Source organism: Trichomycterus rosablanca, chromosome 1 (assembly GCF_030014385.1).
Source record: "Trichomycterus rosablanca isolate fTriRos1 chromosome 1, fTriRos1.hap1, whole genome shotgun sequence".
Lineage (NCBI taxonomy): Eukaryota > Metazoa > Chordata > Actinopteri > Siluriformes > Trichomycteridae > Trichomycterus > Trichomycterus rosablanca.
Genome location: NC_085988.1, coordinates 46798749 through 46932239, shown reverse-complemented (window position 1 = coordinate 46932239; position 133491 = coordinate 46798749). Strand labels below are relative to the sequence as shown.

Genomic DNA, 133491 nt, shown 5'->3' with positions numbered 1-133491 from the left:
CACAACAGGATATGGTAAGCTCCAGCTCCGATTTTATTGGAAAGTGATCTTGCATTTGAGACTTGGCAGGCACTGCACAACACCTGATTGCACACCACAACAATCCTGCTGTGAAGCATAATGGTGGTAGCATTATACTATGGGGCATGGACTGGAAGACTGATAAAAATTAAAGGTCTGATGGATTCAGCCAAAAACAGGAACATCCTTGATCCTCCTCCAGGGTGTCCTCCAGTAATTTTTTTCAAAACAACAACGACCTCAAGCATCAAACCAAAACAACACTTGAGTGGCTTGGGACAAGTCTGCTGAACGTACTTGAGTGGCCCAGCCCAAACCCAGACTTAAAGCCCATCAAACATCTGAGAAACCTGAAGATTGAAAACCTGAAGGCCATGGTGGACCAGTTTCATTTAACACAGGGGAACATAGCCAAATGTATGTGGACATCCTTCCTAATAATTAAGTTTAGGTGTTTTAGCCAAACCCATTGCTAGGAGATGTACAAAGACAATTCTATAAAATGCTTTGAACTTTGTAGCAGAAGTTAGGAGAAGGCCCATTTCTGTCCCAGCATGACTTCATAAATTATCACAGCATTCCGACCTGAACATTTAGACATCAAATTTCTACTTCACCTAACAGCATGAATTCTCACAGTCCCACAGACATGCACTGCCCTCATTCATGCTTGATTGGTGCTTCATGGTGTTACCTAAAAGGCCTCACGCCTATAAGCCCAGTGTGGTGCGTTCAGAACCGCTGACAGAAGGCCCAGTGTTCGATCTTCCCGGTGCTTTTACTCTACTGTGCCACAACAATGACTTTATTCAGCCAAGTGCCATGACCGAACTCATCAGTAGGAGACAGGAGAAGTTTGTGGGAGGGCTATTGGGATGCAGCCGGGGGGAAACTGATTCATTCATCAGCTACCAGGTCAGAAAGCATGGCAACGGCGGTCTGGGCTAATGGCAACGTCTGTCGGGCCACACTGTTCGGGCCTGTGTAGAGAACGTGTTGAAAGGGCAGCCTTTTAGCTTCATGACAGCTGTGTATTATTAAAGATGGATACGCTCTCACCGCAGTTACTGTTCTGTTGCTGACAGTGATGTAGGAGCTCAAGGATTTATGGCTAGCTCAAGTGTGTTGAGGTGCATAGCATTTCTGATTAAGGTCAACTAGACAATAGAGACTTGTTCTGGTGTAAAGGGGGGAAATACACCTTCCAAATACTAAACTGTGCTTTTAGTTTTCCCCAGCAGCATAATGTATTTAACTGTCAGTGTGATAAATACTTATTAATTATTCACAGTATGGCCATAATAAGTATGTGGACACCTGAGTTAGTTGGAGACCATATTCCAAAACCGTCGACAATTTTATGGACTTGGTCTTCTCTTTGTCTCCTTTCTCCTTTCCACTAGATTTTGGGGTGTGTTTGTGCAAATCTGTGCAAATTCTGTGAAAAGAGCATTTGGGAGGTCAGGCAATGACTTTGGAATAGAAAGCCTGCCTTGCAATTAAAGTTTCAATTCATCCTAAAGGTGAATTCCGGTGGGAGGAAACCGGAGCTCCCGGAGGAAACACACAGAGACACGGGGAGAACATGCAAACTCCACACAGAAAGGACCCGGATCACTCCACCTGGGAATTGACCGCTGAGGTGTATCCATACCAAACTCATCAAACAAGTGTATTTTACACCAGTTTTTTACACAGTGGCATAAAAATGCTGGAACAGGAAAGATTCGAAGAAGTTACCTACTTTTGCCAATGTAGTGTATAATTATAAGCTGAATTATCTAAAAAATATCATCTGTAAAACTGAAACTAGTGTGTGCCTCACTCCTTCATTAGCTGTCGGTCTACTAGTCTACAATCCGCCCACTTGAATCTTGCTACTAGTATCGCTAACCTGTGCACTGGCCGAGGAAGACTGAGATTTTTAGGTGCGCATTTGCCAGTCAATCATTCCTGTATGGGCACCCAGTTGGGTTAATAGCACCACCTAAGATTAAAGTTCAAGAGCTCAGTGGTAGTGTGTAGGTTAATTCATTATGCCTTGGATTGTGGAAATGTTGCTGGTTAGTATGAATCCTAATATCCCCAAGGTAGATGGCAAGCAATGTACCAGCTGAGATTTTAAACAATAGACAGTGCCATGAAAAAGTATTTACCTCTTACGGTTTTATCACACCTCATTGTTTAGCTGTGGTATGACAAATCAACCATTCAAATTGTTTTTAAGTATGGATGATGTGCTCTGGCATGGGTAACTTATATCTGTTGGGCAGTGGTTCTTAAACTTGGGGGTGCAGTGCACCTGTAGTCCTTTTATTTGCACCAAATAGGTGAAACTGATTCATAATCGCTTGTGCAACCTAACTAGACAGATTGATAACTCTTAAGTATATTCATTGTACATATAGTACAAATTTGGCTATATAGTGTATAATCACCACTTGAAAGACACAAAACCACTTGAACACAAGGTTATGCCAAAACATAATGGCACAGTCTCAGACTATAACAGCACTGGAAGAAAGGATACATAAGAATACCGGTAGGGTAAATGGCAAACAGTGTACCTGCTGGAGCTTTACACAATTTGCAGTGCCCAGTTCCTTTTTTCTATTAAAAATGACTTATTTCAAATTTGAGAAACAAAAAGACTAAAAAAATAATTAACTAATTTGTAGATCAAAGAGACAAAAATCAGAAGATCGAAGAAAAGAAAAATAGCAAAAAATATATATTATTTTAGAACAGAGAGACAAAATGGCAACCTAGGTGAACACAGAGTACAGTTTTTAATGATGGTTTTATAAATCAAAGAAGGAAAAAAACCTTCATGTTAAAATGCCTCCCTGTCTACTTAATCCACCAATTAACCAAATATAATGGATAATTAGACTCAGACTAGACACATCCATATGATTGTATGCTGTTTTCATGACCATGCGAATAGTTCAAAAAATGGTCAGTATTAGATACTGATTGGATGGTGAGCTGTAGATTTTACATTATTTATTCTTTCTGTAAAACAACTTCTGTGTTTTTCTTGTCTGTTTTACTGCAGTCAACAGATTTTAAATGTTTTCTGCTGTCTAAAGCTGAAATATTATTATGCAGGACAGTCACCAGTATTCTGTGTTTAAAATGCTAAAATAAAGGAATTAATGTTAGCAGTACATACAGTATATTGTAATGTTATATTTGTGTGCTCATTAAAAACTAATACAACATATAGTTTACAAATAAATACTGTACATCTAAGCTTTATTTAGGTGCTTTACAAATTTTCATCCCAGTTACCTGATTGCATTATGTTTCCTCTCTACTGTTGTTGACTCCTGACTGAGGAGAGCGAGACTAACACACGCCCCCTTCGACACGTGCAGTAGCCGACTGCATCTTTTCACTTGCACGAGGCGAGTTCATATGTGGATCAGCTTTGTGTACAAAGAGACACACCCTGATCACGTTATCCCCCATCTCTGTGCAGGCTCCATCAATCAGCCAGCAGAGGTCGTAGGAGTTCCCCTCCAGCACCCTCTCTAAACAACAAGCCAATCGTTTATGTAGGCACCCAGCCTGCCGGTAGCAGAGCTGAGATTCGAACCGACGAGTCTGAGATGTCAGCTCTGGTATGCTAGTGTGTTTTACCAATGCGCCACCTGCGCGCCCAGTGCTACCACTGCTTGGTATAGTTATATATGGAGGCTCTTCCTTTGTTTTTGTTGACTCTTTAGAAACTTACCCAGACTTAAGTTGAACTCAGCATCATGTTAAAACTTTTAAAACCAGAAAACCAGTCTTTAGAAGTGCTCCAATTCGGAGAGGCGTATTTAACTCACTCAATCTGTGCCAGTTTTAGTGCCTGTGAGGCAAAATGAGCATAGAATAAACATGTTCAGTCTCTCTTATCTTTCTCTTCCACTCTTTTCTAATCCTCTAGCCTGGAGGATCTTCACAGACTGAGACTATAAATAATTGCTGAAGTGGTTCATTAAAAAGCCGGTGACTGAAAAATGGTGCCAGAGCAATGTTTCCACCAAACGCAGAAGCATGCCAATCCCACAGGCGATGAAAGATGAATGGAGCAAGGATAAATATATCCTAATATTAAATTCAAATTAGGCAACTAATTACTAATGAGAAAAAGGATGCAAGGTATGGAATGAAGGATTTATACCATACCATTTGTTTCTAATTCCACAGGATTGTTTTTCATTAAACTTAACATTTCCTAAGCATTCAATGCAAATGCAAAGCAACTATTCAATGCCACTCAAAAACCACCAAAATTACTTAGTATGGATTTTTAAAAAAAAGCTAAATGAAAAACTAAAATGTTAACAATCAATTGGTATTCGATCCCCTTGTTTAGTACTTAGTAAGACCTCTTTTGGCAGGAATTACAGAACCTGGTCTATTTAAATGAGGCTTTTGAAGCCACTCTGGCCCTTATACAATTTTATTGGTGGTTAGATTGGTGGTGTAGAGCAATTTGGTGGCAGTTTGCTTTATGCCATTTGCTTAAACTTTTCTCCCAGTTTTAGCTTTCTGGCAGAGGGAAGCATCAGTAATCCTGATCAAACAGCACCTTACTGTCCCGTGTAAAGCACTACTAGAAATCAGGCCATTTTGTTGCAAATTTAAAAATATTTTAGAAAGAATTATTAAGCAAAATTCAATTCAGCTGTAGTAATGAACTGTGTTGTACATGCAATTTCAAAATGTATGAATAAAACTACTTTATTTTGGGGCCGCTCAGGTGGCGCAGTGGTAAAAACACACACTGTTCACCAGAACTGAGATCACGAATACATCGTATCGAATCTCGGCTCTGCCTGCCGGCTGAGTGGCCACATGAACAATGATTGGCCTGTTGTTCAGATAAGGGGCGGGATTAAGCCGGATGGGGACTCTCTCTCAGACTAGTGCGATTACGACCTCTGCTGGCTGGTTGGTGGCGCCTGCACGGAGATGGGGAAGGAGTGCGGTAGAGGGTGTGGCTCTCCGTACACAGCGCTGTACTGCACTGCACTCGTCAAGTGTAGGTGATAAGATGTTCGATTGCTGTGCACGTGTCGGAGGGGGTGTGGAGCAGCCTTATCCTCCCCAATCAGGAGCAGGGACCAGCATTAGTGAGAGGGTGATTGACAGGCAGAAATTTGATGCGCTAAAGAATAAAAAAACTACTTCATTTTTGTATTCTGAAAACAAAGACCAGACCAATCCAATGCGGGGCCTCGGCCAGTTCCCCTCACACACAGTCAATTGTATGTCTGTATGTAGATGCCAGACCAGCCGATAGCACTGATGTGCCTTTGAACCATGAATCAGTAGTGGGCTAGCACAACTTGAGTATACTGAGTGCCCACAATGTACTAATACTAATCATTTTTGGTGAGTAATTACTGTTTACCCTCTTTTAGTTTTTTTTTTTCTTAGGATATATTCGTCTTTTATTCTAAATATAATAATTTCCTTCATATTTATTAGTACAAAAAGACATTGTGTGTACCTTTGATTTTGGATCTTTATGTATCAAAATTTGCAAAAAAAATACTGTGTGTAACCCTGTAATGTATTGGTATATTTTACCTGCTGTATGTCTAGTGTTTTAGGTGGTTCCAGACCCACTGTGATCCTGACCAAAATAAAGCAGTTACAATTCTGTAAAAACTGAATAGATTAATTATGTGACACAACATTTTTAAACTAGTACCCAACAAAGTTCACACACTTCGGATTATTTGTTTGATTTTTATTCCTGATTGTTTCAGTGCAGTAGAAAGTAGAACAATGAATGAAGAATACATGTCTAGATATCTGGTAAGCACAAAGCCACAGAAATGGACGTGCACAAATGACCAGTTGATAAAGGCTGAAGTTGATGTCTGAAATACATGGCTGTTGAGTGACCCTGGGGTTTCGGTAAGTTTGGGCTCTTGGGACTTCATGATTGCCATGGTGCATCACGACTGGATGATGATGTCAGCGTGTCCAAATTAATGAGTGTCATTCTCGCACATAGATTCGTGTGCACACCACATCATCAGCTCCGAATTTCTGAAAGACAGAAAGCAAAAAGTACAGTTACATTGCCAAGCCTATAGATAGATAAATAGGTAGGTAGGTAGGTAGGTAGGTAGGTAGGTAGGTAGGTAGGTAGGTAGGTAGGTAGGTAGGTAGGTAGGTAGGTAGGTAGGTAGGTAGGTAGGTAGGTAGGTAGGTAGGTAGGTAGGTAGGTAGGTAGGTAGGTAGGTAGGTAGGTAGGTAGGTAGGTAGGTAGGTAGGTAGGTAGGTAGGTAGGTAATGTTCTCAGCATGTTCTTTCAACTGTTTCAAGCAGTCGTTTCAAACATTTATTCAAAGGAACTTTTTGTCAGTTCATAAATTATGCTACACTACATGACCAAGAGTATGTGGACATGAGCTTATTGCTCATCCCATTTTGTGAAGGTGTTTAATGGGGTTGTGGTCAGGGCTCTGTGCCGGACACTGGAGTTCCTCCAAACCAAACTCATTAAATCAGGTCATTGCTTTGTGCCTTAGGGCACAAATTAAAAGGAAAGTTAAAATTAAAAGCTAAGTATTTTTATAGAATTAATTTGTATGCTCCTGTTAGCAATGGGTGTCACTGAAACACCTGAACTCAGTCATTACAAACAGTGCCCACATACTTTTGACCATGTAGTACAACCCCAAATCAGAAAAAGTTTGGACAGCATGGAAAATGCAAATAATAAAAGTTTCTTACATTTACTTTGACTTTTATTTGATTGCAGAGAGGATGAACCTGAGATATTTAATGTTTTATCTGCTCAACTTAATTTCATTTATTAATAAACATCCATTCCTGAATTTCAGGCCTGCAACACATTCCAAAAAAGTTGGGACAGTAAAGCATTTACCACTTTGTAATGTTGCCATTCCTTTTCACCACACTTAAAAGACGTTTTGGCACCAAGGATACCAAGTGATTTAGTGTTTCAGCTTTTATTTTGTCCCATTCTTCCTGCAAACACGTCTTAAGATGTGCAACAGTACGGGGTCGTCGTTGTCGCATTTTTTGTTTCAAAATCCTCCACACATTCTCTATTGGGGACAGATCAGGACTGCAGGCAGGCCAATCCAGTACCTGTACCCTCTTGTTCCACAGCCATGCCTTTGTAATGTGTGCAGCATGTGGTTTTGCATTGTCTTGTTGAAAAATGCATGAACATCCCTGGAAAAAATTATGTCTTGAAGGCAGCATATGTTGCTCTAAGATCTCAATGTACTTTTCTGCATTAATGCTGCCATCACAGAAGTGTAAATGACCTTTGCCAAGGGCACCGACACATCCCAATACCATGACAGACCCTGGCTTTTGGACTTGTTGCTGATAACAGTCTGGATGGTCCTTTTCATCTTTGGTCCCGAGCACACAACGTCCGATTTTTCCAAAAAAGACCTGGAATGCTGATTCATCTGATCACAATACACGTTTCCACTGTGTGGTGGTCCATCCTAGATGCCTCCAAGCCCAGAGAATTCGATGCAGCTTCTGGACATGGTTAACATAAGGCTTCTTTTTTGCACAGTAAAGTTTTAAGTGGCATTTGTGCATGTAACTCTGTATTGTAGTGCTTGACAAAGGTTTGCCAAAGTTTGCTATTGTTGAGTGGAGGTTCTTGATGCAGTGCCGTCTGAGGAATCGAAGATCACGGGCGTTCAGCTTAAGCTTGCACCCTTGGCCTTTACACACTGAAATTCCTACAGATTCCTTGAATGGTTTAATGATATTATGCACTGTAGAGGGAGAAATATGCAAATCCCTTCCAATCTTTCTTTGAGGTTCATTGTTTTTAAACATTTCAATTCTTTTCTCACAGATTTGTTGACAAACTGGAGATCCTCTGATCATCTTTGCTTATCAAAGACTCAAAGCATTTCCTGGATGCTGCTTTTGTACCAAACCATGATTACAATCACCTGTTTGGAATCACATAATTATTTAGTTTTTTCACCTCATTACTAGCCCTAAATTGGCCCATCCCAACTTTTTGGAATGTGTTGCAGGCCTGAAATGCAGGAATGGATGTTTATTAATAAATGAAATGAAGTTGAGCAGATAAAACATGAAATATCTCAGGTTCATCCTCTCTGCAATCAAATAAAAGTCAAAGTCAATGTAAGGAACACTACATTTTTATTTTATTTGCATTTTTCATACTGTCCCAACTTTTTCTGATTTGAGGTTGTATATTAGGACACCATTTTTAGTTTAATTGTCTTCAGCAAGCTATAATAATGAAGAATATATAAGGCTTTATTTTGTCTATATTCATAGTCGGATGTATTCTTGTTTTAAGATGGCAATTTAAAAGTATTTCACATTTATTTAGCATCATCTTAAGAACCTGCTGATGCCCCCTGGTTTGTGAACCACTGAATCGTCTTTGTTATTCCTATCAGCTTTTCTCTGGAAACATGCCAGCTTCAACATCAATGAATGTGCACCAGCATCTTTGTTTCTGCATGATGTTCATGCAGAAAATGAACGGCTGCTGATAGACTTTCACACGTATTCAGACCAAGCTGAGAGACTACGACATTAAGCTGTAAGTCTATTGTGTGATCAGTGGTTGGTTTTCTACTTTAATTAAATTAAATGAAGCGTGCATTTCGTATGGAAATGTGCACTGGATTTACCATACAATTTCAGGCAATCACAGCCAGGCTTTCTAATTGCTTTTAATGATACATGGTATTTCTCAGACACCCCTGTGTTTGGACTAAGCTGTGTGGTTCTTTTCAGACAACTGTAGCGATCTTTGTAATTAATTTTGAATGGCATAAATGATCATCCAGGTCAGGTCAGGATTTGGGCTGCACAACTCGGCTCATTCCTGACTGCAGTCTGATTCCAGGCTGTCTTTACTTGGTTTAAAACTTTGAATCATGCTACCTTAGCTTGAACTGATATACACCGATAACATTTAAAACCACCTCCATGTTTCTACACACACTGTCCATTTTATCAGCTCCACTTACCATATAGAAGCACTTTGTAGTTCTACAATTACTGACTGTCCATCTGTTTCTCTACATGCTTTGTTAGCCCCCTTTCATGCTGTTCTTCAATGGTCAGGACTCTCCCAGGACCAACACAGAGCAGGTATTATTTGGGTGGTGGATGATTCTCAGCACTGCAGTGACAATGACATGGTGGTGGTGTGTTAGTGTGTGTTGTGCTGGTATGAGTGGATCAGTCACAGCAGCGCTGCTGGAGTTTTAAAACACGTCACTGTCTCTACTGGACTGAGAACAGTCCACCAACCAAAAAAATATCCAGCCAACAGCGCCCTGTGGGCAGCGTTTTGTTACCCTTAATGAAGATCTCAAAGATGACCAACTCAAACAGCAGCAATAGATGAGCGATCGTCTCTGACTTTACATCTCCAAGGTGGACCAACTAGGTAGGAGTGTCTTATAGAGTGGACAGTGAGTGGACATGGTATTTAAAAACTCCAGCAGCGCTACTGTGTCTGATCCACTCATACCAGCACAGCACACACTAACACACCACCACCATGTCAGTGTCACTGCAGTGCTGAGAATGATCCACCACCTAAATAATACCTGCTCTGTGGGGGTCCTGACCATTGAAGAACAGGGTGAAAGCAGGCTAAAAAGGTATGTAGGGAAACAGATGGACTACAGTCAGTAATTGTAGAAATACAAAGTGCTCCTATATGGTAAGTGGAGCTGATTAAATGGACAGTGTTTGTAGACACAAGGAGGTGGTTTTAATGTTATAGCTTATCGGTATATACATATTCGTGCCAATATTATAAAACTCTCCCACTTATCTTTTACTTTTTTATATTGAGTTGAATGTTGAAAACTCTTATCTCACTGCAACTGCCAAGAAGTTAAAACTAGATATCAGATTTCTGCTCTGTATGCTCTTTTATCATTATAGAAGAAGATTAGTGTTGGCAGAGACAGAGATGGGAGTGAGATCAGAGGACTAAGATAAATGACTTTTTTTGATTGACTTTTATTTGATTGCAGACAGTTTGAACCCAAGATATTTCATGTTTTATCTGCTCAACTTCATTTTATTTGTTAATATACCTCCATTCCTGCATTTCAGGCCTGCAACACATTCCAAAAAAAGTTGGGACGGGAGCAATTTAGGGCTAGTAATGAGGTGAAAAAACTAAATAATGATGTGATTCCAAACAGGTGATGTCAACAGGTGATTGTAATCATGGTTTGGTACAAAAGCAGCATCCAGGAAAGGCTTTGATGAGCAAAGATTCAAAGATGATCAGAGGATCTCCAGTTTGTCAACAAATGTGTGAGAAAATAATTGAAATGTTTAAAAACAATGTACCTCAAAGAAAGATTGGAAGGGATTTGCATATTTCTCCCTCTACAGTGCATTATATCATTAAACCATTTAAGGAATCAAGAGGAATTTCAGTGTGTAAAGGCCAATGGTGCAAGCTTAAGCTGAACACCCATGATCTTCGATCCCTCAGACGGCACTGCATCAAGAACCGCCAATTAACAATAGCTGATATAACCACATGGGCAAAAGATTACTTTGGCAAACCTTTGTCAAGCACTACAATACAGAGTTACATGCACAAATGCCACTTAAAACTTTACATCGACTTCTCTGGGCACTGAGGCATCTAGGATGGACCATCACACAGTGGAAATGTGTATTGTGGTCAGATGAATCAGCATTCCAGGTCTTTTTTGGATGTGCTCCGGACCAAAGACAAAAAGGACTGTCCAGACTGTTATCAGCAACAAGTCCAAAAGCCAGGGTCTGTCATGGTATGGGGATGTGTCAGTGCTTTTGGCAAAGGTCATTTACACTTCTGTGATGGCAGCATTAATGCAGAAATTTACATTGAGATCTTAGAGCATTTTTTTTGGAATGTGTTGCAGGCCTGAAATGCAGGAATGGATGTTTATTAATAAATGAAATGAAGTTGAGCAGATAAAACATGAAATATCTCAGGTTCATCCTGTCTGCAATCAAATAAAAGTCAAAGTAAATGTAAGAAACTCTGTTTTTTATTATGTGCATTTCCCATGCTGTCCCAACTTTTTCTGATTTGGGGTTGTACTTTGTTGAATCACCTTTTGATTTCATGACAGCATTCAGTCTTTTCAGCCTCAGTCTTGGTAATGCCACTGTTGTTCCATATTTTATTTACTTGTTGATGATCACTGTCTTCTTTGGTATTTGTAATGCCTTGGAAGTTTTTTGTACCCTGATCCTGACTGATACATTTTAAGATCTCTTTGATCTCTTAGATCTTTTTGATGTTTTGTAAGCTAAATGTCAGGAAAATTACACTCCTGTACATCCCAATTGTGGTGGGCTTCACACCACTCAAACCAAGTCTTGGCCATTCTCATTGTGGTCTAAAGCTTTGTAAACAATTCTGTTGAAGTTGGGAGTAAGAAAGGCAATATTTACATACTTCATTCTTTATAATTGGCCTTGCAGTGTATTTCTTTCTTTAGTTAAGTTTAAAAAAAAACACCATAATTTAAACAGCTTACTACTCATCCTTTAAATCGTGCTACTTTACTTTATTTCCATGTGTTTTGTACTTTGCTCAGTATTATCGTTGGCTGGTGTTACAATGGCTGAATAGAGAGGATTTATTTGAGGGGGCTTGGTGAAAGTTCATTTAAAGGTTGCTTAAGAGTTGTGTCTTTCACTTACACGGCACTGAGGTGATCGTATGGGGCTCCTGAATGTTTTTTGGCACTTTGCCTGCCTCCGGGGGCTCAACGACTGCAAAGGGTTTTCATCTCTCTCTTTGGGAGGCTTAGAGCAAATCCTTCAACGTCACTGTATTTGTACAGTTGTGTGATTTTATTACCATCTGATCTGATAATGCATTAGATTGACTTTATTAGGTTCACTTTAAAGATGATTTATAGCAACTCAATTTCATTCAAAAGTAATTACAGTACATTTTCCCTTTTTCCTAATTTAGTTATTGCCCAGTAGCTAATTAAACACCTCACTTGGATACTTTGCTCAACAACATTGGGTAGCTGAACATGCTTGGAGGAGAGCACGGATCAGTGGCCACAGATCACTTTAAACACTTAAATTCATTGTCTGTTTTACCACCGCTTTATTAAAACCCATGCAGACACAGGGAGAACATGCAAATTCCACACAGAAAGGACCCTGGCCGCCAGTTGAGAAATCGGTGCTGTGAGATGACAGCACTACCTACTGTGCCACCATGCTGCCCTGTTTGCAATCAGAGTTGTGTATATCTGCAAGATCTCACCAGTATAAGTTCATCCCCCTGTAGCTCCCTCGACCAGTATGTTTTGGGGCCGTCACCGTTCAATAGCGTCTGCTCACAGTGGATCTTATTTTCTGTCTCCCATATGGCCAAACTCTGCAAAATAAGACATACAAGAACATACAGGGTGACGTGAGTATTTAGTTATATAATATAAGCAAAACAAAGATGCACACAAATTTATATAATAACTTGGTCATTATAATGAGTTAATTATATTTCCATTTACATCTTCTACTCATTAGGCTCCAGACCAACTTGCTGCTGTGATAGACATTATTATTATTACACAAAGAGAAAGCTGTTCCTCTGAGTTCTCTGGGCTCGAGCTCATCTCAGATGGACTTCAGGACAGTGAAAACGTGCTGTGGTCAGATAAGTCCATGGTTCAGCTTGTTTTTGGGAAAAATGGACGTTCTTTTAGGCAAAGATAAAAAGAACCATCCAGACTGTTATCAGTAAAAGGTGCAATAGCCAACATCCATCATCATATGGGGGTGCATTAGTACCTGTGGCATGGGTAACTTTGATATGTTTGAAGTATAATTGAAGTGAAGGTGAATATTGGAGTTTTAGAGATACATGCTGCCATCAAGGTGACGTCTTTTCCCGGGAAGTTCATAATTATTTCAGCAGGACGATGCCAGGCCTCATGCTGTGTCTGCTAATACAGTAAACACAGAATGCATGTCCTAGACTGGCCTGCCTGCAGTCCAGATACAGTATGTCTCCTATTAAAAATGTATAGTGCGGTATGAAGTAGAGAATCGGATGATGGCATGACTGTTGAGCAACTAAAGTCTCAAGCTAGAATGGTCAAATATTCCACTTGCAAAACTGCAACAGTTCCAAACCATCAGTCCTCACTTTCCAAAGTATTATAAAGTCTGCTGAATGGGAAATGTGATGGAACACAGGGGTTAACATGCCTCTGTCCCAACTTTTTTCTCATGCAGCAGGAAATCCCACTCTTCTTATTGTGTATTAGTACTTGCACCTGCACTTGATCTCTTGGAATAAAGCTTGACTCTCGCTGTAGACTTTTTCTCTGTAGGCATTTGAAGTGGCACCCATGAGACTGTGCTTTTCACAGCCACAGTGTGAGAGTGAAATATAAATCACTATAGGTGGAACAGAGATTAGGGAATTGGCTGGAACTGAGAAAGACAGGAGCGAAGCACAGAACCCTTTTTTTTTTTTTGTCACTGTGTTTGTCTATTTGGTTCTGACATTAATTTCTGACATATTGTCTAGATAAAAGCAGGAATTTCAGTGCGTAAAGGCCAAGGGCGCAAGCTTAAGCTGAACGCCCCTGATCTTCCATCCCTCAGACGGCACTGCATCAAGAACCACCACTCAACAATAGCTGATATAACCACATGGGTGATTTTTGGCACATTTTGGCAAACCTTTGTCAAGCACTACAATACAGAAATACAGTGTATCACAAAAGTGAGTACACCCCTCACATTTCTGCAAATATTTTATTATATCTTTTCATGGGACAACACTATAGAAATAAAACTTGGATATAACTTAGAGTAGTCAGTGTACAACTTGTGTAGCAGTGTAGATTTACTGTCTTCTGAAAATAACTGAACACACAGCCATTAATGTCTAAATAGCTGGCAACATAAGTGAGTACACCCCACAGTGAACATGTCCAAATTGTGCCCAAAGTGTCAATATTTTGTGTGACCACCATTATTATCCAGCACTGCCTTAACCCTCCTGGGCATGGAATTCACCAGAGCTGCACAGGTTGCTACTGGGATCCTCTTCCACTCCTCCATGATGACATCACGGAGCTGGTGGATGTTAGACACCTTGAACTCCTCCACCTTCCACTTGAGGATGCGCCACAGGTGCTCAATTGGGTTTAGTCCATCACCTTTACCTTCAGCTTCCTCAGCAAGGCAGTTGTCATCTTGGAGGTTGTGTTTGGGGTCGTTATCCTGTTGGAAAACTGCCATGAGGCCCAGTTTTCGAAGGGAGGGGATCATGCTCTGTTTCAGAATGTCACAGTACATGTTGGAATTCATGTTTCCCTCAATGAACTGCAGCTCCCCAGTGCCAGCAACACTCATGCAGCCCAAGACCATGATGCTACCACCACCATGCTTGACTGTAGGCAAGATACAGTTGTCTTGGTACTTCTCACCAGGGCGCCGCCACACATGCTGGACACCATCTGAGCCAAACAAGTTTATCTTGGTCTCGTCAGACCACAGGGCATTCCAGTAATCCATGTTCTTGGACTGCTTGTCTTCAGCAAACTGTTTGCGGGCTTTCTTGTGCGTCAGCTTCCTTCTGGGATGACGACCATGCAGACCGAGTTGATGCAGTGTGCGGCGTATGGTCTGAGCACTGACAGGCTGACCTCCCACGTCTTCAACCTCTGCAGCAATGCTGCCAGCACTCATGTGTCTATTTTTTAAAGCCAACATCTGGATATGACGCAGAACACGTGGACTCAACTTCTTTGGTCGACCCTGGCGAAGCCTGTTCCGAGTGGAACCTGTCCTGGAAAACCGCTGTATGACCTTGGCCACCATGCTGTAGCTCAGTTTCAGGGTGTTAGCAATCTTCTTATAGCCCAGGCCATCTTTGTGGAGAGCAACAATTCTATTTCTCACATCCTCAGAGAGTTCTTTGCCATGAGGTGCCATGTTGAATATCCAGTGGCCAGTATGAGAGAATTGTACCCAAAACACCAAATTTAACAGCCCTGCTCCCCATTTACACCTGGGAGGGACAACGACACATTTGGGCACAATTTGGACATGTTCACTGTGGGGTGTACTCACTTATGTTGCCAGCTATTTAGACATTAATGGCTGTGTGTTGAGTTATTTTCAGAAGACAGTAAATCTACACTGCTATACAAGCTGTACACTGACTACTCTAAGTTATATCCAAGTTTCATGTCTATTGTGTTGTCCCATGAAAAGATATAATAAAATATTTGCAGAAATGTGAGGTGTGTACTCACTTTTGTGATACACTGTACATGCATAAATGCCACTTAAAACTTTACTGTGCAAAAAAGAAGCCTTATGTCCAGAAGTGGCATCGACTTCTCTGGGCTCTGAGGCATCTAGGATGGACCATCACACAGTGGAAAGTGTATTGTGGTCAGATGAATCAGAAAAGGACAGTCAATCAGTGGTCAGAAAAGGACCATCCTGACTGTTATCAGCAACAAGTCCAAAAGCCAGGGTCTGTCATGGTATGGGGCTGTGTCAGTGCCCTTGACAAAGATCATTTACACTTCTGTGATGGCAGCAAAGTACATTGAGATCTTAGAGCAACATGTGCTGCCTTTAAGACGTCATCTTTTCCAGGAACGTTCATGCATTTTTTTTTTTTTTATCAAGACAATGCAAAACCACATGCTGCACACATTACAAAGGCATGTATGCGGATAAAGAGGGTACAGGTACTGGATTGGCCTGCCTGCAGTCCTGACCTGTCCCCAATAGAGAAGGTGTGGAGAATTTTGAATTGAAAAATGCGACAACGACGACCCCGTACTGTTGCACATCTTAAGATGTGTTTGCAGGAAGAATGGGACAAAATAAAAGCTGAAACACTAAATCACTTGGTATCCTCGGTGCCAAAACCTCTTTTAAGTGTGGTGAAAAGGAATGGCAACATTACAAAGTGGGAAATGCTTTACCGTCCCAACTTTTTTTGGAATGTGTTGCAGGCCTGAAATGCAGGAATGAATGTTTATTAATAAATGAAATGAAGTTGAGCAGATAAAACATGAAATATCTCAGGTTCATCCTGTCTGCAATCAAATTACAGTCAAAGTAAATGTAAGAAACTCTGTGTTTTTTTATTATTTGCATTTTCCATGCTGTCCCAACTTTTTCTGATTTGGGGTTGTAGTATTAAATTATAACATATGCATGCTGCAAAATCAGGATCAAATGCTGAGTCCAGCACTCATGATGATGCTTAGCTTTGGGTGCTGTAGGCGCTCGATTCTAGCTCACTGACATAAGTGATGAACTGATCTCTTAGAAAGTCATTGTTCTTATTGTGTCTCTCTGCAGGTGATCACTTTTAAAGTCTGTCTCTATAGCAACAAGCCAGCCAAGCAAATTTGTCTTCTGTTCTCAGTAAATGAATTTTCTGTCTGCTAAAAGGAAAGGCAATATAACTGCAGAAATATTGGTAACTGGATTAACTGTGTGTAAGTCAAAACAACTGCTGCCTAAAGTTTATGATCTCTTTTATTTTCTGGGATGATTAAGGGTGTGAAAAACTGGAGTGTGAAAAAATAGTGTTTCAAGCTGTTATAAGACCATCCCTTGGCCTCGTTTAATCCTTTTTTGTTTTATTTGCTGGCAATAATAAAATCTACTATCTATATACAGTTAAGAGTGAAAGGAGGAGGTTATGACATCCAAGCTTTAAAAAGATATTTAATGTCAATTATTACAAAAACATTGTACAGTTGCAATAAAAAATATATACAACTCACAATCTCACCTTAAACATTTTTAGGGTGATATACAGTATATACATTATATTGCCAAAAGTATTCACTCGTCTGCCTTCACACGCATATGATCTTGAGTGACATCCCATTCTTAAATAGGCTTTAATATGATGTCGGCCCACCCTTTGCAGCTATAACAGCTTCAACTCTTCTGGGAAGGCTTTCCACAAGGTTTAGGAGGGTTTATGGGAATTTTTGACCATTCTTCCAGAAGCGCATTTGTGAGGTCAGACACTGATGTTGGACGAGAAGGCCTGGCTCGCAGTCTCCGCTCTAATTCATCCCAAAGGTGTTCTGTCGGGTTGAGGTCAGGACTCAAGGCCAGTCAAGTTCTTCCACAACAAACTCGCTCATCCATGTCTTTATGGACCTTGCTTTGTGCACTGGTGCGCAGTCATGTTGGAACAGGAAGGGGCCATCCCCAAACTGTTCCTACAAAGTTGTGAGCATGAAATTGTCCAAAATCTCTTGGTATGCTGAAGCAGTAAGAGTTCCTTTCACTGGAACTAAGGGGCCGAGCCCAACTCCTGAAAAACAGCCCCACACCATAATCCCCCCTCCACCAAACTTTACACTTGGCACAATGCAGTCAGACAAGTAGCGTTCTCCTGGCAAGCGCCAAATCCAGACTCATCCATCGGATTGCCAGACGGAGAAGCGTGATTCGTCACTCCAGAGAACACGTCTCCACTGCTCTAGAGTCCAGTGGCGGTGTGCTTTACACCACTGCATCTGACGCTTTGCATCGAGCTTGGTGATGTAAAGCTTGGATGCAGCTGCTCGGCCATGAAAACCCATTCCATGAAGCTCTCTACACACTGTTCTTGAGCTAATCTGAAGGCCACATGAAGTTTGGAGGTCTGTAGCGATTGACTCTGCAGAAAGTTGGCGACCTCTGCGCACTATGTGCCTCAGCATCCGCTGACCCCGCTCTGTCACTTCGTGGCTGAGTTGCTGTCGTTTCCAATCACTTCCACTTTGTTATAATGCCATTGACAGTTGACTGTTGAATATTTAGTAGTGAGGAAATTTCACGACTGAACTTGTTGCACAGGTGGCATCCTATCACGGTACCACGCTAGAATTCACTGAGCTCCTGAGAGCGACCCATGAGTCTTTTAGACCCATGAGTCTTTTAGATCATTGAGGTTTAATAGTTTTCATGCTGCAACTGTTCTCTTTAAATCTCACAATGATTTTATATTGGATTTAAATCTGGAGACTGAGAAGGCCACTCCAGGATATTCCAGGACTGATTTCTTAACCAAGCTTTGGTTGACTTGGAGGTGTGCTTGAGATCATTATCTTGTTGCAAAGTCCAATTATTACCAAGGTCAATTATCATCAAAGTTTTCAGACAAATTGCTGGTTCATATGGCCAAACAGTTCTAGTTTTAATTGGTCACTCCATAGAACTGTGTCCCAGAACTTTGCAGACTTATCCAAATTCATTCTGGGGTATTCCAGTAAACCCTTTCTGTGCATCTTGGTAAAAAAATGGCATGTCATGGATCCAAGACATTAAGTCCTTAATTGTTGAGTGATCTTATGGTTGCTACAGCCTTTATCATGTTGTAGTGTAAGTCTTGTACAGTAACACAGGGGGTTTTCTTCGTTGAGCAGACAAGATTATAAATGAGTCTGAATAAACTTTTGGCAGGTTTGCTGCTACGCCATAAGTTCTGGACCTTGCTCTCATTGTTGTCTCCAGAAATGTTCATGGTCTTGGAAATCTTCTTATACCCATTGCTCTTTTTCTTTGTTATTTATGCATTTTCTCCCAATTTAGCAAAGTCAATTTGTCTTGTGCTGCTGGGGGATCCCTCAGATGCCTCTCTATCTGCTAATCAGGGTCCTTACACAGCGTTTGAAGACCCCACCCACATAGTCCGGTCATCCCTCCTTGCAGGCACTGCCAATTATGCCCATTAGATGGCACCCAGCCAACTGGTGGCAACGCCGAGTTTCGAACCGTGGAGTTCAGAATCTCGGCGCTGGTGTGCTAGTGGAATATCCCGCTGCGCCACCTTGGCGCTTACCCATTGCTCTTTTGGTGCAATAAAATGATCTCCTTTCTCAGCTTTCGTAACAGCTACTTAGTTTTCACCATGGTTTCAACACACCCTGAACACTTGAATCTCTGGGTGGTGTTTAAATAACACATCACAGCTGAAGCAAATGAAGGGTTGTTATTGAGTTTTCAATGGTTTAATCATGTTGTAACCCAAATTTAGGTCATACAGACTAGCAGTAGGTTTTAAGATCAGCAATATTATGTAGTGGTTGTGATATAGCAGTATTAACAAAATATCCTGCTACTCTTTATTAAACACGTTAATAAATCACATACCAGGCAGGAAAATATAGGTGAATGTCTGTGATAATGACTTCTTCAAAGTAAATGCTGTAGTTGAAACAAGAATTAGAAATAATATAACATAACATTAGATACGTGTAAGGGGGCCCTCCACCTTTAAAAGTATTGGGGAGTAATATCTGGGTTTGGTTGTCTTAAGAAAATTCTAATTATGTGAATCATGCTTAATTAAAATACATCTGATACTGTGCATAAATTGCAGAACAGATACTGCTCATCAATACCACAACCTCATTCAAAATGTAAAACATGGTGGAGGGAGAATAATGATTTGGAGGTGAGTTGTTGCTTCAGGGCCTGAGCAAGAGTTTGGATGTTGCAACAAGAGAGTGGCATATCAGCATCAGTTTGTTATTGGTTCACCACATGAGCATTGAGGAAATTGTGTCAGAAAATGAATACAGTAGATGTAAAATAGGAAATATCCTAAATGTACCAGAATCTTGAACTGTATCATTACCATTGTGATTATAAGTCACATCTGAAGCAATTTCATGATCTCAAGCTAATTGTAGGATTCTCAAAAATTAGTATGGATGCTCAGTCTGCAGACGTTTAGTGCCTCTAACATTTAAGCTGTGCCATTGTTAGGCATCATTAGCTATAGACGACTGCCAGCCTTTCTGAATCCTGTTGTTTGTGTGCCTGAGCAGCTGAAGCAGATTACTTACAATCTGGCTTTAGGGAGTACAGGATTTTTTTCACCACTCTACATACACTCTGTATCATTTTCATTGCCCTTGGAAAAAAAATACCCCTTATACCCCCAATGGCTAGATTAATTGGGTTTTAATCTCTGTGCTAAATGGCAATGCATTAAACAGTGTGACTGGTCAAAGATTATGGATGGTAAGATGGGATGGTAGGGTTTTTGCCAGACATTGTGCTTGTTGTCCTGAGAGAGAGTTCCATTTTCATCTCGACAGAACAGATGAGTCGTTTACATGCCATTTTGCAAACTCCATGCAGCCATATGGCCACTCTGCCTTAAAGGCTTGATTTTCTGCAAAGGAGTGATGATCTCTGCACAGCTCTTTCTGATCTCTTTTTTTCTTACCTCCCTGGCCAAGAAGAGTCAATAACTTAAATACAGTACAGAAATCTTCCAGAAGTGGCCAGTCTACCAAGATTTCTCTCAATGATCCAGAAGTCTCAATGAACTCATTAACTTGCCATAAAACACTAAATATTAATTTTGCTCTCTTCTAGAAAATCTTGAAGAATGTCTAGTTGTCAATCTGTGATTTATAGCTCAAGTGCAGTTGGGATAGGCAGCAATACAATGATCCCGTGCTCAAGAGCAAAATGAGTGTGTATACTTAAGGACCAAACAATAAGCCTTAAACTAAATACAAACGGTAATGTACATGTAATTTAAGACTTCCTTTAATTCAACACATTATTATACCAAGTCACCAAGGTAAAAGTAAATTGTAGGTATCTGTAAGCTCATAAATACAAAATATCTGGAGGTTTTCCACAGTTTTATGAAGAGTCATATGTTTAATTTTGATTGAATTGCACCTTAAAGGTACACTGGTTAATAAGTGTATCATAAGACAAAGAACAGAGAGAAACTGACTTGTTTAAATTAGACTCCCAAAACCTCTTCACTCCACCATAATATAGACAGCTCACACGTAATGATAAATGATTAGCATCTTGAACTGTTGTTAAGGGGTTGTGGGGTAAAATGCAGTCTGCTGTTCTCTGTTACTTCATCAACAATAAAGTCTACCCAATGCACCCTTTGGTTTCTGTTCCACAAGATTGCACACCATTGCATTTTAGTTCTCTGGAAGCTCTCCCAAGATCAGGGTAGCTCTTTTTGCATTTTAGTTTGGAAAATGTAGACTCTGAAATGTCAAAAAGAATAAATAAATGTCACAGTAATTCTCTGGCAGGAGAATTTTCCCTTAGTGAGCCTTTGGGCTTACGGTTTGTCTGGATTTTTCAATGTCATGCATTTGTCCTGACATGATTTATAAGGTCACTGACATTAAATCTTTGTATCACATAATACATTATACTTTATTAGAACAGCTACAGTGGGGGAAATAAGTATTTGATCCCCTGCTGATTTTGTAAGTTTACCCCCTTACAAAGACTTGAACAGTCTATAATTTTTATGGAAGGTTTATTTTAACAGAGAGAGACAGAATATCAACAAAAAATCCAGAAAAAAAAACATTAAATAAAAGTTACAAATTAATTAGTATTTAATTAAGGGAAATAAGTATTTGATCCCCTACCAACCAGCAAGAATTCTGACCCCCACAGACCGGTTATGTGCCCATGAGGCACACAAATTAGTCCTGTCCCTGTATAAAAGACTCCTGTCACAGAATCAGTTTCTTCCGTTCAAATCTCTCGACCATCATGGGCAAGACCAAAGAGCTATCAAAGGACATCAGGGACAAGATTGTAGACCTGCACAAGGCTGGAATGGGCTACAAGACCATCAGCAAGAAGCTTGGTGAGAAAGAGACCACTGTTGGTACGATAATTCGAAAATGGAAGAAATACAAGATCACAGTCAATCGCCCTCACTCTGGAGCTCCATGCAAGATCTCACCTGGTGGGGTAAGAATGATTCTGAGAAAGGTGAGGTCAGTCCAGAATTACACGGGAGGAGCTTATCAATGATCTCAAGGGAGCTGGGAGCAGAGAAATGCTGGATATGACCCCAAGAACACCATCCCCACTGGGCATTTCTCTGCCTCCAAACACGGCGAGTGGAGTTTATGCCAAAGAGCTCAATTTTGGTCTCATCTGACCATATCACATTCTCCCAAGCTTTCTCTGAATCATTCAGGTGTTCACTGGCAAACTTCAGACGGGCCTGTACATGAGCCTTCTTGAGCAAAGGGACTTTGCGGGCACTGCAGGATCTCAATCCATTACGGCGAAGTGTGTTACTAATGGTTTTCTTGGTGACTGTGCTCCCAGCTCCCTTGAGATCATTGATAAGCTCCTCCCATGTAGTTCTTGACTGACCTCACCTTTCTCAGAATCATTCTTACCCCACCAGGTGAGATCTTGCATGGAGCTCCAGAGCGAGGGTGATTGACTGTGATCTTGTATTTCTTCCATTTTCGAATTATCGCACCAACAGTGGTCTCTTTCTCACCAAGCTTCTTGCTGATGGTCTTGTAGCCCATTCCAGCCTTGTGCAGGTCTACAATCTTGTCCCTGACGTCCTTTGATAGCTCTTTGGTCTTGCCCATGGTGGTCGAGAGATTTGAACGGAAGAAACTGATTCTGTGACAGGAGTCTTTTATACAGGGACAGGACTAATTTGTGTGCCTCATGGGCACATAACCGGTCTGTGGGGGTCAGAATTCTTGCTGGTTGGTAGGGGATCAAATACTTATTTCCCTTAATTAAGTACAAATTAATTTTTAACTTTTATTTAATGTTTTTTTTCTGGATTTTTTGTTGATATTCTGTCTCTCTTTCTTAAAATACACCTTCCATAAAAATTATAGACTGTTCAAGTGTTTGTAAGGGGGTAAACTTACAAAATCAGCAGGGGATCAAATACTTATTTCCCCCACTGTATATTGTAAATATATGAGCTGTCATAAAAAAACCTTTTCTTTATGTCATGCTATAGATTAGGATTTACTGAACTGATACTGATTATTAATATCTAAGCATATACTATACATAAACTATATTGTTAAAGAGATAGAGTAGACCCTTGACTTACGAATTTAATTGGTTCCGAACAGCTGTTCTTAAGTCAAAATGTTTGTTAGTTAAACCTACTTTTCCCATAAGAAATAATGTAAATAGAATTAATCCGTGCCAGACCTCCCAAACCCCACCCCCTTACCTAACGTTTCTAATGTCTTAAATGGTCTTTTTTGTTATAAGTGCAAGTATATTTTCCCTTAATCCTAAATTATAGAATAGACATTAAAGTAATAAACAATAATGAACAACAATACACAGTAGTACTGTACATAAACACACATCACATTTCAGTACAGTACATGTGCTTTACTATACACCACAATAAATTTCCTTTGTTTTTTTTTACAAAATGTATCTACCAGAAACAACAATAACTCTCATATTTCTCTATTATTTCCTACTTAATTTCAATAGTGTTGTATTTTGTAGGTGTAATTGCATGAAAGAATAACTTCCTTCTCTCTCACTAATTGTCCCCTTTGTCTGATACACAGCTACTGGCAGGAGTAATTATACAACAACAAATAGTAATAGATTTGTTTATTTTCTCACCACTGCGCTTTCTCTGCACATTATTTGGGGCCATTTTAATATAGAATTTTACAAAATATAAAGAAATCACCAAAAAAACTCCGTCCACTGTTTGAATGTTCGCTCACTGTATATATATACAGTATACAGTGGGGCCAAAAAGTATTTAGTCAGCCACTGATTGTGCAAGTTCTCCTACTTAGAAAGATGAGAGAGGTCTGTAATTTTCATCATAGGTACACTTCAACTACGAGAGACAAAATGAGAAAAAAAATCCAGGAAATCACATTGTAGGATTTTTAAAGAATTTATTTGTAAATTATGGTGGAAAATAAGTATTTGGTCAATAACAAAAGTTCAACTCAATACTTTGTAACATAACCTTTAATGGCAATGACAGAGGTCAAACGTTTCCTGTAAGTCTTCACCAGGTTTGCACACACTGTAGCTGGTATTTTGGCCCATTCCTCCATGCAGATCTCCTCTAGAGCAGTGACGTTTTGAGGCTGTCACTGGGCAACACGGATTCCACAAATTTTCTATGGGGTTGAGGTCTGGAGACTGGCTAGGCCACTCCAGGACCTTGAAATGCTTTTTACGGAGCCACTCCTTCGTTGCCCGAGCAGTGTGTTTGGGATCATTGTCATGCTGGAAGACCCAGCCACGTTCCATCTTAAATGCTCTCACTGATGGAAGGAGGTTTTGGCTTAAAATCTCACGATACATGGCCCCGTTCATTCTTCCCTTAACACGGATCAGTCGTCCTGTCCCCTTTGCAGAAAAACAGCCCCAAAGCATGATGTTTCCACCCCCATGCTTCACAGTAGGTATGGTGTTCTTGGGATGCAACTCAGCATTCTTCTTCCTCCAAACACGACGAGTTGAGTTTTTACCAAAAAGTTCCATTTTGGTTTCATCTGACCACATGATATTCTCCCAATCCTCTTCTGGATCATCCATATGCTCTCTGGCAAACTTCAGATGGGCCTGGACATGTACTGACTTAAGCAGGGGGACACGCCTGGCACTGCAGGATTTGAGTCCCTCTCGGCGTAGTGTGTTAGTGATGGTAGCCTTTGTTACTTTGGTCCCAGCTCTCTGCAGGTCATTCATCAGGTCCCTCCGTGTAGTTCTGGGATTTTTGCTCACCGTTCTCATGATCATTTTGACCCCACGGGATGAGATCTTGACCCCAAGGGAGATTATCAATGGTCTTGTATGTCTTCCATTTTCTTACAATTGCTCCCACAGTTGATTTATTCACACCAACCTGCTTGCCTATTGTAGATTCACTCTTCCCAGCCTGGTGCAGGTCTACAATTTTCTTCCTGGTGTCCTTCGACAGCTCTTTGGTCTTGGCCATGGTTGAGTTTGGAGTCTGACTGTTTGAGGCTGTGGACAGGTGTCTTTTATACAGATAACGAGGTCAAACAGGTGCCATTAATACAGGTAACGAGTGGAGGACAGAAGAGCTTCTTAAAGAAGAAGTTACAGGTCTGTGAGAGCCAGAAATCTTGCTTGTTTGTTGTTGACCAAATACTTATTTTCCACCATAATTTACAAATAAATTCTTTAAAAATCCTACAATGTGATTTCCTGGATTTTCTTTTCTCATTTTGTCTTTCATAGTTGAAGTGTACCTATGATGACAATTACAGACCTCTCTCATCTTTCTAAGTAGGAGAACTTGCACAATCAGTGGCTGACTAAATACTTTTTGGCCCCACTGTATATATATATATAGAGAGAGTGAGAGACACTCGGAGTGAACTTGTTCGTGACGTCACGTGTTTTGCAAATTTCGGTTCGTAGTCTGAAATTTGTTCATACGTTAAGTTAAAAAAGATCGTTCGTAACCCAAAATGTTTGTATGGTAAACAGTTAGTACCTCAAGGGTCTACTGTACATTGATAGTATAATATAGAATGATGTTGGAATTGTGTTTGATTGAGCTGTTAAGTCGAACATTCTGTATACGGTTTGGGTTTTCAGGCTTCTTAATGGCTTGTTCATAATTTCTCTAATTGTAAATAATTGTATATTGTTGCTGGTCATCCTCTTTGTCTTACAATTCTTTTCCAATGAACTGGTTGTTTTCATAATGTGTCCTTAATAAGAAAGCTTGAGTTTGAAAATGTAAGCTTAAAGTAAGAGGTTTGGTTTAATTTGGTCCTATGCACATGAATACAGAGTACTAAGAGGGTAGATCTTTAATACTGCTCAAATAAAGTGTTGCTTCTTCTTACAACTCTGGTCTTTATATTCTACTTATTCTATGTTAACAGTTGCAGTTAATTGTTTAATTGGTTTTCATTGAACCAATCGGAAGTATGTGTAGAAATAATGAAACAGAATTTCCGGTATTGTAAATCAAAGCAAGAGTATCTTATGAATAAGAAAACTGCCCTTAAAAACCAAGAGCTGGACTGATTTGTTACATTTATTCTGTTAATCACAATGTAGGCATGTTCAAAGAGAACTTTATTTTACTACATTATTTACTGCTCACAAACAAAAACATGTCAGACTCTCTTGTTAAATTGTTTTGTTTTACTATATTTGCAGTGCAAAAACATCTGCTGCCGTAGTTCACCTTGTACCTACAGGAGCCAAAAATATCTAACCCATACAATTTTATATGAGACATTAGGTACACAAGACTTTTCTATTCAAACATGGAACAACCAGTGATAAGCTTGTGTCCAGTCAATTCTACAACTCTGGACAAATGTAAATAAAAGTAAATAATTGAAATGGAAAAAATCACATCCTTGTTATTATGGATATATGACACACATATGCATGATCTCATCTAAGACTGTCAGTCGCTTCTGATCTACACCGTCCTCAACGTGTACCTTACACTTCCTGCCGTCCACAGTCTCCTCATCGAACTCCTGGCCAATGTGGAAGTTGATCTCTGTGGTGCGTACAGAGGTGGAGGTTTTGATGTAAAACTGCTCCCCGTCCTGGCGGATCTCCACATGGGGCTTGGCAGCAGCGGCCCCAGCCACCTTCCGCAGCATGGCGTTCACGCCTGAGAAAGCACAGCACGAAGGTCATAACAACCTCGTTTGCCCAGAAAGCTAACCCAACCCAACCCTTACCTGGGTCCTCAGAGGACTCTGACCTCAACTAAAGAGCTCAATTCTGTTAAAAATCCCACCATCATGCTGTGAGTAGCAGAAAGGTCTCTGCTGAGAGCTTGCTGTATTATAAAGACAGTGTTGCAATTAAATGAGCGTGAGAAAAACTGCTTAGGACTGTGTGAAAGAATAAATATTTTAATGGAACTGCACTTTTGCCTTTTATCTAATCCACAGAACTCTACAGTAAAATATGGTATGAATCCAATTTCAAAACTATCAATTCTCTACCCTATGCACTATTGTCCATTTCCATGAAAGTAGGATGAGTTTGCTGAAGGTAAAGCTAAGTCGCCATTCTCCACCAATCAATTGCCTTTGGCTGTTAAACCTTAGGGCGGCATGGTGGGTAGCACTATCACCTCACAGTAAGAAGGTCCTGGGTTCGATTTCCAGCTGGAATGATCCAGGCCCTTCTGTGTGGAGTTTCCTCCAAAGACATGCAGTCAGGCCAAGTGGAGCTACTAATAATTGCCCTAGGTTTGAATGTGTGTGTGCCCTGTGATGGACTGGTGACCTGTCCAGGGTGTTTCTTATCTTTTGTCCAGTGAATCCAAAATAGGGTAAAGCTGTGTTAAAAGAGACAATGAATGAATGAATGTTAAACCTGGGTGTTGCCAGAAGCGATTCTGCTAACTTTGGTAAAGCTCGTCTAAAAGGGTAACCAAAGTTAGCATGGGTACTTGGCTACAAAACCACTTGTCAATAAAAACAACCTCTAACTGTGAAGTAGGGTAATGTGCAGTGGAATGGAGCAGATATTATGTGAACACCTGACCAAGAGCTTGTTGGAAATGTGATTCCAAAAGGCATTTTTATGTAGTTGAACATTTTTCCATTTAGTCGAAGGAGCATTGTCAGACAATAATATTGGATAAGAAGTACTGGCTTGCAATTTACATTTGATTTCTTTACAGAGGTGTTCAGAGTAATTGAGATCAGTTATGTGCAGGCCACTGTAGTGCCTACACACCAAATTTATTAAACCATATCATTACAGACCTTGCTTTTGTCCACAGACTGTTGCTACAAATTTGGAAGTATATTATTTACAAATCCAAATCAGAAAATTGGGGCAAATAAAATAAAAATGCAGTGTTTCTTACATTTAATTTACATTTCTGTGATTGCAGCATTAATGCAGAAAAGTACATTGAGATCTTGAAGCAACATATGGTGCCTTCAAGACGTCATCTTTCCAGGGACGTCCATGCAACAAGACAATGCAAAACCACATGCTGCACACATTACAAAGGCATGGCTGCGGAAGAAGAGGGTATGGGTACTGGACTGGCCTGTCTGCAGTCCTGACCTGTCCCCAACAGAGAATGTGTGGAGAATATTAAAACAAAAAAATGTGACAACGACGATCCCGTACTGTTGCACATCTTAAGACGTGTTTGCAGGAAGAATGGGACAAAATAAAAGCTGAAACATTAAATCACTTGGTATCCTCAGTGCCAAAATGTCTTTTAAGTGTGGTGAAAAGGAATGGCAACATTACAAAGTGGTAAATACTTTACTGTCCCAACTTTTTTTGGAATGTGTTGCAGGCCTGAAATGCAGGAATGGATGTTTATTAATAAATAAAATGAAATTGAGCAGACAAAACATAAAATATCTCAATCAAATAAAAGTCAAAGCAAATGTAAGAAACTCTGTGTTTTTTATTATTTGAATTTACCATGCTGTCCCAACTGTTTCTGATTTGGGGTTGTACATTTACATTTATGGCATTTAGCAGATGCTCTTATCCAGAGCGACTTACAAAAGTGTTTCCACAGTAAACATTTCTCTTCTTTAGACAACAGTCCAAGGATAGAAATCTGCTTAAACTCTGTTAGAACAAAGTTATTTTAAATTAATAAGATGCTATAGAAGGTCAGTAAGTGCATGTTAGTTTTCAGCTTAATGCTTAGTAAAGAGGTGGGTCTTTATTCGTGCTTTGAGGACAGATAAGGGAAGTTCGTTCCACCACTTGGGTGCAAGTACTGAAAAAAGCCTTGATGTGTGTCTTCCCTGAGTTCTGGGTGGAGGATCAAGACGAGCGAGACCAGTGGCTCCGAGGTTGCGTGGGGTTTTATTAGTCCTCTCAGGTAGTTTGGAGCTGGTCCATTTTAGGCTTTGTGTGCAGGCATGATTGTTTTGAACTGAATGAGTGCAGCTACAGGAAGTCAGTGAAGAGAATGCAGCAGTGGGGTGATGTGGCAGCATTTAGGTAGGTTAAAAACCAGGCAGGCAGCTGCATTTTGAATAAGTTGCATGGATTTAATAGTGGGCAATGGAGCAGCTGTCCGAAAACAATTTATTTTTTACACCTGTTTACTACTACAATGGGTATGGCTAAAACACTCAAATACCACATACATTTGGCCACAGTATTTATCTGTTAAAAGTGATCTACTGAATTCTGATACATTTTAACATAAATGCAGGTTTGGCTTTATAATGAATTATCTACATGCACAGAAAATGCATGTTTGTTTTGTCCTGTGGAAGAAGATAACATTTATCTGTTGTCTTTATTTTAAAAGTTTTCAGTGTGAGGAGCAAGTGATTGGCTAATACCTGACTGAGCTCTGTAAACTCAGACAATAGTGTCACTGACAAATTCTACTGAATTCACATCTGTTTAGCTGGATTGGATCACTGGTCGTTGCTGGTGATCACAAAAAAGCTACATCACCTAGGAGTGTTCAGCCAGGGGTACACATTTCCTTAAAAGCGTTCTCATTACAGAATATATTTCACAAGGATCATTTGTCAAAACTGATTTTATGCTTATTCTGTATTACAAATTATTATATCTGTATGCAAATAGAATGGGTGCAATCCACACTTTGTATCACTAGCCACAGTACACACTTTAGTCTTTTTCTTCCCCTTGACAGGTGCTAATATTACAAGAATTATTTTGTTTATTCATATATTTTCTGCAACCACTAGTAAATCGAAAGCCTGTCATGTTAATGTTATTCTAATTATTTATACAATTATTCATTAGTATAACCCTCAATCACATTTTTTCTTTAATAGACAGGCAGTAAACAAGTACACTGCCTGGCCAAAAAAAAGGTCACCACCTGGATTTAACTAAGCAAATAGGCAAGAGCCTCCCATTGGATAATTACTGCATGGGTGATTGTTTCAGCTGACAACAAGTTATTTAACCCTAACTGATGCAGTGAGTAGCTTCTCATTTGTTAAACAACCATGTCGAAAGACGCATCCTGTGGTCGTGGAAAAGATGTTAATCTGTTTCAGAAGGGTCAAATTACTGGCATGCATCAAGCAGAGAAAACATCTAAGGAGATTGCTGAAACTACTAAAATCGGGTTAAGAACTGTTCAATGCATTATTAAAAAGTGGAAGGACAGTGGGGAAACATCTTCGAGGAAAGAATGTGGTCAGAAAAAAATCTTGAATGATCGTGATCGGCGATCACTTAAACGTTTGGGGAAATCAAATGGTAGAAAAACTACAGTAGAACTCAGGGATGTTTAATAGTGAAAGTAAGAGCATTTCCACACACAATGCAAAGGGAACTCAAGGGATTGGGACTAAACAGCTGTGTAGCCTTAAAACCACTTGTCAGTAAGGCTAACCAGGAGCATAAAGATTGGACTCTGGAGCAATGGAAGAAGGTCATGTGGTCTGATGAGTCCAGATTTACCCTGTTCCAGAGTGATGGGCGCATCAGGGTAAGAAGAGAGGCAGCTGAAGTGATGCACCCATCATGCCTAGTGCCTGCCGTACAAGCCTGTGGGGGCAGTGCTATGATCTGGGGTTGCTGCAGTTGGTCAGGTCTAGGTTCAGCAACGTTATGTGCCCAAAGAATGAGGTCAGCTGACTACCTGAATATACTGAACCACCAGGTTATTCCATCAATGGATTTTTTCTTCCCTGATGGCACGGGCATATTCCAAGATGACAATGCCAGGATTCATCGGGCTCAAATTGTGAAAGAGTGGTTCAGGGAGCATGAGACATCATTTTCACACATGGATTGGCCACCACAGAGTCCAGACCTGAACCCCATTGAGAATCTTTGGGATGTGCTGGAGAAGACTTTGCACAGTGGTCCAAATCTCCCATCATCAATACAAGATCTTGGGGAAAAATTAATGCAACTCTGGACAGAAATAAATGTTGTGACATTACAGAAGCTTGTGGAAATGATGCCACAGCGAATGTGTGCCATAATCAAAGCTAAAGGCAGTCCAACCAAATATTAGAGTGTGTGACCTTTTTTTGGCCAGGCAGTGTATGTGTTATTGTTTTTCTTAAGTCCTGCGCACACAGGACATGTGACAGCTTTTATAACCATGGTTACGGAAAATGGTTAGCATATACATTTACACTTGCAGCATTCAGCAGATGCTTTCATCCAGAGCTACTTACAATTACAGTTTAAGTAACTGAGGGTTAGGGGCTATGCTCATTTACTAGTCCTGTACCTCAGCCGCTGAGCTACAACTAAACAAATAACACACATTGGTATCATTGATGCAAATTACCCATTAACTGCACATGCACATGCAATTGAATCATCTTTAATTGGCCTGTTTCTGTAGTTATCCACTCCAATAAGCCAGAATATTAGAACCACCTGTCTAATATGCTGTCAAAACAGCTCTGACCTGCCTAGGCATGGGCTTCACAAGACATCTAAAGGAGTTCTGTAGTATGGACATGATTATATGATATAAATGATTCAAAAGGAATTGAATTTGGCTAACTGTAACAGTTGCAGAGGCATGCCCTGCAATGCATCAGTAGTGCAACTGATGTTAGTGGGGTTCTAAACAATTAATATTGTACCACCACTAACCGTAACACCACTGACATTCTAGTTTTAAACTTATGTACTATAAGAAACTAAAATACCACAGTAGTTTTGTTTATTTAAATTATAATTTATATAATATTTAATTATAATTGATATGTAATAATCTACATTTCATGTGTAAAACTTTTGATGGTAACAGCTTTCACAAAATTACTTACATTTGTTTTAGCTGCCCTTTCAGTTTTAAAGTTGTGATGTACTGTAAAATTAAAAAAACTGAATATGTATTTATTTTTATATTTTATATTATATATATATAATCTTAATGTTGTGATTATGAGAAAGAAATTATATATATATATATATATATATATATATATATATATATATATATATATATATATATATATATATATATATATATATATATATTTATATATATAAATAAATAAATAAATATTGTCATATACTCATATGTATATATACTGTATATATTAATGTTGTGATTATGACAACGAAATAACAATGAAATATTACAAAGAAATTAAAATATGGCAAAGAAATAAAAATATATTCATATATATATATATATATATATATATATATATACAGTGTATCACAAAAGTGAGTACACCCCTCAAATTTCTGCAAATATTTTATTATATCTTTTCATGGGACAAGACTATAGAAATAAAACTTGGATAGAGTAGTCTTAGAGTAGTCAGTGTACAACTTGTATAGCAGTGTAGATTTACTGTCTTCTGAAAATAACTCAACACACAGCCATTAATGTCTAAATGGCTGGCAACATAAGTGAGTACACCCCACAGTGAACATGTCCAAATTGTGCCCAAAGTGTCAATATTTTGTGTGACCACCATTATTATCCAGCACTGCCTTAACCCTCCTGGGCATGGAATTCACCAGAGCTGCACAGGTTGCTACTGGAATCCTCTTCCACTCCTCCATGATGACATCACGGAGCTGGTGGATGTTAGACACCTTGAACTCCTCCACCTTCCACTTGAGGATGCGCCACAGGTGCTCAATTGGGTTTAGTCCATCACCTTTACCTTCAGCTTCCTCAGCAAGGCAGTTGTCATCTTGGAGGTTGTGTTTGGGGTCGTTATTCTGTTGGAAAACTGCCATGAGGCCCAGTTTTCGAAGGGAGGGGATCATGCTCTGTTTCAGAATGTCACAGTACATGTTGGAATTCATGTTTCCCTCAATGAACTGCAGCTCCCCAGTGCCAGCAACACTCATGCAGCCCAAGACCATGATGCTACCACCACCATGCTTGACTGTAGGCAAGATACAGTTGTCTTGGTACTTCTCACCAGGGCGCCGCCACACATGCTGGATACCATCTGAGCCAAACAAGTTTATCTTGGTCTCGTCAGACCACAGGGCATTCCAGTAATCCATGTTCTTGGACTGCTTGTCTTCAGAAAACTGTTTGCGGGCTTTCTTGTGCGTCAGCTTCCTTCTGGGATGACGACCATGCAGACCGAGTTGATGCAGTGTGCGGCGTATGGTCTGAGCACTGACAGGCTGACCTCCCACGTCTTCAACCTCTGCAGCAATGCTGGCAGCACTCATGTGTCTATTTTTTAAAGCCAACCTCTGGATATGACGCCGAACACGTGGACTCAACTTCTTTGGTCGACCCTGGCGAAGCCTGTTCCGAGTGGAACCTGTCCTGGAAAACCACTGTATGACCTTGGCCACCATGCTGTAGCTCAGTTTCAGGGTGTTAGCAATCTTCTTATAGCCCAGGCCATCTTTGTGGAGAGCAACAATTCTATTTCTCACATCCTCAGAGAGTTCTTTGCCATGAGGTGCCATGTTGAATATCCAGTGGCCAGTATGAGAGAATTGTACCCAAAACACCAAATTTAACAGCCCTGCTCCCCATTTACACCTGGGACCTTGACACATGACACCAGGGAGGGACAACGACACATTTGGGCACAATTTGGACATGTTCACTGTGGGGTGTACTCACTTATGTTGCCAGCTATTTAGACATTAATGACTGTGTGTTGAGTTATTTTCAGAAGACAGTAAATCTACACTGCTATACAAGCTGTACACTGACTACTCTAAATTATATCCAAGTTTCATGTCTATAGTGTTGTCCCATGAAAAGATATAATCAAATATTTGCAAAAATGTGAGGGGTGTACTCACTTTTGTGATACACTGTATATATACAGTGTATCACAAAAGTGAGTACACCCCTCACATTTCTTCAGATATTTAAGTATATCTTTTCATGGGACAACACTGACAAAATGACACTTTGACACAATGAAAAGTAGTCTGTGTGCAGCTTATATAACAGTGTACATTTATTCTTCCCTCAAAATAACTCAATATACAGCTATTAATGTCTAAACCACCGGCAACAAAAGTGAGTACACCCCTAAGAGACTACACCCCTAAATGTCCAAATTGAGCACTGCTTGTCATTTTCCCTCCAAAATGTCATGTGACTCGTTAGTGTTACTAGGTCTCAGGTGTGCATAGGGAGCAGGTGTGTTCAATTTAGTAGTACAGCTCTCACACTCTCTCATACTGGTCACTGAAAGTTCCAACATGGCACCTCATGGCAAAGAACTCTCTGAGGATCTTAAAAGACGAATTGTTGCGCTACATGAAGATGGCCAAGGCTACAAGAAGATTGCCAACACCCTGAAACTGAGCTGCAGCACAGTGGCCAAGATCATCCAGCGTTTTAAAAGAGCAGGGTCCACTCAGAACAGACCTCGCGTTGGTCGTCCAAAGAAGCTGAGTGCACGTGCTCAGCGTCACATCCAACTGCTGTCTTTGAAAGATAGGCGCAGGAGTGCTGTCAGCATTGCTGCAGAGATTGAAAAGGTGGGGGGTCAGCCTGTCAGTGCTCAGACCATACGCCGCACACTACATCAAATTGGTCTGCATGGCTGTCACCCCAGAAGGAAGCCTCTTCTGAAGTCTCTACACAAGAAAGCCCGCAAACAGTTTGCTGAAGACATGTCAACAAAGGACATGGATTACTGGAACCATGTCCTATGGTCTGATGAGACCAAGATTAATTTGTTTGGTTCAGATGGTCTCAAGCATGTGTGGCGGCAATCAGGGGAGGAGTACAAAGATAAGTGTGTCATGCCTACAGTCAAGCATGGTGGTGGGAATACCATGGTCTGGGGCTGCATGAGTGCAGCAGGTGTTGGGGAGTTACATTTCATTGAGGGACACATGAACTCCAATATGTACTGTGAAATACTGAAGCAGAGCATGATCCCCTCCCTCCGGAAACTGGGTCGCAGGGCAGTGTTCCAGCATGATAATGACCCCAAACTCACCTCTAAGACGACCACTGCTTTATTGAAGAGGCTGAGGGTAAAGGTGATGGACTGGCCAAGCATGTCTCCAGACCTAAACCCAATAGAACATCTTTGGGGCATCCTCAAGCGGAAGGTGGAGGAGCGCAAAGTCTCGAATATCCGCCAGCTCCGTGATGTCGTCATGGAGGAGTGGAAAAGCATTCCAGTGGCAACCTGTGAAGCTCTGGTAAACTCCATGCCCAGGAGAGTTAAGGCAGTTCTGGGAAATAATGGTGGCCACACAAAATATTGACACTTCAGGAACTTTCACTGAGGGGTGTACTCACTTTTGTTGCCGGTGGTTTAGACATTAATGGCTGTATATTGAGTTATTTTGAGGGAAGAATAAATGTACACTGTTATATAAGCTGCACACAGACTACTTTTCATTGTGTCAAAGTGTCATTTTGTCAGTGTTGTCCCATGAAAAGATATACTTAAATATCTGCAGAAATGTGAGGGGTGTACTCACTTTTGTGATACACTGTATATATATTGTGTGTAGCTATGCCACCATGCCACTATTGCAGTAATTTGTGAAAATATAAAGAAAGATCTTATCACTGTAAGTTGTGTAATTATTGATGTATTGTTCAATTAACATTACCAACATTTTAAACGAAAATGCAATAGCTTTAAAAAATCTATTTCACGTAAACTGAGAGCAGCTAAACAATTACAGTTATATATAAACATTGAATAGTTTTACAGTGACAAGGCTTTTTTGTGATTTTTTTTGGTTAATGTGGGAATCTAGAAAAAAAATTTGTTGCACTTGTTGCACTTTATTTTATCCTTATACATATACTTATTTTAAACTGATTATTGTGGCTTTAAAATTAGACAGTTCTTGGCACTTCTGTGATGGTTCTGCTAGTCACTGTTTAAACCTGCTCTGCTAAATCAACACATCGTCTCAAAATCAGGGCAATGACTTATTAAATTGTGCAAAATCTCAAACCAAGTCTAACATCTTGTGGTCTGTTTGACTAAGCCTCAATATCTGTTCTGCTAAAGTATAGGTTTATGGACCAAATACACTAAAATCTCAAACACAGAGGGATCTTCAAGCCAGGGGACCTCTGTGTGCTCCACTGCTCTACTTTTAATGCAAACCATGGATAATTAGTATAAGATAATGGATGGATAATATAAGCCATAAGACATAAACATTCATTATTCTGTGTGCCATGCTAATGTCATGCAAATGTGAGATATGGAAGAGAGGTCTTACCCAGGGCTTTGAGAAGTTCATCAAAATTCTCACTGCTCTTCATTTTCCAGGTGCCGGCAAAGTTGGGATGCATTTTCTTTATCAGATTTGGTCAGATAGAAGATCCTCTACCCTACTGCTCCACTCGCCTTCTTTCCCCTGCTTTTCCCCAACCCCTCCTATTTTATTCCTCTCTTTTCTGCTTGAGCTGGTTGCCTAGCTCAGTGTTCTCACTTAGTACTCCCTCTCTCTCCTGTCCTTTAGTCTCTCACTCCTCAGATCCTGTCCCCAAGAGCTCTGCCTATCCATCAAACTACAGCCTTAAAGGTGCACTGGCTAGAATTGCATTAATTATTCCAAGCTAGAAGTTATTAGGGAACACAGTGAAACAAAACTGTTAAAGCATTGAAATGTGATCAAAGTATAAGATAAAGTATAAACCACAGAACGCTGTGCCCTGCACTACACCAGAACTCAGTAATAGCTTATCACATAGTTATAATTTGGTATCAACTGCTGTTTTTCATTTACCTCTTTAAGATCTCTACTAAAGGACTTAACATGTTAAGTTTAATGATGATGTAATCAATAACTACAAAAACATAAACCACCCAGAGAGAAATTTAGAGAACAAAACGATTCCGCTAGCTCTAAGAAGTGGCACATTTTGTATTTTGATATTGAGCTGGATATTGGTTGGTATTACTGGTTACTGGCTATCTTTTGTTCTAAAAACCCAGCAACAGTTATTAACAGCATGTAGGAAACATTTGCTACAACCATACATATACATATACATACATATATGTGTGTGTGTGTGTGTATATATATATATAATTTTCAACCATAACATTAAAACCACCTCCTTGTTTTTACACTCAATGTCCATTTTATCAGCTCCACTTACCATATAGGAGCACTTTGTAGTTCTACAATTACTGACTGTAGTCCATCTGTTTCTCTGCATGCTTTGTTAGCCCCCGTTTATGCTGTTCTTCAATGGTCAGGACTCTCCAACACAGAGCAGGTATTATTTAGGTGGTGGGTCATTCTCAGCACTGTAGTAACAATGACATGGTGGTGGTGTGTTAGTGTGTGTTGTGCTAGTATGAGTGGATAAGACACAGCAATGCTGATGGAGTTTTTAAACACCTCACTGTCACTGCTGGACTGAGAATAGTCCACCAACCAAAAATATCCAGCCAACAGCACCTCGTGGGCAGCGTCCTGTGACCACTGATGAAGGTCTAGAAGATGACCAACTCAAACAGCAGCAATAGATGAGCGATCGTCTCTGACTTTACATCTACAAGGTGGACCAACTAGGTAGGAGTGTCTAATAGAGTGGACAGTCAGTGGACACGGTATTTAAAAACTCCAGCAGTGCTGCTGTGTCTGATCCACTCATACCAGCACAACACACACTAACACACCACCACCATGTCATTGTCACTGCAGTGCTGAGAATGATCCACTACCTAAATAATACCTACTCTGTAGTGGTTCTGATCATTGAAGAACAGCATGAAAGCAGGTTAGAAAGGTATGTAGAGAAACATATGGACTACAGTCAGTAATTGTAGAACTACCAAGTGCTTCTATATGGTAAGTGGAGCTAATAAAATGGACAGTGAGTGTAGAAACAAGGAGATGGTTTTAATGTTATGGCTGATCAGTATGTACAGTGTATCACAAAAGTGAGTACACCCCTCACATTTCTGCAGATATTTAAGTATATCTTTTCATGGGACAACACTGACAAAATGACACTTTGACACAATGAAAAGTAGTCTGTGTGCAGCTTATATAACAGTGTAAATTTATTCTTCCCTCAAAATAACTCAATATACAGCCATTAATGTCTAAACCACCGGCAACAAAAGTGAGTACACCCCTAAGAGACTACACCCCTAAATGTCCAAATTGAGCACTGCTTGTCATTTTCCCTCCAAAATGTCATGTGATTTGTTAGTGTTACTAGGTCTCAGGTGTGCATAGGGAGCAGGTGTGTTCAATTTAGTAGTACAGCTCTCACACTCTCTCATACTGGTCACTGAAAGTTCCAACATGGCACCTCATGGCAAAGAACTCTCTGAGGATCTTAAAAGACGAATTGTTGCGCTACATGAAGATGGCCAAGGCTACATGAAGATTGCCAACACCCTGAAACTGAGCTGCAGCACAGTGGCCAAGATCATCCAGCGTTTTAAAAGAGCAGGGTCCACTCAGAACAGACCTCGCGTTGGTCGTCCAAAGAAGCTGAGTGCACGTGCTCAGCGTCACATCCGACTGCTGTCTTTGAAAGATAGGCGCAGGAGTGCTGTCAGCATTGCTGCAGAGATTGAAAAGGTGGGGGGTCAGCCTGTCAGTGCTCAGACCATACGCCGCACACTACATCAAATTGGTCTGCATGGCTGTCACCCCAGAAGGAAGCCTCTTCTGAAGTCTCTACACAAGAAAGCCTGCAAACAGTTTGCTGAAGACATGTCAACAAAGGACATGGATTACTGGAACCATGTCCTATGGTCTGATGAGACCAAGATTAATTTGTTTGGTTCAGATGGTCTCAAGCATGTGTGGCGGCAATCAGGTGAGGAGTACAAAGATAAGTGTGTCATGCCTACAGTCAAGCATGGTGGTGGGAATGCCATGGTCTGGGGCTGCATGAGTGCAGCAGGTGTTGGGGAGTTACATTTCATTGAGGGACACATGAACTCCAATATGTACTGTGAAATACTGAAGCAGAGCATGATCCCCTCCCTCCGGAAACTGGGTCGCAGGGCAGTGTTCCAGCATGATAATGACCCCAAACACACCTCTAAGACGACCACTGCTTTATTGAAGAGGCTGAGGGTAAAGGTGATGGACTGGCCAAGCATGTCTCCAGACCTAAACCCAATAGAACATCTTTGGGGCATCCTCAAGCGGAAGGTGGAGGAGCGCAAAGTCTCGAATATCCGCCAGCTCCGTGATGTCGTCATGGAGGAGTGGAAAAGCATTCCAGTGGCAACCTGTGAAGCTCTGGTAAACTCCATGCCCAGGAGAGTTAAGGCAGTTCTGGGAAATAATGGTGGCCACACAAAATATTGACACTTCAGGAACTTTCACTAAGGGGTGTACTCACTTTTGTTGCCGGTGGTTTAGACATTAATGGCTGTATATTGAGTTATTTTGAGGGAAGAATAAATTTACACTGTTATATAAGCTGCACACAGACTACTTTTCATTGTGTCTAAGTGTCATTTTGTCAGTGTTGTCCCATGAAAAGATATACTTAAATATCTGCAGAAATGTGAGGGGTGTACTCACTTTTGTGATACACTGTATGTGTGTGTATATATATATTATTTACATGTATATCTGTTTCTCTGTTTTTGATCTCAGTAATTAACTGAGATTAACTGTTGATTTCCAGCTGTTGATTTCCAGCACAACACTGGATTCTCCAAATGCCACTAACGCGATTAAGATATAGTTGCCATTTTTGCCCATCACTTCACACTTTACGAGTTTACCTATCATGACAAAGCCATGTTGTTAGAGTTAACTAAAATGAACTAAAAATCTAAATTTGAAACCTCTAATAAAATTATTCAGACCCTTTGTAAAAACCCTTAAACAGCAGTTTCAGCTTAGTGTTATATACCCTTGCCCCTGATGTGTGCCCAGCTGCAACTTGAACACAGAGATCCATAGACATTCCATAGAGGTGCGACTTGTAAGCACTTCAGGTGGAAGTTTTTCTAATTGTCACGGTTTCTCCTTTCCACACTTGCTAGCTCCATTGTTGGCACACTTGCTTTTCTCTGAAGGTGTGATACTGTGCTGCTTTGTCCAGTCTGGTCTTTCACTGGCGTGTGAGGCCAGCATTCATTACATTTCTGGGAACTCACCCTAGTATTGCAGCGTTTGGGCCTTACAATGGACTACCTTGTTCCTATTCTTGCAGGTGTGTGGATTCCACCCCTATACAAATAAAGTGTGCAAAAAATCAAGGGTCTGAATACTTGAATTTTGAATCCACTGTCTATGATGATAATTAGTTAATCATTAACATCCTTTTTTAAATATTGGGTTACATCAACATTACAACTGAATACGTATGAAAATGTATGTTAGTATAAGTGTAATCAACTCATCCCTTATGCTTACATTTCTTTACATTACTTTGTTTTTGATTATTTTTACATTTAAAATTACAGTGATTTTATCTGCTAGTTAATAATAATCATCAACCTCTCTCTTCTTTTAATTTATTGTATGTATTTATTTATTTTTGCTTTCTGTGCTATGCTTCCACTATCTTGACAGCAGCAGATGATGTTGTTAAGTGGTGAGGTGATGTAAGGTATGGTCCAGATTTAATCATCTACTCATGTCAGGATGAATATCTTGCAGCATCAGTCATGTATGAGTTATTTATACAAAGCAAAGCAGCGAAGTCTCAGTACAGAAAAGATCAGAGCCACTAGCAATCCTAAAAAAAATACTACTATTAATCATTTTTTTCATTTAGGAATAATCAAAGATTCTTGATGAGATATAACAAAATAAATAAAATATTGTTCTTTCTTATAGGATTCTTTAAAAAGGAAAAAAAAGGTGAGTGTGGTGGTGTGATGTAGAACAACCAACAAATCTCCTGCATTATTTTTCACTTTCTTTAAATGAATAAGTCTTAGTAGTACTTATAAGGTTTTTTAATGTCTGTAGGGTTTTTCACAAAGTTATTTGTGTTCAACCTCTCTGAAACATGCTAGTAAGTGGATTGACTGCTCTAATTTGGATGTAAGACTGCCTCTGATGTAAGAAAATAGTAAATAGGCATGTACGTGATTTCCAGTATCACCCCACCTAGGTGAATAAATGCATTGAATGAATGAATTGTCATTGTAAATATAGTGCAACTAAATTGTTGCTATTATTGTTGATTGAAGATGCTGAAATTGGTGGTAGGTGAATTGAGTACTCTAAATTACCATGTCTGAGAACCAGAGTATGATGCCTTGCGATGGACTAGCGCCCTCTCCAGGTGTGGTTATATGTGGTTACTTTCTCTCTCTCTCACCCTCTCTGCATTTCAATCTAGGTCAACTATGTATTACAGAAAGAACTACTGAATCTTTCAAGAGAAAAAGATAATACTCTTAGCATTCACACACATTGAAAGAGGCTGATTTTAGCACTATCAGTCTGTCTGAACAACATCTCTGCAACATTAGTTACATTTTTCTTAGTCATCTGCCTGTGTATGGGTCAGTATTATGTCTAATTTCACTTTTTTCTTTAATTAATAAGAACAACACATACATGACATTACTGTACAGCACATCATTTCCTTCTTTCTTTATCTTTACTTACTATTTTGTACTGGTTAGGATGGTCAAGTTTATTGTAACAATGTCATAGGTTGCTGTTACGTTGCAGTTTAGACCTATTAATTTAACTTCTGTTTAATTCTCATATTCGAAACTGAAATATACAACTGAGATAGCAGTGTTAAAATGCAGATTCAAGCATTTGCTTATTATTTGCTTAATTATTCATTGTATAATTCTGTATAAATATTTGTATTATTAATAAAATAGAATAGAAGCTCAGAGTACACAGGTACAATGACATTTTGCATGACATCTATCCAATAGAGGTAGCAGTAGAGAAAAAGATAGGGGTAGTAAAATCACAAAAATGATCTACATTATGTATAAAATAATTTTTCACACTCTGTTTAAGTAAATTTGCATTGTAGTTTTTAATATTAAAAACTGAATATGTGTGCAAATGCTGCATAGTCCATGTGTGAGCCATAGTATTGTGTGTGTTTGAGTGTGTGTGTGCGTGTGCAGTCTTTTTCAGTTCTGTGGTGTGTTCTTTGTCTGGATGGAGAGGAACAATTGTATTATCAGAAATATAAGAAAGTAACATGGCATTGCAACATTTCTGATAAAGTCTTAATATGTATATAACAAGTGTTGTAGCAGAGCACAAGTGTTTTATGTTCCATGTGGTGCATATTTAAAAGAAAATGGCATTTGGAACTTTATAGATGGGTTTGGATTTTTACACAGATCATTTATAAACAAGGCTTTATTGTAGATAAAAAAAACACAGTAAAGTTTGTAATTTAAATAATTGCTTTCTACAAGATATTTTTATGTACTTTGTTCTGTTTGTTCTGTTTATTGTATAGTTGTTTAATATGTAATACATCTAAGTACTAAATATTTTAAAGTAATTATTATTAAAATGCAAATACTGTAATATTACAAATTACAAGTTGACAAAAGTGGCATGAATTGATGCTGTTAATCCCTGTAACAAAACATAAAACCAAAATAAGTAAGGACTGTTTTTGACAGCAAAGGTGATTGCATGGCTTAGCCGATCTCCTGATTTGATTTTTTTAATGTATGAAGGATTTTGACATTTGAGGAAACCTTGTAACCACCATGCAGCCAAAAAGCTATTTTCTCTTACTGTAAAAGACTCAAATCTATCAAATAATGTTTGCAGCAAATACTGTTTTGTGGTGTCTCAATATTTTCCCTTGACCATTTTTAATGTATATTAATGTATTCTGTATATTAATACAGTGCCTTGCAAAAGTATTCAGCCCCCTTGAACTTTTCAACCTTTTGCCACATTTCAGGCTTCAAACATAACGATATGAAATTGTAATTTTTTGTGAAGAATCAACAACAAGTGGGACACAATCGTGAAGTGGAACGAAATTTATTGGATATTTTAAACTTTTTTTAGAAATAAAAAACTAAAAAGTGGGGCGTGCAATATTATTCAGCCCCTTTACTTTCAGTGCAGCAAACTCACTCCAGAAGTTCAGTGAGGATCTCTGAATGATCCAATGTTGACCTAAATGACTGATGGTGATAAATAGAATCCACCTGTGTGTAATCAAGTCTCCGTATAAATGCACCTGCTCTGTGACAGTCTCAGAGTTCTGTTTAAAGCGCAGAGAGCATCATGAAGACCAAGGAACACACCAGGCAGGTCCGAGATACTGTTGTGGAGAAGTTTAAAGCCGGATTTGGATACAAAAAGATTTCCCAAGCTTTAAACATCTCAAGGAGCACTGTGCAAGCGATCATATTGAAATGGAAGGAGTATCAGACCACTGCAAATCTACCAAGACCCGGCCGTCCCTCTAAACTTTCAGCTCAAACAAGGAGAAGACTGATCAGAGATGCAGCCAAGAGGCCCATGATCACTCTGAATGAACTGCAGAGATCTACAGCTGAGGTGGGAGACTCTGTCCATAGGACACAATCAGTCGTACACTGCACAAATCTGGCCTTTATGGAAGAGTGGCAAGAAGAAAGCAATTTCTCAAAGATATCTATAAAAAGTCACCTGGGAGACACACCAAACATGTGGAAGAAGGTGCTCTGGTCAGATGAAACCAAAATCGAACTTTTTGGCCACAATGCAAAACGTTATGTTTGGCGTAAAAGCAACACAGCTCATCACCCTGAACACACCATCCCCACTGTCAAACATGGTGGTGGCAGCATCATGGTTTGGGCCTGCTTTTCTTCAGCAGGGACAGGGAAGATGGTTAAAATTGATGGGAAGATGGATGGAGCCAAATACAGGACCATTCTGGAAGAAAACCTGTTGCAGTCTGCAAAAGACCTGAGACTGGGACGGAGATTTATCTTCCAACAAGACAATGATCCAAAACATAAAGCAAAATCTACAATGGAATGGTTCACAAATAAACGTATCCAGGTGTTAGAATGGCCAAGTCAAAGTCCAGACCTGAATCCCATCGAGAATCTGTGGAAAGAGCTGAAAACTGCTGTTCACAAACGCTCTCCATCCAACCTCACTGAGCTCGAGCTGTTTTGCAAGGAAGAATGGGCAAAAATTTCAGTCTCTCGATGTGCAAAACTGATAGAGACATACCCCAAGCGACTTGCAGCTGTAATCGCAGCAAAAGGTGGCGCTACAAAGTATTAACGCAAGGGGGCCGAATAATATTGCACGCCCCACTTTTCAGTTTTTTATTTCTAAAAAAAGTTTAAAATATCCAATAAATTTCTTTCCACTTCACGATTGTGTCGCACTTGTTGTTGATTCTTCACAAAAAATTACAATTTCATATCGTTATGTTTGAAGCCTGAAATGTGGCAAAAGGTTGAAAAGTTCAAGGGGGCTGAATACTTTTGCAAGGCACTGTATGTATCTTTATTTATATGGTGGTTGGGTGTCTACATACATGATATGATTTGATATGATTGGTAATGTCTAAGGGGAAGCGGTTGGTCAGATGGCAGAGGCCATTGGCTGCCTGTCCTGAGATTGTTACCGCATTGCACCCAGTGATTTCAGGAAAACCTGACTCACCAGGTCTCTGACCAGCATAAAGGGGTGGTAGAAAATTAAATAAAAAAAGGTTTGTTTCTGTTTATAAATTCATTCTTTTTGTTTATATTTATAAGTAAAATATCTAAGGGTATTATGCATGTAAATATTTTATTAACAATAAATTAATTTATAAATAACAAAAACGAAAGTGGGTTTGCATCATGCTTCCTCTCCACTAATGTTGATCCCTGCTCTGATTGAGGAGAATAAAGCTAACCCACGCCCCCTCCGACACGTGGGCAGCATGCCGTATGCATTTTATCACCTGCACTTTTGACGAGTGCAGTGCAGCTCAGCGTTGTGTACGGAGAGACATACTCTGAGAGCACTCTTTTCTCATCTCTGTGCAGGCGCCATTAATCAGCCAGCAGAGGTCGTAATTGCACCAGTCATGGGAGAGAGACCCCATTCGGCTTAGTCCCGCCCATATCTGAATAACAGGCCAATCGTTGTTCATGTGGCTGCTCAGCCTTAGACGGTAGGCAGAGCTGAGATAAAACAAAAGTGGTTAAATACATGTTTCAATAATTATTTTTAAAGCTACATCTACCATATAGACTGAACAACAGATGGGCTACAGTTAGTGTATACCCAGTTTATCTGTGTAGTCTGTGTGGATTTTTAAACATATTTAATGCATGTACGTATCAGATAGATAATAAGTGCTTGGTGAGTTCATAGTTGTTATTTTGTTTACAGTTTATAGCTTTTATTTTGTTTGCAGTGCATAGCTGTTGTTTTGTTTACAGGTTATAGCTTTTATTTTGTTTACAGGTTATAGCTTTATTTTGTTTACAGTTCATAGCTGTTGTTTTGTTTACAGTTTATAGCTTTTATTTTGTTTGCAGTGCATAGCTGTTGTTTTGTTTACAGGTTATAGCTTTTATTTTGTTTACAGGTTATAGCTTTATTTTGTTTACAGTTCATAGCTGTTGTTTTGTTTACAGTTTATAGTTGTTTTGTTTACAGTTCATAGCTGTTGTTTTGTTTACAGGTTGTAGCTTTTATTTTGTTTGCAGTGTATAGCTTTTATTTTGTTTTTAGTCAGAAGCTTTCAGCGCGTTACGAAGAACCCATAATGCACTGCGCAGTTGTCATGGCGTCTTGCTGGTGAGCGCAAGCTGTATTTTGGAATAATGAGTTTGTTTCATAATTTACGTTTAAAATTATTGAGTTGATGCGAAGCTGCTTCTCACATTATAAATATATTTACGATTGCTAATATTACGGTGGCTTTATGTGCTTGTTTTGTTAGGACAGTGTAGCATGGCATTTAGCTTTGTAGTCTGTGAGATAGCTAGCTAGCAGATAAGGATAAGATCCAAATGGCTTTATGTTTGCAATTGAGTGCACTACGCAGTGCGTATAGAAGCTATCGTGAAGCGCTCTTTGTAGTGTACTTGTATATGTCATAGGATGCTTTTTGATATTCAGACTTACATGATCTGTTTGGTTTCACTGTTAGTTTACATATTAAACTCAGCGTAATAAGCGTGTTTTATTATAGTTGTTTGTTTTAATGTAACAGATTGGAGACTGAAGACTGAGAACAGATCCACATTCAGCAGCACACCATGAGCACTCAGGTAACTTTCTATAGCAGCTAGCTAACCCATAAGAAAACCCTGGAACTGCTATAAGATTTTAATCCTGTGAAGAAATGTGTTCATGTCGTTCTTTGACTACAGCTGCGTGCTCACGTCAGGTTTGCAGCCAGTATTTTGACATTAACAACGTAATTACAAAGTTAATATTACTTTTAAGGATTGCAACAGCAGGTTCTGCATAATAACAAGTGTTCATCAACGTTTCAGTGTGATTCTTTAGTTTAATCTTGTAAAAAGAAAAGAAAATTCAGCCGAACTGGGTTTTTTTTACCGAAACATTTACGGTCTGATGGAAGAAAATAGGACAGTGGTAGATTAGTAGTTTAGTTACTGGACTAATGTTTATAGGGTTGCTGGTTCAAGCCCCAACGTACAAGTTGCCAGTGTTGGGCCCCTGGGTAAGGCCATTAACCCAGAATTGCCTGCATTGTATTATAAATACAGTAAAATACAGTATCCTGAATGTTTCAGACAGGTAAATGCTCTAGACTTGAAGGTTTGTTTGTTTATTTATTAGGATTTAACGTCATGTTTTACACTTTGGTTACATTCATGACAGGAACGGTAGTTACTCATTACACAAGATTCATCAGTTCACAAGGTTATATCAAACACAGTCATGGACAATTTAGTGTCTCCAGTTCACCTCACTTGCATGTCTTTGAATTGTGGGAGGAAACCGGAGCCCCCGGAGGAAACCCACACAGACACATGGAAAACATGCACAGGAAAACTCCACACAGAAAGGACCCAGCCTGCCCTACCTGGGGATCCTAGAGTTGAAGGTAAAGCCAGACAGGTTGTCAGAATGAAATGTTGCTTATGCTGGCACTGGCCAATTCACAAACTAAATAGAATGTTACAGTGGTGGTTGTGTGTTCGCTTGGAACTAACTAGAGGTAACGCAGGGCTGGCTTGTACTATGTGCCTGACAGTGAATAGGGTGATGTGTCTAGAGATAGAGATTTGGGTTTATTCTGGTTTTGTAGAGCTTTATCTTAAGGATTGTTGCATTCAGTTTCGATTTCTGTGTGTTCAAGCTACAAAGTGGGGAAAAATAAGGTATCCACTAGTCCAGCGTTTTTTAAACCCAGGACTAGTGGACTAGGCAAGACGTAGCCTAGTGGTTAGGGAATTGGACTAGTAATCAGAAGGTCTCTGGTTGAGCAAGGCCTTTAACCCTCAATTGCTCAGACTGTGTACTGTAATGTAAGTCACTTTGGATAAAGGCGTCTGCTATATGTATGCGAAAACCCCCTTGTGGAGGCTTAATGTTACATCTTGTATAGAGAGAGTAAGATGCATTGTGTTGTCTGGGTTGCCTAAAAAAAAATCATGGACAAAATGTGGGTCACTTAAAAAAAAAAAGTTTGAAAAACCCTGCACTAGTCTACTTCATTTGCTCTGTCCAAGCACTAAAAGGTCATGAATGGGTTTATTGTCCTGTTATAGATGTCTTTTCTAGTCGAAGGCTATGTTTTGATTTTCTGAAACAAACAGAAATGGGCAATTGACATTTATTGAGGCTTGACTGTGTTTCACAATACACGCTCTTAATTATTCTGTTTGACCTAACTTAATTGCGCCCTGAAGTATTTATTCGTAATTGTAAATTTTCAGTGTTCTGTGTCGCATTTAGTGTTTTTGTATGTTTCTTACACTGTGTTTCTTTTCCTGTTCATTTCAGTACAGCATTTTATTTAAGCAGGAGCATGGTAAGTTCCACTTCATGAAACACACATGGAATGTCTGATTAATACTTAATGTAGTTTTGTGCTTGTTCTGTTTACCAGCTTTTTAATCTGCATAAGCAAATGTTTCCCAAAGCTGTTGGGAGTACTTCTAAGTCCCTGCGCCTTTGTTTCTGTAGCCCATGAAGATGCCATATGGACGGCAGCATGGGGAAAAAGTGAAAAGGATGGATCAGAAACTATTGTCACTGGTTCTCTGGACGACACGGTGAAAGTATGGAAATGGTAATGTATTCTTGGTGGATTGTAATTATATTGAATTCATCTTGTCTGTGTTGCTGACACTTGAATATTTATTATGTAAGCATTTTATACTATATTAAGTATTCATAAATTACTATGGTAGATGTACAGTTACTTATTGCCATACATCCTTTTATTTTTCTTCTGATATCTGGTTTGTTGCAATTGATTTTTGGTAGCATTTTAATACTGTTTTTAAATACTCTCAGGTCAGATGAAAAGTTGGAGCTTCAGTGGACTCTGGAGGGTCACCAGCTCGGTGTGGTATCTGTAGACATCAGCCAGAATGGTGCTTTTGCCGCCTCCAGCTCCCTGGATGCTCACATCCGCCTCTGGGACTTGGAATCAGGCAAACAGTTCAAATCCATGGATGCAGGCCCAGGTAAGGCAGCAGACAGCATTATATAAATATTGTTAGATGTGAGACTTGGTAAAGAGCTGATGTATTCTCTACATTTAACACAATAGCATAGTATAAGGAACACAAGGCACATGGGGCTTTCATGATGCATGTGCAGGTGTGCAATAGTCTGACATTATGCCTTGTTTTCTTCTGGACTGTCTTTCTTAGTTGATGCCTGGTCGGTAGCTTTCTCCCCCGACTCCAAATACATCGCCACAGGCAGTCATCTTGGCAAGGTTAACATCTTTGGCGTTGAGAGTGGAAAGAAGGAATACTCGCTGGACACCAGGGGGAAGTTCATTCTGAGTATCGCCTATGTAAGATCATCCATTTTTATCTGTACAAAATGTAGCCAAGTAGTCTACCTGTATGCTTTGCGTGAGTTTTGAAAGACACAAGCACAATAGAAGTGGACTTGTATGAGTCCTTTGTTCACATGCAAGAACCAATCCATTTATATTGCACACAAGAAACAGGGATTTGAATAGGAAATACTGGACATTAGATCTTAAAGTTGGTCAGTGTCAACCCCAGTATTGAACTGATAGATCCCTGGTGGTAACTTTCACCCTAATATATAATGTGTTTGCATAAATGTGCACACGCTATATCTAATACTGAAGAAAAACAGCCTCAAAGCTTAATGCTGCCACCACCATACGTCACTGTAGGTATGATGGTGTTCATTATTGTTTTTTGGAATTCTGGGCAAAAAGTTCATCAGACCATAATGCATTTTTCCACATGCTTTTGGTAAACTTGATGTAGGTGTTTGCACAATATAGCCAGGCTTGGATGTTGTTCTTGCCACATACCCCACAGACCAGACATACACTATATGGCAAAATGTATTTGGACACCTGACATCCCATTTCAGAAACAAAGGGTTTTATAATAAAGTGACCTTTGTTATCAAATGAGATCCCTTTGATACTTTGTAAGCTTTGTGTGAACCATAGCTTTTGCTGTAAGCTGCAACTAAGAAAATATCAGGAAAATCCTATTAGAAGAGCTGAACTTTATATATAATCAGAGTCAGAGACTTTAATTGATGGCAGGTGTCACTGACTGTCAATTTACCATGAGTTTGAATGTATTTTGTTTAATCTGAACACAGCCACATCAACAATTATAAGAGAATGTGCCTGCTTATGCAACCACATTATTTTACGTTTTTATTGTCCCCTGCAAAACGATTTCGGCTTGGTGGGTAGCACCGTCACCTCACAGCAAAAAAGGTTTCCCTGGTGGAGCAGTCCTGGTCCTTTCTGTGTGGAGTTTGCATGTTCCCCCAGGAGCTCCAGTTTCCTCCAACATTCCAAAGACATGTAAGTGAGGTGAATTGAAGATACAAAACTGTCCATGACTGTGTTTGACATTAAACTTTAACTGATGAATCTTGTGTAATGACTAACTACGGTTTTTATAATGAATGTAACCAAAGTGTGTAAAACATGACATTAAAATCCTAATAAATAAATATAAACAGTTCAATTGCACAGATTATAGATTACAGATTTTATTAAGTCTAAAATCATTTATCTGGATCTGTCTTTTTTCTGCCATTTTACCAAAGGTGTGTAGACTGTATTCACTGTATGTATATGTGTGTGTAGCCTACCAAAAGAGGATAGTATATAAAGTGTCTCTCTTTCTCTTTCCTCCTCTTGCAGAGCCCAGATGGAAAGTACTTAGCCAGTGGTGCCATTGATGGAATCATTAATATTTTTGACATTGCAACTGGAAAACTTCTGCACACGCTGGAGGGTAAAATTCTGCCTGCATTTTAAACATGTGAATCTTCATTAGTCTATTATTGGTGCCTGTGTTTTGACTATTTCTAGTTAATACATTAAGGTTAGTTATATTTTCCTAGTTTTCCTACACTCTGTTCACACTTTTTATACACTGGCCACTAGTCATTCCAAAGAAAGGGTTTTCTGACTACTGCTGAACATGATCTCTCTTTACATCTGGTACTTTTGTGAACAAATGTGCTTGAAAAAACAGACTCCCAAACCACACATGACTGTACTGCATTTATTTATGTTAGACATCCTTATCCTGGTCACTGCTATGCTGATTATTCATCCAAAGCCTGATGCAAGAGAAAAGGATATTAATCTATTTTTGATTGAATCCAGGACCCTAAAGCTCCGCTGCAAGCTCATACTTGCAGTGGCACTGTGATGCTCTACTTAAGCAATAGAACACGAGAGGGAGTGTGTTATCGCGAATAACATCACGGCTGTGATTCGGTCGTAGGCACGAGCCGAAGGCGAGTGCCGTAGACCATCACAGCCGTGATGTTATTCGCGATAACACACGACCTCGAGTGTTCTATTGCTTTTATACAACAGTTTTTACAAAAGAAAGAAAGAAAATAAATCAAAGAAGCCCTGAATTTCATAATAAATATGCTTTAATATTGACAATACCTTCCGCCAAAAAGTAGTTCCACAACAAATATAAAGTTTAACACTACAAAGCAGACATTCTAAGTTGCAAAAACTCATTTCAGGGAGGTAAGAACAACAAGAAGAAAAAGGTAACAACCTCCGAAGGGAAAAAAAGAAATAAAAAAACCTCTTGCACACACCAGAGGATATACGGGTGATAACAGAATTCTTAGAAGCTGCTAACTGGGCTATTATGCTCACTGTTCGCGGTACAAACACATTAAAGTTCCCTACATAGTGCACTAGAATGTGTATCAAATCACGGATTTATGTTCGCTACACAGTGCACTAGATATATAAATAAAATGTATTATTATTATTATTATAGTGAATTAGACAATTGGTTATGTTCCCTACACAGTGCGATAGATTGTATATCAGATCACGGATTTAAAACGTGATCGGGAGCTGTGTCGCCTGCGTGCACGTTTGTGTGTGAAGTATTATTAAAAAGAAATACAGGAGATAAACTGTTCCGTAGAGCTTTGTTTTATTGCATCCTTAAACTGAACCCACGCATGCGTATACGGCATCAAGCATAACTCCGTATTCTGTGTTAACCCTTTAACGTCTTAAAGGCACAACAGTGTGCATGCAGCTTGTCGTTACTGGCAACGCGTCAGCGGAGTAATACCGTTGTGGTGTGAAAAGCCCGTGCTGTTGTCACGAATAACAGCACGGTTAGAAGGCTTCTCAACCAATCAGATTGTACGGTCGGAACTAACTGTTGTATAATGTACTACATAAAATCTAAATAGTTACAATGCCAGTGATTTACTCATTTAACACACGGTTGAGAACTGGAGTTGTGATGCTTTAAGAGACCTGCCTTATAGGCACATTTCTGGCTGTTACTGTGCTATTTAAACATTACTAAGGTTTTAACTGAACCAGTGAACTAGTAAGACAGGCTTTGGCTGGCTATGTGTAGCTAGCTACTTTTTTGAATAATGGGGTAGCACGGTGGCTTGGTGCAGGGATGGACTGGCCATCGGGAGGGTCGGGAGTTTTCCCGGTGGGCCGCTGAGAGAGTGAAAAATAAATTCTGTTTTAAATATTCCTGAATAATAATCCTGAAGTGTGCATTGGCCCACCACAGTATCCTCGCTGCATGTCCATTGGCCAATCACAGAAATGTCCCTCCCCCAGGATAAACCGTAATCACAAGCACCAGTACAAAAACTATGAATGAGTGCGAGCTGGAGAAAGGATCGAAAAAGCGTAAAGGAGGTGCAGAAAAGTGCAGGAAACTGGACATCCTGTTTGGCAGTGAGGAACTACAGCATATCCAGAGAGCAGAAAAGGAAAAGTTCTAGTTAGCGTTCAGTGACTCTGCTTCATTAGTAACGCCGTTTAAGAAGAGACTGTGGGCCCATCTCAAATGTCGCCTATGCCCTACTTAGGGTACTGCCTAACAGTACAAAACATTTCTTTTAACAGTCACTAATGATTAATAAGTAGTTATCTAAGCTACTGTTGGATATCAGGGGCTTTAAACCAGCCGTTTTAAGGACGATTTTTGTAAAAGTTCTGTGATATCATGTCCAAGATAGTGCACTACATAGGGCGGTGGATATAATTTGAGACGGTACCATTAGTCTGCTCCTCAGAAAAAATAAACACTATCTTGTCCTCTATAATACAGAAAGGAAAATGCAGCTGTTCAGGACATTTTTTAGAGTGATTATGTTCATAGCGCACATGGTTAATTTCCCTTGTCAACATATAAAGTATTTATTTCTTTGCTCATCGGAGCAATGCACTAATTTGGAACAAACGTGAATCACGTGTGAATAAAAGTGCGAAAAAAGCATATTTACCAGTGTTGAAGGTTTAATGAAAGAAAGGTTTAATTTTATTTCTTGCGGTTTAATGAGACAGGATGGGGAAATCCTATAGAACCATTTAAGAAATTGTAAATTTTATGTGTGTGATAGATGGATAGAGCTATTAATCCCAAAGGAAAGTGTTGGAAATATATATATTTGTTTGTAGTTATTTTTTTATTATTTTAATTTTTATTATAGTGAGTTATTAACTTTAGTGGTAAGATAGATGAAAACTATTAATATCAATCGTCTAACATTTGATTAGGGGGTGATATGTGTGGCGCGATGTGCTTGTAGTGGGCTGGTGAAGAAAAAAGTCCAGGGCTGAATTTTGTTCCCAGTCCAGCCCTGGCTTGGTGGGTAGCACTGGTGCCTCACAGCAAGAAGGTCCTGGGTTCGATTACAAGTCCAGGTCCTTTCTGTGTGGAGTTTGGATGTTCTCCCCATATCCGTCTGGGTTTCCCTTGGGAGCTCCAGTTTCCTCCCAGAGACATACAAGTGAGGTGAATTGGAGATACAAAATTGTCCATGACTGTGTTTGACATTAAAAACTTGAACTAATCAATCATGCGTAAGCAGTAATTACCTGTCCTGTCATAAATGTAACAAAAGTGTGCAAAACATGATGTTAAAAGCGTAAAAAAATCAAATAAATAAATAAATTATTAAATAATGAATAATATTTTTTGTTTTTGTGACTTGACAGGTCACGCTATGCCTATCCGCTCTCTCACCTTCTCTCCCGACTCTCAGCTCCTAGTCACAGCTTCAGATGATGGCTACATCAAGATTTATGATGTGTAAGTCGAGCTGTGTGATTTCAGTCCTATCGTTATTGATAAAAGAGGAATTCAGTCTTAGATATTTGTTAAAGTGTACACTTGCTGCTCAGCCTGACTTTAAGAATTCCTGCTGTGAGTGAATAAGATTGAGAGTCATGTCTGTTACAGGCAACATGCCAACCTGGCAGGCACTCTGAGTGGCCATGCGTCTTGGGTGCTTAACGTGGCGTTTTCACCTGATAACAAGAACTTTGTGTCCAGGTAGGTGGTCACTTGAAAATGTTATGTCATTATAGGGATGCGCTGAGCCCATATGTTTTACATTTTGATCAGCACAGCTGAAATTAGCTAAAAATGTTTGCACCATAGCGTCCACTAGGTCTTGAATTGCCCTTAATTGTAAAGAATATGAATGATGTAGTATTTTAAGTAGCAGGATATTTTGTTAACACTGCTATGTCACAATTATTTAACCCCTACTTAATAGTGCAGATCTTAAAACTTACTTCAAGTCTGTATAGACTTCAGTTGGGTCACAACATGATTAAACCATTCAGGGACAGCACAGTGGCTTGGTGGGTAGCACCAAGGTTCGATTCCCATGTGGAGTGCTCCGGGTCCTATCTGTGTGGAGTTTGCATGTGTTCTATGTGTCTGTGTGGGTTTCCTCTGAGAGCTTCGGTTTCCTTCCACAGTCCAAAGACATGTAAGTGATGTGAATTGGAGATCAAAATCACCCGTGACTGCTACATTAACCTTAAACTAATGAAGAGATTGAAGGGTGTGTTGGAACCATGGTAAAAACTAAGGAACTCTCCCAAATGCTGAAAGAGGAAATAATTTAATTTCACCCAAGGGACACTGGGTACAAGAAGATTTTTAAAACCTTAAACATTCCTAGGGGCACCAATGGAAAAATTGCCCACAAGTACACACCTTGAAAAATAGGTGCACCTGCAACTCAGCAACCTACGTTTAAGCCCTTGATTTAAAAATATATCAAGGTTTTACCTGCCAGATCTATTGCATAGCAAATACATGCTGTTATTTACCCGTCTGCACAATATAACAATAGGGACAATTCAAATTCAAGAGTTCATTTTCACAAATAGAAACTTGAGGCTAGTGCAGCTAGTATTTTTTTGTAATAACATCCTGCTTTTGTTCCTGTTGTTTGTAGCTCGTCGGATAAAAGTGTAAAAGTGTGGGAGGCGAGCACCAGAGCGTGTGTGAATACATTCTTTGACCATCAGGATCAGGTGCGTCTCGGCTGCTGTGCTGAATTCTGTACTTCAGTGTTCTACAAACGTTTGGATAAATTCTTATTTTTTTGCAAGTAAAATTAAGTCTTATCATCCCCTATAGTGGAAAAATGTAAAAATGGCAGTCACACAAACAGTAACACAATTGGCCGTGTTTTGAGGGAGGGAACATCGAACAGGGTCTCTTTGTTACACGGTCTCCGGGACTGGTCTGGGTGCCTGTGTGAGTGGAGAGGGGGGTCTACATGGAGACACATGGCTCTTTATATGTGATACGGCTCTGTGTGGGAACACAACACTGGCAGGTGATAAGTAGCGGTCGCAGATTGAAGGTGGGAGGTGTTGGAGGGGACATGTTTTGATTAGACTTTTCTTGATTAGACTGAGGGTTTTGCTAGTGGCAACTCTGTGGATTCACAGTTGGGAATTGGAAGTGGGGGAAAATCCAGGTAAAAAATATATTAGCCATGTTTATATGCAGTAATCTGTAAATTGAAAGCTTAATAGAAAATGTTTAGGGATACACCCCACCTCAATCAATCAAGTAAATGGATTATTATTATTATTAATTATAGTATTATTTGGACTCTCTGGTAAAACAGCAGTAAATTACACTAGCCCACTACCACTGGGTTTGATTGTGCTGGGGTTTAAATCTGCCCCTTGGCTAGCAGATTGGCTATATCTTAGGTGCCTATTCTGACACACACACAGTTGCCAGCTGCATCCTTTCACCTGACTGCAGTGGAGTGTCACGGAGAGATGCTAAGCTCTCCAGAACATTTATTCCAAGTGCAGGTGCTGCTACCAGACAGCAGAGCCTGCAGTTGTACAGTGGCAACAAATGTGCATCTTTCTCCGCCTTATAGACACAGCCGTGTCATAGTCGTGCCTGTGCGGACACCCAGTCAGGTTGATGGCACCACCTGGGCTTTAAACTTTAGTGGGCTAGCCTGGATTAAATAAATAAATACAATAATAAATAAATAAACATATGATCTGGCTACTTACTTTGCTTGACAGTGTGCTTGTACTTCTAGCTGGTAACATTGGCTTTAAGAGTCATGGTCCTGTAGTTGTGGGGTGAAAGCAAAGTCTGCTGCTGTATTTCACCTTGTAACCACGAGGGCCAAACTTCTACTCCTTGCATCTTTACCAAAAGAGTTATAATTAAAGGTTTTGTGCTGATCTATTTGTTTGTGTTTGTGTGTGTGTGTGTGAAATATTTGAATGTGTGTTTGTAGGTGTGGAGTGTGCAGTACAACAGCAATGGTTCAAAGATCATTTCAGCCGGAGATGACAAAGCCATCCACATCTATGACTGTCCCATGTGAAGCAACTACAGGCATACTTTTTTATTGCTGTCTTTATGTGGGAAACTTCTAACATATAATGTATGTCTTGGCTGGACTGATTGGATGTGGTTACCTGTAGCCAACGGCTTGTAGAAATTTCTAAAGCTCAGCTGAGTTCTTTGTACAGAAACAAACCTGATACTATTTGCTTTGTCCATTTTCCTATTACATTCAACTGAAAGCTTACATTGCTGCTCTTGAGAGCTAGCTCTAGGGCTTCAAGTTCTACACATGTATGTTAATGTGGAAGTAGTTTTTTTTTGTTTTATTTTCGTTTTCTAAACCATTTGCAACTTGGCAGACAATAAATCTTTTCATAATATTTTAGATGGTATGAATCCTTAGAAATTGTTCATTTTAAATGAAGAATTAGAAGAATAGAAGAATTGTTCATTTCACACGAGCTGACATCTCGAACTCGTCGGTTCGAATCACAGCTCTGCTCTGCTGATTGGCGCATTTACAGGGAGGGTGCCTGAGGGGATTCTTGACAGAGATGGAAGGGCAATGGGATCAGGCTGTGGCTGCACAAAGCTGATCCACATATGAACTCGCCTAGCGAGATTCTTAGGAACCAAATAGGTTTAATGGTACTGAGTGAACCCAATGCACTTAAGCTTACCTACACCCATGGCTTGTGTTGCTTTTTTTAATGATTAGGGGGAGAAAAGGAAATTCATCTAATCTACCCAAGTGCAAGATCCATTTTGCTTTTCCTGTTTTTTGCTGCACCAAAATTGTAATTTAAAGGCTCAGGTAATAATATTTGTTTAAAAAAATGGTTGGATGTACATTTGATTTAAAATGAATGAATAATACAGGCTTTAAGTTGTATTTGATGTGAACTGGACACATCACAACATCTGGAAATTAACTTCTGTTCATTTATTAAGTATCCACGTGATACACAACACTCTTGAACACATCCATAGAAGTAATCTGTTTATCTACATTACAGAGAGACAGGTTACATTTTATAAAGCATAAATTTCAGATTTGGCCCCAAAGCACACAATATCACTTCACCTACAACACAAAATCTCAGAAATGGCAGAGACCCTGATAACACAACCATTCAATAAAGTGTGATGGACAGTAAACGGGGGTACACGTTTAATTGAATACTTCTCTTTAAACTTTAAGCAATACATTCACTGTGATCAACAGTTTATAACAAAGGTTCTTAACTAAAATGCCAGGAAGTGATTTAAAAGTTGAGATTTGCACTATGTGGCCAAAAGTTTGTAGACTTCTTACCATGAGCATCTTGGACATCCAACATAAAACACTATTCTGGGAGGTCTTTTCATAACATAGTGTGGTTGTTGGAATTTGTGAAATCGTGCACTGATGTTGGCCGAAAAGGTTTGGCTCAAATTTGACATCTTATATAGCCACAAAAGTATTCAGTGGGGTTGAGGTATGGGTTCTGTGTGGGCCACTGGAGTTCCTTCAAACTCGTCAAACCATGTGTGCACAATATTAGTTCCTAGGACACAACGTTAGGACGTTGGGAAAGAAAACAAGCGTGACTTTAAAGATGATATGACGTGTTATCGGCTATGAAATTGTCACTTGCTTTCATTAAAACATGAAAATAGGTAGACTTAAATCAAGTTTGTGTTGCAGGCTGTTGGAATAATCAAGGCACCAATTCGTTTTTGGACAGACCCCGTGTCATCCTAGACTTTGCTTTAAGCACAGGGTCCTAGACATGCTTTAACGGTAAGCACACATTTTGTGGTTTCTGGAGCGTTTACATACTTTTCGCCATATAGTGTATCTCAGAGATTACAGGTCACGTAAAGCTCACAAAAGAACACTTGCAAAACCCAGAATGATTTTGGCCTTCACACACATATCGTACAAACCAATAAAGAAAATGAAAAACATAATGGCACATACATGCAACACATGAATACTTCTTAAATAGTTTGTCTTGCTGAATTCCAGTGTCTGTTGTTTAGTTTAAAGTTCAGTGTATTGCTTCTTGTTTGGATAGACTTGGTAAAATTATTAGTGCTCAAATCTCTATGTCCTGGCTATCATAAAATTCATACAATTACAGATTATTAGCATAATAGGAAAGGTGTGATACGTCAGTTCTAATTAGCAGTCATTGTGCAAACACTAAACCCATGATTAGTTTTGAGCATTTGCATTAGGGACCTCATTTATAAAGTTCTGTGGTAGTAATCCCAACTGCAGACGTATGAACACATACAATTTATAAACCATTGATTTTCTAAAGTTTATCTCCTGTTTATTGACCACAGTGTGCTTTTTAAAATCACGAGGCATGTAACTCAACATCAACTTCGTCTCCCTAAATATCTTTATATTTGTTATTTTCACCTTCACGTATACCTGATTTTTTCTTTTCATTTGTGCCACAACCTTAGATCATTCCTTAATGCTTCTCGTATTAATCTGTATGTGCGGACAAGTGAAAACACTGATTGCCTACAATGACATTTCCTGCCTGAGGGGGTCGCCCTAAATTCATAAAAGTTTCACAATTCTGTCGTTTACCTGGTAAAAATATGCGAAAGACTAGGAGTAGCTAATTCGATAGCTCACTTAGATCATTGATATCGGCTCATCTTTGGCTACCAGTGACATGAAGGTGCACATACAAATTAATAACCTACTTATCATTGGCTGTCCTAAAAAAATTATTAGCCTTCCCCAAGCCGGCCAATAGCACTGCTGAGATTTAAACAAGTACACTGCCTGGCCAAAAAAAAGGTCACCACCTGGATTTAACTAAGCAAATAGGCAAGAGCCTCCCATTGGATAATTACTGCATGGGTGATTATGTTCCAGCTGGCAACAAGTTATTTAACCCTAACTGATGCAGTGAGTAGCTTCTCATTTGTTAAACAACCATGTCGAAAGACTCATCCTGTGGTCATGGAAAAGATGTTAATCTGTTTCAGAAGGGTCAAATTATTGGCATGCATCAAGCAGAGAAAACATCTAAGGAGATTGCTGAAACTACTAAAATCGGGTTAAGAACTGTCCAACGCATTATTAAAAAGTGGAAGGACAGTGAGGAAACATCATCTACGAGGAAGGAATGTTGTGGGAAAAAAATCTTGAATGATCGTGATCGGCGATCACTTAAACGTTTGGGGAAATCAAATGGTAGAAAAACTACAGTAGAACTCAGGGAGATGTTCAATAGTGAAAGTAAGAGCATTTCCACACGCACAATGTGAAGGGAACTCAAGGGATTGGGACTAAACAGCTGTGTAGCCTTAAGAAAACCACTTGTCAGTGAGGCTTACCGGCAAAAATGGCTTCAGTTTGCTAGGGAGCATACAGATTGGACTCTGGAGCAATGGAAGAAGGTCATGTGGTCTGATGAGTCCAGATTTACCCTGTTCCAGAGTGATGGGCGCATCAGGGTAAGAAGAGAGGCGGCTGAAGTGATGCACCCATCATGCCTAGTGCCTACCGTACAAGCCTGTGGGGGCAGTGCTATGATCTGGGGTTGCTGCAGTTGGTCAGGTCTAGGTTCAGCAACGTTATGTGCCCAAAGAATGAGGTCAGCTGACTACCTGAATATACTGAACCACCAGGTTATTCCATCAATGGATTTTTTCTTCCCTGATGGCACGGGCATATTCCAAGATGACAATGCCAGGATTCATCGGGCTCAAATTGTGAAAGAGTGGTTCAGGGAGCATGAGACATCATTTTCACACATGTATTGGCCACCACAGAGTCCAGACCTGAACCCCATTGAGAATCTTTGGGATGTGCTGGAGAAGACTTTGCACAGTGGTCCAAATCTCCCATCATCAATACAAGATCATCAATACAAGATCTTGGGGAAAAATTAATGCAACTCTGGACAGAAATAAATGTTGTGACATTGCAGAAGCTTGTGGAAATGATGCCACAGCGAATGCGTGTCGTAATCAAAGCTAAAGGCGGTCCAACCAAATATTAGAGTATGTGACCTTTTTTTTTTTTGGCCAGGCAGTGTATCTCAGTGGTGGTGGACTAGCGTGATCAGTGTTGCCAACTCCTTAGTAAGGAAAGTAGCTATTGGCTGTCCTAAAAGTCGCTATATGACGTCATCGCCGAATTTGCATAAGGGTCAATTTATGTAATTGACGCTGTAAAAGAGAGGGAGAAAGTCGTGGGAGAGACAAAAAGTGAGTAAAAAACACCCTTAATATGTTTAGAACTACAAATAAACTTTCTTCTGTTGATTCTTGGTACTCCACACTACAGTGGATGGTGTCATTGGAAGCATGACTTACAGCAAGCTGCAGAGAGTGACACACACAACAAATAAGAACCAGATCTTTGTGGCCATATTCCTCCTTCAGAACTTTATGGACCCCATTATTAATCCCCGTCATAACGAAGGCATTGTCAGTCCCTATCCCCAGGAGTTTCTCTTTTTTAAGACAACACTTCTCCAGGAAAGCCACAACAGATCGGGCTATAGATCTGGCATCTACTCCCTCCAACTCAACAAGCCTCAGAAATGTTGATACAATTGTGTGTTTGGTATTACTAAAGTACCTTATCAAAACCCCCCTGTACTTAGGAACACTAACATCTGCGGACTCATCGAGCAGGAGGCTGAAACTCTGGTCACCCACATCTGCGACCAACTTTTTTTTTTTAGAAAGTATGGTGCTAGAACACCATTAATCATTTCCATGCACTTTGTCCTGTGCATTTTTAAGTGAGTAGCATCACTGGAGTCTGAGAAAGCAGCTTTACATGCTTCCCCAATGTAATCGCATGCCAGCATGGAACAGTGTTCCGCAATAGCTAATGCCATGGTGGCTTCAGCCTTTTTTACAGAGTCAATTTTTTCACTCATCAATGGCAGCTTGCTTTGGATGGAACTGTTATATAGCTTTGCCTTTTGAGTATGCTTTTGAGTTATCATGTGTTTTTTTAAATCACAAAGTTAGGTGTAGAAATCAGCCTTACAATACAGGCAGTATGTTCGTGTATCATCTCCAATAAACGGCTTCAACCAGCCTTTCTCCCCCTTTAGCGCATCCAATTGTTCAATTTGCATCGTGCTTCCTCTCTGTCTATGCCGAACCCTGCCCTGACCGAGGAGATCGAAGCTAACCCATATCCCCTCCGAAACATGGGCAGCAGCCGGATGCATTTTTGCCACCCACACATCGATGAGTTTGGCGCCACCTAGCGTTGCATGTGGAGAGACACACCCTAAGGGCACTCTTCCTCATCTCTTGTGCAGGCCAAGGTCGTAATCGCATTCTGACAGAGAGAGACCCACATCTGGTTCTTTGTCCCACCCCCCAACTGAGCAACCAGCCAATCATTGCCCATACAGCCACTCGGCCTCGAACCGGTGAAGCAGAGCTGGATTCGATACTACGTACTCAGAATCCAGCCCTGGTTGCAGAGTGTCTTTTTACCGCTGCTCCACCTGAGCGGCTTTCAACCAGCCTTTAAATTCAGGCTTTGATTCCTACTCCTCCTTTTTGAGCGTACAGTTTAGACTGAGACATGATGAGCTAGCTAGCTAGATGTTTAGAGGCACACACACAGTGGACGAGGTGAGTAAGCGTCGCTTTTTTTGAACAAGAGTTAAGTTGGCAACACTGAGCGTGATACACTACTGTGCCACCAGAGCATTAGCAAAATCACTTAGGAGTCCTGCTACCAAAACATACTTCTACAGCTGCACACACACATTCATGCATTCACTCCTTCTCTTGTTTACCTATATATTCATACTTTGCTTTGTTACTGTATTGCCCCAATTCTGACACCACCTTTGTGTGTGTTATATATGTCATTGTTACTTACTATTAACACTGATTACACACTGACCATTGTTGCTGACTATGTGAATTTTAGCATCACCAGTATTTACCCAATTTATACTGGCTACTTAGCATAGTCACATGTCACAAAGCAAGCTATCTTAAACACCTTGTAAAATTATTGCCACAAATAATTGAGGCTAGTTTCTTCAAAATTTGCTGGTGAGTAATCCAGTTATTCTATTATTATTGGTATCAACCACTGTTTAGAACTCTCAGATTAAAAAAATAATAATACATTTTAAAAGGGTAGGGTTAAACAGTCCTACTAAAGACAAGTACATACAGTAGATATAAACTAGGTTTTTCATCCAAAATGCTCATGAAGCACTTCTGTACGAAAGACACAATTAAGCCAAGTCTTATTTTATATTAGTGAGTTTGAATAGTTTCACGATAGATGATTTCATCAAACATTTACATCAAATATTTTCTCTGAACATATAATGCAAAAACATTTTTATCAAATTCTGTGGTTAATGAACGATTTACATATACAAAATACACAAAAAGGAGGAAAAACGGCACAGTATAACCCACAATTATTCCTGGTCCCCGTCCCATTTTTCTTATTGTATAATCCACAGTCTGACCAACTATTAAAAGGCAACTTTTAAAAGACAGAAAGGAAAGGATTAAAAAGAGAGTCAACGCTGCCCTTCACCAGTGTCTGGTATTGACCAGCTCAGGCCGCAGACTCAGCCTCTTCAGTGTCTCATAGCCTATCACAATAAGGAGGGAGGTGGGCAGTGAGGAGATGATCCGTGCAGAAAGACCCTTTGTCAATCCCCTTGTGCCTTCCTCAGCCATAAGCTGCTTGAATGTCTCAATCACTGATGCACGGCCTTCCACCTTAGAGGGAAAAAACTGATTATTAATCGTTAATGAATAAAAATGCTTGCACCAGAGCTCTGTTAAATATCCATTCTTTTTTTTCTTTTTTTCCTCTTTATTCCCCCCAATTTTTTATCCCCCAGTCTAGTCGTGTCCAATTACCCTGAATGCATCCTCTATACTGATTCGACCCTTCACCGCTGACTGAGAATGCCTCTCGACAGTCATGCGCCCCCACCGGCACATAGTCTGCATTTTTCACCTGCATGAGTCAGGCACTGTGCACGGAGGGCCACACCCCCATCAGCATTATTCCTCAGCCCCGCGCAGGCGCCATCAGTCAGCCAGCAGGGGCCGCAGTCGCACCAGTTATGAGGACCTATGATCTGACTTTCTTACCCCTAAGAACAACAGCCAATCATTGTTCATACTGCCGCCCAGCCTAGTCGAAAAGACAGAGCTGAGGTTCGATACGATGTACTCGAAACCCCAACCCTGGTGAGCTAGCGTACTCTACCGCTGCGCCACCTGAGCGGCTTTAAATCTCCATTCTTCCACACAAGGAGGATGGCGGTCCCTGCTGAGTCTGGTTCCTCTCAAGGTTTCTTCCTGTAATTTTGAGGGAGTTTTCCTTACTGTAAAGTTGCTTTAAGACAATGTCTATTGTAAAAAGTGCTATACAAGAAATTTGATTTGACTCGCCTAATTTAAGTTCTATTCGATAATGGGTGCACAATTATATTGTTCCAAGGCTGGAATCAGCAGATAGATTTAGCTGTAAATAACATGACCCAGTTAAGTGCACTTGTTTTGCCTGCATTTTTAAAAAATAATTGACATGTCCATTACACTGTCAATCTCCGCCTCATGCACAGCATCATGCTGGCCAAGGACAATCACAGACTAGCACAACCTCTTCAAAAAAAATATTTCACAAGTCCGCAACATGTACGCAAAATCTAGCTATATTTAAGTATTTCTCCGCTGTTTGATCAGCAACAAGTTAATTCCCCATTTGGCCTTTCCGCCATGAGGACATATTTAAACATCTATAGAAATGATGTTAAAGAGTTTAGTCTGTAAGGTAATTTGCTAGGTCTGACGGTGTGTTTACCTGCACTCTGGCTCTCACTACGTCCATGGGGTTGGTGAGAGTGGAAGCGGTGGCTGCAGCCATAGGTCCAGCCACGGCCTGCAGGAGAAGGTGAGGGCAGTTGGAGGGGGCCAGCTTGGATAGCTGCTCTGTATCAGCACAAAAGACATCCTGCATTAATCATTAGAGAGAATATAAACTAGACAGTTTTGTTATGACCTAAACCACTAGGATCTTAGCAGTAGCATAGAGTATATAAACCAGTGGTACCAGGGATCCCAACACTGACAGGCGATAAGAAGCGATCACACATTGGATGTGTCAAATGCTGGATCAGAAGATCAAAAAACAAAAAGACATGAAGGCTATGTCGTCTTGTACCGAATCAATATGAGGGCTACTGTGGCTCAAATTGCAGATAATTAAAATACTAATGATGACGTGAATGGGTCCTAACATGCATATGGGACTGCACAGTCTAGGCCTCATTCTAACATCTGTCCACCATCAACGGCACCTACAATGGGCAAACAGAAATCAGAACTGTACATGCAATGAATAAGGGCCAACTGGTATGACAAATCCTGTTTTCTTCAAGATCATGTGGGCATGTGTGCATAGTTTACCAACGGAAGAGATGCAGGATAGATCTTGCAGTGTATGAAAGTTGAAGGACCTGCTGGTTATGTTCTGGTACCAGATAACACAGGTCTAAGTCACAGCATGTCAGAGCTGTTGATAGTGTATTAGGTGGGTTGTTCTAATGCTTTGGCTTATCGGTGTATTGTGTAAGCAGTACCATGTATTTTACATTATAATTAAAAATTATTAAAAGCCCACACTAGGACTTCTATTATTAGCTTTGTTTTAGTAAAGCATTGTCCCACCCTTATATTTTAGGCTTTGGTGGTAATGTAGTAAGCCATATGACAAGCACAACCTAAAATCTTAGGAATCATCAAATCCCCCAACAAAAGATGGAAAAGCTGGTCTTTGTGGTATATATCCTAATCACACCAGTGTTGCCATAACAGACATATTTACACTGATCACAGAGGAACACAAGTGGCCACTCACTGCGCTGAACAGGGAGGCCACATCAAATACTTTACAAGGCTAAACCCTGTAAATTGTAAACCCTTATTTTGCATGTTTCACATGTGAACCCTCCTGTCAGGAGCCACCGTAAATGAACAGTTCTTTGCTTGTGAGAATTAACTGGATTGTAAGATCTATTAAGCAACAAAAATAAGCAAACAAGGATTTGGAGAGGATCAGCTCAGAATCTGTTGCGACATGGATACTAGGAGAAGTCAAACTTGCTCTTGATTTTGAGCCAAATACAACAAGTGGTCCGGTTACTGTAAGTCTGCTGGAACAGCTTATTATTGAGGTCAGATATGTTTAATAAAGTAAATACGAGAGGTCTGCACGACCTGCCTGAGCCAGCGAGATTCCATCTGTTTCCTGTATAAATCTAGGTTTGTTTGTACTGCTTTTTGTCTGCAGTCCAAAGTCCTGTTCCTGCCTGCAAAAACATACATCATACCCTTATGAAATCGGCCTTTAGATTCTTAGTTACAGAAATGTTTTGTTTTTGCCTTTTAGTGATTTTCCACAGATGTGGATGTGTTGCTGGTTTCAAATATGAATTTCAGCAGTGCTATAAGCATGTTACACAGACATGATTGGCTATGTCGGAGAAGGGAATAGCAAAAGGCCTGCGATGGATTGGCATCCTGTCAAGGGTATTCCTGCTTTGGACAAAGTGTTTCCCGGTGAAACCCTATGTGCCACTAACCTGACCAGGATATTTAAAAAAAAATCACAGAATGCAGAAACGTAGAAATGTAACAAATGTAATACTTAAATATTTAATACTGGACTTTTGGCAGACCAGGGAGGTCAGGATTTTATTACATTAGAGTGACAAACTGTAAATACACCTACCAGAAAGATAGGACCACTACGAGCAGGGTTTAAAACCCTTGCAGGTAAAATTATTACTCATACCGTGTCTGTGAACGACTAATAATGTAAGTACATGACATTCTGAAGACAGTTACTGTATGTATATATATATATATATATATATTAGGGCTGTCGAAGTTAACGCGATAATAACGCATTAACGCAATCTCAATGTAACGCGATTAAAAAAAATAATGCCGTTAACGCAAATTCTAGTTCATGTTGAGACTTGACTGGTAGAACCAACGTTTTAATGTCGGACTTGCCACCGTTGTTCATTTGCGGTTTGTTAAAATAATATAACTGAGCGTCGTAGGGATGCACTTGCATAATAAAGAAATAAATACACGCTATATTCACAAGTTGTCGGGAGCAAAACACTTTATTAACTTATTCTGTTACGGCACTGAATACCGGAGTCAAGCACGCTAGTCCATGAACTATGGAAGCCCCAAAGGGTCAAAACACACTCACTTCGTGTAGAAACGTCCATCAAACCATTGTCACGATACAAGCACAGAAAAGTCTGTTACAATAACTACGCCTTATCCCACCTAAAGCACCGCTGATCTACAATGTTTGCTGATGGAGAAATTCTAACCTACAATCTGACATTTATACGAAGTCAAGGGTCTCTGCTGGATAGTATTACTGCCTAGTATGTGAGTGAATAAAACTCCCTTATAGTTTTCTCTTGTCCAAGCAGTTTTTAACATAAGTACATTTAGCATAAAATGTGTTCACCATTTTAATGGTAACATTTCACTTAAAAAACCTTGTTTTCTATAACATTTACACAGATTTTATTTAATGCGATTAATCGCGATTAACTATATGAAATTCTGAGATTAATCGCGATTAAAAAATTTAATCGTTTGACAGCCCTAATATATATATATATATATATATATATATATATATATATATATATATATATATATATATATATATACAGTGTATCACAAAAGTGAGTACACCCCTGACATTTCTGCAGATATTTAAGTATATCTTTTTATGGGACAACACTGACAAAATGACACTCTGACACAATGAAAAGTAGTCTGTGTGCAGCTTATATAACAGTGTAAATTTATTCTTCCCTCAAAATAACTCAATATACAGCCATTAATGTCTAAACCACCGGCAACAAAAGTGAGTACACCCCTTAGTGAAAGTTCCTGAAGTGTCAATATTTTGTGTGGCCACCATTATTTCCCAGAACTGCCTTAACTCTCCTGGGCATGGAGTTTACCAGAGCTTCACAGGTTGCCACTGGAATGCTTTTCCACTCCTCCATGACGACATCACGGAGCTGGCGGATATTCAAGACTTTGCGCTCCTCCACCTTCCGCTTGAGGATGCCCCAAAGATGTTCTATTGGGTTTAGGTCTGGAGACATGCTTGGCCAGTCCATGACCTTTACCCTCAGCCTCTTCAATAAAGCAGTGGTCGTCTTAGAGGTGTGTTTGGGGTCATTATCATGCTGGAACACTGCCCTGCGACCCAGTTTCCGGAGGGAGGGGATCATGCTCTGCTTCAGTATTTCACAGTACATATTGGAGTTCATGTGTCCCTCAATGAAATGTAACTCCCTAACACCTGCTGCACTCATGCAGCCCCAGACCATGGCATTCCCACCACCATGCTTGATTGTAGGCATGACACACTTATCTTTGTACTCCTCACCTGATTGCCGCCACACATGCTTGAGAACATCTGAACCAAACAAATTAATCTTGGTCTCATCAGACCATAGGACATGGTTCCAGTAATCCATGTCCTTTGTTGACATGTCTTCAGCAAACTGTTTGCGGGCTTCCTTGTGTAGAGACTTCAGAAGAGGCTTCCTTCTGGGGTGACAGCCATGCAGACTAATTTGATGTAGTGTGCGGCGTATGGTCTGAGCACTGACAGGCTGACCCCCCACCTTTTCAATCTCTGCAGCAATGCTGACAGCACTCCTGCGCCTATCTTTCAAAGACAGCAGTTGGATGTGACGCTGAGCACGTGCACTCAGCTTCTTTGGACGACCAATGCGAGGTCTGTTCTGAGTGGAACCTGCTCTTTTAAAACGCTGGATGATCTTGGCCACTGTGCTGCAGCTCAGTTTCAGGGTGTTGGCAATCTTCTTGTAGCCTTGGCCATCTTCATGTAGCGCAACAATTTGTCTTTTAAGATCCTCAGAGAGTTCTTTGCCATGAGGTGCCATGTTGGAACTTTCAGTGACCAGTATGAGAGAGTGTGAGAGCTGTACTACTAAATTGAACACACCTGCTCCCTATGCACACCTGAGACCTAGTAACACTAACAAATCACATGACATTTTGGAGGGAAAATGACAAGCAGTGCTCAATTTGGACATTTAGGGGTGTAGTCTCTTAGGGGTGTACTCACTTTTGTTGCCGGTGGTTTAGACATTAATGGCTGTATATTGAGTTATTTTAAGGGAAGAATAAATTTACACTGTTATATAAGCTGCACACAGACTACTTTTCATTGTGTCAAAGTGTCATTTTGTCAGTGTTGTCCCATGAAAAGATATACTTAAATATCTGCAGAAATGTGAGGGGTGTACTCACTTTTGTGATACACTGTATATATATATATATATACAGTGTATCACAAAAGTGAGTACACCCCTCACATTTCTGCAAATATTTCATTATATCTTTTCATGGGACAACACTATAGACATGAAACTTGGATATAACTTAGAGTAGTCAGTGTACAACTTGTATAGCAGTGTAGATTTACTGTCTTCTGAAAATAACTCAACACACAGCCATTAATGTCTAAATAGCTGGCAACATAAGTGAGTACACCCCACAGTGAACATGTCCAAATTGTGCCCAAAATGTCAATATTTTGTGTGACCACCATTATTATCCAGCACTGCCTTAACCCTCCTGGGCATGGAATTCACCAGAGCTGCACAGGTTGCTACTGGAATCCTCTTCCACTCCTCCATGATGACATCACGGAGCTGGTGGATGTTAGACACCTTGAACTCCTCCACCTTCCACTTGAGGATGCGCCACAGGTGCTCAATTGGGTTTAGTCCATCACCTTTACCTTCAGCTTCCTCAGCAAGGCAGTTGTCATCTTGTAGGTTGTGTTTGGGGTCGTTATCCTGTTGGAAAACTGCCATGAGGCCCAGTTTTCGAAGGGAAGGGATCATGCTCTGTTTCAGAATGTCACAGTACATGTTGAAATTCATGTTTCCCTCAATGAACTGCAGCTCCCCAGTGCCAGCAACACTCATGCAGCCCAAGACCATGATGCTACCAACACCGTGCTTGACTGTAGGCAAGATACAGTTGTCTTGGTACTTCTCACCAGGGCGCCGCCACACATGCTGGACACCATCTGAGCCAAACAAGTTTATCTTGGTCTCATCAGACCACAGGGCATTCCAGTAATCCATGTTCTTGGACTGCTTGTCTTCAGCAAACTGTTTGCAGGCTTTCTTGTGCGTCAGCTTCCTTCTGGGATGACGACCATGCAGACCGAGTTGATGCAGTGTGCGGCGTATGGTCTAAACACTGACAGGCTGACCTCCCACGTCTTCAACCTCTGCAGCAATGCTGGCAGCACTCATGTGTCTATTTTTTAAAGCCAACCTCTGGATATGACGCTGAACACGTGGACTCAACTTCTTTGGTCGACCCTGGCGAGGCCTGTTCCGAGTGGAACCTGTCCTGGAAAACCGCTGTATGACCTTGGCCACCATGCTGTAGCTCAGTTTCAGGGTGTTAGCAATCTTCTTATAGCCCAGGCCATCTTTGTGGAGAGCAACAATTATATTTCTCACATCCTCAGAGAGTTCTTTGCCATGAGGTGCCATGTTGAATATCCAGTGGCCAGTATGAGAGAATTGTACCCAAAACACAAAATTTAACAGCCCTGCTCCCCATTTACACCTGGGACCTTGACACATGACACCAGGGAGGGACAACGACACATTTGGGCACAATTTGGACATGTTCACTGTGGGGTGTACTCACTTATGTTGCCAGCCATTTAGACATTAATGGCTGTGTGTTGAGTTATTTTCAGAAGACAGTAAATCTACACTGCTATACAAGCTGTACACTGACTACTCTAAGTTATATCCAAGTTTCATGTCTATTGTGTTGTCCCATGAAAAGATATAATGAAATATTTGCAGAAATGTGAGGGGTGTACTCACTTTTGTGATACACTGTATGAATATATACAGTATATATATACAGTGTATCACAAAAGTGAGTACACCCCTCACATTTCTGCAGATATTTAAGTATATCTTTTCATGGGACAACACTGACAAAATGACACTTTGACACAATGAAAAGTAGTCTGTGTGCAGCTTATATAACAGTGTAAATTTATTCTTCCCTCAAAATAACTCAATATACAGCCATTAATGTCTAAACCACCGGCAACAAAAGTGAGTACACCCCTAAGAGACTACACCCCTAAATGTCCAAATTGAGCACTGCTTGTCATTTTCCCTCCAAAATGTCATGTGATTTGTTAGTGTTACTAGGTCTCAGGTGTGCATAGGGAGCAGGTGTGTTCAATTTAGTAGTACAGCTCTCACACTCTCTCATACTGGTCACTGAAAGTTCCAACATGGCACCTCATGGCAAAGAACTCTCTGAGGATCTTAAAAGACGAATTGTTGCGCTACATGAAGATGGCCAAGGCTACAAGAAGATTGCCAACACCCTGAAACTGAGCTGCAGCACAGTGGCCAAGATCATCCAGCGTTTTAAAAGAGCAGGGTCCACTCAGAACAGACCTCGCGTTGGTCGTCCAAAGAAGCTGAGTGCACGTGCTCAGTGTCACATCCAACTGCTGTCTTTGAAAGATAGGCGCAGGAGTGCTGTCAGCATTGCTGCAGAGATTGAAAAGGTGGGGGGTCAGTCTGTCAGTGCTCAGACCATACGCCGCACACTACATCAAATTGGTCTGCATGGCTGTCACCCCAGAAGGAAGCCTCTTCTGAAGTCTCTACACAAGAAAGCCCGCAAACAGTTTGCTGAAGACATGTCAACAAAGGACATGGATTACTGGAACCATGTCCTATGGTCTGATGAGACCAAGATTAATTTGTTTGGTTCAGATGGTCTCAAGCATGTGTGGCGGCAATCAGGTGAGGAGTACAAAGATAAGTGTGTCATGCCTACAGTCAAGCATGGTGGTGGGAATGCCATGGTCTGGGGCTGCATGAGTGCAGCAGGTGTTGGGGAGTTACATTTCATTGAGGGACACATGAACTCCAATATGTACTGTGAAATACTGAAGCAGAGCATGATCCCCTCCCTCCAGAAACTGGGTCGCAGGGCAGTGTTCCAGCATGATAATGACCCCAAACACATCTCTAAGACGACCACTGCTTTATTGAAGAGGCTGAGGGTAAAGGTGATGGACTGGCCAAGCATGTCTCCAGACCTAAACCCAATAGAACATCTTTGGGGCATCCTCAAGCGGAAGGTGGAGGAGCGCAAAGTCTCGAATATCCGCCAGCTCCGTGATGTCGTCATGGAGGAGTGGAAAAGCATTCCAGTGGCAACCTGTGAAGCTCTGGTAAACTCCATGCCCAGGAGAGTTAAGGCAGTTCTGGGAAATAATGGTGGCCACACAAAATATTGACACTTCAGGAACTTTCACTTAGGGGTGTACTCACTTTTGTTGCCGGTGGTTTAGACATTAATGGCTGTATATTGAGTTATTTTGAGGGAAGAATAAATTTACACTGTTATATAAGCTGCACACAGACTACTTTTCATTGTGTCAAAGTGTCATTTTGTCAGTGTTGTCCCATGAAAAGATATACTTAAATATCTGCAGAAATGTGAGGGGTGTACTCGTATCACAAAAGTGAGTACACCCCTCACATTTCTGCAGATATTTAAGTATATCTTTTCAATTTTAAATTTATTCTTCCCTCAAAATAACTCAATATACAGCCATTAATGTCTAAACCACCGGCAACAAAAGTGAGTACACCCCTAAGAGACTACACCCCTAAATGTCCAAATTGAGCACTGCTTGTCATTTTCCCTCCAAAATGTCATGTGATTTGTTAGTGTTACTAGGTCTCAGGTGTGCATAGGGAGCAGGTGTGTTCAATTTAGTAGTACAGCTCTCACACTCTCTCATACTGGTCACTGAAAGTTCCAACATGGCACCTCATGGCAAAGAACTCTCTAAGGATCTTAAAAGACGAATTGTTGCGCTACATGAAGATGGCCAAGGCTACAAGAAGATTGCCAACACCCTAAAACTGAACTGCAGCACAGTGGCCAAGATCATCCAGCGTTTTAAAAGAGCAGGGTCCACTCAGAACAGACCTCGCATTGGTCGTCCAAAGAAGCTGAGTGCACGTGCTCAGCGTCACATCCAACTGCTGTCTTTGAAAGATAGGCGCAGGAGTGCGGTCAGCATTGCTGCAGAGATTGAAAAGGTAGGGGGTCAGCCTGTCAGTGCTCAGACCATACGCCGCACACTACATCAAATTGGTCTGCATGGCTGTCACCCCAGAAGGAAGCCTCTTCTGAAGTCTCTACACAAGAAAGCCCGCAAACAGTTGCTGAAGACATGTCAACAAAGGACATGGATTACTGGAACCATGTCCTATGGTCTGATGAGACCAAGATTAATTTGTTTGGTTCAGATGGTCTCAAGCATGTGTGGCGGCAATCAGGTGAGGAGTACAAAGATAAGTGTGTCATGCCTACAGTCAAGCATGGTGGTGGGAATGCCATGGTCTGGGGCTGCATGAGTGCAGCAGGTGTTGGGGAGTTACATTTCATTGAGGGACACATGAACTCCAATATGCACTGTGAAATACTGAAGCAGAGCATGATCCCCTCCCTCTGGAAACTGGGTCGCAGGGCAGTGTTCCAGCATGATAATGACCCCAAACACACCTCTAACACGACCACTGCTTTATTGAAGAGGCTGAGGGTAAAGGTGATGGACTGGCCAAGCATGTCTCCAGACCTAAACCCAATAGAACATCTTTGGGGCATCCTCAAGCGGAAGGTGGAGGAGCGCAAAGTCTCGAATATCCGCCAGCTCCGTGATGTCGTCATGGAGGAGTGGAAAAGCATTCCAGTGGCAACCTGTGAAGCTCTGGTAAACTCCATGCCCAGGAGAGTTAAGGCAGTTCTGGGAAATAATGGTGGCCACACAAAATATTGACACTTCAGGAACTTTCACTAAGGGGTGTACTCACTTTTGTTGCCGGTGGTTTAGACATTAATGGCTGTATATTGAGTTATTTTGAGGGAAGAATAAATTTACACTGTTATATAAGCTGCACACAGAGTACTTTTCATTGTGTCAAAGTGTCATTTTGTCAGTGTTGTCCCATGAAAAGATATACTTAAATATCTGCAGAAATGTGAGGGGTGTACTCACTTTTGTGATACACTGTATATATATATATATATACTGTATATGTACACAGACTATGCATAACATTATGACCACTGACAGGTGACGTCAGTAACACTGATTATCTCTTCATCACGGCACCTGTTAGTGGGTGGGATATATTAGGCAGCAAGTGAACATTTTATCCTCTAATTTGATGTGTTAGAAGCAGGAAAAATAGGCAAGCGTGTAAGGATTTGAGCGAGTTTGACAAGGGCTAAATCGTGATGGCTCTATGACTGGGTCAGAGCATCTCCAAAACTGCAGCTCTTGTGGGGTGTTCCCGGCCTACAGTGGTCAGTATCTATCGAAAGTGGTCCAAGGAAGGAACAGTGGTAAACCGGCGACAGGGTCATGGGCGGCCAAGGCTCACTGATGCACGTGGGGAGCGAAGGCTGGCCCATGTGGTCCGATCCAACAGACGAGCTACTGTAGCTCAAATTGCTGAAGAAGTTAATGCTGGTTCTGATAGAAAGGTGTCAGAATACACAGTGCATCACAGTTTGTTGCATATGGGGCTGCCTTGCCGCAGACCAGTCAGGGTGCCCATGCTGACCCCTGTCCACCACCGAAAGCGCCAACAATGGGCACGTGAGCATCGGAACTGGACCACGGAGCAATGGAAGAAAGTGGCCTGGTCTGATGAATCACGTTTACTTTTACATCACGTGGATGACCGGGTGCGTAAGCGTTGCTTACCTGGAGAACACATGGCACCAGGATGCACTATGGGAAGAAGGCAAGCTGGCGGAGGCAGTGTGATGCTTTGGGCAATGTTCTGCTGGGAAACCTTTGGTCCTGCCATCCATGTGGATGTTACTTTGACACGTACCACCTACCTAAGCATTGTTGCAGACCATGTACACCCTTTCATGGAAACGGTATTCCCTGATGGCTGTGACCTCTTTCAGCAGGATAATGCGCCCTGCCACAAAGCAAAAATGCTTCAGGAATGGTTTGAGAAGCACAACAACGAGTTTGAGGTGTACTCCAAATTCTCCAGATCCCAATCTAATCGAGCATCTGTGGGATGTGCTGGACAAACAAGTCCGATCCATGGAGGCCCCACCCTGCAACTTACAGGAGTTAAAAGATCTGCTGCTAACATCTTGGTGCCAGATACCACAGCACACCTTCAGGGGTCTAGTGAAGTCCATGCCTCGATGGGTCAGGGCTGTTTTGGCAGCAAAAGGTGGGCCAACACAATACTAGGAAGGTGGGCTTAATGTTATGCCTGATCGGTGTATGTGTGTGCACATATGTGTAACAGTGTTCAGAACACACAATAAAAAGTTACGTACTATACCTAATTTCATTGGATACAAAAGCATTTTATGGGGCATTAAATCGTTAAGTTTGTTCTTGTTACCTGCATAAAAGTGATAAAAAGGCCACCAGACGGCACTGTTAGGGATGTAGGTGAGGAGTGACGCCACATAGCCACGATAAAAGCCCCGGAATCCATCTGCAGCAAAAATCTGCACCATAATATCTTGCGTCTGTCCAAATGTCACTTTGTGTTTTGATGTGGCCACAGCCATCTTGGCCTTGAGCTTAAATCGTGTGAGATGTTCTCCCTGACCCTGCATCATAAGCTGCTGAGAGACCACATCAATGGGCACAGTGATACTCTGAGCCACAAGTGAGGCGCAGCCACCAGCCACCAGAGACTTGAGGGTATTGCTGGAGGAATACTGAGACACGTACTTTCTCACCAGCTCGTACGTGGTGATGTAGGCCTGACCTGAGATTAGTGTGAAAGTGTTAAGCATGAAGCCCCGGTACAGTCCCTGCACTCCTTCAGCCTTTAGGATCTTAAAGAAAGCATCGAAGGTGCCGCTGTAAAGAGACTTTCCCTTCTGGACCTGCAGCCGAGTCCGGATCAAGGTAAAGGGGTAGACTGTGGCGCGTGTGGTGAATGTCATGAACACACCGAGAGAGTAGAATTTTCTCTTGTCCAGGTCCTCCCATTCTATGATCCGGATGTTCCGGGTCGGCTGCATGGCGGCAGCTACAGGCAACCTTCATTCGACAGGCTCCGAACAGCACCTCCCCATCAACCTACAGGTAAACAGAATTGGGTTAGTACTTTAATAAAATAACCAAAGGGTGTCATCTATAGCAATTTTGCTGGAACTTAGCTCAGAGTTAGCTATTACACTAGTGAAACAGAGCTGAGGTCAAAGTATTAAATACAGTACACCTCCAAAGGATGTCATCTATAGCCCACTTTCTGCCATCCATTAAAATGATTGTGGCTTAGTCTAACTGGTGCAGTCAATCTAGCCTCAAATTTGTTCTATTAATACTTGTCACCAATATATTTCTAGAAATTTCTACACCACCAAATCAATAATCTACAACATATTGCCTAAACTATGAGGACACCCCTCCTAATTAATAGTTTAGGTGTTTTGACCACACCCATTGCTGACAGTTGTATAAAAAAAAATACGCTAGCACACCAGAGCTGGGATTTTGAATACATCACATCGAGTCTCAACTCTGCCATCCGGCTAGGCTGGGAGGCCACATGACTGGTACGGAGAGTTTCACAGAGCTTTAGTTAATATTAACATCAAACATTAGAATGTGGAATAAAAGGAACATAAGAAGAACCCTGTAAGGAACCCTGAGGTGAATGGGCTACAAAAACAGAGGAGCAGATCTTGTTTTAATCCTGTCAGTCTGTCAGAATTTGGTGTTAACAGCATGAACTCAGCAGTAAGACTCCACCTGCCTTGTGTCAACAGTTGACAGCCAGCCCTTTTGATAAATAATTAAAAAAAAAAATTAAGATCTGCGACTTCACATTCATCCAGATCAGGAAAAATCTTTAACATGCTTAATTTACTACAGACTAAAACTAAAAAGGATGTTTTTAACACTTATCACTTAACATTTATAATAGCTTTACAATGCTTTTAAAAAACAGGGTCATGACCCTGAACACATGAAAAGTTTAGATAATATGCAGTCAGTGTTCGGTGTGGTGTCAAGAGATCAAAGGTCCTGAAGCAACATGTACCCAACAGACTGATCTGATAACTGCATGGTGCATTAGACACAACAGTGTCCAAAGGGCAGTTAAACAAAGGCTGAGCGATATGACGATACAAACCGTGTGCTAATAAAAGAAAAACAGTTTGCCAGTATTAAATTGGGTGCCATTTATATTGTGGGTCGGACCGATTATTAGAGTGACACAAAACAGCACTGCTAATCTCAAAATCACTGGGCAGAAGCACCTATGATGAGCAAAGAGATTTTATTCACACAGGACTTGTGATTAGGGATTGCAAATAAAAAGGCACACTTAATCTGACATGTAAATACAAGCAGCATTTTTATATTTATATTTTATATAGATATTCAGCCATTAGCAAAAGAGTGGTAAAAACACACACTGCAACCAGAGCTGGATCTCAAATACAGTGTATCACAAAAGTGAGTACACCCCTAACATTTCTGCAGATATTTAAGTATATCTTTTCATGGGACAACACTGACAAAATGACACTTTGACACAATGAAAAGTAGTCTGTGTGCAGCTTATATAACAGTGGAAATTTATTCTTCCCTCAAAATAACTCAATATACAGCCATTAATGTCTAAACCACCGGCAACAAAAGTGAGTACACCCCTTAGTGAAAGTTCCTGAAGTGTCAATATTTTGTGTGGCCACCATTATTTCCCAGAACTGCCTTAACTCTGCTGGGCATGGAGTTTACCAGAGCTTCACAGGTTGCCACTGGAATGCTTTTCCACTCCTCCATGACGACATCACAGAGCTGGCGGATATTCGAGACTTTGCACTCCTCCACCTTCCGCTTGAGGATGCCCCAAAGATGTTCTATTGGGTTTAGGTCTGGAGACATGCTTGGCCAGTCCATCACCTTTACCCTCAGCCTCTTCAATAAAGCAGTGGTCGTCTTAGAGGTGTGTTTGGGGTCATTATCATGCTGGAACACTGCCCTGCGACCCAGTTTCCGGAGGGAGGGGATCATACTCTGCTTCAGTATTTCACAGTACATATTGGAGTTCATGTGTCCCTCAATGAAATGTAACTCCCCAACACCTGCTGCACTCATGCAGCCCCAGACCATGGCATTCCCACCACCATGCTTGACTGTAGGCATGACACACTTATCTTTGTACTCCTCACCTGATTGCCGCCACACATGCTTGAGACCATCTGAACCAAACAAATTAATCTTGGTCTCATCAGACCATAGGACATGGTTCCAGTAATCCATGTCCTTTGTTGACATGTCTTCAGCAAACTGTTTGCGGGCTTTCTTGTGTAGAGACTTCAGAAGAGGCTTCCTTCTGGGGTGACAGCCATGCAGACCAATTTGATGTAGTGTGCGACGTATGGTCTGAGCACTGACAGGCTGACCCCCCACCTTTTCAATCTCTGCAGCAATGCTGACAGCACTCCTGCGCCTATCTTTCAAAGACAGCAGTTGGATGTGACGCTGAGCACGTGCACTCAGCTTCTTTGGACGACCAACGCGAGGTCTGTTCTGAGTGGACCCTGCTCTTTTAAAACGTTGGATGATCTTGGCCACTGTGCTGCAGCTCAGTTTCAGGGTTTTGGCAATCTTCTTGTAGCCTTGGCCATCTTCATGTAGCGCAACAATTCGTCTTTTAAGATCCTCAGAGAGTTCTTTGCCATGAGGTGCCATGTTGGAACTTTCAGTGACCAGTATGAGAGAGTGTGAGAGCTGTACTACTAAATTGAACACACCTGCTCCCTATGCACACCTGAGACCTAGTAACACTAACAAATCACATGACATTTTGGAGGGAAAATGACAAGCAGTGCTCAATTTGGACATTTAGGGGTGTAGTCTCTTAGGGGTGTACTCACTTTTGTTGCCGGTGGTTTAGACATTAATGGCTGTATATTGAGTTATTTTGAGGGAAGAATAAATTTCCACTGTTATATAAGCTGCACACAGACTACTTTTCATTGTGTCAAAGTGTCATTTTGTCAGTGTTGTCCCATGAAAAGATATACTTAAATATCTGCAGAAATGTGAGGGGTGTACTCACTTCTGTGATACACTGTACATCGTATCGAATCTCAGCTCTGCCTTGCAGGCTGAGGCTGAGTGGCTACATGAACAACGATTGGCCGGTTGTTCAGATGGGCGGGACTAAGCCGGATATGGGTCTCTTTCTGTCAGACTGGTGCAATTACGACCTCTGCTGACTAATTAGAGAGAAATTAGAGAGAATTTTCCTACACAGAGATGAGGAAAGAGTGCTCTTAGGGTGTGGCTCTCCGTACACAATGCTAGGTGGCACAACACTCGTCAATGTGTGGGTGATAAGATGCATGCGGCTTGCTGCCCATGTGTCGGAGGGGGCGTGGGTTAGCTTCGATCTCCTCGGTCAGAGCAGGGATCGACATAGGCAGAGAGGAAGCATGATGCAATTGGGCAATTGGACGCACTAAAAAAGGGGGAGATAAAGGGGAGAAAGTGCATTAAAAAAAAAGTTTACAAGCCAACACTTTGAAATACTTCTTTTAACCATGCAGCACGTTAGTCTTTGATTTATTTCATATAATTTACATCATAATTGTAGATGGACTGAAATTATTCATTTCACTTTGACAGTGAACAGTCTGTTAATTAAAAAAACAAACACCTCTGTCCACTTTCTGTTTCATTATTCTAACATTTATGTGTACATAATGTGGCGCAGTCTAAATGTCAAACGTTTGAGTTTGAATTCCAGCCAACGCCACTGATCTGGCAGGGCACCCAACAGGCTGTGCTTGTTTGAGGAACGACGACTGGACTTTACTGATGATGTACAATTAACACCACAATTAACACTATTTGAATACAGTAGTTCATGGTGTGGCTCTCTGTGAGACTCCAGCACTGGCAGGTGAAAAGATGCACATATGAGGGTGCACATGCAAAATTGCAACAGTGAAACATCTAAAGAAATATGAGGAACAATGCAAAAAAGAATTACAATTACAAAGTTTACCAGACACTTTTTTTCATTTGATTTGCATTAACTGGTTTATCCTAAAAAAACTGCCTTAAACCCATTACAGAATCATTACTACTCACAAACAAAACCATAGACCTCCTTTGCTGAATGCTTAGCTTTTTCAGTACTATAATAATGGTAAAACGTTTTTGGTCTGCTGCTGCAGTTTACCCTGTACCACTATGGCCAAAATATGAAACTTTTAACTACACTACACCCTTGAGTTACGAACGGTTTACCATACGAACATTTCGGGTTACGAACAATCTTTTTCAAGTTAACGTACGAACAAATTTCAGATTACGAACAGAAATTCGCGAAACACGTGACGTCAACAACAAGTTGACTCCGGGAACCTTCTCTCTCTCTCTCTCTCTCTCTCTCTCTCTCTCTCTCTCTCTCTCTCTCTCTCTATATATATATATATATATATATATATATACAGTATATATATATATATATATATACATATATATATATATACATATATATATATATATATATATATATATATATATATATATATATATACAGTGAGTGAACATTCGGACAGCAGACGGTGTTTCTCCGGTGTTTTCTTTATATTTTGTAAAATTTAATATTAAAATGTCCCCAAAGAATGTGCAAAGGAAGTGCAGTGCTGAGAAAATGAAAAAATCACTATTTGTTGTGTTGTATAATTACTCCTGCCAGTAGCTGTCACTGTGTATCAGACAGAGGGGACAGTGAGTGAGAGAGAAGAAGGAATTCGCTCAGTAAAGTATTCTTTCTTTTGTGCAATTACACCTACAGAATACAATACTATTGAAATAAAGAAGGAAACAATAGAGAAATATGAGAGTTATTGTTGTTTCTGGTAAATACATTTTATATAAAAAGAAGGAAATTTATTATAGGGTATGGTACAGCACACGTACTGTACTGAAATGTGATGTGTGTTTATGTACAGTACTACTGTGTATTGTTGTTTATTACATTAATGTCTATGCTATGCTTTAAGATTTAAGGGAAATATACTTGTATTTATAACAAAAAATATCATTTAAGACATTAGAAAGGTTAGGGGTAAGGGGGTGGTTTGGGAGGTCTGGCACAGATAAATTCTATTTACATTATTTCTTATGGGAAAAACAGATTTAACTAAGGAACATTTTGACTTAAGAACAGCCCTTCGGAACCAATTAAATTCGTAAGTCAAGGGTCGACTGTATGTGAATAATGCAGAGGATGTAGATGTTTAAATATTTGAGCTAATTTGTAATGATGTTTAATAGAACTCCAATTGTGGTGTAAATAAACTGGCCAATATAGAACTGAATGCAAGTAAAAAAAAGAAGAAAAAAAAAAGAGTAAAAACTATAAATTATGAAGGGGTGAAAGTGTTTTGTTGACCTTTCTATATGAGGTCGTACTGAGGCTACTCTCCACCACTGTCAGCCAACATATATAGACACACACACACATGCATATACAGTGTATCACAAAAGTGAGTACACCCCTCACATTTCTGCAAATATTTCATTATATCTTTTCATGGGACAACACTATAGACATGAAACTTGGATATAACTTAGAGTAGTCAGTGTACAGCTTGTATAGCAGTGTAGATTTACTGTCTTCTGAAAATAACTCAACACACAGCCATTAATGTCTAAATAGCTGGCAACATAAGTGAGTACACCCCACAGTGAACATGTCCAAATTGTGCCCAAATGTGTCGTTGTCCCTCCCTGGTGTCATGTGTCAAGGTCCCAGGTGTAAATGGGGAGCAGGGCTGTTAAATTTGGTGTTTTGGGTACAATTCTCTCATACTGGCCACTGGATATTCAACATGGCACCTCATGGCAAAGAACTCTCTGAGGATGTAAGAAATAGAATTGTTGCTCTCCACAAAGATGGCCTGGGCTATAAGAAGATTGCTAACACCCTGAAACTGAGCTACAGCATGGTGGCCAAGGTCATACAGCGGTTTTCCAGGACATGTTCCACTCGGAACAGGCTTCGCCAGGGTCGACCAAAGAAGTTGAGTCCACGTGTTCGGCGTCATATCCAGAGGTTGGCTTTAAAAAATAGACACATGAGTGCTGCCAGCATTGCTGCAGAGGTTGAAGACGTGGGAGGTCAGCCTGTCAGTGCTCAGACCATACGCCGCACACTGCATCAACTCGGTCTGCATGGTCGTCATCCCAGAAGGAAGCTGACGCACAAGAAAGCCCGCAAACAGTTTGCTGAAGACAAGCAGTCCAAGAACATGGATTACTGGAATGCCCTGTGGTCTGACGAGACCAAGATAAACTTGTTTGGCTCAGATGGTGTCCAGCATGTGTGGCGGCGCCCTGGTGAGAAGTACCAAGACAACTGTATCTTGCCTACAGTCAAGCATGGTGGTGGTAGCATCATGGTCTTGGGCTGCATGAGTGTTGCTGGCACTGGGGAGCTGCAGTTCATTGAGGGAAACATGAATTCCAACATGTACTGTGACATTCTGAAACAGAGCATGATCCCCTCCCTTCGAAAACTGGGCCTCATGGCAGTTTTCCAACAGGATAACGACCCCAAACACAACCTCCAAGATGACAACTGCCTTGCTGAGGAAGCTGAAGGTAAAGGTGATGGACTAAACCCAATTGAGCACCTGTGGCACATCCTCAAGTGGAAGGTGGAGGAGTTCAAGGTGTCTAACATCCACCAGCTCCGTGATGTCATCATGGAGGAGTGGAAGAGGATTCCAGTAGCAACCTGTGCAGCTCTGGTGAATTCCATGCCCAAGAGGGTTAAGGCAGTGCTGGATAATAATGGTGGTCACACAAAAATATTGACACTTTGGGCACAATTTGGACATGTTCACTGCGGGGTGTACTCACTTATGTTGCCAGCTATTTAGACATTAATGGCTGTGTGTTGAGTTATTTTCAGAAGACAGTAAATCTACACTGCTATACAAGTTGTACACTGACTACTCTAAGTTATATCCAAGTTTTATTTCTATAGTGTTGTCCCATGAAAAGATATAATGAAATATTTGCAGAAATGTGAGGGGTGTACTCACTTTTGTGATACACTGTATATACAGTGTATCACAATAGTGAGTACACCCCTCACATTTCTGCAGATATTTAAGTATATCTTTTCATGGGACAACACTGACAAAATGACACTTTGACACAATGAAAAGTAGTCTGTGTGCAGCTTATATAACAGTGTAAATTTATTCTTCCCTCAAAATAACTCAATATACAGCCATTAATGTCTAAACCACCGGCAACAAAAGTGAGTACACCCCTTAGTGAAAGTTTCTGAAGTGTCAATATTTTGTGTGGCCACCATTATTTCCCAGAACTGCCTTAACTCTCCTGGGCATGAAGTTTACCAGAGCTTCACAGGTTGCCACTGGAATGCTTTTCCACTCCTCCATGACGACATCACGGAGCTGGCGGATATTCGAGACTTTGCGCTCCTCCACCTTCCGCTTAAGGATGCCCCAAAGATGTTCTATTGGGTTTAGGTCTGGAGACATGCTTGGCCAGTCCAACACCTTTACCCTCAGCCTCTTCAATAAAGCAGTGGTCGTCTTAGAGGTGTGTTTGGGGTCATTATCATGCTGGAATACTGCCCTGCGACCCAGTTTCCGGAGGGAGGGGATCATGCTCTGCTTCAGTATTTCACAGTACATATTGGAGTTCATGTGTCCCTCAATGAAATGTAACTCCCCAACACCTGCTGCACTCATGCAGCTCCAGACCATGGCATTCCAACCACCATGCTTGACTGTAGGCATGACACACTTATCTTTGTACTCCTCACCTGATTTCCGCCACACATGCTTGAGACCATCTGGACCAAACAAATTAATCTTGGTCTCATCAGACCATAGGACATGGTTCCAGTAATCCATGTCTTTTGTTGACATGTCTTCAGCAAACTGTTTGCGGGCTTTCTTGTGTAGAGACTTCAGAAGAGGCTTCCTTCTGGGGTGACAGCCATGCAGACCAATTTGATGTAGTGTGCGGCGTATGGTCTGAGCACTGACAGGCTGACCCCCCACCTTTTCAATCTCTGCAGCAATGCTGACAGCACTCCTGCGCCTATCTTTCAAAGACAGCAGTTGGATGTGACGCTGAGCACGTGCACTCAGCTTCTTTGGACGACCAACGCGAGGTCTGTTCTGAGTGGACCCTGCTCTTTTAAAACGCTGGATGATCTTGGCCACTGTGCTGCAGCTCAGTTTCAGGGTGTTGGCAATCTTCTTGTAGCCTTGGCCATCTTCATGTAGCGCAACAATTCGTCTTTTAAGATCCTCAGAGAGTTCTTTGCCATGAGGTGCCATGTTGGAACTTTCAGTGACCAGTATGAGAGAGTGTGAGAGCTGTACTACTAAATTGAACACACCTGCTCCCTATGCACACCTGAGACCTAGTAACACTAACAAGTCACATGACATTTTGGAGGGAAAATGACAAGCAGTGCTCAATTTGGACATTTAGGTGTGTAGTCTCTTAGGGGTGTACTCACTTTTGTTGCCGGTGGTTTAGACATTAATGGCTGTATATTGAGTTATTTTGAGGGAAGAATAAATTTACACTGTTATATAAGCTGCACACAGACTACTTTTCATTGTGTCAAAGTGTCATTTTGTCAGTGTTGTCCCATGAAAAAATATACTTAAATATCTGCAGAAATGTGAGGGGTGTACTCACTTTTGTGATACACTGTATATAAACACACACATATATGGGCGATTCTTCAATTGGGGGAACTTTTACATCCCTAAGTTATAAATTTGTGTTAAAAATACTTTATTACAAAACAAATGAGTTTGAACAGTATAGTTGCCATGGTGATGGTGGACGCTGGCGCATTTGGCTGCCGCTACCGTTACCGTATTTTACCGTATTTTACCGTATTTTATTGTATTTTTATCGTTTTTCGTTTTCATCTTTTTACACACCTTGTGGATCTATTTCTTTTATGTTACTTTTGATACTTTTATTTGTGCTTTTGATACTTTTTGTTCTTTCTACTGTACATCGCGTCTGCGGCCGGTGGTGAACGGTGGATGAGTTTTCCTGGGATCGGCACGATGTTGAACTATTCCGTTGACCAGCTGAGGAAGTTCAACAATTGCACTACTCCATCGTGTATTTCAGTCATCAAACAGCTTGGACTCCTTCGCCGGCCTCGTTATATTCACAGGGGCTCCCGGAGAAAGCTTGTTTATCTTCGAAACGGTAACGCTATTCCATCCTTCTGGTCAGCCGTGCGCACTGTCGCTCCGCAAACACGTCATCAGAGCGCTGCTGCCTTGCACACCAGTAGCGGTGTAGTCTCCATGACAACGCTGTCCACGGAGTGGGATGGGAAACGCGGAGTGGACTTAGCAAATCTCCGTTCTCTTCCTCGTTCATCACAGCCAACTACACAACAATACCACTTGAAAATGGCATTGCTTAATGTTCGTTCACTCAACACAAAAAGTACTGTACTTAGTGAATTTATATCTGACAGTGAACTAGACTTTTTCTGTCTCACTGAAACTTGGCATAAACCCTTGGATTATTTTACGTTAAATCAGACCACGCCAATGGGATACTCGTATATTGATGAACCTCGTATGGAAGGGCGAGGTGGTGGTGTTGCTGCAGTCTATAGGGATGATATTAAAATAACCACTTTGTCTTTTCCTGCTGCTCTTTCTTTTGAACACCTGGCTTTCAAGTTGTCAGGGCCTACTCCTCTGGTCACTGCTGTAGTTTATCGTCCGCCAAAGCCAAACGCTTCCTTTCTCTCTGACTTTTCAGATTTTTTAACCCAGCTTAGTGCCCTCTCATCCTCTGTACTGCTTATGGGTGATTTTAACATCCATATTGATGACAACAACTGTAAATTTGCCAGGGAATTTTTGGAATTGTTACAGTGTTTTAATTTCACACAACATATACATTTTCCAACTCATAAAAAAGGTCATACTCTTGACCTTGTCTGCTCTACTGGTGTCCTAGTTCATCAGCCGTCCAGCCATGACCTTACTGTCTCTGATCATTTGACAATCATCATGGACATTGAGGTCACTAGGCCCATCACTAGAGCTAAACGTAAAATATCCTTCAGGAATCTTCAATATATCTCTCCCTCTGCTTTCTCAGATTCTCTTGTTAAAAAGATGTCTGTCTGTCCTGTACTGTCTAGTAATTCATCTGACCTTGTCGATTACTATAATGACATACTCGCCTCATGTCTTGATGAGCTGGCTCCTTTGAGAACCAAATTTGTTTCATTTAGTCATTCCGCACCATGGTACACAATTGAGCTTCACCAAATGAAATCCCGTAAACGCCAGCTTGAAAGACTTTATAAGAAAACCGGTCTAACAGTACATTATCAGATTTATTCTGATTATCTTCAACATTACAAAGACGCTCTTACGGCAGCCCGATCCACTTACTATTCCGAACTCATACATGCTGGATCAACAAATCCTAAGACTCTCTTTTCCACAATAAATAAACTTCTCAAACCAATTGACAATACTACCAATTCCTTTACAGTTGACAAGTGTAACTCTTACCTCTCATTTTTTCAAACAAAAGTTGAGAATATCCACAATTTTCTGACAGTTTCCCCTGTCATCTCTGTTTCTCCGCCTATCTCATCTCAATTTATTACCCAGCCTCTGTCTCAGTTCTCACCTGTGTCTCTTTTGGACCTATCTGAGATCTTAACAGGGATGCGAAGCTCCACTTGTGTTTTGGATCCTGCTCCATCAAAACTTGTTAAGGGTTGTTTTCCAGTTATCTCATCACTTATCACAGAGATAATCAATTCCTCTCTTAGTTCTGGCTCAGTCCCTCAATCACTCAAATTGGCTGCTGTTACTCCCATACTTAAAAAACCTGGACTTGACTCTAACATTATGAGTAACTTTCGGCCCATTTCCAATCTTCCATTTCTGTCGAAAATACTGGAACGTGTTGTTGCCTCACAGCTCAAAGATCACCTAAATTCCAATAATCTATTTGAATCATTTCAGTCTGGTTTCCGCCCCCAGCACAGCACTGAGTCAGCCCTCCTCAAAGTCACAAATGACCTTCTTCTTTCCTCAGACTCTGGACAAATTAATATTCTCGTCCTCCTTGATCTTACTGCAGCTTTTGACACCATTAATCACTCCATTCTTCTGTCCCGCCTTGAATCCTCTGTCAACATCACTGGTACTGCCCTTTTGTGGTTAAGGTCATATCTCATAAACAGACAACAGTTTGTTAATATCAACAATTGTAGTTCTGCCATTGCTCCACTGTCCCAAGGCGTTCCCCAAGGCTCAGTGTTAGGTCCCCTTTTGTTTATTCTTTATATGCTCCCCCTTGGTGACATCATACGTCGGCATGGTTTACATTTCCACTGCTATGCTGATGATATTCAGCTTTACATCTCCTCCAAATCCATTAATACTGAACTTCACTCCACTCTGACAAATTGCATCACTGAAATGAAATTGTGGATGAAAGCTAATTTCCTCAAATTAAACTGTGAAAAATCAGATATGATCATCGTAGGTCCTACAACCCTGGCAAAAACCACAAAAAATTTTCAAATTACCATTGATAATGACACTTTGTCTCCGTCTTCTAACATCCGAAATCTTGGTGTAATTTTTGATAGCAACCTCTCTTTTGACCGCCATGTAAATCACATCACCAAAACTGCTTTCTTTCATCTAAAAAACATAGCACGTCTACGTCCATCACTCTCCTTTTCTGCCGCCGAAACCTTGATTCATGCTTTTATTACATCCAGAATTGATTATTGCAATAGCATCCTTTATGGTACATCTAACAAAATCCTAAAAAAACTTCAGTATATCCAGAATTCAGCTGCTCGCCTCCTTACTCATACTCGCTCCCGTGATCATATTACACCTGTTCTACAAAAACTTCATTGGCTTCCCGTTGCTCAACGCATTCAATTCAAAATTCTTCTATTCACTCACAAAGCTCTCCATAATCAGGCCCCATCCTACCTCACCGACCTGCTCCATCAGCACATTCCCTCCCGTAGCCTTCGCTCTTCTGAGGCTAACCTACTGTCCATACCCTCTAGGACCAAGCACCGGACCTGGGGTGACAGGGCCTTTTCCATAGCTGCTCCATCTTTATGGAATGCTCTCCCCAAACACCTACGAGATTGTCCTGACCTGTCCAAATTCAAGTCACTTCTCAAAACTCATCTATTCAGAGTGGCATTTAACTTGTAACAACACAAAATAAATGCTTTTATTTTTGCTATTCTTTTTAATAGTTTTTATACTTAGATCACGACAGAAATGTGAAGTCCTAGATCCTAAAACTTGTAAAGTTTTCAGTTTCCTGATTGCATGTAAATCTGTCCTGTTTCTGTCTAATTTTAAGAAATTGTTCTATATTTGTTGTTCTCTCTCATAATTTAGCTAATTTTTAATGAACTGTCTTATGCTGCTCTCTTTGTTTTTATCTTAATTATTCTTGATGTTGATGTACTATTTTGATTTTGTACTATGATTTGTATGGTGTATGTACGTATTTGTTTTGATTATTTGTCTTATGTAAAGCGTCTTTGAGTATCTTGAAAAGCGCTATATAAATAAAATGTATTATTATTATTATTAAATATTTTAGGTATTAAAAAGATCATTCATTGCATCACTAAAAAAATTACATACCAAAATAATTATGATTTCCATTTTTTATGATGATTTAAACATCAATATTTTGCTACTTTGGCCTTGTCCCCAACCCAGACTTTAAAACTTCTCTGCTCTAATAAAATGCTAAAAAGTGATCAATTCATTATAAAAATCACAATATGAGTTTTATTATAACTTAAAAAGAAACAAAATGTAATTTTTATTTTCATATTTGTACAACCTATGCATATTTTTGAGCAATATATTACTGTCCCCAGCATTATCCTCATTACCGCAGCAGTGTATGGTTTCTGTAGGGAATCATCTGAAGGTAACACTTGTTTATGTTGTAACCATGGAAACAAAGACTCACAAGTAAGCACATGCCAGCCATGAGAGAAGATTGACATTTTAATGTTTGGAAATGTGAGTAATTTAATCATGTATTCCTCCTGATCATATATTTATTCAGCGTCATTACCAGTTACATCAGTATGGCAGTACTTTACCAAAAAAAAAGAAATTTACACATTATTTATATGTATTTAAAGTGCATCTTGTACTAGCTGTTGACTAGCTTTAGCAAATCCATGGCCTAGCTAGTCTTTTTCTTAAAAAAAGTAAAAATTGTCATTACCGCAACACGTCATTACCAACACATAATGACATTTTGCTATTCCACTTTGCTAATAAATATGAAATATTAAAATTCTATATAAGCTCAATTGTAGCCATCATTAAGTCTTTGCTCTAAAGCATGTAAGCATTATCTTGACATAATTAAAACTAAATTATTACTAATTTTATTTTTCAAAAGTTATTATATATATATATAGTGTTTGTACTTCATAAGATGGAACTATATTATATATTTAACTGTAAGAAGTATATTGAGCTCTGCGGGCTGGAGCTGTAGGATCATCTGGATGATGACAGTTCATTTGACCTATCTCTAAATAACACACAAACTTACCTGCTTTTCTTTACAGCTGAGCGTCTTACACAGGCATAGCTATCTACTGTACTCCATAATGTCTAAGCAGCTTGGACGCCGTGTTTATAACATTATAAAAAGAAGCAATATTCTAGCTTTTACAGGCTTACTGGCCGCCTCTATTAAATGTCATGCTGTAAAGGTTTCCAAGCGCAGCAGCACATTCTCTTTCCTCTTCCGTCGCTCAGAGGTACGTCACTACTGCACACTGACAGAGAGGCGGGGGTGTTGGCTGTGTTCTAAATCACATCTCTTACTAGAGTCAAACGTTATAATCACTATTTACCACATATTAACTAGTATGCTTTGTTCAGTGTTATTATTACTATCAATTACTTGTATACCTAATTCGGAATTAGAACCACTATTAATCTCATTAGCATTATTGTTATTATTATTATTAACAGGTGTTATCAAATCAATTCTGACTCCTAGCAACCACGAGAATTCTCCAGAACATACAGCGATCAGGCATAACATTATGACCACATCTTTGTTTCTGTTCACTTACCATATAGGAGCACTTTGTAGTTCTACAATTACTGACTGTAGTCCATCTATTTCTCTACATACCTTTTTAGCCTGCTTTCACCCTGTTCTTCAATGGTCAGGACCACTATAGTGTACTGTAGGTACACTGACATGGTGGTGGTGTGTTAGTGTGTGTTGTGCTGGTATGAGTGGATAAGACACAGCAATGCTGTCAGTGCTGGACTGAGAATAGTCCACCAACCAAAAATATCCAGCCAGCAGTGCCCCATGGACAGCGTCCTGATGAAGGTCTAGAAGATGACCAACTCAAACAGCAGCAATAGATGAGCGATCGTCTCTGACTTTACCTCTACAAGGTGGATCAACTAGGTAAGAGTGTGTAATAGAGTGGACAGTGAGTGGACACGGTATTTAAAAACTCCAGCAGTGCTGCTGTGTCTGATCCACTCATACCAGCAGAACACACACTAACACACCACCACCATGCATGTGCTGAGAATGAACCTACGACCTAAATAATACCTGCTCTGTTGTGGTCCTGTTGGGGTCCTGACCATTGAAGAACAGGGTAAAAGCAGGCTAAAAACAGTATGTAGAGAAACAGATGGACTACAGTCAGTAAGTGTAGAACTACAAAGTGCTTTTGTATGGTAAGTGGAGCTGATAAAATGGACAGTGAGTGTAGAATCCAGGAGGTGGTTTTAATGTTATGGCTGATCAGTGTATTCTCTTCTGTTTGGGTCTTTAGGCTGTCTGTTCATTGTCTGTTTCTCTAATTGTATTAATTAATTAAGTCCTTTTGCTCCTTTAACTCTTAAAAGCATAATATTTTTTTTTCCAAATAATTGTTTCTTCTCATGTTGTGTTTGGTTAACTGGGCTTCAAGTGAGAGGTTAGGTTTGACTTTGTTGAGCATCCATTGGTTTTGTCTTCTTTGCCATACAAGGTACTCTCAAAAGTCTTCTCCAGCACCAAAGTTCAAAGTCATCAATATTTTGCCTGTCTAGCGTTCACTTTCATAAAACACCAGAGAGGATCACAGTCCAGGCAATTCTGATCTTTGTTTGGAGAGACAAATCTTTGCATCTGAAGCCAACTTTTTTTAACCAATAACTGACCTTTGCTGGTCAATGGTAAACTGATAATCGACAAGCTTATCATTTATTACCCACTGAAATACAACACACATCACCAAGTTTTATATTAACAGCTCTGGTTTATTAAAAGGTGCTATTTGTCCCATTCTTCCTGCAAACGTCTTAAGTTGTGCAACAGGGGGTGGTCATTGTCTCATTCAAAATTCTTAACACATTCTCTGTCGTGCACAGGTCAGGACTGCAGGCAGGCCAGTCCAATACCTGTACCCTTTTTTTTTTCGCAGCTATGACTGTGAAGGCAGCATTTGTTGCTCTAAAATCTCAGTGTTTATTTCTGCATTAATGCTGCCATCACAGAAGTGTAAATTACCTTTGCCAAGGGCACTGATACAACCCCATACCATGACAGACCCTGGCTTTTGCTGATTACAGTTTGGATGATTCTTTTCATTTTTGGTCCAGAACACACAGCATCTATTTATTTTTATTTTTAAGATCTAGATGAACTGTTTCATGATATTATGCACTGTAAAGTGATAAATTTGCCAATTCCTTCTAATCTTTCTTATAAAAGATTAGATATTTCAAATATTTCAATAATTTTCTTATGCATTTGTTAACAAACAGGAGATGCTCTGCCCATTTGTGCTCCTTAAACACTGAGCCTTTTGTGGATACTGGTTTCATACCAAATCATGATTACAATCACCTTTTAACAAAACCTGTTTGAAATCACATCATTATTTCGATTTTTTTAAACTTCATTACTTGACCTGAATTGCTCCCATCCTAACTTTTTTGGAAATGTGTTGCAGACCTGAAATGCAGGAATGGATTAACTTTTCTCTTTGCAAACTCTGAGTATCAGTTTGCATGAGTTTGTGATTTTTTGTTGCATTTGCAATATATTTTGCTGTTGGTTGGTTAGAATGCTGTCCAGACTGAACATTTCCTCTTGTGAGCTAACTTTGTTACCTGCAAGGTTTGGTGTGTTCTGTTGCAGCATTCAGTAAGAAGTAAAACTTAATGATAAACAAGATGCCAACAAGCAACAAGAGTGAACTCATGCTAATACGAAACTAAAAGTTACCGTGAAACGATAACGCTATCTAAACTTGACATCAATAAAAAGGAATTTGATGTGATATTAAAAACCTGAAACTGTGAAACGATAACACTCTCAAAATAAGAATCTAAACCTGACATCAATAAAAAAGGAATATGCTGTGATAATAATAACCTAATACTGTGAAACGATAACACTCTCAAAATAAGAATCTAAACTTGACATCAATAAAAAAGGAATATGCTGTGATATTAATAACCTAACACTGTGAAACGATAATGCTGTCAAAATAAGAATCTAAACCTGACATCAATAAAAAAGGAATATGCTGTGATAATAATAACCTAATACTGTGAAACGATAACACTCTCAAAATAAGAATCTAAACTTGACATCAATAAAAAAGGAATATGCTGTGATATTAATAACCTAACACTGTGAAATGATAACACTATCAAAATAAGAATCTAAACCTGACATCAATAAAAAAGGAATATGCTGTTACATTTACATTTACATGCTGTGATATAAATAACCTGAAACTGTAAAACGATAATGCTGTCAAAATAAGAATCTAAACCTGACATAAATAAAAAGGAATATGCTGTAATATAAATATAAAAAGCAGAATGAAAGAGAATCTACCACTGTAACAAAACTATAATAAAAACAACAACAATGATTAGTTTATGACCAGTATCCTTTGTTTATTGTTTCATTCAGAGCACAGTCCTTATTGTTTGTGCATACTCTTCTCTTTAGTGCATACTGTATTGTGCCATGGGGAGTGGCATGGTGGCTCTGTGGGTAGCACTGTCGCCTTACAGCAAGAAGGTCCTGGGTTTGATTTCCAGGTGAAGCGTACAAGTCCATTCTGTGTGGAGTTTGCATGTTCTCTCGTGTCTGTGTGGGTTTCCTCCGGGCACTCCGGTTTCCGCCAACAGTCCAAAGACATGCAAGTGAGGTGAATTGGAGATACAAAATTGTCCATGACTGTGTTTGACGTTAGAGACTTGAACTGATGAATGAATCTTGTGTAACCAGTAATTATCTGCCGTGTCGTGAATGTAACCATGACGTTAAATCCGAATAAAATCAATATGATGAATGTACCATAGGGTACCGAGCAGTGGAAAAGGGGGGCATGTGTACCTTGTTTTGGACGTTGCCTGTACGAAGGCGTTCCTCGCTTGTGATTGGCTGGTTTACAGGTAGGCGTGAACGTAATCAGAGCGAGTGAAATCGTGTTCGTTTCAGAAGTCATCATGGCGCCCACTTCCTCACAGCAGGGTAAGAACTCTTCTTTACAGTCGCTACATATTCACTGTAAGAGTGTCATTTTATGTTTATTCGACAAACAACCGTGCGCCGTGTTGAACACTATCAATGGCGGCTTTGAGTAGTTAATGTTAAAAGACGCTGTTCGAGCTGTACTTGCATGGCCATTTCTTTAAAAGGATAGTTAGCATTGTTGCTAGCAGATAACGGCAAGCCAACCGGCTGAGCTCTGACATTTCGTAAGTGCTGGAGTGATGAAGAGAGACACCCAGCTGAGGTGTTAGAAATAACAGCTTCTACATTCAGTCAGATGCCACAACACTAATGTCAACTATATGCGTGGAAAAATGCCTACAGCATTGCTATGTGGAATAAGAAAGCTAGTACACCCTGTACGTCTGACTCTGGTATTCTGTTTGGGGTCATAGATGTGTTTATATATCGTGGTGCAGAAGTCCTGTTTTGTGATTCATAACAATAAAGATATTATGTCTCATAGTCCAAAATGCTGTTTTATTGCTGCATTATTATTACTGCATTATTATTACTGCATCTGGACCTGGAATGGGAGTAACTGTGTCGGAGTTGTTAATGTGTGATTGTCGCAAGGGGTTAAATAGAATCTAGTGTGGTTAATTCATGTTTATACATTTCAGGGAGCATGGATGTTACAAATATTCATGGCAAATAAAAATATATAAAATTCTATTAACTTTAGGGTTAAAAATACACCCTAGTCACCCTAAATCTCATAACAACTGTTAGATTAAAATATTTCCGCTTACCATGCAGTGGAAAAAGTAACACTGACACCACAGAACACAGGTTTTCAACTCAAACTAGTTAAAGCATTTAAAATACTGAAGGTTATCCATCATCAAATTCATGCTTTTGAGAGAGTTTCGTGCCTAGAAAGCACAGACATATTTACAAGTGAGTCTTTAATCATTTGCACGAAGCACACCAATGTTAGTGACAAGATACAGGATTGCGCAAAAGTTTGACCATCCCTGGTCGAATTCCATGGTTTGTTGATTTTTAAGTGAAGTGTAGACATCCTTTACTGAGAAAAAACTTTACAGCAATGTGAAAAATGCAATATTTATGTTAAGCAATGTGTCCTTTAATAAAGTCTAAGTACTCGCTTAGATACAAAAATAATAATGTTTTTAATGTTTTCGTGGAGTTGAGTAGGAAAAATATACATTTGCTCTAGTAGCAAATGTACACAATTTGTCACTTGAGTTTTTTTAAATGCTTTATTCTGGGTGGGATGCAGAATGGAAATGAGAAGAAACCCCTTCAGCCTTGCCTGTGCCTGTTGGATGCCTGGCCAGCTCACGGACACCAATTCTTACTTAATAATGACAACATATAATTTCCTTTATATTTTTTGGACTGTGGGAGGAAACCCACACAAACACGGGGAGAACATGCAAACTCCACACAGAAAAGACCTGCATCGCTCCACCTGGAAATAAAACCCAGGACCATCATGCCTCCCCCATTGTAATTCTAAAGGGCTAAGTTAGGCCAAATGTGCTATAAAATTAGCACACGTAAAGGGCACTGGTTAATATTTTATATTAATATTTAGGGAACGTGGTAGCCTAGTTCGTAGAGCTTTGGGCTATCAGCTGAAAGGTTGGGAGTTCGAATCCCAGCTCTGCCATGCAGCCACTGTTGGGCACTTGAGCAAGGCCCTTAACCCTCTCTGCCCCGGGGGCGCCATACAATAGCTGACCCTGCGCTCTGACCCCAGCCTTCAAGCAAGCTGGCATACGCGAAGAAAGAACTTCATTGTACTGTACACATGTATATGTATAAATGACAAATAAAGGGATTCTATTCTATTCTAATATTTAATTGTCGTAAATATGACAAGTAAGGTGCAAATATCCAGAAATTTTTTTTTACAGCATTGTAAAACAATGGGATCAAAGCAAGCAAGTAAAAATATACATCTAGAAAACACAAAGCCATTCTGGCTTGTTTATATTTGTTCTGCTAATCATTTTTTCTTCACTGCCTACAAAGGAAGTCATTTTGCAGTATGGGTAGCATTTTATGATACTATAGTTGCATAGGAGACACTAACTGCCCATTAGACACACATCACAATATTAACGGTATTAATATTTATTAGTATTAATAATAAAGTGTAGGTCATATCTAAAGTTAGTATTTCATTGTGTTGATCTAGTATTATCACCTGGCTTTGTTATGGTCACTGAGTTTCAAAAGCTTATATTAGAAATGTCTCTTTTATGCCTGGTCTCTCCTAATCTGACCTGACCATTTGAGCAGCAGTGATGTAAGCTGCAAAGATAAGGAAAATGTTCCCTCCCAGTTCCCCATATACTATCCTGTGACTTAGCTGCTTACACTTCAGTTTCACCCACACTTTATAAGACAGAAAGCCAAACAACAAGCATGTTGGATTGTCACATTTACTGTAATTCATAGATCATATATGTTTTTCTCTTTCTAAAGATGTTTGGCAAATACAAATTCTTGCTAGTTACAGCATCTGCTTGACATGTCTAACCCTACACATTTTAGAACTAGGTTACTTATGTTTGCTACATGTTGCTTATTTTTAAATTCACCCTATGATAAAGTTACAGCAGCTTTTCTGTCTTTATTTTGTTTATTAACTTTGTCTATTTATGTTTTTTTATGTGTCTTTGTGGCACAACAGGCAGAGTGCTTCATTTTCTGCAAATTACTGTAAACATTGTAATGACTACCTTTTCTCTTGTCAAATAATGGCTAAGCCAGGTAAATTATGGAAAAAACCCTTCCAAGCTCACACACGTCGCACATAAACTGGGGGCAAATGTTGCCAACTTATAAAAGAACAGAATCGGAGGCATAAACATTTTAAAAAGGAAGATGTTAGTTTTATTGATTTACAAAATAGTAATAAAAAAAAAAAAATTATATTTATAAATATAAAATGTAAATATAAAGCAAGCTCTGAAAAAAACATGTAGAAAAGTTTAATTTAGAGAAACTCCAGTGGCCTGCTCAGAACCTTGAACAGAACCTTGAACTTAACCCTGAACAGCTTTGGAATGAACTGAAACATCAGTTGAGGCTTTCTTGACCAACATCAGTGCAAACCATACAAATGCTTTTTTGACTGAATGGGCACAAATTCCCACAGACATACTTAGTCTTTTGAGAAGCCTAGTAAGAGTGGCTGTTGTTATAGGTGAAAGGTTCACTCAGAGGTCACTCTTTTTCAGTTCAATGAAGTAGCAGATAAATGCTGTAGTATTTTAGAGTAGCAGGATAATATGTTAACACTGCCATGGAACAATAATTCAACCCCTAAATAATTGCTGATCTTAAAACATATGGCTAATCTATATGACCTAAAGTTGAGTTACAACATTGATTAAAGAATTGGAAACCATTAATGACCCTTAATAAACACCACCCAGAGATTGTTGCAACTATGGTGAAGACTAAGAAGCTCTCACGAAAGCTGAGAGAGAAGATCATTTTATGGCACTATGAGGGCAATGAGTAAAAAATCTTAGGACCTTGAACATTCCTAAAGACATCATCAGGAGACTTGTACAGAGATTTCAAACTTATGGTTCAGCAGCAAATCTATCTGGTCATGGGAGAAAACCCAACTTTTCTTTCAGAGGCCTTAGCAATCTTTTCAGGACAACAAATCAAAACCCCCATGTTACTGCAGAAGACTTGTAGGATGACCCGATGAAGGCTTGGACAAATGTGTCTGTGCAACCATAAGATTATCACTTAACAACTAAGGACTCCCTGACATATGCCACTCTTGACCATGTAGCACACATGAAGGGTTGATTGGAATATGCCAGAGAGAAAATTTTGATAGGCCTGCAGAGTCCAGGGACACAAAGATGAACTGTTTGACCATATGAATACCATGGCATTTTGAGGGGGAATGTTATGATTTTTGTGGTAAAACCTTGGTAATACGTGGACTTTCCAACAAGTCAGTGTTTACAAGCACACTTCCAAGTCAACTTGGATAAGGAATCACTTCTAGAATTACCTGGAAAGGCCTTCTTAGTCTCCAGATAAAAATTCCATAGAAAATCTTGGTAGGATTTAAAGAATGAAATTGCAGCATGAAAGTCATGAAAACTCAATGACCTGGAAGCTTTTGTATGAAAAGAATAATCAAAGATTCCACAAGAGGAGTGCGTCAAAAGCTGGTTAGCACTTTCCAAAGGGTGTTTCAGCAACTATACGCTTCGTGTCAGCGGATGCGCATAGTGCGCAGAGGTCACCAATGTTCTGCAGAGTCAATCGCTACAGTCCTCCAAACTTCATGTGGCCTTCAGATTAGCTCAAGAACAGTGTGTAGAGAGCTTCATGGAACGGGTTTTCATGGCCGAGCAGCTGCATCCAAGCTTTACATCACCAAGCTCCATGCAAAGCGTCAGATGCAGTGGTGTAAAGCACACCGCCACTGGACTCTAGAGCAGTGGAGACGTGTTCTCTGGAGTGACGAATCACGCTTCTCCGTCTGGAAATTCGATGGACGAGTCTGGATTTGGCGCTTGCCAGGAGAACGGTACTTGTCTGACTGCATTGTGCCAAGTGCAAAGTTTGGTGGAGGGGGGATTGTGGTGTGGGGGTTGTTTTTCAGGAGTTGGGCTCGGAGTTTGGTGTGGAAGAACTTGACTGGCCTGCACAGAGTCCTGACCTCAACCCGATAGAACACCTTTGGGATGAATTAGAGCGGAGAGCCAGGCCTTCTCGTCCAACATCAGTGTCTGACCTCACAAATGTGCTTCTGGAAGAATGGTCAAAAATTCCCATAAATACACTCCTAACCTTGTGGAAAGCCTTCCCAGAAGAGTTGAAGCTGTTATAGCTGCAAAGGGTGGGCCGACATCATATTAAACCCTATGGATTAAGAATGGGATGTCACTCAAGTTCATATGCGTGTGAAGGCAGACGGACGAATACTTTTGGCAATATAGTGTATTTGCTTATACAGAATACCAATAGTAATGTTACTGATTGAATGAACTACAGCTCTGACACCACTCACAACCAGTAGGACTAAATTGAATTCAGTTAAACCTATCCATGCTACATGTTTGCACTTTTTTTAGACCTCTGACATGTGTAGTCGCCAGCCACTACTTTTCACCTGCTCAAGGTGGGTTCACACAGAGAGCAGTATCAAATATGGAGAGTTTTGCACTGCTCTCTATTATTCACCATGTCTGTACACGCACCTTTGACCAGCCAGCAGTGACTGGCTGCCCACCCTTAGACCCAGCCAATCATGTCTGTCTACGCACCTGGCCAGCAGATATGACTTTCTTATTAAATACATTTGGTATTCAAATTTTGTTCATGATGATTTGGTGTTTACTGATGGTGCAGCTGACACAAACACTGCATTGTTTCAGCTGCACCATCAGTGGTTAACATACTGAGTTAGTGATAAGAGGGTTGCTGGTTTCAACCCCACCACTGAGCAAGGCCCTTAATTTTCAATTGCTTGTAGCAAATGAATTTAGTGTTTGTGTGTAATTCAGTAGTGACAAGTGTTGTTTTGTCTTCCTCCAGAGCACCCATTTGGCCATTTGATTGACACATTGCAGAATGAGAAAAATGAAGTTAAGAAATATTTCAATCCTCTGAAGCTTGGGGATCCAAAATATGGTAAGTCAAGGGACTCTCTTTTTGGCTCCAAAAATGCTGCTTTCTAGGACTGCATATTAGTTGAATTTATTGTTTGATTTTGTATTTTGTGTTGGTTGATTCTTTCTAGACATTTAACAATAATGAGAGGTCTGTTTGTACTTACACACTAACTTTGTGAACATGAGGACACCCCTAGGCAAAATTCCACCTTTTAATGTACAAGTACTGTGTAGTTGCTGATGTTTTATGTTCAACAGATGAAGAAAACAAAACTGTGCACTAAAGTATGTTGCTTGTTTTCCCTTATGACTTTGAGTCTCATTAACTCACTAACCAAGTCTGCATGTTTTCATCTTCATAACATCGCCCAGCTGCTGCCATTACTCACTTCCAGTGATGCCAAAACATTTGTTTGTGCTATCCTCACGTGTTGATTATTATAATTCTTTTTTCTCTGTTCTACCAATCAATAAGCTCCAGTACATCCAAAACTCGAGAGAGTGTTCACCTACAACAAAAAATTGCCCACATCACCCCTATCCTTAACCAGCTGCACTGGCGTCTGGTACTGTTGTAAAATATTTCTCAAAATCATTGCTTCATGGTCTAGCCCCGGCGTATTTCAGAAAACCCTTTCATCCCTACATACCTCCTCGCACCCTGAGGTCATCTGGCGACATTATCACTGTTCGTTACACTAGGCTTTCCTCAGTGGGAGGCAGATCTTTTAGTTGTGCAGCCCCTAAACTATAAAACTCATTGCCCCAAACTCTTCATGGCTGTACATTTGTTTCCTGTTTTCTGACATTCCTTTAGTATTTCTTCTGCCAGGTGATTATTATCTACTTCTGTTAGAAAGTGACCTTAAGATTGTGAAATGTGCTGCTTCTTGTTCTTATTTGTCTTGGGGTCTCCAAGTTTTTGCATAAGACTGTGTCTAAACACTAAAAAAGCAGTATGTTTGGAGATAGAAATTTAATTAAATTGTGATAATTATGCAAAGGCAACAATAATTTCTAGAAATGTGGATTTTCTACAGTTACTACAGATAAGTCTGAGTGAGGTCATGTTTCAGTTTAATTTAAATTCTGGTTAAACCAGTCAGTCACACTGCTCACAGATGTCAAATGGTATTTATGGCCCAGCAGAAAAACTGTTCTTATAAACTGAACAGAATTTGCATCTAGCTTTTATGCATATTTATTCTATAGCTAGAGTTGCTATTTTTTGAGACACACATGTATATTTCATCTTTATTAAATGGAAGAACTGTGTAGCAAGCATGTCAGTAACTAGAAGTCCTAGCAGAAAGCCAGTTATGTGAGCATGTTTTTGTCATGAGTTTTCCAGTTTGAGAAAATGCATCCAATGACTGGGGAAAGTGGGTAGAATTTGACACAACATCTGTGTTATGGTAAACATATGCTGCAAAGAACTTCTCCATGTGCACTACAGGTGTTACATACTGCCAAGTCAGATATTAAAACAACACCAGCTTTATTACTATGGCCTTTATGCATGTGATCTACAGCTTTATTTTCAGTTCTAACATCAGTTGTTGACAATAAAATAAATAAATAATAAATGTAATTACTTACATATGATGGTTATTGTTAATTATTAAACTCCCTACTCAAAGTATAGGCATGGTAGGCAAAGATAATAAACCTAAACAAATCTGTAAACAGTGCTTTTTTATCGCTTCTTGCTTCAGAGAGACTGCCTTTTACTATTCGTGTACTGCTGGAAGCTAATATCCGGAACTGTGATGGTTTCTACATAAAACAAGAGGATGTGTACAACATTCTTAACTGGGAGGAGAAACAAAATGAGGCCGAGATCTCCTTCTCTCCAGCACGGGTATTACTACAGGACTTCACGTAAGTCAACTTTAGTCATTGCCAGCATCTGCAAGACTTGCTTCCTTGTTCTGTTATTTCAATGTGTTTCATTAACGTGGCCCACCTTTCACACAGAGGCATTCCAGCCATGGTGGACCTGGCAGCTATGAGAGATGCTGTAGCCAAGCATGGCATCGACCCCAGTTTGATCAACCCCAAATGTCCCACTGACCTTATAGTTGATCACTCGCTACAGGTTGACTTTAGCAAATGGTAAGGCTCTTTACTAACTTTGGTTGCCAATGATCATTCAGTGATCATTGAGCATTCAATCTTGTAACATACACTGATTTCATGTTTAACCAGACTGTTTATTTACTTTTCTGTAATTGTATCTTTTCTCAGTGCCATTCAGAATGCCCCTAACCCCGGTGGAGGTGATGGACCAGGGCCACGCTCTGTCACTACCCGGACCCCTCCCCGTGGGCATCACAGCAGCAGCAGTCAATGTGGTGGACAGAGAGGAGGCTGCACAAAAGGCTCCTGCACTGACGTTCCAACCAGAACCACAGCAGTGCAGATTGAAAACACTCCCCTTCTATGCCCCTTCCACCTGCAGCCTGTCTCTGAGTAAGACACAAACCACACCACTTAATTACCTTCTAAATAATCAGTAATACTCTTAGAGGAGCAGTTCAGCTGTCTGTCTATATGAATCCATTTATTTCAACATCTGTATGTCTAAAGAACCATGTTTTCTTATGACCGTCTTGTATAGCAACAAACCTGTTTGATATGACCTTAAAAGTGCATTAAATTAATAAAACTGAATCACAGTGAGACTAAAAGGCAATGGAAACTGTGCTGTGGTCAGATGAGTCCACGTTTTAGGTTGTTTTTGGAAAAATAGACATCAAGTTCTTAATGGCAAAGACTTAGATGATCCTCTGCACTGTTTTTAGGGAAAGGTACAAAAAAGGTGCATCAGTACCCACAGCATGGGTGACTTCCATATGTATGAAGGTTCCATTGACACAAAGTCATATGTTGGGATTTTAGAGAACCATATGCTGCCACGAAGATCGTCTTTACGTCTTTTCCTGGAAAGTCCTTGGTTGACACAATACACAAGCTACCAAGTGTGGCTTCATAGACCAAGAGTGAGTGTGCTTGACTGGCTGCCTGTAGTCCAGATCTGTCTCTGAAAGTGTATGGCACATTATTAAAAGTGAAATCAGACAAGCTGAAGTCTTGTATTGAGCTCAAAATAGGCTTAATATAAAAGGAGAAGTGAAATAATAAACTCAATGATGATTGTATTTGTCCCAATAAGAATGTTAAATTTACTTAGCATAAGTTTAGAGAGAAAAATAAACCATTTTACAGCTGTACACAAAAAATAATATTTTAAGCAAAAGGGTAGCATTTATCCACCTTTTTGTGACATTCCCACCTCCCACAATCCAGTTTTATATTTAAACTATTTTTTTTAATGTCCACAGTAAGAAATTGCATTAAATGTTTTATTACAATGATACAAGTACAATCGGTACAATATCATACTGAGTTTTTGAGATCTTAAGGCGTTCTTGAGGGGTTCTCTTTGCTCATGTCAAATCTCAGCTATAAGTCAGTTGTTTCCAAAGACATGATTGGCTATGTCTGGTGAGATGCCCTGCTAGGGATTGCTGATGTGTTCACTGTATTCCTGTCTTGTGCCCAATGTTTCCTATTGGATTCGGGCTTACCACAACCCTCCGCATGATCAAGTAGTTGATGAGGATTAAATGAATTGAACTTTTAAGTTGGAACATGCACATATGAAAACCTAAGTGAATAAAAATAACTTGTGTTGTGTGCCTGAGGGGAAAAAATCAAGGTGAAAATGTATAGTACTCAGTCTAAATGGCAATTATTTTCGCATCACTCTGGCCTGTCATTTAGTGTCTTATTATCTTTCTAAAGCCCAGTGTCTCAGCTTTGGGTGTGTAAATAATCTTTCTGTGAAAAGTACAAGTCTGCTCTTACTTCATGTTTTGTGATGTCAGTGTGGTCCTGTGGTTATGAAATTGTTGATTGATATTTATGTAAAGCTGTTGGGGATAATGGTTCTGTTACTGCATGCCCACAGGCCTGAGACTGCTCTCAAAAACCAGGAGATGGAGCTTTTAAGAAATAAAGAAAGACTGCAGTTCTTTAAGGTATATTTACAAATGAGGTTTTCTTTGTGATCTTATAAGTGTATACTGTATAGCATATGTACTTATGTACACACATGGTTGCAGATTTTCTTAAATGGAATTTTCATGTTTTTCCACAGTGGTGTTCAAAAGCGTTTAAGAACGTTAGTGTGGTTCCTCCAGACTTCAATTCTGTACATCAAGTCAATCTGGAGTACCTGTCTCGGGTGGTGCAGGAGAGTGACGGGTTCGTCTTCCCTGACAGTGTGGTTGGCACAGACTCACACACCACCATGATCAATGGCCTTGGCGTACTTGGATGGGGTGAGTGCTCTCTGATTTGCTCACAGTAACCACAAGTGGGAATCGGGAATCTTGAGGGTCAGCCTCTGGCACCACTGAGATTCAAACCCCAGATCTCAGCAGTACTGGGTTATTGTCCCGCTGTGCCATCCACCGTTTAGAACAGAGGTCACTAACAGGCGGACCGCGGTCCGGATCCGGACCCAGAAGCTGTCCCATACGGACCCGGACCTACAGCCAAAACAGAAAGTTATTATTTGAAACCTGACGGAGCGCTTCTATTTTAACCGGCGCAGCTTTTGTAGTCTTTACGGTAGCGGTTTAGCGGATGAGAAAACGCACAGACCAATCACGTGACACCACTTAGCCAATCAAGTCTGTGCATTCCAGCCGGTAAACACTGCGACTCTACAGTGCAGACAGATGAGAGAGTTAGAGGCGAGTTACATGTGAAAAGACGGTGGAAAGAAAAAGAAAGATGGCGAACGTAGAAAAAACGAAGGGAGAGATACAGACGACTGTGCCGGAGAAAGTTGAGATAAAGACGAGTGAGACAGGAGACAAATAGCGCTCTCCAAAAAAGAAACGTGTACAGCGAAAATACAGCATTTAATCCGTGATGGAGAGACTCATTTCTGTTCTTACTCCCCACTGGAGCACAATTTATTTTTATTTTCTCTTAATTTGATAAGAGAAAGGTTTGATAAGGTGGGGCGGCCCGGGTCCTCTCTGTGTGGAGTTTGCATGTTCTCCCCGTGTTCGCGTGGGTTTACTCTAGGTGCTCCGGTTTCCTCCCACAGTACAAAGACGTGCAAGTGAGGTGAATTGGAGACACTAAATTGTCCATGACTGTGTTTGATATAAACTTGTGACCTGATGAATCTTGTGTAATGAGTAACTACCGTTCCTGTCATGATGTAACCAAAGTGTAAAACACGACGTTAAAATCCTAATAAACAAACAGACATCTGATTTGACAGTCAGTTATTGATTACATGCAGATGTTGATACAACTACTAGGCTATTTATATATAATATATATATCAATATATATGTTATATATATATATCAATATATATGTTATATACCGTATATATATATATATATATATGTATATGTGTGTGTATATATATATATATGTATATGTGTGTGTGTGTATATATGTATATATACAGGGGTTGGACAAAATAACTGAAACACCTGGTTTTAGACCACAATAATTTATTAGTATGGTGTAGGGCCTCCTTTTGCGGCCAATACAGCGTCAATTCGTCTTGGAAATGACATATACAAGTCCTGCACAGTGGTCAGAGGGATTTTAAGCCATTCTTCTTGCAGGATAGTGGCCAGGTCACTACGTGATGCTCGTGGAGGAAAACGTTTCCTGACTCGCTTCTCCAAAACACCCCAAAGTGGCTCAATAATATTTAGATCTGGTGACTGTGCAGGCCATGGGAGATGTTCAACTTCACTTTCATGTTCATCAAACCAATCTTTCACCAGTCTTGCTGTGTGTATTGGTGCATTGTCATCCTGATACACGGCACCGCCATTGGATGCACATGGTCCTCCAGAATGGTTCGGTAGTCCTTGGCAGTGACGCGCCCATCTAGCACAAGTATTGGGCCAAGGGAATGCCATGATATGGCAGCCCAAACCATCACTGATCCACCCCCATGCTTCACTCTGGGCATGCAACAGTCTGGGTGGTACGCTTCTTTGGGGCTTCTCCACACCGTAACTCTCCCGGATGTGGGGAAAACAGTAAAGGTGGACTCATCAGAGAACAATACATGTTTCACATTGTCCACAGCCCAAGATTTGCGCTCCTTGCACCATTGAAACCGACGTTTGGCATTGGCACGAGTGACCAAAGGTTTGGCTATAGCAGCCCGGCCGTGTATATTGACCCTGTGGAGCTCCCGACGGACAGTTCTGGTGGAAACAGGAGAGTTGAGGTGCACATTTAATTCTGCCGTGATTTGGGCAGCCGTGGTTTTATGTTTTTTGGATACAATCCGGGTTAGCACCCGAACATCCCTTTCAGACAGCTTCCTCTTGCGTCCACAGTTAATCCTGTTGGATGTGGTTTGTCCTTCTTGGTGGTATGCTGACATTACCCTGGATACCGTGGCTCTTGATACATCACAAAGACTTGCTGTCTTGGTCACAGATGCGCCAGCAAGACGTGCACCAACAGTTTGTCCCCTTTTGAACTCTGGTATGTCACCCATAATGTTGTGTGCATTGCAATATTTTGAGCAAAACTGTGCTCTTACCCTGCTAATTGAACCTTCACACTCTGCTCTTACTGGTGCAATGTGCAATTAATGAAGATTGGCCACCAGACTGGTCCAATTTAGCCATGAAACCTCCCACACTAAAATGACAGGTGTTTCAGTTATTTTGTCCAACCCCTGTATGTATATATATATATATATATATATATATATATATATATATATATATAGTTAAACATTCCGGACCTTTGCTTCAATAAATTTTCTCTAACTGGACCTCTTTAAATTTTAGTTGAATACCCCTGGTTTAGAGCAACAGTAAAAGAAGGCAGTATATGATTAGCCTGTCACAGATCTGATGTGTGCAGTAGACGACTGCTTCTTTTTCACCTACATGGAGATCTATATTGCACACAGAGATTATCCCCATCATTCCCTGTCTCTGTGCAGGCTGTATTGACCAGCCAGCAGAGGTTGTAACTGCAGCTGTTATGAACTGTTATGAAGAGTCTTTTCCAGCATTCCCACATTTAGAATGAGCCAGTTGTCTGTACAGGCACCCGGCCTGTCTTTAGTTGAGCTGGAATTTTTTGTTTACATTTCTACATGTAACCAACAGCAGTAATTAAGCAATGAATTCTTTGTTGGTTATTAGTGAACAGGCTAATGGTTAACATTTTCAAAAGAAGCATAAATCAATGTACAATAACAGATAACACATAGTCATAGTAAATAGTTTAATGCCAACAAAAGTTAATAAAGTATTAAACGTAGTTTACTTTGGCATATAAAACCAGTAGAGATGCATGAGTACGGATACTAGTATCGGGTATTAGCCCGATACCGCGCTCATTAACTCGTTCTCGTACTCGCAAACGAGGCTCCGATACTAAACATCCGATACCGTGTGCCTAGTGCACGTTGCTGCGTTAACGCAGGGATTTTCAACCTGTGGGGCACGAGTGCCTGACCGGGAGGCGTGGCATTACGAGATTTTTTTACTTCTAAAACTAAAGCAATTAATTTTTCACCCACGGGAGACAGATTGAATTATTCTCACTGACCACGCTCACACGCACGTTTAATGTTATTCAGTTCCGTTTGACAAAAAAAAAAAAAACTTTAAATAGAGCTAACAGCGAAGATAACCGGTTACAAAAGCAGCGACCGCTGTTATAGGACGTGTTTGTGTCTTTAATACTCTGTTCACAGTGTCGATACAAGTGATTCAGGAGTCGACTCATTTTAAGCTTCTTTTCTCAGTCATCTCTCTGTGTTTACTGTTATAATGAATGATGCGGTTGTAAATAAACACCAAATACTACAGAACATTTTGTGTGACTTGCTTACATTATAAAGCTCAGGCTTAATTATACTGGTTTTTACCACAGAGCGGGAGCCGACTCAGAGTCGTTTACAATTTACCGAGTTGAACCACGAATGTATGTGCTGATAGAATCGGCTCAGATGGGATCGGACTGTATTATCTTTTTAAAGTAAATATTTCAATCAGTAGAATTGCATCGCATGTATGATGTGCACAACGTTAATTACGTGCGTTTATTAATGAACGTTTACGTTAGCTTGTCAGAAGCTTTCTCAATGATGGCTGTGCGGTGTTTTTTTTTTTTTTTACAATTAGTGATGGCAACCCAAGCAACTGTTCCACTGCACTATTTTACACTAAAAACTACACTATTCCATAATGCTCCAGATTGCATCATTCTAAATAGGTATCAGTATCGGTATCGGTGAGTACAAAAATACATGTACTTGTACTCGTACTCGGTTGGGAAAAAATGGTATCGATGCATCCCTAAAAACCAGGATTAGCTAAAGTTGATATACAGTGTATAAAAATGCTTATCAGTAAGTCATAGGGGTGTAACGATACACTCTGCTCACGATTCGATTCACGATAATGAGCTCACGATTCGATTTTCTCACGATTTTTTTTTAAGTGTAAACAGTGCAAAACAATGCACATTTTCTTGTACATTTTTTAAACAAAAAAAAAACTTCAGTCCCTTGCAATTAAAGGTAATTACCAAGAACAGAGTACTTTACTGTAACCTAACAGGTTTACCAAATTTAAGTTACTTATTGCCATCTTAAATTTAAAATCAAAGTAATCAAACAAGCTCATTGAGCTGAGCTGAGTCTTTAAACAAATTTTCTTTGTTGCTTGAACTAATGTATTAACAAATTACATGTAAAATGAATTACTAATGTAAAAAAAAACATTGTATCAAATGTTTATTATTTAAATGGATTTATTTATATACTCAACATGGAACAGAGTGCTACAACAATAAATTATAAAATACAAAAACAAAGACCCATCTCAATTAGACCAAAAGGTCTGATTGTGTATATTACTTGTAAATTTGCATCTAGAGTGAAAGAACACATTAACAAAGCATCACTCAACAAAATATAAATGAAAATGTGCAAAAGAAAAAGCAGCATCCAGGTGACAGTATTTGTAAGTATTTAGTGAAGATTGGCATTCAGAAAAACCAAGCAGCTCATTTTTGAGGGGTTGATCCTGTTTCTCCTTTCTGTTATGATCTGCCCTGTTTTGGAAAAGATTCTCTCTGAGGGGACAGATGTTGCTACAATACACAGTGACATGTACAGTGTATCACAAAAGTGAGTACACCCCTCACATTTCTGCAAATATTTCATTATATCTTTTAATGGCACAACACTATAGACATGAAACTTGGATATAACTTAGAGTAGTCAGTGTACAACTTGTATAGCAGTGTAGATTTACTGTCTTCTGAAAATAACTCAACACACAGCCATTAATGTCTAAATGGCTGGCAACATAAGTAAGTACACCCCACAGGGAACATGTCCAAATTGTGCCCAAAGTGTCAATATTTTGTGTGACCACCATTATTATCCAGCACTGCCTTAACCCTCCTGGGCATGGAATTCACCAGAGCTGCACAGGTTGCTACTGGAATCCTCTTCCACTCCTCCATGATGACATCACGGAGCTGGTGGATGTTAGACACCTTGAACTCCTACACCTTCCACTTGAGGATGCGCCACAGGTGCTTAATTGGGTTTAGTCCATCACCTTTACCTTCAGCTTCCTCAGCAAGGCAGTTGTCATCTTGGAGGTTGTGTTTGGGGTCGTTATCCTGTTTGAAAACTGCCATGGAGCCCAGTTTTCGAAGGGAGGGGATCATGCTCTGTTTCAGAATGTCACAGTACATGTTGGAATTCATGTTTCCCTCAATGAACTGCAGCTCCCCAGTGCCAGCAACACTCATGCAGCCCAAGACCATGATGCTACCACCACCATGCTTGACTGTAGGCAAGATACAGTTGTCTTGGTACTTCTCACCAGGGCGCCGCCACACATGCTGGACACCATCTGAGCCAAACAAGTTTATCTTGGTCTCGTCAGACCACAGGGCATTCCAGTAATCCATGTTCTTGGACTGCTTGTCTTTAGCAAACTGTTTGCTGAAGACAAGCAGTCCAAGAACATGGACTTTCTTGTGCGTCAGCTTCCTTCTGGGATGACGACCATGCAGACCGAGTTGATGCAGTGTGCGGCGTATGGTCTGAGCACTGACAGGCTGACCTCCCACGTCTTCAACCTCTGCAGCAATGCTGGCAGCACTCATGTGTCTATTTTTTAAAGCCAACCTCTGGATATGACGCCGAACACGTGGACTCAACTTCTTTGGTCGACCCTGGCGAAGCCTGTTCCGAGTGGAACCTGTCCTGGAAAACCGCTGTATGACCTTGGCCACCATGCTGTAGCTCAGTTTCAGGGTGTTAGCAATCTTCTTATAGCCCAGGCCATCTTTGTGGAGAGCAACAATTCTATTTCTCACATCCTCAAAGAGTTCTTTGCCATGAGGTGCCATGTTGAATATCCAGTGGCAAGTATGAGAGAATTGTACCCAAAACACCAAATTTAACAGCCCTGCTCCCCATTTACACCTGGGACCTTGACACATGACACCAGGGAGGGACAACGACACATTTGGGCACAATTTGGACATGTTCACTGTGGGGTGTACTCACTTATGTTGCCAGCTATTTAGACATTAATGGCTGTGTGTTGAGTTATTTTCAGAAGACAGTAAATCTACACTGCTATACAAGCTGTACACTGACTACTCTAAGTTATATCCAAGGTTCATGTCTATAGTGTTGTCCCATGAAAAGATATAATGAAATATTTGCAGAAATGTGAGGGGTGTACTTACTTTTGTGATACACTGTATAAGATGTGGGTCTCAGTGGGTCTGAACTTCTCTGTTAAAGTGGTTCCTCGTGTCCAAACTTTACTGTTTCCTGTCACTCATTTTCCTCACCTTTCCAGCGTGTAATGTCTGGCTACGTAATGCGCAATGTAAAACTTCATCAAGTGCTCTCTTTCTTTTTCTCTCTCTCACTTCCTCCTGTTCATGTGCACGCTGTCCGTGTGTGTGTATGTAACCCCGCCCCTCCTGCTCAGTGTAAACACACAAACGTCACCACGCATCTTGACCAATCACGTGCGGCTTTAACGAAAAAAAAAAACCCCGGAAAAAACCCCGAATCGGCTCCGGATCCTGCAGTTCATTTTAAAGAGCCGACTCTTAGAGCCGGATTGTTCGCGACCGACCCATCACTAATAAATTACAGAACGCACGTGCACTCGTACAATCGCGCAGATGTCCACGATGCACATCGCTACATTTTTGCATCGCGATGCATCGTGAAACGATGTATCGTTACACCCCTAGTAAGTCAACAACATTAACTTGTATTTTAGCTTTGAAACCTTGAACCTGAGTGTCTTATACTCTTGCACTATACAGAACCCCCGGCCATATGTTACTGCCAAATTGTGCACACTGCAAAAAATCACCTTCAGAAAACAAGAAAAATAAAAACAAATCAAGACAAAAGGTACTTAAATCAAGCAAAATTATCTGCCAGTATAGTGAGAGAATTTATCTTAGCAAGATTTCTTAAAATAAGAAAAAAGATCTTGTGCTATAAATTATCTTACAATCTTAAAATTAGTAGGAAATTACTTGATTTAAGGCATTATGGCTAGATTTGAGTAAAACTCATTTGCTCTAGCATAATCAGCTAAACTAGCATATTAATCTTGTTTTAAGCATTTTCATAAAACCTTATTTGGTAAAAAAAAAAATTATTGAAATTAGAATGCTTGGACATATTTTTTTTTTTAGCTAAAATGGCTTTAAAATGTTCTTAAATTAACACTGTAAAGCTTAAATTAAGATCAACTCCAGAAAATTGTTCTCAAAATAAGAAATGAACAATTTAAAAACCCTCACATTATTATAATTAACACACTAAAAAACTATCTATAAAAACAGCAAAAGAAATATTGAAATGAGATGTAAATGCTTATATTAAGCAAAAAAAATCTGCCAATGGGGTATGCAAATGTTACTTAGTAAGACTTCTTAAAAATAAGCAATAATACATAGGTTTTGGCACCACACTAAATGCCTTAAAACCAGTCAGAAAATATGAAAATTAAAGCATTTTAATTATAACATAAGCATTAAAAATTCAGTTTCCATGCACAAAAGACATAGAGACTCAATACTAGTCTATTTCTCTCATATAAGTCTATTGGTAAGACTGCATTGCTAGTAATCTGAGAAGAATGTACTTTATACTCAAATTAAAACATCATACACCAAGTCCGTTTATCGAAAATACTACAGAAAATCTGAATTTTGCTATCAATTTTATTAACTTTAACAAGTGTGCCATCATGGCAGCTTGATATGAATACATTACAAGTGTGCGAACAAGGCAGCTTTATCCAAATACACAACAAGCAGGTTCAGGCAGCTTCTGAGAATTCTATTAAAACATGTAAATCTTAGATGTTAAGGCTTTCCAATAATGTCCCTACGTCTACAACATTAACAACATTGCTTGGTCTTCATATACCATCTTTAAACATAAAAAAAAGAATAAAAAGAGTCCTTCAATCTGGACTTGACTTGCAGCGCGTAATAGTACGCCATGACATACAGAACACCTTCGTGCAGCAGGCCTTTGGGGAATGTTGTCACTGGGTTCTTCCCAACACTGATCATGCAGTTATCCTGGTCAATTAGAAGCAGGGGGCTTGATAGAGGGCATCTGCTAAGAAAAGCAGCAGCGTTTTCAGAGGGCTGAAAAAACAAATACCAAAGGCACTATAAGCCACAGACATGAACAGAACAAACTATATTCAGGATTTAAATGACAACTTAAGGTTTCTTTGCAAGCAGTTTAGTGAACTATTTAAACAACAAAGAAATAACAGTTGACGATACTTACCATGAGAATATGAAAGAGCCTCACTTGGCTGTCCCAGTTTCTTTGGTGGTGCAACTCCTGATGGGAAGAGTGCTGGAAGGCCGTTCAAAATGTCAATGGACTGTTGCACTATTTAAAAAAAAAAGCAATGTATTACTGAAATTGAAATCACTTTTGAAATAAATTTTTTTCCCTTCCAAAATGTTTACAATATGTCATATCCAATTCACTTAATTTTTGCCTGGCCACACCACAGGATTTACAATAATTACACATTTATTTTACTTTCAGTCACCGAAACCCCCAGACTTCAAATCTACCCAGAATAAAACAGACACCACCAAACGTGTACAAAGTTCTAGACCAACCTGAGAGCTCACAACATGTCTCATTAACAGACATGACTTTAGACAGGGCTTCAGACTACTGCTTGTTGAGGATGATAAAAATAGCACATGGGATATTTTACTGATATCTGATAAACTGTTTTGCTTCAGGGTCGAGTGGCAAATAAAAACTTGACACTCAACATCTATAAAACTATCATATACTAATAAAGCAGTATTTCATCCAGAAATTATTTTAAATCACTTTTATTTCATCAAGTTTTTACTGCAAGCATAACGCAAATTTCTATCTTTAATGAGAATGTATTGTAGCATCAAGCTAACAGTTTTGTCTGTTTGTGCTTTTTAACACGCTCTTAAACAAAGTTTCTAACAAACATTTAAGTAACATATTCCTCCAAAACGCATCTAATAAATCACCTTACATTTAAACTTTTAGCAGATTGTGTTCTCCACAAAGCTGTTTTCCTGTCCCTAACACCACGTTTACCACGAGCCGCTTGTCCATGAACAGTTTCAAAACAGTTCAGAAGCTTAAACTTACTTCACTGACATTTGAAAAACTCTCATTTTAAGTTTAATCCCCTAAATGAATCTCTAACAGAAAGCAGCACTCATGTTTACGCTGTAAGCCTTCGTCCAAATGACTCCCCCTTCCCCCTTATGTAGTGCACTTCGTAGGACATGACATATTAGCGCTTCCACCCCAAACAGTGCAGTAGTGCACTATATAGGGAACAGGGAGTGATTTGAGACACTACATATGGACCTACTGTAATGAGCAGATCTGTTACCTAATAAATTGCATTATCCAAGAATCCAGTGTTACCACTCGCAATTTTCATTTAAAAGTATCTTCTATGGTCGAACTACACTTGGTTATCAAACCTGAAAAAAATTAAGAAAAAAAATGCTGACTTTAAAGTTGAGCTAGCTAGCTAAGTTAATTAGGTCAATTCTAATGTAAATTAACCTAGACAAGACTCTGAACAAGCACAACACTGACTCACAAAACTCAACATTCAAACAGAAAATATAAGTTATAAGCTTACCTTCAAGTGCTGCGGTGGAAATATCATCCAAATATCATCTCCATTTGAGTTGTTTGTGGTTAGACTGAAGTTTCGGTTGGAAGAACGTTCTGGCGGGAACTGAGGAGGAACATACTATCTCAGGGGAGCAATTCATTTTTATTAGGCAGCACGGTTTTGGTTAGCTGTTTGAATTGATAAAATGTGTTGCTTAGCTCTAAAACACTAATATAATTAAACAAAAACAGCTCAACAATACCGGTGACTGTTTAAGCAGCTGTTCTAGCAGCTGTTTCCCCCCCTTTATTTTTTACATGTAAATAGTCCAGGCGTGATTCGCGGGTTTTTGTTTTGGGTGTGACGTGGCTAGTGGTGTGCGATACTGCAAAATTTGGTATTGATCCGATACCAATACCAAGTAAATACATCGCTGATATCAATCCGATACTTTTTAATAATTAAGGTAGATGCATCATCAAATTGCTTAATCTGAATAAATTCTCATGTGGTGTATTATTGTAATAAATTTTTTTGTAAAGAGCTGCTCTCAGTAGGGTTGTACAACCCCAATTCCAATGAAGTTGGGATGTTGTGTAAAACATAAATAAAAACAGATTATGATGATTTGCAAATCCTTTTCAACCCATATTCAGTTGAATACACTACAAAGACAAGATATTTAATGTTTAAACGGATAAACTTTATTGTTTTTTGCAAATATTCACTCATTTTGAATTTGATGCCTGCAACACGTTCCAAAGAAGTTTACCACTGTGTTACATCACATATTCCTTTTAACAACACTCGATAAGCGTTTTGGAACTGAGGACACTAATTGTTGAAGCTTTGTAGGTGGAATTCTTTCCCTTTCTTGCTTGATGTACAACTTCAGTTGCTCAACAGTCCGGGGTCTCCATTGTCGTATTTTGCGCTTCATAATGCGCCACACATTTTCAATAGGAGACAGGTCTGGACTTCAGGCAGGCCAGTCTAGTACCCGCACTCTTTTACTACGAAGCGACGCTGTTGTAACACGTGCAGAATGTGGCTTGGCATTGTCTTGCTGAAATAAGCAGGGATGTCCCTGAAAAAGACGTTGCTTGGATGGCAGCATATGTTGCTCCAAAACCTGTTTCAGCATTAATGGTGCCTTCACAGATATGCAAGTTACCCATGCCATGGGCACTAACACACCCCCATACCATCAGAGATGCTGCCTTTTGAACTTTGCGCTGATAACAATCCGGACAGTCCTTTTCCGTTTCTGGGTGTTGTTGATGATGGCTTTCGCTTTGCATGGTAGAGTTTTAACTTGCACTTGTAGATTGAGCGACGAACTGTGTTCACTGACAATGGTTTTCTGAAGTGTTCCTGAGCCCATGTGGTAATATCCATTACAGAATGATGTCGGTTTTTAATGCAGTGCCGCCTGAGGGATCGAAGGTCACGGGCACTCAATGTTGGTTTTCGGCCTTGCCGCTTACTTGCACAGATTTCTCCAGATTCTCTGAATCTTTTGATGATATTATGGACTGTAGATGATGAAATCCCTAAATTCCTTGCAATTGCACATTGAGACGTTGTTCTTAAACTGTTGGACTATTTGCTCACGCAGTTGTTCACAAAGTGGTGAACCTTACTTGTGAACAACTGAGCCTTTTGGGGATGCTCCCTTTATACCCAATCATGACATTTACCTGTTTCCAATTAACCTGTTCACCTGTGGAAAGGTCCAAACAGGTGTTTTTTGAGCATTCCTCAACTTTCCCAGTCTTTTGTTGCCCCTGTCCCAACTTCTTTGGAACGTGTTGCAGGCATCAAATTCAAAATGAGTGAATATTTGCAAAAAAACAATAAAGTTTATCCGTTTGAACATTAAATATCTTGTCTTTGTAGTGTATTAAAGTGAATATGGGTTGAAAAGGATTTGCAAATCATCGTATTCTGTTTTTATTTATGTTTTACACAACGTCCCAACATCATTGGAATTGGGGTTGTAAATAAATTCAGTTGTTTAAAGCTCAGATTTCTTGTTTCTTGTAAGATGTGAGAGGAGCGAGTCTGTACACACATGATCTTTACTTTCTTACGAAATGGGAGAAACGTGCTGAATGTAGCAGAGAAAAAGTAAAACAACTATCAATCCCATCACACTCCGATACCAGTACCAACGTTGCTATCGATAATATCAATATTTGGATCGATCCACCTACCACTAGCGGTGGCTTGTTATCTACTTGTTAATAGTATATTTGAATTATTTAAAATGATTTGGCGTTGTGTAATCTGTATTCGTAGCTTTAAACACTAAATAACTACTAATAAACACTGTTCAATGTTATTTTGGCTCTATCTCAAAATTCTTAAAGTAAGATGATGTAAAAGGAGCCTAATTCTTAAAACAAGTGAAAAAGTCCTGATTTTATATCTTAAGTATGGACTCAAAAATCATGATGATGTGACCAGAGATTTTTGTGCTTATTTTGACACCTAAAGTATTTAAAATAAGGTTAAATTTCAAGGCAATTGTTCTTAAAATAAGAAAAATAATCTTACACTTACACTGTTTTGTAAGACAAAAATTCTTATCAGACAAAAAATAAGATTTAGTACCTTGATATAAGATAATTTCACTTGCTGAGAATTTGTTTTTTTGCAGTGCACATACACCAGATGCTCTAAACATTAGTTTGGTAACTACTGGTTACCAAATAGAGCTATTTGGTTCTAGTCAAGTTACAACATGCATGTTTTTGTGGCAGACATTTAAATATGACATCATTTTGATGAAATGCTTCTCATAACATTTCTGATAAGTTGGTGTTTAAATAACAGTTAAATATTTGGTCCATAATGGTGAAACATGTATATAGGTTTTAGTAGATGTTCTGTAATTTCTGAAAGATTTTAAACTGAATGTTCTTAGTCAATGTAGAGAATATAGGATGGCATGTATTCACGAATACTGATGCTCATCTATTCATGTAGGCTCATAGATTAATCCTTTTTCTCTGTTTTCTTTTCTTTTACATGTGTGTGTGTGTCTCAGGAGTAGGAGGTATTGAATCGGAGGCAGTAATGCTCGGACAGCCGGTCTCTCTGACTCTGCCCCAGGTTGTAGGATGTAAGCTAGTAGGATGCGTTAACACTCTGGCTACATCTATAGACATCGTCCTTGGTATCACAAAGGTACTGACTCGTTGCTATTCTTATATCCATGTTCTCGATTTGTCAAAGTTAACCTATCATATTTGATCATGTTATCATGCCGGTAAGCATGTTTCTTAAATACATTGTTTGTCTTTGTGCAGCATTTACGACAGGCTAGTATTGGTGGGAGGTTTGTGGAGTTTTTTGGTCCAGGTGTGTCTCAGCTCTCTGCTGCAGACAGAACCACCATTGCTAACATGTGTCCTGAATACAGTGCCACGGTCAGCTTTTTTCCTGTAGATGATGTCACACTCAAGCACCTTAAACAAACCAGTAAGTAAACATGGCTCGTTTTATTTATCGGTTAAGAGCTCCATGTTTATTTTTTTTCTTACAAGTGAATAATCTTTGCTTTTGTACAAGACTTTACAGAAGAGAAACTTAAAGTCATGGAAGCGTACCTAAAATCTATAAAGCTGTTTCGGAACGATGATGAGCAGTCAGAGGATCCACACTATTCAGAGGTAATCCTATGTACAGTTATATTTATAAATATGTATGTTGTGTATAAAAGTATACAATGTATTTTTAGACACTGTATTTAGGACACATGAGTGCACCCCTAATTCATATTTATGAAAACAGTTCATATTACTGAGTTCATATTCATCTTACATACTTATCGGAAAACTCTAAACATGTTTGCATGTCATTGTTATGGGTGATGAATTGTAGATTGATGTGTAAAAATGTCAAAGTTAAATCCACAACACAATTAAATGTGCAAAAAGTCAAGGGGGCTGAATACTATTTACATTTATAGTGTGGTTTTGTTACATTAGGATACATTTAAGGTTTATATTACAGTGTATCAGGTTGATTTATTTGACTTATCTGTGCCTCTGTTTAGGTGATTGAGATAAACCTGAGCTCTATGGTGCCCAACGTCAGTGGACCTAAACGGCCTCAGGACAGAGTGCCTGTCAGCTGCATGAAAAAGGACTTTCTTAATTGCCTCAACGAAAAGGCAAGTTTCTGTGCCATAAAAAGTGCTTGTTAAAGCTTTGGCTGTTTGTTATTATTATCTGAATCAGAATCCAACAGAGATATGGTAGTGTGAAGTGACTTTTATCTAGTGGATAAAATAATTGAGATATTATTTTTTTTTTTAATTCAGGTTGGTTTTAAAGGGTTCCACATTCCAAAAGAGAAGCAGGCCACTGTGGTCCCATTTCTACATGATGGTACAGAGTACATGCTGTCTCACGGATCAGTTGTCATAGCTGCTGTCATCAGTTGCACCAACAACTGCAACCCTTCTGTTATGCTTACTGCAGGTGAAAAGAAAAACGTACCTTGTACATACATTTTACGTTTGTTATTATTTGGTATGGACAGACACTATATGGCCAAAAGTATGTGGACACCTGTTCATGAGCTTGTTGGAAATCAAATTCAGAAACCAACCAGCAGCTATAGCAACCTCCACTCCTTTGGAAAGGCTTTCCGCAATATGTTGGAGTGTGTCTGTGTCTGTGGAAGTCAAAAAGCATTCATGAGGTCAGGCAGTGAATTGGAATGATAAGACCTTGCTTAAAAAAACATTCCAGTTTATACAAAACTTGACTCTGTGGAGGCAACTAGAGTTTCTCAACTTTCAGGACTGATCATTGCTGTCTGTAAGGACCTTGCCTTCATAAATGTACAGTCATGCTGGAACTGAAACAGACCTTTCTCAGTGTTGCCACGTAGCAGGAGGCACATAATGTATTTTACATCATTGATTTTGTGTGTGTTAGCAATAAGTATGTGTGAAACACCAGAACTCAATAAGTAGGTGTGTTTACAAGCTTTTTGCCATATAGTATATATCCTAATAGTTGAACAATGTCTGCAAAAGTATTAACCTAAAACAAGCTCTGATGAAGAGCAAATCAACCTGCTCAAAGTCATCTTACCATGTTCTTCAGTGGAATATCACAGTCTCATAATTAGTGCTTTATAGAGAGATATATTGCAAGTAAAGCCTAACGTATTAGAAAATGTTTAGTTTAAGGATTGTATTTTAGTAAAGTTGTGTGTTGTCCCTGCAGGCCTCTTAGCAAAGAAAGCCGTAGAAGCTGGCCTTACTGTGAAGCCTTACATAAAGACCAGCCTTGCTCCGGGCAGTGGCATGGTTACGCAGTACCTCAACTCCAGCGGAGTGCTGCCTTACCTCAGCCAACTTGGGTACACACACACACACATCTGCCATAGCTTGTTCTATATAAACAAAGGTCTTTATAGTTCTGCATAAACAGCAATTGACTGTCTTGAGTACAGTTTAGGTCTGTGCTTAGGTAAAAAAAAAAATGCTGACTGAAAAAAGTCATCTTAACGTTTAACGATTGTGCATGCAATTTAGGCATTTATTAGTTGCTCACAAGTCATAGTTGCATAATTGCCTCAGACTACTCAAATTATCAAGCTTTTGTTTAAAGTAAGCCTTAATACATTTTCTTAAAAATGCCTTTATTGCTAGCTTGTTCACTTCATTCGTTACATTTTAACCTAAATATATAAATATTAATTGGCTTTGCTATTGGCCAGCCAGGTGCCTACACAGACATGGTTGGTTAACTTTTACTAGTTACTTGTCTTGAAGTTTTGCTGCTGGTATTCTTTTTGTTCAGTGTTCATCAATCATTTTTTCCTTGTGTAACAGGTTCGAGGTTATTGGTTATGGATGTGCCACTTGTGTAGGGAACACAGCACCTTTACCTGAGTCTGTAGTAGATGCCATCAAACAGGTACTATTTCTTTCTCATCAGATCTCTTGTTGCACATTAAACCGAGGGTTTAGGACAACGAAATGATGTGTTTATTTCTGCTCGCCAGGGGGATTTCATTGCGTGTGGAGTGTTGTCTGGTAACAGGCATTTCGAAGGGCGCCTATGTGACTGTGTGCGTGCCAACTACCTTGCCTCACCTCCATTAGTGGTGGCCTATGCCATTGCGGGCACAGTCGGAATTGACTTTGACAAAGACCCACTTGGTAAGACCTGGCAGACCATCATGCACAATTTTTATATTTCAAATTTTGAACCAAAATGCATACTGCTTAGATCACATTACATACACTAATCACCCAAAACATCACATTACGTACACTGATCATAGAAAACATTAGGATCACCCGCCAAAAATGACAATGCCTTTTTCATAGCAGTCAGATAGATATTAAATGTTGGGCTGATGGTAGAAACTTCAAAGAACTAGGTTGAAGTATCTCAAATCGTACAAGCGGCTGTTGTGAGTACTTACAGGCAAACCGATACTGGTTGTTGGTTGGCCAGTCTATGTGTTTGGTACAGGTGTTTGGTACTCTGGCTCAAATTGCAGATAATTTTAATACTGCTAATGAGGTGAATGTGTCACAACATACAGAGCATTAAAAGCTTCTGTGTATATGGCTATGTAGTTGCACGCCAGTGAGAGTGCCCATGTTAACCCATATTCAACATTCAGAAGCACTTTAGCACAATAAACATTCTGGCACTGCAGCAATGGACTAAGATTACTTCTCTGACACATTCTGTTTTTTCCTAAATCAAGTGGACAACTGATGTGCATCAATTTTTCTGCTGGTAATGTCCTTGTACCAGATACCATAGGACTTATTCAGATGTCCTATGGAGTCCATGTGTCAGGGAATTAGAACTTTTTTTTTTAATTTTTAAAAATAAATTTAGCACATCCAATTTCATCCCATCTATCATCCTCTCATTAGTGCGGATTCCTGCTCCTGATTGGGGCTGACGAGGCCGTTCCACGCCTCCTCCGAAACGTGCACAGCCAATCGACCGTCTTATCACCCACACTTGACGAGTGTAGCGTGGCAGAGTACTGTGCACGGAGGATCACACACTCCGCCACACCCCCTTCCGTCTCCACACAGGCGCCACCAACCAGCCAGCAGAGGGTGCAACCGCCCCGTTCCTGAGAGAGCATCCCCTACGGTTTCAAGTCCCGCCCCCCACCCGGACAACAGGCCAATCGTTGTCCATAGCCGCCCAGCCTCGACCGTGAAGGCAGAGCTGGATTCGAAACGACGCTCCTTCGAAATCCAGCTCTGGTTGCAGCGCGTGTCTTTTAATGCTGCGCCACCTGAGCGGCCTTCGGAATTAGAACTCTTAACTGTATATTAGGCAGGTGGTCCTAGTGTTTTGGCTCAGCAGTGCATAAGGTATTAAAACTTTATGGTATTTTACTAAGTTCTATTTTATGTGTAGGTGTGAATGCTGATGGTAAGGAGGTGTTCCTGAAGGATGTGTGGCCATCTAAAGAAGAGGTGCAGGATGTAGAGGAGCAGACCGTCATTGCCTCTATTTTTAAAGAGCTCAGGAGCAGGATGCAGGTAAGATTTGCACTGCAAACAGGTGGAATACTGACAGCTGTTTGTAGGATTACCCCTAGACCTAGACAGTGCTTTAAACGCTAAATGCAAAAACATTAGGGGACTTCCATCTAAGAATAACACAGATGTTGCTACAATTATTAAATTAATTGCTATATTTAATTTTCCACCTACTGTGGATTATAAACATTTTGTGATCCTTGGTATTTGTGGACTTTTATTTATTTTTTTAGAAAGGAAGCACATTATGGAATAACATTGACGCTCCAGATCCTGTGTTGTTCCCTTGGGATTACAAATCCACCTATATTCGGTGTCCTCCATTCTTTAACAAACTTGTAAGTGATGAGACATCTTGTTCATATAAACCTGAAATTATGTTTCCATGTTGAATTATTACTTGTAGCCAGAGCTAAGCTTCTGTCTGGTTTCTTCTTCCCACAGTCTAAGGAGGTATGTAGTCCTGGGACCATTGATAATGCACATGCTCTTCTGTTTCTGGGGGACAAAGTTACCACTGATCACATATCTCCTGCTGGCAGTATTGCACGAGTCAGTGCGGCCGCCAAGTTCCTCCAGAGCAAACGGTAAGCACAGAACTCAGCATGGGTAATATTAGAGATATGCTATAAGGCAAGTTCACACCGGACATGTTTCTGAACTGTTTGTATATGCGTAAGTCTTGCTTCACAAATGCCAACCATGCTTTTACTTTATGAAATCGTTCCACCTATGCCAGATGTGTTTCATGTGTATGAGGCGTGCTCCATCTAAACATGACAATTTAAATAATTGGATTGTGAATTGTCCAGACTATGGTCTTCTCTGTGGTTCTTTATGGAAGTAAAAGCTAGGCAGTAAAAAAGCAGGACAAGATGAATATCAGTTATTTTGAACTGTGGTGCTAGCGAAGACAAACAAATTAATCCTCAACCAAATTAAACTTCTCACTCAAAGCCCAGAAGCTTTTAAAAACAAAAGCTTCTTATTTTGGACACTTTATGAGAAGAACCAACTTATTGGAAAAGACAATTATGCTTAAAAAAGAGTTGAAGGTAGTAGAGGAAGAGGACAGCCAGCAACAAGGTATAGAAACCATTAACAAGCAGTGAAGAAGCCTGATGGATGGACTTTATTGATCCCGAAAAAAATTAAAGAGTAGTACATGCTCTTGAGATATCTCCTAATATTCTTATAACAACCTACGTGTAGAAATCAGTTTTTTTTTTAGTATTTAAATTGATTTTAATATAAAGCTTACTTTTTATCTTAAATATCAACCAACGTTTATCTTTTATTACTCCTTCTAGTTTGACCCCTCGTGAGTTTAACTCGTACGGTGCAAGGAGAGGAAATGATGCTGTAATGACTAGAGGAACATTTGCTAACATCAAGCTCCAGAACCGGCTCATGGGTAAAACTGGACCCAAAACCCTGCACATTCCGTCAGGACAGACGGTGAGATCCAGCAGAATGTGACACATGAATTACATGTTATTTCTGTGTTTCAGAAGTAACCATTTGTAATACCCTTGTTAAGACCACTTTGTGTTCCTTGTGTGTGTGCTAGATGGACGTATTTGAAGCAGCAGAGTTGTACCAGAAGGACGGTGTTCCTCTCATTATTCTGGCAGGAAAAGAGTATGGCTCTGGCAGTTCCCGAGACTGGGCAGCCAAAGGACCTTATCTACTGGTACATTTGCAACTGCACTCCTTAGACACCTGATTAAATACATTGCACTTGTTTGTTTTTATTTTATTCTCATGTATTTAAATGGTTTCCGAAGGTTAATTCTGTTGAGTGTTTTTAAAGATTTTAATACTGTTATTATAGGGAGTGCGGGCAGTTATCGCTGAGAGCTTTGAAAAGATGCATAAGAACCACCTAGTGGGAATGGGGATTGCTCCTTTGCAGTTCCTACCTGACCAGAATGCTAATTCGCTGGGGCTCTCTGGCAAAGAAAGGTTCACAATCTCCATACCACAGCAACTCGCTCCTCACCAAGAGTTAACCGTACAGGTAGGATGTGTCCAATCTTTAACTGATTGCAGTTACAGTTTATGTTGAACTTGATCTTTTGTGACTGAAGGTGAGGTAAAAGAACTCAAATAATTTACAAGACAGAACACCCTGGATAGGGTGCTGATCCATTGCAAAATAGCCACCCCTCCTTTTTTAACACACATAGCCAAACGTGTCTGTGTAGATACCTGGCCAGCTGATGGCACCGCTGAGATTGAGTGTTGTTGGACTAGTGTAATAGACCTTTGCACCACCAGAGCACTTTCTTGAACATTTATAATAGGACTACATATAATGGAAATGTCAAGTGTGACAGAAAATCATTTACTGTATTGAGATCTAGTACAATCCGCTTGTTAAGTGGTGACGTGTCGACCTTATGATACGTCACATCCGGGTCCAAGTTGGCCGAGTCCCTCGTATTTTCAATATGCCACAGTGCTGTGTGCCGTACTGCTTCAACAGGTCAGAGTCGAAAAAAAACTACCCAACTGTCTTTTTACCGCTTTCCTTGCGATTAGATATCATGAAGTAATATTTTTGTTCATAATTCAGAAAATATTTATGACAATAAACATAGATCATTACAATTAGTGCAATATGGATCTTACAATATATATATATAAAAAGGTTCACAGGTTTAGCCATAGTTGTTTGCGTTTGCGATTAGGTTCGTTTGGCCCCGGAAATGACGCGTGACGTCACACTTAACAAGCGAATTGCCAGGTAAATACTGTGTTGGTTTTATATACAAAAGCTTATGTTATTGGTTTAGAGAAATACTGAAGTGAACGTTTTTTTTTGTTTTTTTTGACATTTGGTTGATGCTTTTATTCAAAGTGACTTATTGTTGTGACAATTCAAGTACAATTCAAACAATTGAGGGTTAAGGGCCTTGCTCAGGGGCTCAATAATAGCAACTTGGAAGAACCAGCTACCTTCTGATTACTAGTCCAGTCAGTATCTTTACCTTTGAGCTACCACTGTCCTGGTAAGACAGTTAAAAGACACCAGGGTCGATTTAAAAGGCTGATTCAACTTCTACCTTGTATGTTAAAACTTATCATTGTAATAGCACAGTATCCCCTCTTCCAAAAGGACTTTTTTAAACTCAGCCAGGGTTGGTTTTTGGGGAGATAGTGGAATCAGGGCTTCCTGAGGGTCTCTATAGGCAACCCCTATTTCCATGAGATCAACTGAATTAGGGCTGGGCGATTTTCACGATTAATTCGGTTAATTCGCATGAACGTTTTCACCCGATGTTAGAAATGTAACAATCGCGATTGTTTACATACTTTATATTTTAATTAAAATACCAACATGTCACGAGGCAGAAACTGAGCAGACGCTCGCGGAATATAAATCAGGGAAAGTTTAATATTAAAAGGGCAAAAACAGTGTACAAAATCAGCGAAAACTAAAACAGTAAACGGAAGACAACAAGGATTATACACGGTAACGATTAGATTGAGAAATAAGGAGCGCAAACACGATCGGCAAAATGAGACATACGAACAGAAGAGTTTAAATTAAGATTCACTGAATCAAACACCGCCGAAATGAATCACAACTCCGGAGCCGATGAGCGCGATCAGGATTGGCTGACCGGGGACATGTGATAATCACGTGACAGTCCGTGGGAGCATGGGAATTGTAGTCTATATTGTTAGAAGCAGATCTTAAGACCTCCATCCACCCCCCCAGTCACAAGAGGACAAAATCAAAGCTGAGCAGAGTGATTACTTGTGCCCCCCCAGCCTAGATACTGGTACAGACTCACTTCACTTCACAGGCTTGTGTTCCTCTTAAGAAACCTGTAAAGAACTTTTTGTAGTTTTGCAGGGGTCGTTTGTGAGCTATTCTTATAAAGGATATAGCTAATTAAGATTTCTGTTTTGTTTTAATTATTGTTATATCGTTATAAAGTTTGAGTCTCTTGAAATGATAATTATAGGTGGTGCTGTTACTATTTTTCACTTCTGCAGTCTTTTAAATTAAAATGCAAAAAAAAAAAAAAAAAAAAAAAGAAATTTGAGTCTTTTTTTCAATTGCATTATACAAGAACAAAAAAATCGAAATCGTAATCGACAATCAGTAATAATATTAAAATAATCGAGATTTTTTTTTTTTTCAAAATCGCCCAGCCATAAACTGAATGTGTAACAGTATTCCTACCAGACACAGAGCACACAGTCCTTAGAGATGACCGTATACAGTTTTATTAAAAAGCACAGACACTATGGGAATATCAAATTACCCATCATGTTATGTAAAACTAGTCTGAAATAAGAGCAATATCTGTAAATCTGAATAATTAAGAAAAAGGCACTCACGAGAGCTAAATAAGAATTAATAAGGTGGAGTGAATCTGGAGTGAATTGTGTACAGTAAAGTAGAGGGGCACCTGTTAACAAACCAAATCATGATGAATTGAAATTCCTCCATATGCACTGACATATTGTATGTGGGATTGTTATTTAATGTGTCGGAGGGCACGGTGGCTCAGTGGGTAGCACTGTTGCCTCACAACAACTGTGTGGAGTTTGCATGTTTTCCCTGGGTCTGCGTGGGTTTCCTCCTGGAGCTCCAGTTTCCTCCCACAGTCCAAAGACATGCAAGTGGGTGAATTGGGGATGCAAAATTGTCCATGACTGAGTTTGACATTAAAGACTTGATTTGATGAATGTTGTGTAACCAGTAACTACCTGTTCTGTCATGAATGTAACCAAAGTGTGTAATTATTAAATCCTAATAAATAAATAATTTTATTGTGCCATGAAGCTGGCCGTTTGTGTTAAAGTTTGCTGCCTAATAAATGTATGCACCGTATTTCTTCTTACTGCATATAATTTGAGCTTTCAATTACCATTTGTGTATTGTAACCCTATCTTTTTGTATTTCAGATGAGCACTGGAAAGACCTTCACTGTGGTGGCTCTGTTTGAGAACGAGATGGACGTGACATTTTATAGAAATGGAGGAATCCTGAAATATGTGGCTCGTAGCATGTTGCATTAAGATCTCTAGTTAATTCCGATCTTGACTGAGCCCTGGGACTCTGAAGGAGAGATCTTACCGCTTTAGGCCTAGCAGAACTGTGAGGGTCCATTGTGGGTCAGGCAATGGTTCTGGACTATGGTCCCGAGATTATTTTCAGGACTTGGATTCTTGTGCCTGTTTTCTGTTGTTTCCTCCATTGCCCTTCTAGATTGGGTGTTTACTGGAGGATGCATCTTTCTTGCACTTAAAGTCTGCTGTTTCTTTCTAAAGCCTGCCAGCCTACAGAGATACGATAGTAGTCCAGACTTCATGCAAAGTAAGTTCTTGCACTCCCAGTTAATTGTGCAGGGTTCTTGAACAAACTTCTGAGTGAACTCTGGATTTCTCTGCTCTTTCTGTGGCGCATGTGCACAGTGCCTGCTTAGCACAATGATGGACGGTGACGCAAAATGAGAGGAACCGGTGCTAAGCTCTTACAAAGTCTATACAATGTCGACACTTTAGTCGGTGCTTCTAGAAGTCATACTGATGGTCTTTACTTATTTCTATAGTGCTGCAGGCAAATAAACAAAGCTTCTTTTCTGCTATACTGGTTAATTCAGTCCGAGTGTACAAAGTCAGACAACGTCTCATAGCCCTAAAACCCACTTTAAAAAGTATTTTCAAACTTACCTCACATTTTTTTTTATATTTATTTTGACCCGGTCCAGTGCATCATCTTTGATTAATATTTTGTATCTGGAAATACAGCCCTTCAGTATCTCATAAAGAGGGTCAATGTCTGAATGTAGTTACTGCAATAAACATTGTGTTTTTGGTCCCCCCACTGACATTTTATAGCAGCTGACACTTATTTAATCTGGGATATTTACAACCCCAAATCAGAAAAAAAGTGGGACTGTATGGAAGATGGAAATAAAAAACAGTGTTTCTTACATTTACTTTGAATTTAATTTAACTACAGATAGCAGAGTGATATTTATTAATTTGTCTGGTCAATGTCATTTTATTTGTTAATATACATACATTACATACATTAAGTATTGTGGATCCATGCTGTCTGCAATTAAATAAAAGTCAAGGTAAACATACTGTCCCAACTTCTTTTTGATTGGGGTTGTAGTTTTTATTCACCAACAGAAGAATATGTGGGATTTTTGTAATAAAACATAATAAAAGGTTTGCTGTTCTAATAGATAGGCATTGCTACGCACTTATGAAAAAGCTTGACAATCTTGTCTTTTTAAACATGAACATTAAAGCCACACTATGGACAAGTCATGCTGAGTAGAAAGATCAATTAATCTGTCTTTAAACATGGCCCAAAAATTATTCATCTCTAGGGCTGCGAAATTAATCAAGTGTTTAAGATGCGACTGAGGTCAGAAGTTTGCATATACTTAGAAGGGTATGTCGAGGAAATGTTGGATTTTATTTTTTATGTGACTGAATTATTATTATTGAAGCAAGAAATATGACAAACTCTACAGCAACTTATTTCATGAAATGTAGAAACTTCCAACATGCCCTTCTACTTTCTCATTAGAGATTATATGACTGCAGCCTGGTGACTGAGCCGAAAGCATTGTATTGGAAAAAAGATAAAGAATCTCTGTATACATATCAAACAGTATAGTTACGATTCCAAACTTAAGTACCGTCACTTTAAATCATGGCTCTGCAACTTCACGTCCAAGATTATTATTAAGTTATTAAAGAAATTTTTTTTTTTTAACTGTAAACCGTCAAGCAGGAGGTTGAATAATGGACACAATTGGGGTGTTCCAACATGACAAATCATTAGTCCACACTAGTTTTGTAAAAGCTAAATCCGGTTAAAATTAAGCTTTTCAAATTGCCTCCTGACCGTAACACTATCAATAATATGTAAACTGTATTAGAAAGTCGAGTCTTTGCCACAAAATTAACATATTTACTGGTCTCAAAGTATTCAAAGTATCAGCCATAACATTAAAACCTCCTTGTTTCTACACACTGTCCATGTTATCAGCTCCACTTACCATATAGAAGCACTTTATAGTTCTACAATTACTGACTGTAGTCCATCTGTTTCTCTGCATGCTATATTAGCCCCCTTTCATGCTGTTCTTCAATGGTCAGGACCACCACAGAGTAGGTATTATTTGGGTGGTGGGTCATTCTCAGCACTGCATGGTTGTGGTGTGTTAGTGTGTGTTGTGCTGGTATGTTGAACTACAAGATGGACTACAGTCAGTAATTGTAGAACTACAAAGTGCTTCTATATGGTAAGTGGAGCTGATAACGTGGACAGTAAGTGTAGAAACAAGGAGGTGGTTTTACTGTTATGGCTGATCAGTGTATGTGTTTGTAGCATTAGATCCTAACTGTCTTACCAGTATTGAGGTGTTCTTATGCACTCTTCTATATTATGAATTTTAGTTACAACTAGCCCTACAGGAGGATAAAATAGTTTCAGAAAGTGATATAATTAAAAGCACAAGCATATTGTCACTGAATATTGTGGTAAAAGTTTGGCCTTGCTTAATTGTCTGAAAAAATGAGATACCTATTTGCCCATATATTCCAGTGTAACAATTTGCTCTTAAACATTTTTTATTACACTGATTAAGCCAAATGTGCAAATTATTTTCTATTCTAATGCTGTAATATGACAGAAAGCTCTGTGAACATTAACATTCTAGTTTACTCTTTAAAATGACTAAAGTCACCTATATATATATCTTGTCACAAATATCCTAAAAATATTTATAATGCCAACACTATTGAACTAATGTGTTGCCTATTAAAATCTCACTGGTACTGCTCCATTGTAATATTTGAAAGTGTAATTCTTTCTGGATGTATTTTCTGATTATTTATCCTACACTTTGCTTAAACAAATGCCATGTTTTAAACAGACTGTAATAGATGTACAACTACAAAGGCGATGGTCTAGAGTAGTTCTGTAAGTAGCACTTGTTCTGTTCTATTTATGTGACAGTATGCATATGCACATGCCTACTCGAGAGTATAGGGGGAAAAGATGAGTCTCTTTACAAAAAAAACATGATACACATGATCTGTTGAGTTTTGCTGTTGTAATTCATTTCAATAAACAGAAATAAATAAATGCATATTTTATATGATGTTTTGGATTTAAATGGGTGTATACAGAAGGCAAATCTAGATGATCAGGCATATACAGTACCAAGTGTGCAAACTCTCTTAGCCTCTCTTATGATGTGGCTGTGTTCAGAATGAACCAATCACATTCAAACTCATGGTAAATAGTAGTCAGTGACACCTACCATCAACTGAAGTGGCTCTGATTAACCTCATGTAAAGTTCTTGTAGTAGAATTGTCCTCACATTTACTTAGTTGCATTTTACAGCAAAAGCCACGTTCCATAAAGAGCTTACGAAATATAAAAGGGATCTCATTGCTAAAAGGTATCAGTCAGGAGAAGGATACAAAAAAATTCCAAGGCATTACAAATACCGTGGAACACAGTGAATACGGTCATCAACAAGTGCATAAAATATGGTACAACAGTGACATTAAAAAGAACTGGACGTCCCTCCAAAACAGACAAGAAGAAAACTGGTCCCAGAGGCTGCTAAGAGGCCTAAAGCGACGTTAAAAGTGCTGCATGTGACCTGAACAGGGTTGTGCACAGAAGATGCTTCTTACAATTTGACAGTTTTCAAGCACTTTAACAAAGAAGAGTGGGCAAGACTCCTACCCAAATGACTGATTGCTGTTTTTTTTTGTAAATGAATTGTTTAGATTATAAGTCACATTAAAGGTGGAAAATCATTTTAAATTATTCATCGTTGTCCTTGTGGCGATTTCTCTTAAGACTGCAAGGGAAGCTCAGCTTCCCCTAAAATGTCAAAAATTAAATGGTCAAATATGTACAGTTGTGTTAACATTTCATTGACTACAAATGCGTTAGAACACGTTCATCTCGAAGACGAGTTCATTCAGAATCAGCTACTTATCACAAATCGACTGACTCGAACTTCTCATACATTCCCGTGGCGTCAATGCATTTGCCCGTAGAAGCTGAGCGTCTATTCACTTCAACGGGACTGCATGGAAAAGTTTTTTTCATTGCTTCGAAACTCACCGGTCATTGGATAAATGCCACGATTTTGTCCCGCCCCCGTACGTTGAGCGTCTCTGGGGGTGAATGGAGCTGTGGGCGGGTCTGGACGCTGAGCTTCTGCAAGATGATTGGAGGATCAGTCGAAAGGCTGAATCACGTTTTGATTGACAGCTAGTTTGTTCTCTACACCATCACTTAATCACTGGGAGCTTCAGTCCCATCGCGGATTTTGCGAGTGAAGTCGAAAGAGAAACTGCAACCCATTTCTTGGTATTTGCTTGGTGAAATTACTTGACCATTTCCATTGTTCATTGTGTAAATAAAACACACTTATAGTATTTGTTTCAGGACACTGGTCAAGTCCCTGGAAAAGACGCCTACTTGGTACGATAGGATCACAGGCCATTTTCTTGAAAAGGAACGGAGGGCAAAATTTATGTATAAATAAATTGACAAATTTTATGATGTAAGCCGACAATGAGCTTCCCCTCTTTGAAAGACCAGCAGCTGCCACTGCTTCATACTGCACCATACATTTATATATCTGGACTGCAAGCAGGTCAGTCAAGCACACTCACACTGTGTCTAAGAACCTGGCCATTTTTCTGCATATAATTGGTCTATGTATATTTCTCTTTGCATAATAAATCTTGCAAATCTAATAAATTTCCAAAGTAAAATTTTTCTCATGCAATCCTGCTGTATGCCTAATCATGATACATACATTCTATAAACTTTTCACTCTTATTTTACCCCCATCAATTTTTTGAGTGTGTTGCAGGTATCAAATTCAAAATATGTTTATACAGTGTATCACAAAAGTGAGTACACCCCTCACATTTCTGCAAATATTTCATTATATCTTTTCATGGGACAACACTATAGAAATAAAACTTGGATATAACTTAGAGTAGTCAGTGTACAGCTTGTATAGCAGTGTAGATTTACTGTCTTCTGAAAATAACTCAACACACAGCCATTAATGTCTAAATGGCTGGCAACATAAGTGAGTACACCCCACAGTGAACATGTCCAAATTGTGCCCAAAGTGTCAATATTTTGTGTGACCACCATTATTATCCAGCACTGCCTTAACCCTCCTGGGCATGGAATTCACCAGAGCTGCACAGGTTGCTACTGGAATCCTCTTCCACTCCTCCATGATGACATCACGGAGCTGGTGGATGTTAGACACCTTGAACTCCTCCACCTTCCACTTGAGGATGCCCCACAGGTGCTCAATTGGGTTTAGTCCATCACCTTTACCTTCAGCTTCCTCAGCAAGGCAGTTGTCATCTTGGAGGTTGTGTTTGGGGTCGTTATCCTGTTGGAAAACTGCCATGAGGCCCAGTTTTCGAAGGGAGGGGATCATGCTCTGTTTCAGAATGTCACAGTACATGTTGGAATTCATGTTTCCCTCAATGAACTGCAGCTCCCCAGTGCCAGCAACACTTATGCAGCCCAAGACCATGATGCTACCACCACCATGCTTGACTGTAGGCAAGATACAGTTGTCTTGGTACTTCTCACCAGGGCGCCGCCACACATGCTGGACACCATCTGAGCCAAACAAGTTTATCTTGGTCTCATCAGACCACAGGGCATTCCAGTAATCCATGTTCTTGGACTGCTTGTCTTCAGCAAACTGTTTGCTGGCTTTCTTGTGCGTCAGCTTCCTTCTGGGATGACGACCATGCAGACCGAGTTGATGCAGTGTGCGGCGTATGGTCTGAGCACTGACAGGCTGACCTCCCACGTCTTCAACCTCTGCAGCAATGCTGGCAGCACTCGAGTCTATTTTTTAAAGCCAACCTCTGGATATGATGCCGAACACGTGGACTCAACTTCTTTGGTCGACCCTGGCGAAGCCTGTTCCGAGTGGAACCTGTCCTGGAAAACCGCTGTATGACCTTGGCCACCATGCTGTAGCTCAGTTTCAGGGTGTTAGCAATCTTCTTATAGCCCAGGCCATCTTTGTGGAGAGCAACAATTCTATTTCTCACATCCTCAGAGAGTTGATCTCAAAGGAGCTGGGAGCAGAGAAATGCTGGATATGACCCCAAGAACACCATCCCCACCGGGCATTTCTCTGCCTCCAAACACGGCGAGTGGAGTTGATGCCAAAGAGCTCAATTTTGGTCTCATCTGACCATATCACATTCTCCCAAGCTTTCTCTGAATCATCCAGGTGTTCATTGGCAAACTTCAGACGGGCCTGTACATGAGCGTTCTTGAGCAAAGGGACTTTGCGGGCACTGCAGGATCTCAATCCATTACGGCGAAGTGTGTTACTAATGGTTTTCTTGGTGACTGTGCTCCCAGCTCCCTTGAGATCATTGACAAGCTCCTCCCGTGTAATTCTGGACTGACCTCACCTTTCTCAGAATCATTCTTACCCCACCAGGTGAGATCTTGCATGGAGCTCCAGAGCGAGGGCGATTGACTGTGATCTTGTATTTCTTCAATTTTCGAATTATCGCACCAACAGTGGTCTCTTTCTCACCAAGCTTCTTGCTGATGGTCTTGTAGCCCATTCCAGCCTTGTGCAGGTCTACAATCTTGTCCCTGACGTCCTTTGATAGCTCTTTGGTCTTGCCCATGGTGGTCGAGAGATTTGAACGGAAGAAACTGATTCTGTGACAGGAGTCTTTTATACAGGGACAGGACTAATTTGTGTGCCTCATGGGCACATAACCGGTCTGTGGGGGTCAGAATTCTTGCTGGTTGGTAGGGGATCAAATACTTATTTCCCTTAATTAAATACAAATTAATTTATAACCTTTATTTAAAGTTTTTTTTTCTGGATTTTTTGTTGATATTCTGTCTCTCTCTGTTAAAATAAACCTTCCATAAAAATTATAGACTGTTCAAGTCTTTGTAAGGGGGTAAACTTACAAAATCAGCAGGGGATCAAATACTTATTTTCCCCACTGTATATGTTTTCAAAATTAAATCATTAACACAAAGTCAACACATTAACACATTTTGAAATCACTGTAGAATAGAGGAAATGTATTTTAAATAGGAAGTCCTCCATAATAGATTCAGAGACTTGTAGAATCTATGTCAATTAACTTTTAAAACTGTTTTAAGTCGTTTTAAATGACACTAAGGCACAGTGGTGCTGCTAGTATTGTGGATGCTGCACAGGGTACCTGGGTTTGATCCTTGTCTCCGGTCTCAGGTTGCATTTTCCCCAGTTTTCCTCCTAATCGGGCTGTAATAGCCAGGTGGTTAAGGAACTGGACTAGTAATTGAAAGGTCACCAGTTCAAGCCCCACCACTGCCAGGTTGTCACTGTTGGGCCCTTGAGCAAGGCCCTTAGCCCTCAATTGCTTGGACAGTATACTGTCAAGGTACTGTAAGTCACTTTGGATAAAAATGTCTGCTAAATGCCAAATATGTAAATGTAATCTAGTTTTATAAAACGGATAGTTCCGGTCCTAAAATCTGATTGGCTGAGCCACGTTCGAAGCCTTTGTAAAATCCCCGATATACGCACACCTATGACCACCTCACATCATTCCATATTAATACGCCACTGAAAAGAAAAAGTACAAACTTGGTTGAACACTATTTTAAGTCATGTACTATACATGGAAATGTCCAGATTAATATAAACAGTAATCCTAATCATTAGTCCAAGAAATAGTGTAATAGTGTTTGTGGAGGAATGCTTATTGCGAATGTTATGTTCGCCCTCATGTTGCTTAGCAACACTGTTAACGGACTACCTGATTTCGCGGAAGAATGCTTTTTGTAAGTGTTTTTGTTAATAAAAACTCGAGACCGTGCGTTACTGCTATGATTTTATCACAGGGAAAGACGTTTTAGACGTTTTCAAAACAACTTTCCCAGTGATAAAATCGCAGTAACGCACGGTCTCTCGTGGCTTGTTGCTTTAGTATACTGCTGCTGACAACACTGCACTCACTACACAACCTGCACAAGGTGGGTTCATATGGAGATCTGTATTGCACACAGGCAGTGGTGTGTAGTAACGAAGTAATAATACTTCGTTACAGTACTTAAGTAGTTTTTTGAAGTATTTGTACTTTAATGGAGTATAAAAATTTTCGGCAACTTTCACTTTTACT

The 133491-nt window shown here is 40.0% G+C and overlaps 4 protein-coding genes across 4 annotated transcripts; 2 read left to right on the top strand and 2 right to left on the bottom strand.

Moving 5' to 3' along the window:
- Positions 1-5758: 5758 nt before the first annotated feature.
- Positions 5759-36192, bottom strand: crabp1a (cellular retinoic acid binding protein 1a). Its single transcript, XM_063003638.1, has 4 exons — positions 36007-36192; positions 26328-26506; positions 12335-12448; positions 5759-6078 (listed from the first exon to the last, which is right to left on the bottom strand). Exons 1-4 carry the CDS (start codon positions 36077-36079, stop codon positions 6028-6030), a joined length of 417 nt encoding a protein of 138 aa, XP_062859708.1. The 5' UTR covers positions 36080-36192; the 3' UTR covers positions 5759-6027.
- A 9246-nt stretch (positions 36193-45438) lies between these two features.
- On the top strand, positions 45439-57161 carry skic8 (SKI8 subunit of superkiller complex). The gene is made up of 11 exons (XM_062993653.1): positions 45439-45480; positions 45899-45956; positions 47665-47692; positions 47848-47953; positions 48181-48353; positions 48543-48691; positions 50048-50141; positions 53369-53462; positions 53613-53705; positions 54625-54703; positions 55951-57161. Exons 2-11 carry the CDS (start codon positions 45945-45947, stop codon positions 56038-56040), a joined length of 918 nt encoding a protein of 305 aa, XP_062849723.1. The 5' UTR covers positions 45439-45480; positions 45899-45944; the 3' UTR covers positions 56041-57161.
- A 5094-nt stretch (positions 57162-62255) lies between these two features.
- On the bottom strand, positions 62256-89023 carry slc25a44a (solute carrier family 25 member 44a). The gene is made up of 4 exons (XM_062993642.1): positions 88867-89023; positions 74588-75279; positions 63844-63971; positions 62256-62747 (listed from the first exon to the last, which is right to left on the bottom strand). The coding sequence occupies exons 2-4, from the start codon at positions 75219-75221 to the stop codon at positions 62556-62558; spliced, it is 954 nt and encodes a 317-aa protein (XP_062849712.1). The 5' UTR covers positions 75222-75279; positions 88867-89023; the 3' UTR covers positions 62256-62555.
- Positions 89024-92807: 3784 nt separating this feature from the next.
- Positions 92808-129113, top strand: ireb2 (iron-responsive element binding protein 2). Its single transcript, XM_062993632.1, has 22 exons — positions 92808-92832; positions 98407-98502; positions 100199-100364; positions 100461-100598; positions 100731-100955; positions 102457-102526; positions 102646-102829; positions 115785-115924; positions 116047-116218; positions 116309-116409; positions 116796-116912; positions 117063-117222; positions 117979-118114; positions 118590-118674; positions 118763-118919; positions 120157-120281; positions 120515-120619; positions 120726-120868; positions 121592-121739; positions 121852-121974; positions 122116-122301; positions 125208-129113. The coding sequence occupies exons 1-22, from the start codon at positions 92808-92810 to the stop codon at positions 125319-125321; spliced, it is 2916 nt and encodes a 971-aa protein (XP_062849702.1). The 3' UTR covers positions 125322-129113.
- Positions 129114-133491: the final 4378 nt, after the last annotated feature.

What these genes read in the sequence shown, in the direction of transcription:
- crabp1a (XM_063003638.1), bottom strand. Translation starts at nt 36,079, where the DNA reads ATGCATCCCAACTTTGCCGGCACCTGGAAAATGAAGAGCAGTGAGAAT. An exon ending in TGGACGGCAGGAAGTGTAAG is followed by an intron (nt 12,449 to 26,327) that starts GTACACGTTGAG and finishes CTTATTTTGCAG; the next exon opens with AGTTTGGCCATATGGGAGAC. An exon ending in AGGGGGATGAACTTATACTG is followed by an intron (nt 6,079 to 12,334) that starts GTGAGATCTTGC and finishes TCTGTCTTTCAG; the next exon opens with AAATTCGGAGCTGATGATGT.
- skic8 (XM_062993653.1), top strand. An exon ending in ACGGTGAAAGTATGGAAATG is followed by an intron (nt 47,954 to 48,180) that starts GTAATGTATTCT and finishes AAATACTCTCAG; the next exon opens with GTCAGATGAAAAGTTGGAGC. An exon ending in TACATCAAGATTTATGATGT is followed by an intron (nt 53,463 to 53,612) that starts GTAAGTCGAGCT and finishes TGTCTGTTACAG; the next exon opens with GCAACATGCCAACCTGGCAG.
- ireb2 (XM_062993632.1), top strand. Translation starts at nt 92,808, where the DNA reads ATGGCGCCCACTTCCTCACAGCAGG. An exon ending in TTCTGTTATGCTTACTGCAG is followed by an intron (nt 117,223 to 117,978) that starts GTGAAAAGAAAA and finishes TTGTCCCTGCAG; the next exon opens with GCCTCTTAGCAAAGAAAGCC. An exon ending in AAGTTCCTCCAGAGCAAACG is followed by an intron (nt 120,869 to 121,591) that starts GTAAGCACAGAA and finishes TACTCCTTCTAG; the next exon opens with TTTGACCCCTCGTGAGTTTA.
- slc25a44a (XM_062993642.1), bottom strand. Translation starts at nt 75,221, where the DNA reads ATGCAGCCGACCCGGAACATCCGGATCATAGAATGGGAGGACCTGGAC. An exon ending in TTTTTATCACTTTTATGCAG is followed by an intron (nt 63,972 to 74,587) that starts GTAACAAGAACA and finishes GTGCTGATACAG; the next exon opens with AGCAGCTATCCAAGCTGGCC. An exon ending in TAGTGAGAGCCAGAGTGCAG is followed by an intron (nt 62,748 to 63,843) that starts GTAAACACACCG and finishes TTTCCCTCTAAG; the next exon opens with GTGGAAGGCCGTGCATCAGT.